Below are 137500 nucleotides of genomic sequence, written 5' to 3'. Positions count from 1 at the left end.
GAGCGCCTCTTTGGGAGGATCAGGAAGGTTTCTTACTTCCAACCAAGCACAACAGCTGCTCATGTGCTTAAGACAAAGCAAGAAGTGCTAAAGTTGCCTACTCATAAGCTCATACATGATGTCCCAACGAGGTGGAACTCCACTTATGATATGTCGGAGCAGCAGGCAGCTATATACTCTGCATTGACCCACAACACCCTGAAGACAAATGTCACCCTCTCTGATGATGATGTGAGAGTGGCAGATGAGGTCCTCCAGGTGCTTAAACCCCTCAAAAGTGTTACATCTCTACTGAGCACTGAAACTTCACCATCTGTGTCAATGATCCTGCCACTGAAAACAAGGATTCTACAATCCATGGCTCCAAGTGTGGAAGACAGCAGCATCACTCCAGATGTCAGGCTTTATTTTACTACCTATGTTTCAAGGAAGAGGATGTGTCTTCTTATGTTGCACTTTAACTTGTTTTTTATTAATGGTCATTGGTCCAAGTTTAAAGGAAGGAGGAATGCCTTTTTATGTTGCACTGTTTTTCATTCATTATGTTGAAAGGAAAATAAAAATGCATGTCAAGTTGATCAACAGATTGTATTATTCTCCAGTGCAATAACAGTACTGAAATGAAGGCTAAAAGGGCATTAATGGGAGCTTTAAAAAAAGAAGAAGAAAAAAAGAAGTAACTAAATAGTTCCTTTTCACAGAAACGCATTACTTTTTGGTGTAAGTAACTGAGTTAGTAACTGAGTTACTTTTGAAATAAAGTAACTGTAACTAGTTACTGGTTTTCAGTAACTAACCCAACACTGCAAACAAGGATGTAGCGAGGGTCACCACTTTGTGAAAAAAATGCGTGAGCAAATTGTTTAAGAACAGCATTTCTCAACCAGCTATTGCAAGGAATTTAGGGATTTCGCCATATATGGTCCGTAATATCATCAAAAGGTTCAGAGAATCTGGAGAAATCCCTGCATGTAAGCAGCAAGACTGAAAACCAACATTGAATGCCTGTGACCTTCGATCGATACTGTATCAAAAAGCGACATCAGTGTGTAAAGGATATCACCACATGGGCTCAGGAACACTTCAGAAAACCACTGTCAGTAGCTACGGTTCGTCGCTACATCTATAAGTGCAAGTTAAAACTCTACTATGCAAAGCGAACGCCATTTATCAACAACACCCAGAAACGCCACCGGCTTCACTGGGCCCGAGCTCATCTAAGATGGACTGATGCAAAGTGGAAAAGTGTTCTTTGGTCTGACTAGTCCACATTTCAAATTGTTCTTGGAAACTATGGACGTCGTGTCCTCCGGACCAAAGAGGAAAAGAACCATCCTGTCACACCGCGGTGAGGGAAGTCTTGTGTTGGTTTTTTCTGTCTTGTGATTTACATGTTTTATTTTGAAAAGCAACTCCTCTTGTTTCAGATCACAGGTCCTTCCTCTTGTGTCACCAGTCTGACGTCATTCCTGACCCTTGATTGATTCCACCTGTTTCCCATTACCCTCATGTTCTTTATAAGCCCAAGCCTCCCCTTGTTCTGTGCCAGATTGTCTCGAGCTTTCGTGCCTGTCTTGCGTTCCATGTCCCTGTTCATGTCCATGCCTTGCCTTGTCTCACGTCTACGTCCTTGCTCACAGAATATTCCACGCTGTAATTTTGAATTAACTTTTTTCCTCCCTCAGAGCGACTTTTGTTATCCTACCTTTTTCTACCGCAGTGGTGAGTTATTATTTTTCCTTAAAGATTTTTCCTCAAAGTTTGTTGAGTGATTTTTTGTTTACATTGATTAGAGTAGTTAAGTTTTATAGTCTTTATTTTCTTCCTCCTGTTTTGGAGCGTTTTTTGTTAAAGTTTTTTGATATCAGATACGGTGCTAATTATATCGTCCTTATTTTTGTATTCCTCCTTTTTTGGAGTGATTTTCGGTTTTTCCCTTTTGGAACATTTTGTCGATAGAATTTTTGTATTTCATAGTAATTGAATTTACTCGGCTCTGGAGGCTTAAAGAGTATTTCAAAATAAAAGCTTTATTTGGAATCACCTCTCTGCATCTGAGTCCCTTCCTCCGTCCAAGCCTGACACATCCAGACTGTTATAGGCGCAAAGTTCAAAAGTCAGCATCTGTGATGGTATGGGGGTGTATTAGTGCCCAAGGCATGGGTAACTAACACATCTGTGAAGGCGCCATTAATGCTGAAAGGTACATACAGGTTTTGGAGCAACATCTGTTGCCATCCAAGCAACGTTATCATGGACGCCCCTGCTTATTTCAGCAAGACAATGCCAAGCCACGTGTTACAACAGCGTGGCTTTGTAATAAAAGAGTGCATTTACTAGACTGGCCTGCCTGTAGTCCAGACCTGTCTCCCATTGAAAATGTGTGGCGCAATATGAAGCCTAAAATACCACATCATGATAGACATCTCTATCGATGTTCATGATGATACGTGAATCTGGTAGCAGGGGGTAATTTTTTCTTAATTTTATGGGGGAGCTACTGAGTCAAATTAAAAATGTTGTGTTCGGGCCCCCAAAAAGATCAAATTTTTGGCCTGTGCTGATGCGCCTGCAAAAACTGTATAAATGTGATCCAAGTGGGAGGATAATAATAAACAATGCAATTTCAATAGGCCCTTCACCGCTGGCCCTAATGAAGTTGTTGTAAGTTGATCTATATTTCTTTCTTTTTTATTTTCTTTATAGACAAATTATACTATTTATAGTCGCATCAGAGACTGGGGGCACGCAAAATGTTTTCTTCTTCCTAGGGGTGAGGGCGAAACAGAAAATAATTGAGAGGCACTGCACTAAACACATATTGCACCCAGTATCGCACTGCACCGCACACCGTATCGCACTGCACGATGCTTCAGATCACCCTGCATTGCAACCTGTATGGCACCGCACACTAAATATCAGGGTGAGTATCTGATGTTTCCTGCAGTGAAGGGCCCTATATTCATACAAAGGCTGACTCAACAGGATGGCAGAATGAGATAAATACTCATCAAATGGAAACCGTGGACAAGCACAGCTGCTGCAGCTTCAAAAAGGTCACCTAACTAAAAGACACAAATTAAACACGCACGTGGTGTTAACGTGTTGCGTTACAAATTGAACCAACGGCATTTATCCTTCCTCTGCCCTCTTCGGACTCAAAGTTCACGGCCTACACTTTCGTTTTCGATCAGTAGACTATCGACTCCCACGGGTGAGTCCGTGATGACAACGGGGGTGTTTGAGTCATGAAATTCACACCCCAAGAAAGTCACAGCAATGTCTCATGCATCATATTGTTCCAGTTCCAGTTCAGTTTATTTCGAACATGCATACGATGCAATGTAGTGCATCACACAATTCCAGTTGTTTCATTACAGCACGTCCGTCCCACTAGTGTCGCGTTTAGACAGTTAGTAATTCAAGTATTTGTGTAACTACTAAATTAAAGTGTTAACGCCTGTAAATTAGTTTGTAACAGTAATGAGACGCCGGTTAAAGTAATGACTAAAGCATTGGTGCACATTAGTATGCTTTCATTCAAACAAAACTGTATTTTGTGTTCCTGTCCTCATAGTGTAAATCAGGGGTGCTCACACTTTTTCTGCAGGCGAGCTACTTTTCAATTGATCAAGTCGTGGGGATCTACCTCATTCATATATATAATTTATATTTACTTATTTATGAAATATATGTTTTTGTTAACAAGTTAAAGGTGTTTAATGATAATGCAAGCATGTTTAACACATATAGTTAATATTGTTAATACATTAAAGGTGTTTAATGATAATACAAGTATGTTTAATACATATAGTTAATATTGTTAACAAGTTAAAGGTGTTTAAAGATAATGCAAGCATGTTTAACACATATAGTTAATATTGTTAACAAGTTAAAGGTGGTTAAAAATAATACAAGCATGTTTAACACAAATAGTTAATATTGTTAACAAATTAAAGGTGGTTAAAGATAATACAAGCATGTTTAACACATATAGTTAATATTGTTAACAAATTAAAGGTGTTTAATGATAATGCAAGCATGTTTAACACATATAGTTAATATTGTTAATACATGAAAGGTGTTTAATGATAATACAAGTATGTTTGATACATATAGTTAATATTGTTAACAAGTTAAAGGTGTTTAAAGATAATGCAAGCATGTTTAACACATATAGTTAATATTGTTAACAAGTTAAAGGTGGTTAAAAATAATACAAGCATGTTTAACACAAATAGTTAATATTGTTAACAATTTAAAGGTGGTTAAAGATAAAACAAGCATGTTTAACACATATAGTTAATATTGTTAACAACTTAAAGGTGGTTAAAGATAATACAAGCATGTTTAACACATATAGTTAATATTGTTAATACATTAAAGGTGTTTAATGATAATACAAGTATGTTTAATACATATAGTTAATATTGTTAACAAGTTAAAGGTGTTTAAAGATAATGCAAGCATGTTTAACACATATAGTTAATATTGTTAACAAGTTAAAGGTGGTTAAAAATAATACAAGCATGTTTAACACAAATAGTTAATATTGTTAACAATTTAAAGGTGGTTAAAGATAAAACAAGCATGTTTAACACATATAGTTAATATTGTTAACAACTTAAAGGTGGTTAAAGATAATACAAGCATGTTTAACACATATAGTTAATATTGTTAACAACTTAAAGGTGGTTAAAGATAAAACAAGCATGTTTAACACATATAGTTAATATTGTTAACAACTTAAAGGTGGTTAAAGATAATACAAGCATGTTTAACACATATAGTTAATATTGTTAACAACTTAAAGGTGGTTAAAGATAATACAAGCATGTTTGACACATATAGTTAATATTGTTAACAACTTAAAGGTGGTTAAAGATAATACAAGCATGTTTAACACATATAGTTAATATTGTTAACAAATTAAAGGTGGTTAAAGATAATACAAGCATGTTTAACACATATAGATTCCTTTCTTTCATGAAGACAAGAATATAAGTTGGTGTATTACCTGATTCTGATGACTTGCATTGATTGGAATCAGACAGTGGTGATGATAACGTCCGCATTTTCGAATGGAGGAGAAAAAAAGTCCTCCTTTCTGTCCAATACCACATGAAAGTGGTTGGTTTTTGGCATCTTATTTGTCCAGCTTCCGTACTCCTTTGTATACACTTTACAAGAAATACATTGTCGGCAAACTCCGTAGCTTGCTAGCTTGTGCACGCCAGCTTTCTGAGACTCTTATTTTGGTAGCGCAGGCAGGATGAAGCAGAGCTGTTATTGTGCAACTGTGCAGTCGGTCTTTGGAGTTTTGACGACAGGTACGGCGCCAGAGTCTGTTGAAATAAAGTGTTTCTCGCCTTCCAGTCGGTAATTTTAATGAGCTGGCAGCAGCCAGCGTCATCTCAGAAGACCCTCGGGTGCCGTGAATGTCAATCAAGTGACGAAAGTGACGTCATAGTGAAGATTTATGATTGCTCATTTTTAGGACTGTTTTTTTAATGCCTGGCTGGTGATCGACTGACACACCCTCCGAGATCGACCGGTAGATCGCGATCGACGTAATGAGCACCCCTGGTGTAAATAGTAGGGGTGTGGGAAAGAATCGATTCGAATTCAAATCGCCATTCTCCCGTTGTACGATTCAGTATCGATTCTCATTTTTCAAAAATCGATATTTTTTTATTTTATTTTTATTTTGTTAAAAAAAATTTTTATTATCAATCCAACAAAACAATAACAATACCATAACCGATAACCAATACCGGTGGCCTTGGATGAAGTGCTGGCTGTCCAGAGTCGGGACCCAGGGTGGACCGCTCGCCTCTGCATCGGTTGGGTCGGGATGGTTTCCTGCTGGCCCCACTATGGACTGGACTCTTACTGTTATGTTGGATCCACTATGGACTGGACTCTTACTATTATGTTAGATCCACTATGGACTGGACCCTCACAATATTATGTCAGACCCACTCGACATCCATTGCATTCGGTCTCCCCTAGAGGGTGGGGCGGGGGGGGGGGTTACCCACATATGCGGTCCTCTCCAAGGTTTCTCATAGTCATTCACATCGACGTCCCACTGGGGTGAGTTTTTCCTTGCCCTTATGTGGGCTCTGTACCGAGGATGTCGTTGTGGCTTGTGCAACCCTTTGAGACACTTGTGATATAGGGCTATATAAATAAACATTGATTGATTGATTGATTGATAACAATGCAATCCAATTCCAAAACCAAACCCGACCCAGAAACACTCAGAACTGCAATAAACAGAGCAATTGAGAGGAGACACAAACACGACACAGAACAATCCAAAAGTAGTTAAACAAAAATGAATATTATCAACAACAGTATCAATATTAGTAACAATTTCAACATAGCAGTGATTAAAAATCCCTCATTGACATTATCATTAGACATTTATAATAAATAAATAAAAAAATGAACAATAGTGTCACAGTGGCTTACACTTGCATCGCATCTCATAAGCTTGACAACACACTGTGTCCAATATTTTCACCAAGACAAAATAAGTCATCTTTTTGGTTCATTTAATAGTTAAAACAAATTTACATTATTGCAAACAGTTGATAAAACATTGTCCTTTACAATTATAAAAGCTTTTTACAAAAATCTACTACTCTGCTTGCATGTCAGCAGACTGGGTTAGATCCTGCTGAAATGCTATGTATTGAATGAAAAGATAATTGTTTTGAATCGGAAAAATATCGGTTTTGAATCGAGAATCGCGTTGAATCAAAAAAATCGATTTATAATCGAATCGTGACCCCAAGAATCGATATGGGGCAGGGCCGACATCCGGGCAACTGAGCTACATACGGGTTCTTCGAGCCATAGCAACCTGACTGGCGTTGAAAACAAACCGTCGCCATTACTCTTTAACCTGTCGACCTGCGCTGATTAAACCCGTCATTCTGCCTCCAAAATGCCAAAAAACTGTGTTGTTTTTGGTTGTGCAAACCACAACTGGAAACAGGGAAAACAAAGGTCGTATTTTGTTCTGCCAAAGCGTGCTAAAAGCCCACAGAGACGAGACAAATGGCTCGCAGCTTTACACCGGGAAAACGAGGTCGGTTCTCACTGGAGTCCCCCAAAATCCCGGGTCGTGTGTTCGGATCACTTCGTTTCTGGTAAATATAAGGAACACAAATCCACCTTCTTAACCACAACTTGGTCCATGCTAATGTTGAACCCGTTGAATTTTTACTGAATAACGTTCGACAGCTGAAGTTGTTGTTGTTGCACAACAATAACATACGGTATAAAGGCTATTTCCAGTAATTCAGCAAATAATAAATCATAATACTGAGCTGAATTTGAATGAGCTCTCTACAGATATAATAAATATACAGATACTGGTAGCCACCGTGTCATCCTTATTATCATTTATCAACATACCTTGGGTGATTTAACAATTTTTATGTGATTTATTCGTTATATAACAACCGACCTGGTGCGCTTGTGAGGTAGACATAAAGATTTCCAAATTCCATTGTGTAGGATTATCAGTCCACGCATCTGCTGGAAGGCGGTAAGGGCAGTCGTTTAATCCAACTACAGAACATTTTAACTCGTATCTTAACCTAGCCTCACTGGAAAGACTATTTACATAATCATACGCCATTTAGAACAGTTTAAAATGCCGTGAAACCTCGTTAAATGCTTTTTCTGTCAATGCTGTGTTCGCTGTGAGCTGGTTTGTTTTCAACGAATTCAATATGGCGACCGCGTTGCTAGGGGATTGGAGGGCGGAAGTGACGTAGGTCCGCCCTCGCCCATTGACTCGAATCGTGGGACACCCAAAGATTCGCAGCCCAAGTAAACAGTACAATTTCCACCATTTTTGTCTAAACGCTTTCTTTTAAATAAGTTGCAATATATTCATAAATATTTAGAGCTCGTTGTTTTACTACTAAATAGTTTATTTTGCCAGACAACTAGAGACTTGGTCGTTAAAGTAAGTTGCGTTAGGGGAACCCTACTTCCGGTCCTTTGTGTCTCTCTTCCGGTCTGTCCCCCTTTCTTTGCCGGCCGTCTCTCCACCGTTTTGCCGTGCTCCACGTGTGGATTTAAGTTCTTTTTCCCCCACTAACAATTTGTCAACATTGTCAGGACCAAATGGAGACGTCAACTTTCGAACAGATGAAAGCGAATGTGGCGAAACTCCTTCGAGGAATCGATCGGTACGAATGTTATGCTTCGCTAGCCGACATGCTAACTTCTGGTTAGCCGCATGCTAACGTGAAAAGCTCGCCAAGTTTGATCAATTGCTCAAACCCGGGGTGTCAAACTCATGTTTATCGTAGCCCACTTCTAACTGCGAAACCGTATAAATGTGTTAATCGCCAAAAAATATTGTTACACAATTGATTATCATATGCCAACAAATTGATGGAAATTTGCTTTGCCATCACAAGTCAAGGTGGCAAGCAGATATTAAAAGTTATTCAAGGGTTTCAAATACAAAACACTGAATAACTTTTTGCATCAAATGTTGATTTAAGAAAAACTGCCTTTGCATGCTGTAAGTTAAGTGTGTGTCAAAATTTAAACACATTTAGCAAAAATGCCGAAACGCCTTTATTCCAAATGGAATAAATATGTTTAAATAATTACTTAAATGTGTCATTAATTACTTATAACTTGAGTTAAATACATGTGATTAAACGTGTCATTCATTTAACATAACATTGCTATTCATTATGTCATTATTTCTTATAGATCTAATTCATGATACATTTCAGTACTTAACAATGTATTTATTTTGTCCCATTTGGTCATCCGTATATAGACACTTATTTACTATGACACTTAATTGTATAAATACACTTTTATAAAAGCTGACGTCCTTCATCACGGTTGTTGAGAAGTTATAATTCACCATAGAAATGTACAAGAATTCTCTCTATGTCTTGATAGCTGGTGTACTTCCTGTTTGCATTCCATTAACAATCTAATAATGCTAGACTATTACTGTTTGTACAGCCTAGAATATTCCAAGACTATTACTGGGAGTAATGCCTATCCATCCATCTTCTTCCGCTGATCCGAGGTCGGGTCGCGGGGGCAGCAGCCTAAGCAGGGAAGCCCAGACTTCCCTCTCCCCAGCCACTTCGTCCAGCTCTTCCTGTGGGACCCCGAGGCGTTCCCAGGCCAGCCGGGAGACATAGTCTTCCCAACGTGTCCTGGGTCTTCCCCGCGGCCTCCTACCGGTCGGACGTGCCCTAAACACCTCCCTAGGGAGGCGTTCGGGTGGCATCCTGACCAGATGCCCGAACCACCTCATCTGGCTCCTCTCGATGTGGAGGAGCAGCGGCTTTACTTTGAGCTCCCCCCGGATGGCAGAGCTTCTCACCCTATCTCTAAGGGAGAGCCCCGCCACCCGGCGGAGGGAACTCATTTCGGCCGCTTGTACCCGTGATCTTGTCCTTTCGGTCATAACCCAAAGCTCATGACCATAGGTGAGGATGGGAACGTAGATCGACCGGTAAATTGAGAGCTTTGCCTTCCGGCTCAGCTCCTTCTTCACCACAACGGATCGATACAGCGTCCGCATTACTGAAGACGCCGCACCGATCCGCCTGTCGATCTCACGATCCACTCTTCCCTCACTCGTGAACAAGACTCCGAGGTACTTGAACTCCTCCACTTGGGGCAAGATCTCCTCCCCAACCCGGAGATGGCACTCCACCCTTTTCCGGGCGAGAACCATGGACTCGGACTTGGAGGTGCTGTAATGCCTAAAATGTTAGCTATAAATCTAACAATAAAAGTAAATATTAGGTGGATAGTATTGCTATGCAACTACATTGCCATGTGGTGTACTGTATACGGTATATGAAAATGGGGCAAATTAAAATACCCCCGGGGTTACAATGATGTGATTGTCACGCATCTCTATGCCTAAAACTCCACCCTAAGCACATTCAAAGTATTGTGTTGAATTATTTACCCTGTCCCCCTAAACCTCAGGTACAACCCAGAAAACCTGGCGACGTTGGAGCGTTACGTGGAAACACAAGCCATAGAAAATGCGTACGACTTGGAGGCCAACTTGGCCATTCTGAAACTGTGAGTTGTAAACACTCTTTAACATGTCATGTTAAGGTACAAGTCTTCCGAGTTATGAGCTAGGTGCTGGGACGCAATGTGCTTGTAGGTTGAGGTCAGGGCTGTACACTTAGCTTTTTATATAAAAGATTAGAAGCAATATGAAAAGTCTTAAATAACATGATAACACTCTAACAATGTACACAGTGACACATATTTACACTCTTGCAGACAAGCAAAGTGCCATCATTATATACAATTAAAATAAAATACAACAACATAAATAACCCCTTAGTAAATTACTGAAATCCAAATGAAAACTAGTACCAAAAAATACCAATAGAAGTGCTCATTTTGACACAAACAAAACATTGTTAACCGCAAGCAACGTGCCTGTTTTGGTCAGAGTACCGTATTTTCCGCACCATAAGGCGCCCTGGGTTAAAAGCCGCGCCTTCAATGAACGGCATATTTCAAAACTTTGTCCACCTATAAGCCGCCCGGTGTTGTAAGCCGCATCTAACTGCGCTAAAGGAATGTCAAAAAAACAGTCAGATAGGTCAGTCAAACTTTAATAATATATTAAAAACCAGCGTTCTAACAACTCTGTTCACTCCCAAAATGTACGCAGATGTGCAATCACAAACATACGTATATCAACATGGACAGAGCTGCGTGAAAAAAGCCACCCGGCCTCTTCGCGTAAACTTAAACTTACCTTAACCACTCGCTCATCTTTTCTTCATCCATCCCTTTGAGTTAGCTTTTATGATGACGCCGGCTGGAAAGGTCTCTTTTGGCAAGGTCTTCCTTTTGAATATCACCATGGGTGGAAGTTTCTGGCCATTAGCATGGCAAGCTAGAACCACAGTGAAGGATGACTTCTCATTCCCTGTGGTGCGAATATTCACCGTACGTGCTCCCGTTGTATCCACAGTGCGGTTCACAGGAATATCAGTTTCTGTGAAATAGTAATCCGTGTGCGGATGGAGAGATTGCGTCTTTTCATGAACCGGATCCCTGACGCTTAGTAGGAGCCATTTTGTGGTCTTTACAGATGTAAACACACAAAGGAAATGAAACGTACGGTATATCCGCGCCCTTTTTCTTCTTCTACGCGGGCGGGTGGTTGCTTACAGTAGAAGAAGAAGCGCTTCCTGTTCTATGGGGGCGGGTGCTTACCTTGGCGGTTGCTTGCGTAGAAGAAGAAGCGCTTCCTGTTCTACGGGGAAAAAAGATGGCGGCTGTTTACCGAAGTTGCGAGATCGAAACTTTATGAAAATGAATCGTAATATTAATCCATATATAAAGCGCACCGGGTTAAAAGCCGCACTGTCAGCTTTTGAGTAAATTTGTGGTTTTTAGGTGCGGCTAATAGTGCGGAAAATACGGGTGCTAATGTTGCAGTACATGAAATTGTCATTTGAAAAGTGCAGACATTTTTATGTGATGATGAGCCGCAGCTGGACATAAGTTAACTTTTTATGAGAAGAAGATGCAGAAGGTATAGGAACTTATTTAGCATTAGGCTCAGTAGAGGAGACAGAAGTGCGTACAGGCGATGTCGCGAGTATGATCATTAGTATTAGAAGCAGAAAATATAACTGCAATAGTCTGCTGATAAGCAAAAGATTTGATCTTTTTCTTCAGTAGCATTTTTGCTTTCTCCTTTCCTTGCTTTCTATCTCTTCAGAAACAGCTGTCTGAGCATAACAAAACAGCGACTGCCTTTGGAAATATTTTGCATCACCGTCAACAGAGTATGTTTTCTTATTTTATTGCAGCACGTCCTCATAATGTTAAAACACCATCAACCTAAAAGAGCAAAACACCGTGCAGTGGAAACGGGGGTTTATGCACGGTCAAGTTCGCATCTTTCGGTTTTTTCATTAAATCTTTGGTGACCAGAGGTGGGTAGAGTAGCCAGAAATTGTACTCAAGTAAGAGTACTGTTACTTTAGAGATTTATTACTCAAGTAAAAGTAAGGAGTAGTCACCCAAATATTTACTTGAGTAAAAGTAAAAAGTATGTTGTGAAAAAACTACTCAAGTACTGAGTAACTGATGAGTAACATACACACACATATCATATATATATATATATATATATATATATATATATATATATACATATATACACATACATTGATATATACAGTATATCATTTATATTTATTTATTTTGCCGTTTTTGTTTACATGTTAGAGGTGTTTTAATGAATATACATGCATGTTTAACACATATAGATTCCTTTCTTTCATGTTGACAAGAATATAAGTTGGTGTATTACCTGATTCTGATGACTTGCATTGATTGTAATCAGACAGTAGTGATGATAACGTCCACGTTTTCAAATGCAGGAGACAAAAAGTTCCTCCTTTCTGTCTAATACCACATGAAAGTGGTTGGTTTTTGGTATCTTATTTGTCCAGCTTCCATATTCGTTTTCACACACTTTACAAGAAATACATTGGCGGCAAATTCCGTAGCTTGCTAGCTTGTTTGCGCTGGCTTTCGGAGACTCTTATTTTGAAAGCGCAGGCGCGATGGAGCGGCACTTTTATTGTGAAGACAGGAACTGTGCAGTCAGTCTTTAGGCTTGTGACGGGATGTACGTTTGAAATAAAAAAGTGTCTTTTTTCCTTCACACTTTTGATTGATTGATTGAAACTTGTATTAGTAGATTGCACAGTACAGTATATATTCCGTACAATTGACCACTAAATGGTAACACCCCAATAAGTTTTTCAACTTGTTTAAGTCAGGTCATGTGACCGCCTGGCTCTGTTTGATTGGTCCAACGTCACCAGTGACTGCATCTGATTGGTGGAACGGAGTCAAACGTCACTAGTGACTGCATTTTATTGGTGGAACGGAGTGAAAAGTCACCAGTAAGGCAGGCACTTTGAAGGTCTGTCTGACAGACCAAAACAAACAAAGCGTGCATTAACAGATCGATAAAAATTAGTAGCGAGTAGCGAGCTGAATGTAGATAAAAGTAGCGGAGTAAAAGTAGCGTTTCTTCTCTATAAATATACTCAAGTAAAAGTAAAAGTATGTTGCAATAAAACTACTCTTAGAAGTACAATTTATCCCAAAAGTTACTCAAGTAGATGTAACGGAGTAAATGTAGCGCGTTACTACCCACCTCTGTTGGTGACTGACTTGTTGTTTTGCTAGCAGCTAAACTAGCATGTCGCGAGAGCGGCGATACTGTGTACACGTGATCACGTCTGCGCAGAGGGTTGATACAGCTCTTGCATGATCTGTTGACAAAAATGTTTCTTTTCCCCAAATCGTACTCGAGTTTAAGCCACTTTGTATGGATTTATTTTAGGAGCAAAATGCAGATACAAAACATTAAAAACATTACAACTGCATGGTCTTGTTGACCTCAACACTGCTATTGTGACATATAAAGCTCATAAACGCATGTTGCCTCACTGTCTACAGGAGAGGTTCAAACCCAGGGAGAGTCCATACGATCTTAGACGTTCAGCTGTCTTTCAGAAAGCAAATATAAGAACTAGTTTAAAAAGTAGATGTGTTTCTGTCAAAGGGGTTCATCTGTGGAACAGCTTGGATGATGCCTTAAAATGTTCCAGTTCCATTCACACTTTAAAAAAAACTTCCAATGTCTTAGAAAAATATATCGCTCTTGATTCAACACCAGCAGTTAATACTATGATCAATGTTTGTTACAAAACTGAATGTGGGATATAAATTAATATGGAATTATAGGTGTTTGTATATAGAATATTATTGGTACAAATGTTTAACTAACACGTGTACAGGGATGTTTCACAACTGTTTGTCTGTCTTTACTGTGTATATATCTGAACAGGGTTCATGCTGTGTACAAGGTGTATTTATAATATGTTGTGTAAAGGAAATGTCATATTATTATCAAGCACAAGATCAGAGCCCGATGTCTCCTGGTTTTGCTGCTTCTTGTATTTGAGATTGTTTATATGGTTAGCATACCTGCCAACTACTCCGGTTTTCCCGTAATTAGTACGGTTTTCATCAACCTATTCCGGGTTACAGTTGCAGTGATAAAAAAATACGGTTTTTTATTAATTAAAAAAAATAATTTTTTTTTAAGTTTTATTCACAAAATCGCGTAACAACAATGACAGTCGACACTGCTTCCCGTAACTTCCTATCGAGCCATTCCGAATGCCATGCGCGAGGCTATTTATAGCACCGCTGCCAAGCACGAGGCACCAGTTGCCATTGTTTCCAAACGAGCGAACAATCATGGAATCAGCCGGAGAAAAATCGCAAACGAGTCTTAAACCGAAAAGAAAACTGCAGTCATTCCGTGAAGAATATTCAAAAGCCTATCCGGGAATAATTATCCGTTCCAAAAAGGGTGAAAACTACGCGAATTGCACCTTGTGCAGACAAGATTTTTCGATCGGACACGGAGGAATTAGCGATGTAAAAGACCACGTTGGGACAAAAAAACACAAGTCTAATGCCGTTGCTAGCGATACAAGTGGAAAACTTTCAACGTTTTTCGTCGCCCAAACAGATTCTTTGGATGTGATAAATGCCGAAGTTTTATTTACGGAGGCAATAATTGAGCATGGACTTGGATTTTAGCCACAAAAAGGTAATGACACCAATGTTATCTATTGGAATTGTTTAGTACTGTTATACTGTTAAAAGTGTTTATACTATTTATGCTTTCAAGTCCAAGTTGAAGAAATCTTGTTGAATGTTGACAGCATAACTACCAAAATACAGAAGTATGTCCTTAATATTTTTGCAGTGCTATTTCTGTTGAAAAGTTAAAATGATTACATTAGAGATGTGATGTGCCACTTTTCAAGTGTCTGATGGCTTAAATTAATTTTCATAAATTTTTCATATTTTGAATTCTTTTGAAAGGCTTACAAAAAACTACATTTGAATTGTAATTCCATGCTATTGACAGGACTATTAATTTTAATGAAGTTAGCTTACCATGTTTACAGTATGATAATTGTGATAGAAATGTGAATTTTAGGCACAGAATATTTTTTACAATTGAACAAGGCAGTAGATTATACAAGCTTGGACAGAAAGTTAATAATGACACCAATTTTGTTTTTATGGAATTGTTTAGTACTGTTTTACCATTTGTTTACTGTAAAAAGTGTTTATACTGTTTATACTTTCAATTAACAAATTGAAGTCTTGTGAAAGGTTGACAGGATAACTGGCATTAACTGTCAAAATAATTTCAAACTATTGAAGTTATCTTACAGAATAAACATGTCAATCAACCCATATGATTTTTGCTGTAATATTTTTGTTTTGAAAAGTCACTGTGACTGATAAAAAAGTGATGGTTTTAGCAACATTTTAACCTGTCTGAATGCTAATAATCATTGTGCGTCGGGCCTGAACCCCCCACCAGGACTTTGTCCTGGACCTACCGGGGCCTGCGGCCCCTGGACCCTGGCTACTAGGTTTTTCTGATTTCGAAAGTTGGCAGGTATGGGTTAGGCGAATTAAGTGCTCAATTTCAACCCTTTCGGTCTGTAAAATTGTCAATTTATGAATGTGAGTTTGTTTTGTTGACCACTGACCGAAGGAATAATAAACTAACTAAACAGATAAAAGGGTTGAAATCACGTTCACTACCTTTTCATTCTTTCGAATCGCGCAATCTATTTTTAGGCGCTTATGCATGTGAAATTCTCCCACTGTACAGCCATGCTTGAGATACCACTGTATTTGTCTCCGACCTGACGCCATGCGGTGTCCTGGCAGGTACCAGTTCAACCCCCCCTACTTCCAGACGAACGTGACTTCTCAGATCCTGCTGAAGGCCCTCACCAACCTGCCGCACACCGACTTCACCCTCTGCAAGTGCATGATTGACCAGACACACGTATCCTTGATGTCAGGTTGTTGACAAGTTGTCAGGTTGTTTACAAGTTGTCATTGTGTGTGTGTGTGTGTGTGTGTGTGTGTGGTGTGTGTGTGTGTGTGTGTGTGTGTGTGTGTGTGTGTGTGTGTGTGCGTGCGTGTGCGTGTGCGTGTGCGCTCTCTCTGGGTGGGGGGGGTGTTTCCTTAACTACTGTGTAACAGCCAAAGGAGAGTCCCATCAGCAAGATCCTGTACCTGGGCAACCTGCTGGAGACCTGCCACTTCCAGAGTTTCTGGGTACGACACGCACTCACACACACACAGACATAAAAATCGAAATATTCGTTCCCCCCTTCGGAAATACTAAAGGTGGGAATCTTTGGGCATCTCACAATTCGATTACGATTCAGGGGCTACGATTAAATTATAAATCAATTATTTACAAATGTATAATTATTATATTGTATATTATTATTGTGTATTGTTAATATATCTTATTTTATGTTCTGAAAGTATTACATGTTATTATAAAAAATGTTGCGTCTTTCGGTTTTTGTATTGGTGCGCACAGAATACATATACAGTCATGGTCAAATGTTTACATGCACTTGTAAAGAACATAATGTCATGGCTGTCTTGAGTTTCCAATAATTCCTACAACTCTTATTTTTTTGTGACAGAGTAGAATTTGTTGAAAGGACTAGTTGGTACAATCCCTGGGGACTCTGCATGGCAGGGGTGTCCTCCTCCCTAGGCCAGGCTTGCACCTGACCGCATACCTGAGTGAGGCTAGGTGACACTGCTGGGAGGCTTTTCCACCATTGGGACACATCTAATGTTGTGTGCCCCAGATTCACAGGGTGTTTCGGCCCGGCTTACCACAAGACACCCTCTGCCGAGAAAGGGCCCACCCCAGCTAGCTAATGGTTCTGCTATGGTTAGTTAGAACTAGAGATGTCCGATAATATCGGACATCTCTAGTTGAGGGACATCACTGACAACGACAAGGGCAGCGTTTTAGTGTCATCTAAATAAAGCCTGTGCAAGTAGATGCCAACATGTCCGCCGGATAGAAGGACTCACTCACCTACAGACTCCACATCATGAGGGAACGTGGTCTCATTTTGCCCGATGCTCTTTAGCTCCCCCTCCAGGCCGAGTATGTGCACTGACCCTGTGAAGGACACCAGTTGTGTCAGCGTTCAGGGGGAAAGCATTGCAGTGTCACGTGTTCAGACTGGAGTAACTTACTTTCTAAGAGGACGAGCAGCGAGCTGCTGTCCAGCTGGTTGACTTGTACAACATTTGGGCAGTGCTTCTCTGCTTTAAGCACACACACACACACATGCACACATAGTGATAACGAGTGACAAACAATTACGCAAACATTATAATCTCCAAGAGACGTTACTGGATGCTCTCACCTACGTCGGCGTGTGTAAACCAGGAAGTGTTGGAATTGAGGTTGATGTACTCTAAAGTGACAGGCAGGGTGGGGCTGGAACCCCAAGAGACCCCTGTACACACCATTGGGTACTCCTGCTGAGGGTCCAGCACCGTCTCAAACACCCGCAGAGGGTTGGCGAGGGGGAAGTCGAAATGCTGCAAGTTGACAGTCTTGACGTTAACATATAACATGTCTTGTAACACTGTTTATTACCCATTGTTGGGCCCCGAGCGCCCCCTAGAGGGCCGCCAAAAAACATGTTTGTCAATTTTGGTCCGTATGGGTGGCAGCGGGACTTAGTTGTAATACCATTTTCCACCACTTGTGGCAGTAATGATAATATCGCGCAAACAGAATAAGTTTGGCGCTAAAGTCATAGAGAAGTTTCTTGAGCACAAAAATTATGACTACATTGGTGAAGCTGAATTTTCATTTGCACTTTAATTTTATTGACAGATAGAATAGAATGTCATGACATAATAGGTATAATGTAGGGATGTCCGATAATGACTTTTTGCCGATATCCGATATTCCGATATTGTCCAACTCGGCCGATAAATGCTTTAAAATGTAATATCGGAAATTATCTGTAAAAATTGTTTTTTTATCGTATCGTTTTTTTTTTGTTTTTGTTTTTTTAAATTAAATCAACATAAAAAACACAAGATGCACTTACAATTAGTGCACCAACCCAAAAAACCTCCCTCCCCCATTTACGCTCATTCACACTCATTCACACAAAAGGGTTGTTTCTTTCTGTTATTAATATTCTGGTTCCTACATTATATATCAATATATATCAATACAGTCTGCAAGGGATACAGTCCGTAAGCACACATGATTGTACGTGCTGCTGGTCCACTAATAGTACTAACCTTTAACAGTTAATTTTACTCATTTTCATTCATTACTAGTTTCTATATAACTGTTTTTATATATTTTTACTTTCTTTTTTATTCGAGAAAATGTTTTTAATTTATTTATCTTATTATATTATTTTTAATTTTTTTTAAAAGGACCTTATCTTCACCATACCTGGTTGTCCAAATTAGGCATAATAATGTGTTAATTCCACGACTGTATATATTGGTATCGGTTGATATAGGTATCGGTAATTAAAGAGTTGGACAATATCGGATATCGGCAAAAAGCCATTATCGGACATCCCTAGTTAGAACCAAACATATCTTTAGAGAACATTAGCATCTATGCTGCATTTTGGACCCTCCATCCATCCATTTTCTACCGCTTATTCCCTTTGGGGTCGCGGGGGGGCGCTGGAGCCTATCTCAGCTACAATCGGGCGGAAGGCGGGGTACACCCTGGACAAGTCGCCACCTTTGGACCGTCTGTTTTAATTTATTTTATTTAACATGCGTAAATTATACATTTCTGGACATTTGTACACTGATTCATGAATCGCCAACGTTCAAATCAATACATTTTTCCACCTCTAGGAAATACTGTATTTTAAATGCAAATAATATGTTCCAGGGTCAAACAAAAATTACATGTACAGGCAATTTTTAAGTCCTTTTAGAAGGAGCAAAAAAAGAAGTATTGTTCATAATGTTAACTTACAATAAGAGAGGACTGTCTATATTCTTTTAAAGGGGTCATATTTAGATTTATTTTATTTATTTTCACATTTTAAACACTTACTTGTGATCTACATAGCATGTAATGGTGGTTCTTTGATCAACATTTTGCATAGATTATGTTTTACAGACCATTTTCAAGCCGCTTTCTGACCGTCTTATTAAAGTTAAAGTACCAATGATTGTCACACACACACACTAGGTGTGGTGAAATTTGTCCTCTGCATTTGACCCATCCCCTTGATCACCCCCTGGGAGGTGAGGGGAGCAGTGGGCAGCAGCAGTGCCGCGCCCGGGAATCATTTTTGGTGATTTAACCCCCAATAAAGTGCCTCCTTTTCAACTGCCTCTTCTCCTTGTCAGCCGTGTTGTAGTTTTTAGCGCTTCCATAGGGAATCTACTGACAGATATGTTAGAACAAGCACTTTGTGATGCATTTCTTTTATGTATGAAGAGCGCTTTATTAACAAAGTATGATTGATTGATTGAACTATACGCTCATTTAAATTAGAAAATGGGTTAGGGCAACAGTGGAGGATGCATGTGCATGTACGAGCCAGTCTGCCCTACAACAAGATGGAGAAAAAGGAGGAGCTCATTGACTACAGTGTCAGACTCCAACTGAATAAAAACGGTGAACTCTTCGGTTAAACCTCTATCATATATGGAGATATCTGCTGACGTAACTAAGCTTTTTTGGAGCAAGTTTGGAAGACGGCAAGATTGTTTTATAAATTGATTTCACATTTTCGGGACTTATGCAGATCCCAAATACACAAAAAGAGGTGCCGACGGGTAAGAAATGTTGGTTTTGCATAATAGATCCCTTTAACATCTATTAGCACATGAAGCAAAACATTTCATTCTTGCTGAGATGAAAAATGTAATAGATATTTGGACTGTTTTTTACTTTTTTTTTGCTTTTCCAACGTGACCAAACTTTGCTCCCTTCCTCACAGACGAGTCTCAAGAAGAATCATGAGCTCATCAATGGAATTACAGGTTTCGAAGACTCAGTCCGCAAGTGTGAGTATCCTCATCGGCGGGTGAAAAAGTCTGTCGAGACAGTATGGACAACTAAACAGGCGCCATCTTTGCTACCAATAATGTGTGCGGCCGTGCCTGGAATCATGCAATCGCTGTCATTCTGACATCAGTTTTCCTGACAAAATGAACCATAATATTAATTATAAATATAGTCTTAAACATACTCCAGCTCTTAAACTTACAATAAAACACACTTTTATCTCGTCAAAGTATAATTTTGGGGCAGGTTTGCATCCGTTTTTCATGCAATGTTTAGTGACCAGCAGGTACACTAACACGCCATACCTGCCAACTACTCCGGTTTTCCCGTAATTAGTACGGTTTTCATCAACCTATTCCGGGTTACGGTTGCAGTGATAAAAAATACGGTTTTTCATTAATTAAAAAAAAATTTTTTTTAAATGCGCGAGGCTATTTATAGCACTGCTGCCAAGCACGAGGCACCTGTTGCCATTGTTTCCAAACGAGCGAACGATCATGGAATCAGCCGGTGAAAAATCGCAAACGAGTCTTAAACCGAAAAGAAAACTGCAGTCATTCCGTGAAGAATATTCAAAAGCCTATCCGGGAATAATTATCCGTTCCAAAAAGGGTGAAAACTACGCGAATTGCACCTTGTGCAGACAAGATTTTTCGATCGGACACGGAGGAATTAGCATGTAAAAGACCACGTTGGGACAAAAAAACACAAGTCTAATGCCGTTGCTAGCGATACAAGTGGAAAACTTTCAACGTTTTTCGGATTTTAGCCACAAAAAGGTAATGACACCAATGTTATCTATTGGAATTGTTTAGTACTGTTATACTGTTAAAAGTGTTTATACTATTTATGCTTTCAAGTCCAAGTTGAAGAAATCTTGTTAAATGTTGACATCATAACTACCAAAATACAGAAGTATGTCCTTAATATTTTTGCAGTGCTATTTCTGTTGAAAAGTTAAAATGATTACATTAGAGATGTGATGTGCCACTTTTCAAGTGTCTGATGGCTTAAATTCATTTTCATTAATTTTTCATATTTTGAATTCTTTTGAAAGGCTTACAAAAAAACTACATTTGAATTGTAATTCCATTGACAGGACTATTAATTTTAATGAAGTTAGCTTACCATGTTTACAGTATGATAATTGTGATAGAAATGTGAATTTTAGGCACAGAATATTTTTTACAATTGAACAAGGCAGTAGATTATACAAGCTTGGACAGAAAGTTAATAATGACACCAATTTTTTTTTAAATGGAATTGTTTAGTACTGTTTTACCATTTGTTTACTGTAAAAAGTGTTTATACTTTCAATTAACAAATTGAAGTCTTGTGAAAGGTTGACAGGATAACTGGCATTAACTGTCAAAATAATTTCAAACTATTGAAGTTAGCTTACAGAATAAACATGTCAATCAACCCATATGATTTTTGCTGTAATATTTTTGTTTTGAAAAGTCACTGTGACTGATAGAAAAGTGATGGTTTTAGCAACATTTTAACCTGTCTGAATGCTAATAATCATTTTGCGTCGGGGGGGCGAAGCCTGAACCCCCCACCAGGACTTTGTCCTGGACCTACCGGGGCCTGCGGCCCCTGGACCCTGGCTACTAGGTTTTTCTGATTTCAAAAGTTGGCAGGTATGACACGCTCCCGGCGGCGCAAGAAACGTAAAAAAATACATGACCATAAATAAACGTGTTATACACATTTTGCCAAAATCCTCATTAGCTTTGGACCAACAATTGTGGAGAAATTAAGACTTCTCTGTGAAGTGGTGTCAAAGTATTGTTAATAATCACTGCACTATGTATGCCTGTGCTTTTACGTTTTTGAATATTTTTCATAGGTTTTGCTGTGGCGAGTCATGGCTTCCTGACTTTATCATCACCATATTACCTAAAATACTGAATTAATGCTGCTTTTTACTGCAATATTTAGTCGTTTAGTTTGGATTATTGGTGACTCATGCAGAAAAGGTGCAATTTTGAAGAAATGTTTTGTCCGGCAAAGTGTTACTGAGAATGAGATATACCACGTTAGAAGTTACTGGTGTATTCATTGGCACTCGAACTTTCCCCGCTAACCTTTTGACTTTTAGCTGCGTGATATTTCTGATTGATTACAAAGCTTTAAAGAGGTCGTCACGGAAGTAAGCAAGGTAGAAGTTGGACTTTCACATACCGGTACTCTTAATATCCAATTATAATAATATATCCATTATATTTATATAATGTGTAAACACACACATATGTATGTATGTACATATATACAGTACAGGCCAAAAGTTAGGACACACCTCATTCAATGCGTTTTCTTTATTTCCATGACTACCGGTATTTAAGTTGTAGGTTGTCACTGAAGGCATCAAAACTATGAATGAACACATGTGGAGTTATGTACTTAACAAAAAAAGGTGAAATAACTGAAACATCGCGACCCCAAAGGGAATAAGCGGTAGAAAATGGATGGATGGATGGATGTTTTATATTCCAGTTTTTTCAAAATAGCCACCCTTTGCTCTAATTACCGTTTAGCACATTCTTGGCATTCTCTCAATGAGCTTAAGAGGTAGTCACCTTAAATGGTTTTCCAACAGTCTTGGAGTTAGGAGTTTGTGTCCAAGCTTTTGGCCTGTACTGTGAGTTTGTATACACTTCATTCAATGGGTTTTCTTTATTTTCATGACTATTTACATTGTAGATTGTCACTGAAGGCATCAAAACTATGAATGAACACTTGTGGAGTTATGTACTTAACAAAAAAAGGTGAAATAACTGAAAACATGTTTTGTATTCTAGTTTCTTCAAAATAGCCACCCTTTGCTCTAATTACTGTTTTGCACATTCTTGGCATTCTCTCGATGAGCTTCAAGAGGTAGTCACATACATACAGTACAGGCCAAAAGTTGGGACACACCTTCTCATTTCAATACGTTTTCTTTATTTTCATGACTATTTACATTGTAGATTGTCACTGAAGGCATCAAAACTATGACACACTTCACAGGTGTCATAGTTTTGATGCCTTCAGTGACAATCTACAATGTAAATAGTCATGAAAATAAAGAAAACGTATTGAAATGAGAAGGTGTGTCCCAACTTTTGGCCTGTACTGTATGTATGTATGTATGTATATACAGGTAAAAGCCAGTAAATTAGAATATTTTGAAAAACTTGATTTATTTCAGTAATTGCATTCAAAAGGTGTAACTTGTACATTATTTTTATTCATTGCACACAGACTGATGCATTCAAATGTTTATTTCATTTAATTTTGATGATTTGAAGTGGCAACAAATGAAAATCCAAAATTCCGTGTGTCACAAAATTAGAATATTACTTAAGGCTAATACAAAAAAGGGATTTTTAGAAATGTTGGCCAACTGAAAAGTATGAAAATGAAAAATATGAGCATGTACAATACTCAATACTTGGTTGGAGCTCCTTTTGCCTCAATTACTGCGTTAATGCGGCGTGGCATGGAGTCGATGAGTTTCTGGCACTGCTCAGGTGTTATGAGAGCCCAGGTTGCTCTGATAGTGGCCTTCAACTCTTCTGCGTTTTTGGGTCTGGCATTCTGCATCTTCCTTTTCACAATACCCCACAGATTTTCTATGGGGCTAAGGTCAGGGGAGTTGGCGGGCCAATTTAGAACAGAAATACCATGGTCCGTAAACCAGGCACGGGTAGATTTTGCGCTGTGTGCAGGCGCCAAGTCCTGTTGGAACTTGAAATCTCCATCTCCATAGAGCAGGTCAGCAGCAGGAAGCATGAAGTGCTCTAAAACTTGCTGGTAGACGGCTGCGTTGACCCTGGATCTCAGGAAACAGAGTGGACCGACACCAGCAGATGACATGGCACCCCAAACCATCACCCAACCATGCAAATTTTGCATTTCCTTTGGAAATCGAGGTCCCAGAGTCCGGAGGAAGACAGGAGAGGCACAGGATCCACGTTGCCTGAAGTCTAGTGTAAAGTTTCCACCATCAGTGATGGTTTGGGGTGCCATGTCATCTGCTGGTGTCGGTCCACTCTGTCAGGACCCTAATATATATACATATATATTAGGGCTGCAACCAACGATTAATTTGATAATCGATTAATCTGTCGATTATTACTTCGATTAATCGATTAATAATCGGATAAAAGAAACCAACTACATTTCTATCCTTTCCAGTATTCTATTGAAAAAAAACAGCATACTGGCGCCATGTTCTTTCAACTTGCCAAATAAAACAAGGAACATGTTACAAAAATGCACACTTTTGACACCCCTGCTATACATAATAAAAAATTAAATCTGATAAATGTATCGATAAAAAGCAGAGCCTGACGACGCATGCGCATTTATCACAACTCTCTCGCTCTCTCTGTCACTCCCCCTCCCTCACGAATGCTGCTGCACGTACAATTTGTTGTGTTTTTAATCTTCTTAACCCTGAACGTACATTGAAAATACACGCAACCCTAACTCAAAATGCCGGACATTTGAGGCATTTAAGAAACACCGCCCGACAGCCCCGCAAAAGAGGACATGTCTGGTGAAAAGAGGACGCATGGTCAGGACCTAGCCCGTTAGCTGCTAGTCCTCTTTTGCTAGCATGCTAGCAGCGATCGGTTTCACGTCCGGTGATCTTTTGCGGGGCTGTCAGGGCGGAGTTTCTTAAATGCCTCAAATGTCCGGCATTTTGAGTATTGTTTACACAGCGTGCAGTACGCTACTTAATATGTCCGTGTGGAAACTCGTTCGGTACACTTCCGCACCGAAACGAAACCCCCGTACCGAAACAGTTCGATACAAATACACGTACCGTTACACCCCTATTATTTTGATTATTGTTTCTCAGCTGTTTGTAAATGTTGCAGTTTATAAATAAAGGTAAAAAAAACAAAAAAAACGTAGCCTCTGCTCATGCGCATAGCATAGATCCAACAAATCGATGACTAAATTAATCGCCAACTATTTTTATAATCGATTTAATCGATTAGTTGTTGCAGCCCTTATATATATATATATATATATATATATATATATATATATATATATATATATATATATATACAGAGGTGGGTAGTAACGCGCTACATTTACTCCGTTACATCTACTTGAGTAACTTTTGGGATAAATTGTACTTCTAAGAGTAGTTTTAATGCAACTTACTTTTACTTTTACTTGAGTATATTTATAGGGAAGAAACGCTACTTTTACTCCGCTACTTTTACTCCGCTACTTTTATCTACATTCAGCTCGCTACTCGCTACTAATTTTTATCGATCTGTTAATGCACGCTTTGTTTGTTTTGGTCTGTCAGACAGACCTTCAAAGTGCCTGCGTTACTGGTGACGTTTCACTCCGTTCCACCAATAAAATGCAGTCACTAGTGACGTTTGACTCCGTTCCACCAATCAGATGCAGTCACTGGTGACGTTGGACCAATCAAACAGAGCCAGGCGGTCACATGACCTGACTTAAACAAGTTGAAAAACTTATTGGGGTGTTACCATTTAGTGGTCAATTGTACGGAATATGTACTGTACTGTGCAATCTACTAATACAAATTTCAATCAATCAATCAAAAGTGTGAAGGAAAAAAGACACTTTTTTATTTCAAACGTACATCCCGTCACAAGCCTAAAGACTGACTGCACAGTTCCTGTCTTCACAATAAAAGTGCCGCTCCATCGCGCCTGCGCTTTCAAAATAAGAGTCTCCGAAAGCCAGCGCAAACAAGCTAGCAAGCTACGGAATTTGCCGCCAATGTATTTCTTGTAAAGTGTGTGAAAACGAATATGGAAGCTGGACAAATAAGATACCAAAAACCAACCGCTTTCATGTGGTATTAGACAGAAAGGAGGAACTTTTTTTCTCCTGCATTTGAAAACGTGGACGTTAAGCACTGCTGTCGGATTACAATCAATGCAAGTCATCAGAATCAGGTAATACACCAACTTATATTCTTGTCAACATGAAAGAAAGGAATCTATATGTGTTAAACATGCATGTATATTCATTAAAACACCTTTAACATGTAAACAAAAACGGCAAAATAAATAAATATAAATGATATACTGTATATATCAATGTATGTGTATATATATATATATATATATATATATGATATGTGTGTGTATGTTACTCATCAGTTACTCAGTACTTGAGTAGTTTTTTCACAACATACTTTTTACTTTTACTCAAGTAAATATCTGGGTGACTACTCATTACTTTTACTTGAGTAATAAATCTCTAAAGTAACAGTACTCTTACTTGAGTACAATTTCTGGCTACTCTACCCACCTCTGTATATATAGTTACTTTGCATGCAGTTGGTTTTCAACTCCCGGTCAAACTATTTTAACCCAATGCGGCCCTCAAGCTAAAAAGTTTGGACACCCCTGCTTAGGAGATTGTCTGAAACCTAATTGTCCATACTCTCTATACGAGGTGACCACAGCGGCACCTTGTGGTCACCTTGTTGCTTTGCGCCGATAAGTGGAAAATGTTGCGCCAGTGCATGAGCAACGACTGTCTGTCTTCCACAGTCATCTGTCACGTGGTTGGCATCACCTACCAGACTATAGAGCGCCACCTGCTGGCCGAGATGCTGGGTGAGTGGAGACCCCTCTTCTAAACGAAACATTGGCGCTCAAAGCCGTTGCCACGGTTTTCAGACACACAGGTGGAGGTGTGGATGAACAAGTACAACTGGACGGAGACCGAGGAAGGACAGATCTTCATCTTCAACCAGGAGGAGAGCGTCAAGCCCAAAAACATTGTGGAGAAGATCGACTTTGAGAGTAAGTCTCAAATTCAAAGTTCATGACTTCATGTCGGCGCCTTTTGTTGAGTAAACCGTTTGTCTTTTACAGGTGTGTCAAGCATTATGGCGACGTCTCAGTGACACACACAATAAACCTGGTTATTTGATCCTCTCACACTTTTTACAATAAAAGTAAATTATCATTTCCTGTCCGCATTTCTTTCCTCTACCTTGTCACTTTGAATCCTCCTATAATAATAATCATCATCATAATGATAACCATAATGTCTTGCGTCAATCACTTTTCTGTTGGTCGAAAGCAGGAAGTGATCATTGTAGACATGGTGAGTCAAACATTTGAGTATCTTTACTGTATTTTAAGGTTCTAATCCATCCATTTTCTACCGCTTGTCCCTCTCGGGATCGTGGGGGGTGCTGGAGCCTATCCCAGCTCCATTCGGGCGGAAGGCGGGGTACACCCTGGACAAGTCGCCACCTCATCACAGGGCCATCACAGATAGACAACATTCACACACGAGGGACTATTTAGTGTTGCTAATCAACCTATCTCCAGGTGCATGTCTTTGGAGGTGAGAGGAAGCCGGAGGGAACCCACGCAGTCACGGGGAGAACATGCCAACTCCACACAGAAAGACCCCGATCTAACCCAGGACCTTCTAGTTGTGAGGCACACGCACTAACCTCTTTACCACCGTGCTGCCCCAGTTTCTAATCAAGATTTTACAACTCTGTTATCCGGATTACGAAATTCATGTTTTATTGCCCCATAGATAAACTGTAAAAGTCAATTATTTACTATAAAATAAAATAAAAAAGAATAAGAACCAAACTTTGACTGTTAGAAGCAATACTACACAAATATAAAGATGAAACTAACATTTGAATATTGTGCAAAGGTTTGTTCATTTCAGTAATTAGATTTACATGGTGAAACTAGGGGTGGCAAAACATTTTCGAATGAATCGCGATTCTTATAAGGATCTTAATCCATTCCAAAAAATGTAAGTTTGAATTTATAAAAAATGGTATCTGTCCTGTCCAGACACTCAGACAGATCCTATTGTTGATGCAGATGATCATATCTGCTGTACAGATTTACTTTAGAAAAGAGAAGCGTTGGATACTTCTCTTGTTGTCTTATTTGTATTTGACTTGATTAAATGTTTGGGGAGAATTATATTAAAGAAAACCAGTTTTCTTTGAAGTAATATAGACATTCATCAGAGCTGGTTGTCTATTTTACGGAGGAATGTAGACAGTCATTGAACTGGCACCCAATGTTATTTAAATAAAAAATTGATTTTTGAATCCAGAATCGATCCTGAATCGACTGGAATCTAATTGTGTGGTGCCCAAAGATTCACAGCCCTTGAAACTAATACCCGTATTTTCCGCACCATAAGGCGCCCTGGGTTATAAGCCGCGCCTTCAATGAACGGCATATTTCAAAACTTTGTCCACCTATAAGACGCCCCGTGTTATAAGCCGCATCTAACTGCGCTAAAGGAATGTCAAAAAAACAGTCAGATAGGTCAGTCAAACTTTAATAATATATTAAAAACCAGCGTGATGTGGGCGCGCACGGAGTCGTATATCAACATGGACGGAGCTGCGTGAAAAAAGCCACCCGGCCTCTTCGCGTAAACTTACCTTAACCACTCGCTCATCTTTTCTTCATCCATCCCTTCGAGTTAGCTTTTATGATGACGCCGGCTGGAAAGGTCTCTTTTGGCAAGGTCTTCCTTTTGAATATCACCATGGGTGGAAGTTTCTGGCCATTAGCATGGCAAGCTAGAACCACAGTGAAGGATGACTTCTCATTCCCTGTGGTGCGAATATTCACCGTACGTGCTCCCGTTGTATCCACAGTGCGGTTCACAGGAATATCAAAAGTCAGTGGAACCTCGTCCATGTTGATAATGTTCTCTGGCCGGATCTTTTTTTCAGCTATCTTGTTTTTACAATATGCACGGAAAGTAGCCAGCTTTTCTTGAAAGTCTTTAGGCAGTTGCTGTGAAATAGTAATCCATGTGCGGATGGAGAGATTGCGTCTTTTCATGAACCGGATCCCTGTCGCTTAGTAGGAGCTATTTTGTGGTCTTTACAGATGTAAACACACAAAGGAAATGAAACGTAATATTCGCGCGCTTCTTCTTCTTCTACGCGGGCGGGTGGTTGCTTACAGTAGAAGAAGAAGCGCTTCCTGTTCTGTGGGGGCGGGTGCTTACCTTGGCGGTTGCTTGCGTAGAAGAAGAAGCACTTCCTCTTCTACGGGGAAAAAAGATGGCGGCTGTTTACCGTAGTTGCGAGACCGAAACTTTATGAAAATGAATCTTAATATTAATCCATATATAAAGCGCACCGGGTTATAAGGCGCACTGTCAGCTTTTGAGAAAATTTGTGGTTTTTAGGTGCGCCTTATAGTGCGGAAAATACGGTATATGAAATAGGCTTATTTACAACACAAGATTTTTCAAGACTTCTTTTGATGATTATGGCCTACAGTTTATGAAAACCTAGAATTCAAAATCTCAGAAAATGTGATGTTTTCAAAAATCATCAAAATTATAACATATCTGACATATCTCACTTTGCATGTTATGAGTTGATGTCACTTATTAGTTTCATCTTTAAAGTTGAACTGCTAACATTAACCTTTGCACGACATTCTAATTGTTTGAGTTTCACCTGTATAATAAAAAACATGAAAAACTGAAGAAAATATTTTACGATTAAAAAAAAAAAAGTCACTTCAAGATGTAATTTCACCTGGATAATAATGTAATAGAGTCCATTTTGCAACAACGCTTTTTTTTAATAAGAATACATTAGATTTTTTTTTTTTACAAGAATAAAGCTCAATAAAATGTAATTGCGTGCCAAGATGCCAGTCACTGCCTGCAAAGAGCGATGAACATGCAGAGAAAGGTTGAAGCAGTCTGCAGGTTGTAGCACGCTGCAAAAAGCTGTTTATCTTTAACTCATCTTATGCACAGTTTTCCAAATAAAAACACTGACATGATTGATTCACATGCACGTTCAAGGGCTTCAAAAAACATGACATGTTAACTCCCTGAGGCCTTTTTCTTCCTTGAGCTACTCTATGACTATATATGGTTATGATTATGTATACAGATACAATATGATATATCAGTGTTACCGTTCGAACTGTGTGTAATGTTAGTGTCCAAAAATATACTTGTTAAATAAAACGACTGCCTTGTTTTTAATGGATACTTAGGCCTACAATGCTACTGTATTTTAATGTTAGTCATTATGGTGGCGAGCCAATTGATTTCTGAGGTGGTACTTGTTGGTAAAAAGTTTGAGAATCACTGATCTACGCATTGTCATTTCTCTTTACATGTTTGAAAAGGAGTAGGAAGAAGCAAAGCTTATTTAGTCCTACCCCTTTTCCACCTAATAGCAATAACATGTACTGTATGTTAATATCCTGCTCTCATCCTGTAACACAATTAACATCAATGGATTCTAAATACAACAGTTCTCCTAATAGTTATGATTCCCCTAATGAGATAAAAAAAATATCAAATTTTCAACAAAGTTCAAGATGTTCATCAAAATTATTTTTCCCTGTACTTTGTAAACACCTGCTGTTTGAACAAACTCCTAAACTGGATCATATTAGTACATTAAAATTGGACTTCTTTGCTTAATCCATTCCATGATTTAATTCCTCATTGTGATGTGCTAAAGGTTTTAAGTGTTGTAAGTGCACACAAATATAAAATTAATTCCCAGTGTATCAGTGATGTAGGACAGTATTTGAAATTCCATCCATTTATCCATTTTCTACCGCTTGTCCCTTTCGGGGTCACAGGAGCCTATCTCAGCTGCATTCGGGCGAAAGGCGGGGTACACCCTGGACAAGTTGCCACATCATCACAGGGCCAACACAGATAGACAGACAACATTCACACTCACATTCACACACTAGGGACCATTTAGTGTTGCCAATCAACCTATCCCCAGGTGCATGTCTTTGGAGGTGGGAGGAAGCCGGAGTACCCGGTGGGAACCCACGCAGTCACACAGAAAGATCCCGAGCCCAGGACCGAGCCCAAGACCTTCGTAATGAGGCACTGTGCTACCGTGCGGCCCTGTATATATACGTATATATATATATATATATATATATGTTTATTTATTACACATGTATACATGTATATGTTAAACAATTATGTGTGTATATATATATATATATATATATATATATTATAAAATGTATATATATATATATATATATATATATGTGTGTGTGTATATAAAATTAAATAAATAACATTGCATTCGTAGTAACAACACAAGCAAATTTAAGGCCAAAAATGTACCTCAAAGGACAAAAAAGCCCCCACTATACTCTTGAGTTAATGATATATATATATTACACATGTATACATATAAATGTTATAGAATGGTGTGTATATATACACTTACACACACACATTTATATATATATATATATATATACACATATATACAGTATAAATATATATATATATATATATATATATATATATATAATACAATTATATAAATAAAATTGCATTCGGAGTAACACAAGCAAAAGTAAGGCCAAAAATAAAGCAAAAATGTACCTCGAAGGACAAAAACGTCCCCACTATTATACATCATATATATATATATATATATATATATATATATATGTACCGGTATATATATATTACACAGATATACATATATATGTTATAAAATTATGTGTATATATATACACACACACATATACATTTATATATATATATATGTATGTGTGTGTGTGTATGTATATATATAAGGGACAAGCGGTAGAAAATGCATGGATGGATGGATAACACAATTACATAAATAACATTGCATTTGGAGTAACAACACAAGCAAAGGTAAGGCCAAAAATAAAGCAAAAATGTACCTCAAAGGACAAAAAAGTCTCTACGATTATACTTGAATCTAATCTATTATTATTTTTTATATTTAATTTTTCATTAGTTTTATATATATATATATATATATACATATATATATATATATATATATATATATATATATATAAAACTAATGAACAATTAAATAATAATAAATAAATATATATATAACACTAATGAACAATTAAATAATAAAAATAATAATAGATTAGATTCAAGTATGTGAATGGCTACTTTAAAAGATATGTTTTACATTGTGTGAAAATGTTAAAAGTATATTTAATGACAGAGCTTTGTGTGATTAAAACGTATTAGTATCAACATTTACGGGTTGTTTTATTGCCCTTTTGCTCTGTTTTTCTACCTATATATTCCAATAAAAAACATAGTGCGTGCAGTTTGAAGCCATTACTGCAAACAAACGTCCTCTGTCGTTGCAGAAGCCGCAGCAGCGTCATCCGCCCCCACGCGCTCAGGTGAGAGCAATACCTGAGAAGAGGGCGTGGCCTCCTGTGCCAGCGACACACACGCACACACAACACGCAGACTGCTCGTCTGGAACATTCGGTCAGCTGAAAGATGGACAAGTCGCGGAGACTGTCCTCCGAGGGCTCCCTCCCTCCTCCGCTGGACGACGACGACTCCAGCTCGGCTTGCTCCGACGAGCTGCTCGGCTCTCAGTCCCGCCGCTGGTTGTCCGACCTCCTGTCGGGGGAGGATCCTGCACACCACGGCGACGTCAACGGGGACGTGATCGTGGGCCGCGACGGATTGTTCGTGGACTTTCACTTTCCTCTGGGCGAACTGGAGATGAAGGCCGCCGGGGTCAAGTGGAAAAGACCCAAGGTGAAGCATAACAATTTCTTAAAAAATAATAACAACTTCTTTATCTGCACGGTGACGTCACTCTAACCTCAAATAATTGTATATTTACACGTGCATCTTATGAATTAGAATACTTTTCATAAAATGCATTCGTTTCTTTAGTTAAATTATACAATTATATAGATGTATTATTTTATATTCATTAACTTCTATTTTATTTTACACAACAAATGAAGTTTAGCTTATCTTATTCAAAAGACCCACTCCACACTAGTGAATGACTTCAATAATGCATGACATCATTTTAATTATATGATTTTATCAGATTAGTAACACTATAATTGAATTGAGTTTGAGTTTATTTTGAACATTTTCCAGTTTCTCCATTCAACATGTTTGAAAAGAAGTAGGAAAAAGCAGAGCTTGTTTTTAATATAGCGCTTTTCTACCTTCAAGGTACTCAAAGCGCTTTGACCTCTACTTCCACATTTACCCATTCACACACACATTCACACACTGATGGCGGGAGCTGCCATGCAAGGCCCTAACCACCAACAATCAGGAGCAGGGCCGGCCCGTGGCATAGGCCGTATAGGCAAATGCTAAGGGCGCCGTCCATCAGGGGGCGCCATGCCAGTGCCACAAATGTTGGAGAAAGAAAAAAAAAGTTGTTACAATTATTTCTAAATACAAAAAATAATCTCACGTTAATTAAAATGCAAAGTAAAGCCTATTTAATAGAAATATTATTTGTTACAACATTACGCCCCCCCTCCTCCCCACGCACGGTGCGCCCGCTCCCTTCCCGTATCATGACTCTTTTTGGACGTCACCACATCAAAAAATCAACACAAGATGTCAAAACGGCCAAAACTGTCAGGTGCCCAGGGAAGAAAAAAGAGAAAAGAAGAGGAGGAACGAGAAAAGACAGAGGTAGCAGGTAGGTAACGTTAGCCTACATGAAATTATTTGTCTGTTACAGAATGTGATAGTAGCTGGCTTTTTAGCATTAAGCTAATGTTACATGATTCGGCAATTGCTAATCAATAAATAGCTAGTTCTGTTTTAACGTCGGGTTAATATTGTGGAGGGGGCTAAATTGTTATGGAAAATAATAATGTAACGTTAGGTAATTAAGTACTCCCACCTTACATTCCTCAGGGACATTTGTATTAGATCTTTTAAGCAGGTGTTTTTTGTTTACATTATTGCCTTCTGGTTAGCTAATGTTTGCCCTGCAGGTAATAGTCACTTTTCCACCCCTTTATATATTAGGTATAGTTGTAAGTAAAAAAAAAAGGTCAAAGACAAAGCTATTCAGGTTCTTGTGAGTATATACAGTTCACTGCCGATGTGGGGGGGGCGCCACCTAAAATCTTGCCTAGGGCGCCAGATTGATTAGGGCCGGGCCTGATCAGGAGCAAGGGTGAATTGTCTTGCTCAAGGACACAACGGACGTGAGTGGGTTGGTAGAAGGTGGGGATCGAACCAGGAATCCTCAGGTTGCTGGCACGGCCACTCTCCCAACTGCGCCACACCGTCCCCAATCCTACCCCTTTTCCTTTACATAGGAATTGCTAAAACTTTTGTTCACTTCCTGTTCTCAATTTATTCACAATATATTTCATAAGTAATAACAATACAAATAAATAATATTTGGTGAAGTAAGTTATATTTCGAGTAAGATTAGATAAAATAATAACTTAAGATTGAGACCACATTATTTGGACAAAAATGCAATTTTATTATCAGAATGTCATTTTCTGAAATGTTCTAGGCTACTTGAATGCACCACATGTATTTTCTCAAAAACCTGGTAACAGTTTGATCTAATATGACCCGTAACGCTTTCCAGGTCATCCGTGGTTAAGATAAGTGAAGTGAAGTGAATTACATTTATATAGCGCTTTTTCTCAAGTGACTCAAAGCGCTTTACATAGTGAAACCCAATATCTAAGTTACATTTAAACCAGTGTGGGTGGCACTGGGAGCAGTTGGGTAAAGTGTCTTGCCCAAGGACACAACGGCAGTGACTAGGATGGCGGAAGCGGGGATCGAACCTGCAACCCTCAAGTTGCTGGCACGGCCGCTCTACCAACCGAGCTATACCGTCCCAAAAAGAAAGAAGAAGACTGTACTGTCAAAATAAACTACAAACCCCGTTTCCATATGAGTTGGGAAAATGTGTTAGATGTAAATATAAACGGAGTACAATGATTTACAAATCCTTTTCAACCCATATTCAGGTGAATATGCTATTTTGCAAATGATAATTAACTTTAGAATTTGATGCCAGCAACACGTGACAAAGAAGTTGGGAAAGGTGGCAATAAATACTGATAAAGTTGAGGAATGCTCATCAAACATTTATTTGGAACATCCCTCAAGTGAACAGGTAAATTGGGAACAGGTGGGTGCCATGATTGGGTATAAAAGTAGATTCCATGAAATGCTCAGTCATTCACAAACAAAGATGGGGCGAGAGTCACCACTTTGTCAACAAATGCGTGAGCAAATTGTTGAACAGTTTAAGAAAAACCTTTCTCAACCAGCTATTGCAAGGAATTTAGGGATTTCACCATCTACGGTCCGTAATATCATCAAAGGGTTCAGAGAATCTAGAGACATCACTGCACGTAAGCAGCTAAGCCCGTGACCTTCGATCCCTCAGGCTGTACTGCATCAACAAGCGACATCAGTGAGTAAAGGATATCACCACATGGGCTCAGGAACAATTCAGAAACCGACTGTAAGTAACTACAGTTGGTCGCTACATCTGTAAGTGCAAGTTAAAACTCTCCTATGCGAGGCGAAAACCGTTTATCAACAACACCCAGAAACGCCGTCGGCTTCGCTGGGCCTGAGCTCATCTAAGATGGACTGATACAAAGTGGAAAAGTGTTCTGTGGTCTGATGAGTCCACATTTCAAATTGTTTTTGGAAACTGTGGACGTCGTGTCCTCCGGACCAAAGAGGAAAAGAACCATCCGGATTGTTATAGGCGCAAATTTGAAAAGCCAGCATGTGTGATGGTATGGGGGTGTATTAGTGCCCAAGACATGGGTAACTTACACATCTGTGAAGGCGCCATTAATGCTGAAAGGTACATACAGGTTTTGGGGCAACATATGTTGCCATCCAAGCAACGTTACCATGGACGCCCCTGCTTATTTCAGCAAGACAATGCCAAGCCACGTGTTACATCAACGTGGCTTCATAGTAAAAGAGTGCGGGTACTAGACTGGCCTGCCTGTAGTCTAGACCTGTCTCCCATTGAAAATGTGTGGCGCATTATGAAGCCTAAAACACCACAACGGAGACCCCCGGACTGTTGAACAACTTAAGCTGTACATCAAGCAAGAATGGGAAAGAATGCCACCTGAGAAGCTTCAAAAATGTGTCTCCTCAGTTCCCAAACGTTTACTGAGTGTTGTTAAAAGGAAAGGCCATGTAACACAGTGGTGAACATGCCCTTTCCCAACTACTTTGGCACGTGTTGCAGTCATGAAATTCTAAGTTAATTATTATTTGCAAAAAAAAAAAAAAAGTTTATGAGTTTGAACATCAAATATGTTGTCTTTGTAGTGCATTGAATTGAATATGGGTTGAAAAGGATTTGCAAAACATTGTATTCCGTTTATATTTACACCTAACACAATTTCCCAACTCATATGGAAACGGGGTTTGTAATATGGTTTTGTGATTAATCACATGAGTTACCTCGTTGTTTTTGGCAGCTTACATATAGTGCGATTAAACAAAAAAAATTCAGTGTCTTGTAAAATTGGCGCTTTAGTCAGCAAATGAACTGCACAAAACCTTCCTGTGCATGTTTTTAATTGGCTCTCCTTGTATGCTGTAAATGTATTATCATGCCTACTGGATCATGTTGACAGTTACACAGCTCTCTCTGCACTACAAAAACAATAATTGTCCAAAAAAAACAACTCGCCCTCTGACGGTGTCAATCACAAGTGAGCGTTATTACTTACATACTTTGTGTCCCGGAAGTCATTAGGCTGTGCAGGTGTGCCCAGGGGGCGTCCAGGTGGGAATGTTGTACCTGGGGCCCAAGTACAAAACGGCCCCATGACTATTTTTTTTCTGTCAATTAAATATGTAAGTCATAAATAAATAAAAACACATTGTAACTGTTAAGATAGAGCTAAAAGCAACTGCGTGAGAACGTATACGCGAATATCACGATATAGTCATTTTCTATATCGCACAGAGACAAACCCGCGATATATCGAGTATATCGATATATCGCCCAGCCCTAATTCCAACATATACAAATCGGCTCATTCTAGGTGGCTAGCAGTGCAGCTAATGGGAGAAATAAGTTCTACCTCTAAATCACTTTCAAAAAATGCATTCAAAAACCGTCAACAATACTTCATTCAATAACCTGTATAATAACCAAGCTCTAGCAACATTGTTATTGTAAGAGCGAAGACTGAGGAACTATTTTTCTAGCATAGTAACACACCGGCGTGCTACGGCATTAGCCGTAAAAGCTAACTATGGAAAGAGATAAGCTAGCTTCTTGTCCGGTTCAAACACTGATAACATCTATTAAACAAGACAAGAAACAAAGAATCAAACAGAGACAGAATTAAATTTGGCTCAATTGAGGAGAAACGTGTCGATCTGTAACCTCTTACAGTGTCACCCATGCTCTGGCGAAAGATTGATTCCTTTATTTAGACTTTCTCTGACCACATGTCCACAGTTGCTTCCAAAAGGGAAGTGGGTCGTAAACAGCGTTGCCTTTGGTTACAGAACAGTTAAAAAGAAAAGGTGATAAACGAGTTCAAAACGAGGTTCGTAAAACAGTTTAAAAAGACGTTCGTAAAACAGTTGAAAAACAAAGTCGCCTGGAGGGGATTCCGGTCCTGCTTCCTCTTCGCTTTTATAGTCCTTGGGTCAGACAATATCTTTCTGTTTGATTATAATACATGAAAGAAACAGGAACACCTTCATTTTGCTTCCCCCCCTACACTGGAGTTTTACGAGCCTTACTCTCGGTATCTTCCAAAGACAGCTTTTGCTTCTCACCAGGCTCTCAATGTAACACAAAGTGTGTATATTGTACATATTACATATTGTTATGAAGGTGTCTGTTACTACATTATATATATACTTGCAGTGTGCATATTGTACATATTACATATCGTTATGAAGGTGTCTGATACTACATAATATATATACTTGCAGTGTGTATATTGTACATATTACATATTGTTATGAAGCTGTCTGTTACTACATTATATATATACTTGCAGTGTGTATATGGTACATATTACGTATTGTTATGAAGGTGTCTGTTACTACATTATATATATACTTGCAGTGTGTATATAAAACATATTACATATTGTTATGAAGCTGTCTGTTACTACATTATATATATACTTGCAGTGTGTATATTGTACATATTACATAATGTTATGAAGGTGTTTGTTACTACATTATATATATATACTTGCAGTGTGTATATTGTACATATTACATATTGTTATGAAGGTGTTTGTTACTACATTATATATATATACTTGCAGTGTGTATATTGTACATATTACATATTGTTATGAAGCTGTCTGTTATTACATTATATATATACTTGCAGTGTGTATATAAAACATATTACATATTGTTATGAAGGAGTCTGTTACTACATTATATATATATACTTGCAGTGTGTATATAAAACATATTACATATTGTTATAAATGTGTCTGTTACTACATTATATATATACTTGCAGTGTGTATATAAAACATATTACATATTGTTATGAAGGAGTCTGTTACTACATTATATATATACTTGCAGTGTGTATATTGTACACATTGTTATGAAGGTGTCTGTTACTACATTATATATATACTTGCAGTATGTATATTGTACATATTGTTATGAAGGTGTTTGTTACTACATTATATATATATATATATATATATATACTTAGTGTGTATATTGTACATATTACATATTGTTATGAAGGTGTTTGTTACTACATTATATATATATACTTGCAGTGTGTATATTGTACATATTACATATTGTTATGAAGCTGTCTGTTACTACATTATATATATACTTGCAGTGTGTATATAAAACATATTACATATTGTTATGAAGGTGTCTGTTACTACATTATATATATACTTGCAGTGTGTATATTGTACATATTACATATTGTTATGAAGGTGTTTGTTACTACATTATATATATATACTTGCAGTGTGTATATTGTACATATTACATATTGTTATGAAGGTGTTTGTTACTACATTATATATATATATACTTGCAGTGTGTATATTGTACATATTACATATTGTTATGAAGGTGTTTGTTACTACATTATATATATATATATACTTGCAGTGTGTATATTGTACATATTACAAATTGTTATGAAGGTGTCTGATACTACATTATATATATATACTTGCAGTGTGTATATTGTACATATTACATATTGTTATAAAGGTGTTTGTTACTACATTATATATCTACTTGCAGTGTGTATAAAACATATAACATATTGTTATGAAGGTGTCTATTACTACATTATATATATACTTGCAGTGTGCATATTGTACATATTACATATTGTTATGAAGGTGTCTGATACTACATTATATATATATACTTGCAGTGTGTATATTGTACATATTACATATTGTTATGAAGGTGTTTGTTACTACATTATATATATATATACTTGCAGTGTGTATATTGTACATATTACATATTGTTATGAAGGTGTTTGTTACTACATTATATATATATATATATACTTGCAGTGTGTATATTGTACATATTACATATTGTTATGAAGGTGTCTGATACTACATTATATATATATACTTGCAGTGTGTATATTGTACATATTACATATTGTTATAAAGGTGTTTGTTACTACATTATATATCTACTTGCAGTGTGTATAAAACATATTACATATTGTTATGAAGGTGTCTATTACTACATTATATATATACTTGCAGTGTGCATATTGTACATATTACATATTGTTATGAAGGTGTCTGATACTACATTATATATATATATACTTGCAGTGTGTATATTGTACATATTACATATTGTTATGAAGGTGTTTGTTACTACATTATATATATACTTGCAGTGTGTATATTGTACATATTACATATTGTTATAAAGGTGTTTGTTACTACATTATATATCTACTTGCAGTGTGTATAAAACATATTACATATTGTTATGAAGGTGTCTATTACTACATTATATATATACTTGCAGTGTGCATATTGTGCATATTACATATTGTTATGAAGGTGTCTGATACTACATTATATATATATACTTGCAGTGTGTATATTGTACATATTACATATTGTTATGAAGGTGTTTGTTACTACATTATATATATATATATACTTGCAGTGTGTATATTGTACATATTACATATTGTTATGAAGGTGTTTGTTACTACATTATATATATATATATATATATATATACTTGCAGTGTGTATATTGTACATATTACATATTGTTATGAAGGTGTTTGTTACTACATTATACATATACTTGCAGTGTGTATATTGTACATATTACATATTGTTATGAAGCTGTCTGTTACTACATTATATATATACTTGCAGTGTGTATATTGTACATATTGTTATGAAGGTGTCTGCTACTACATTATATATATACTTGCAGTGTGTATATTGTACATATTGTTATGAAGGTGTTTGTTACTACATTATATATATATATACATACTTAGTGTGTATATTGTACATATTACATATTGTTATGAAGGTGACTGTTACTACATTATGTATACATACTTGCAGTGTGTAAGAAGGTGTCTGTTACTACATTATATATATACTTGCAGTGTGTATATTGTACATATGACATTGTTATGAAGGTGTCTGTTACTACATTATATATATATACTTGCAGTGTGTATATGGTACATATTACGTATTGTTATGAAGGTGTCTGTTACTACATTATATATATACTTGCAGTGTTTATATGGTACATATTACGTATTGTTATGAAGGTGTCTGTTACTACATTATATATATACTTGCAGTGTGTATATGGCAGAGGTGGGACCAAGTCATTGTTTTGCAAGTCACAAGTAAGTCTCAAGTCTTTGCCCTCAAGTCCGAGTCAAGTCCCGAGTCAAGACAGGCAAGCCCCGAGTCAAGTCCAAAGTCAAGACTAGAAAGTCTCAAGTCAAGTCCTAAGTCCTGCATTTTGAGTTTCGAGTCCTTTCAAGTCCTTTCAACCACAGACTAATATATTAACACAGATTGTGTATGCTTTTCAAACGCTGTATTTATTTATTAAAACAAGTGCATTTTAAATTGCAGGAAAGAAAATTGTGCTGACATTGCACTTTATAATAGCACTATTAACCAGTCATTTTAAACATTAACTCATTCCTTTACAGAACAAACACATTGAAAAATAAAGTGCAAATGTACTTATTTGTACAAAAGTGTTAACATTGAAAAAACATGACATATACGTGAACATAACAAAAAAGTTGTACTTTTTATATGTCAGGGCCCTATGCTGCATTGCATTTGCAAAAGACCAAATTAGCCAAGAGTCTGTCAGTCATTTGTGCACGATGGGGGCGTAGTATGATGCCACCATGGCTGAAAACTCGCTCCACTGGAGCACTGGAGGCAGGCACTGCCAAGACTCTCATGGCCACTCGGAACAGTGAAGGAAGAGTCTTCATGTTCAATGCCCAGAACAAAAGGGGGGAGAGAGTTGTTTTGGGTTGGTGCACTACTTGTAAGTGTATCTTGTGTTTTTTATGTTGATTTAATAAAAAAAATAAAAAATAAAAAAATTCTTGTGCGGCCCGATACCAATCGATCCACGGACCAGTACCGGGCCGCGGCCCGGTGGTTGGGGACCACTGAGGTAAACAACCAACAGTATGTCAGAAAGCTAGCTAAAACGGTACACATATTCATAATATAGTATACATTTTAACTGACCTTTATTTTACTATTTTTGTCTTTTTTTAGGTGGCTAAAATACGCGGTGCTGCTGACCGCCGTCTAACGTTACGTGTGATATATTGACTAACGTAACCCTGCTTAAAAAAAATCACTGAACAAAAAGTATGAATAAGGTAGTGAACTGCAACAGATTCCCGTGTTTGCAATAACGTTATAACGTTAGCAGTGAGTTTACAGCCTCACTGATTTAACTACACAGCAAATAAAAGTCACGTTACTTAGCCAATAAACGTTATCTTTCATTCAAAACTTACCGTTCTTTGTGCAACTTCAAATGCCGGACGAAGTTGGAAGTTGTTTCCTCTCCATCAGTAATTTTCGAACCGCATGTGTTGCATACTGCAAACCGTTTTGTGTTGACCACCTCGTAATTTTTATACCCAAACAAAATTATTTTAGGTATCATTTTTTGTTCACTGGCGTGTGGTTTGGACATGTCTTCTTCGTTGGTTGTCCTGCAATTTGATTGGATGAATGCCGTGTGATGAAAACAAAGTAGATCTAATTTGATTGGCTGTTGTACTGAGACCACACCAGCTGACACACGCAACGCTGATAGACAAGTACACAATGAAAAATACGGAGCGCTCCCGAATAACTTTTTCATCTTTGGGTTTTGGGGAAAGTAGCAAGTCATGTCAAGTCATGTCAATTCAAAAGGCTCAAGTCCAAGTGAAGTCACAAGTCATTGATGTTAAAGTCTAAGTCGAGTTGCAAGTCTTTTTACATTTTGTCAAGTCGAGTCTAAAGTCATCAAATTCATGACTCGATTCTGACTCGAGTCCAAGTCATGTGACTCGAGTCCACACCTCTGCTACTAACTCACCAACATGGTTTTTACTATGCGTCTAACATGAATATATGGTACTCTATGGTACTCTGGCGGTATCTAGTGGTTGAGCGGTCGAATTACACCTCAAATACTATTTGTGCGTATTTCAAAGGGAAACGCATTGGATTTTCACGGAAAAAGCATTTTAAAATAACTTACAGTGTATCGAAAAAAGGCAATTATAAAAGGGAGTCAACGGGGGACAAAAGGGTCCCGGGGAACTCCAATGTATACCCAGTCAATAGCTCGTGCTGAAAACAACTTTGCACAATGCAGATTTTAAGATTCATTCCATTACAACTCGTGTGGCCATATTTCATCCCACTAACCTTTTAAAATGGACATTCTGTTGCATGATGTCATTGTCACAGTGAAAAGAGCCACAAAGGTCCCAGTGTGTATGGGGGAGACGCAGAATTTGGTGCCATGTCCCCGGGGTGTGCCTAATGAAGTGACCTGTGAGCATGTTGACAGGAAACACACGCAGAGGAAGTACAAGAATGCCGATGCATGCACTTGAACTAGTTTTCTGCATAATACCAGAAATACTTGTACAGCAACAACAGTCCCTCCCCAGGCAGAGCAAAGCCTCAACAACAAAAACAAACAATATTCCAAATGCTATCTTTGAATATTCTAACCCAGAGGTCGGCAACCCAAAATGTTGAAAGAGCCATATTGGACCACAAATACAAAAAAGTAATTGGTCCGGAGCCACAAAAAATTGAAAGACTTATATAAGTGTTATGATGTAAGTGCAGGCCCGGCCCTAACCAATCTGGCGCCCTAGGCAAGATTTTAGGTGGCGCCCCCCCACATCGGCAGTGAAGTGTATATACTCACAAGAAACCGAATAGCTTTGTCTTTGACCTTTTTTTTACTTAAAGAAAGCAAATTAACAATCAGAATAGTTAACAAGATTAAAAAAAATATGAATAAATAAATGAATGCAAAAAATAAAAAATGAATATATGAAATACAATATTTTTTACATACATATTGCTTAATTTACATTAATGATGTGCACTTTAACAACTAGGCTTACAACTATACCTAATATATAAAGGGGTGGAAAAGTGACTATTACCTGCAGGGCAAACATTAGCTAACCAGAAGGCAATAACAATGTAAACAAAAAACACCTGCTTAAAAGATCTAATACAAATGTCCCTGAGGAATGTAAGGTGGGAGTACTGTAATTACCTAACGTTACATTATTATTTTCCATAACAATTTAGCCCCCTCCACAATATTAACCCGACGTTAAAACAGAACTAGCTATTTATTGATTAGCAATTGCCGAATCATGTAACATTAGCTTAATGCTAAAAAGCCAGGTTACTATCACATTCTGTAACAGACAAATAATTTCATGTAGGCTAACGTTACCTACCTGCTACCTCTTGTCTTTTTCTCGTTTCTCCTCCTCTTCTTTTCTCTTATTTCTTCCCTGGGCACCTGACAGTTTTGGCCGTTTTGACATCTTGTGTTGATTTTTTGATGTGGTGACGTCCAAAAAGAGTCATGATACGGGAAGGGAGGGGGCGGAGGGGGGGGGGGGGGGGGGGGGGGGGCGTAATGTTGTAACAAATAATATTTATATTATATAGGCTTTACTTTGCATTTTAATTAACGTGGGATTATTTTTTGTATTTAGAAATAATAGTACCAACTTTTTTTTTCTTTTTCTCCAACATTTGTGGCACTGGCGTGGCGCCCCCTGATGGACGGCGCCCTTAGCATTTGCCTATACGGCCTATGCCACGGGCCGGCCCTGTGTAAGTGTCTATATTAGTTATATCAGCCTACTATCAAAATGACTATGTGTATATTGTAGCGTCCCGGAAGAGTTAGTGCTGCAAGGGGTTCTGGGTATTTGTTCTGTTGTGTTTATGTTGTGTTACGGTGCGGATGTTCGCCCGAAATGTGTTTGTCATTCTTGTTTGGTGTGGGTTCACAGTGTGGTGCATATTTGTAACGGTGTTAAAGTTGTTTATACGACCACCCTCAGTGTGACCTGTATGGCTGTTGACCAATTATGCCTTGCATTCACTTGTGTGTGTGAGAAAAGCTGTAGATATTGTGTGATTGGGCTGGCACGCCCCCAATATTGTTGTCTGGGTGGAAATCGGTAGAAATTTGGGAGAATGGTTGCCCCTGGAGATTTTCGGGAGGGGCACTGAAATGCGGGAGTCTCCCGGGAAAATCGGGAGGGTTGGCAAGTATGACTGGGAGACGCAACTGCTCTGTACTTCTCCCAACATCCGTGTACCACTACGTACAGCGGCGTTTTAAAAAGTCATAAATTGTACTTTTTGAAACCGATACCGATAATTTCCGATATTACATTTTAAAGCATTTATCGGCCGATAATGTCGGACATCTCCAGTTAGCATCGATTAGCTTGCAGTCATGCACTGACCAAATATTCCTGATTAGCACTCTAACAAATCAATCACATCAACAAAGCTCACCTCTGTGCATTCACGCACAGCATAAAACGTTTGGTGGACAAAATGAGACAAAGAAGGAGTGGCATAAAACACGCCTTTCTGTGGCACCGTTGGAGAACGTTGTACATGTAAACACACTGTTGAGTCACAGTCCACACAACGGTGAGTTCAAGGGCCGCTGAAATAAGTAGGACAAAACGGCGCATCAGTGAAGCATAAACACAAACATATTAAACAGTGGGCTTTCTAACAATTAGGACGGTTTGTGTCGTGTTTGTCCTCCTACAGAAACCCCTGTTCTAACCAAACAAAAACATCTCTCCTTCTCTCGCCTTCTTTTTTTGTTTCTATTAGGAGCTGTGCAGGACGCCTCACTTTACCGTAGACGGAGCGTCACGCCTCGACATCCGCCAAGGGAAGCTCAGTAAGTGTTGACTGGCGTGTGGCAAGTAAACAAAATAGTAAATAAAACATCGAATATGAAAAATTATTACATTCATTACAATCAGAAGTTTAGACTTCACAAGCAACACAGTGAGGGATTTTTTTAGATGGGGACACCGCTGCTCGTTGAGAAGAGCAATACGTGCTTTCATCTTAGAGTCCCCAAAAGTTTCCAAATAGCCTGGGAAGAGTCACCAAATTTGTCGCATTTCGCTTTTAAAAATAAAAGACAATCTAGAGGTGTCTGAATACTCGAGTATTCGCTATATTACCCGTATTATATATGTCTTCTTATTCTCTGGCAGACCAGCTGCATATCAAATCAAATCAAACTTTATTAACGTAGCACTTTTCATACACGGGCAAGTGGCAAACAAAAAGTGCTGTACCAAAAAACATAGAAGAGAATCAAACACACACACACACACACACACACACACACACACACACACACACACACACACACACACACACACACACACACACACACACACACACACACACACGCACACACACACACACAGAGCACTATTGACAATAACACAGGAAAAACATGGCATGGCACTGAGGATTTGAAGACAAACGCCTCAGAATGTGTCTTACACTGGAGAATAACTCCATATGATAAAATATATGTAAAAAATATATACATATAAATATTACATTAATGAGTGAATACTGAGAGAATAATAGTAGTAATATTTATAATTGAGATAGAAAACAACACAATAAAATAATTTTTAAAAACCCATAAGAGTTTAAGATGATCCGTAAAAAGCCTGATTAAAAGGGTGTGTCTTTAGGTGTGATAAAGGGCAACTGAGTTATTTATTTATTTAGGCCACTTAAAATGAAGCGGCGGGCCACATAAATTAAAACAGTTGGGAGATCTGGCCCTCGTACCCTGAGTTCGACACCTGTGCCTCTTAAATACCTTCCCCGACAATGTGTTATACAGTAAGTAAGTATGTAATTGTCAGGTTCAAACACTGATGACATCTATTAAACAGACAAAGACGCAAGGAATTAAACAGAGACAGAATTAAAGTTGGCTCAATTGAGGAGAAACGTCTGGGCTGTACTCTTGTACAGTCTCCACCACGCTCTGACGAAAGATTGTACGCCTCCTCTTTTATTTGGACTTTCCCTGATTACATGGCAACAGCTGTTTCTAAGGGAGGGGGGTTGTAAACAGCCATGCCTTTGGTTACAAAACAGTTCAAAGAAAAGGTCGTAAAACAGTTCAAAGAAAAGGTGCCTGGAGGGAGGTCAGGCCTTGTCTCCTCTCTGCTTTGTAGATCTTGGGTCAAGACAAAATCTCCCTGTGGATTACAATAGAAGAAAGAAACCGACACCTTCATGTCGCTTCCCATCGTACACAGTGGAGTTTTACAAGCCTTCTGCTTGGTAGGATCAAAGACAGCTTTTGTCCTCTCGCAGTGCGAGCTGAACTCAATGTAACACAACGTTTTGTGATAACTTAGATACAATTATTCTGACAGTAATGTAGTCAAAGGCACAGTCATGATCATGTGTAACGTTTACAGTGTTTTGGTCATTTGGCTCAAACCGTAGCGCAAGGGTTCCAGGTGCTGCTCACACCAGTATATCAATGTGAATGAATGTCGGGTGGTGGTTTTCCGTCAGTCTGGTCTAGAAAAGCGCTATGTAAATGTAATCCGTTATTGTTATTATTAGAGATGTCCGATAATGGCTTTTTTTGCCGATATCCGATATTCCGATATTGTCCAACTCTTAATTACCGATTCCGATATCAACCGATACCGATATATACAGTCGTGGAATTAACACATTATTATGCCTAATTTTGTTGTGATGCTCCGTTGGATGCATTAAACAATGTAACAAGGTTTTCCAAAATAAATCAACTCAAGTTATGGAAAAAAGTGCCAACATGGCACTGCCATATTTATTATTGAAGTCACAAAGTGCATTATTTTTTTTAACATGCCTCAAGACAGCAGCTTGGAATTTGGGACATGCTCTCCCTGAGAGAGCATGAGGAGGATGAGGTGGGCAGGGTTGGGGGGGCGGGGTTGAGGTTAGTGTGTGTGTGGGGAGGGGGGGGGGGGGGGGGGTATATTGTAGTATCCCGGAAGAGTTAGTGCTGCAGGGGTTTCTGGGTATTTGTTCTGTTGTGTTTATGTTGTGTTACGGTGCGGATGTTCTCCCGAAATGTGTTTGTCATTCTTGTTTGGTGTGGGTTCACAGTGTGGTGCATATTTGGAACAGTGTCAAACTTGTTTATACGGCCACCCTCAGTGTGACCTGTATGGCTGTTGACCAAGTATGCCTGGCATTCACTTGTGTGTGTGAAAAGCCGTAGATATTATGTGACTGGGCCGGTACGCAAAGACAGTGCCTTTAAGGTTTATTGGCGCTCTGTACTTCTCCCTATGTCCGTGTACCACTCCGTACAGCAACGTTTTAAAAAGTTATACATTTTACTTTTTGAAACCGATACCGATAATTTCCGATATTATATTTTAAAGCATTTATCGTCCGATAATATCGGCAGTCCAATATTATCGGACATCTCTAGTTATTATTATTATTATTACAGCCCGTTCTGTGTTTGCTGCCACTAATGGCTGACTTTGTGAGAGCCTTGGAGCACAATTGCTCACCGTTTCAAATAAGAACATAAAACGGTGGCTCGCGTGGTCCGCTCTTGCCGGGATGGTTGTATCTTTCAGCACTTGAGCTGCTAAATTCCGAATAATAATACAAATCTTAGACAGTCACGTTTTATTTCCTGTATTCGTTACGACCGGGTCGCGTGGTGCTGCGAGGTTTGTTCTCCCGGGATGCAAACGGACGACTCCGGACAGGACTTGCAGGTAGGAACATGATTTATTCTCATAAATCATAAAACGAAGACAGGAACAAACCAAACGAAGCGTGCCTAACACAAGGAAAGCTAGTCAAGTCAAGTCAAGTCAGGTCAACTTTATTTATATAGCACGTTTTCAACAACTTTTAAATTGAACCAAAGTGCTTTACAGGTTAAAAAAAGTATAGAGCAAAAAACTAAACTAAACAAAAAAAACAAACAAAGAACATAAACAATGAATGTGCTGAACAAGATAGTGCAAATGCAATACAGTAAAAGGGGTCGAATAAAAAGTAAAAATTTGCAGAATAAAAATAATAATAATAAAAGTGCGACAAATTGAAAAATAAAACTAAAGTGAAGGGGAGGACTAGAAATGGTGGCCTAGTAGGCGGACTCAGCTCAGGTCAAAGGCCAGCGAGAAGAGGTAGGTCTTAAAGAGGGTTTTGAAGACCCCCAGGCTCTGGGCTGACCTAATGTGGAGGGGAAGGCTGTTCCAGAGCTTAGGGGCGGCAACGGAAAAGGCTCTGTCCCCTCTGGTCTTTAGCCTGGATCTGGGGACCGCCAAAAGCATTTGGTCAGCTGACCTTAAGGCTCTAGACGAGGTATGATGATGCAGCAGCTCGGTCAGGTATTGTGGGGCCAGACCATTTAGGGATTTAAAAACAATTAAAAGTAATTTAAAATCAATGCAGTGACGGACAGAGAGCCAGTGGAGTGAGAGTGAGCTAGCGGGATAGCTCACAAGGAAAACACTAAGACGGGACTTAGCGTAAGACACGCACAGGGAACAGTGTTTTTCAACCTTTTTTGAGCCAAGGCACATTTTTTCCGTTTAAAAAAATCCAGCAGAAATTATTAAAAAACGAAACTCAGTTGACAGTAAAAAGTTGTCACAATTGTTGGATATGACTTTAAAGCATAACCAAGCATGCATCACTATAGCTCTTGTCTCATGACCTGTCACATCACACTGTGACTTATTTTGAGTTTTTTGGTGTTTTCCTGTGTGTAGTGTTTTAGTTCTTGTCTTGTGCTCCTATTTTGGTGTTTTTTTCTCTTTTTTTTGGTGTTTTCCTGTAGCAGTTTCATGTCTTCCTTTGAGTGATATTTCCCACATCTACTTTATTATTATTATTAGCCTTTATTTAACCAGGTAAAATCCCATTGAGATCAAAGATCTCTTTTCCAAGGGAGACCTGGCCAAGAGGGCATCAGCAAGGTTACATTAAAATCAGTAAACAAATACATAAAACATCACATTTACAACATTAAAACTTGCTCACATGACACATGTGCATACAGACAAGGTAGACTGCAGTCCTTTCACAGAAGCTTTAAACTCATTCAACGTAACTAGGGTTTGAAGTTTAATGTTCGATTGTAGGTTATTCCAAGCCTTCGGTGCTGAAAACCTAAATGCTTTCTTGCCCAGTTCAGTTCTTACTTTGGGGACAACAAATTGCAGAACATCCATTGAACAAAGATTGTGACTTCCTTGTTTCTTTGTTAAAAGACAAGACAGATAAGATGGAGTGATACCCAGAATGGTTTTGTAGATGAAAACATACCAATGATTGAGGCGTCGAGCACATAAAGATGTCCAGTTAACCATTGAGTATAACAAACAATGGTGAGTAAGGGGAGCGCAGTTGGTGATGAATCTCAGTGCCCCGTGGTACACACTATCCAGCTTGTGGAGAAAACCAGCAGTAGCATTCATGTACAACACATCTCCATAGTCAATAACAGGTAAAAAGTAAAACTTTGTTTTAGCAATCAAGAATATTTCAGTTGTTTTTATCATTCTTTGTGGGGACATTGTTGATCGTCATGTCACGTTCGGGATGTACGTTGTGGACGCGGTCTTTGCTCCACAGTAAGTCTTTGCTGTCGTCCAGCATTCTGTTTTTGTTTACTTAGTAGCCAGTTCAGTTTTAAAGTTAAAGTACCAATGATTGTCTCACACACACACTAGGTGTGATGAAATTTGTCCTCTGCATTTGACCCATCCCTTTGTTCACCCCCTGGTAGGTGAGGGGAGCAGTGGGCAGCAGCGGTGCCGCGCCCGGGAATCATTTTTGGTGATTTAACCCCCAATTCCAACCCTTGATGCTGAGTGCCAAGCAGGGAGGTGATGGGTCCCATTTTTATAGTCTTTGGTATGACTCGGCCGGGGTTTGAACTCACAACCTACCGATCTCAGGGCGGACACTCTAACCACTAGGCCACAGAAACGGTTTAGTTTCGTTCTGCATAGCCTTCCCTAAGCTTCAATGCCATTTCTTAGGGGCACTTACCTTTTGTTTATTTTTGGTTTAAGCATTAGACACCTTTTTACCTGCACACTGCCTCCCGCTGTTTCCGACATCTACAAAGCAATTCGCTGCCTGCTGCCACCTATAGATATGAAAGAGTATGACATAGTTACTCTGCCGAACTGTAGACAGCACCGACACTCAACAACAACACATCATTTGCAGACTATAATTACTGGTTTGCAAAAAATATTTTTAACCCAAATAGGTGAAATTAGATCATCTCCCACGGCACACCAGACTGTATCTCACGGCCGCGGCACAGTGGTTGAAAAACACTGAACTAGAAAACATTGAATGTAGCAGTTGCGTAAAGCAAACAAAGAAGCCAGACCGACTGACTGGCAAAGGCAGGCTTAAATACTGTCTCTGATTACAAACAGGTGCGTGTCCCGAACACAAGAGGCAGGTGAAAATAATAAGTAGCTATGGTAACCAACACAGAGGTGCACAAACAGGAACTAAAGGAGTCCAAAACTAACAGAAAACACAAGTGACTCGAAAAACTTAAACAGACTATGATCCGGGCAGGGGATCATAACAGTATTGTCCCAGTACTTTTGTCCCGTATAAAACCGCTCAGAGATTTGAGGTTGTGTTTTTTCAAAAGTGCAAAGTTCTCCAAATATAATTGTAGACAACTTCCTGTTCTTCCTCAGGCGACTGCTGGTTGCTGTCGGCCATCGCCTCTCTGGCCGTGCACAAACCTCTGCTGGACAAGGTGGTACCACCGGGTCAGACCTTCCTGGACGGGTACAAGGGCTGCTTCGTCTTCAGGGTGAGCGCCATTTCAGGAAATATGTCAGCCATAAGAAGACTCTTTGATCGGACAATCCTCACAGGAAGTTCACAACACGCACGACCTTGTATGGCCTCAGGTGGTCATCTTTTGATGTCAGGTTCAAACACTGATGGCATCTATGAAACAGACGAGAAGCAAGGAATCATCCAGAGACAGAGTTAAATTTGGCTCAATTGAGGAGAGACGTTTTTCTGGGCTGTACTCGAGTTACAGATCCAAACTACACTCTAAAAGTCCAGCCCACGTGCTTCCTCTATTTATTTGAGATCACTGAAGCTGTCGCCGAGGGAAGGGTGTAATCTCGACAGCTCCAGTTAGACACAATATATGATTATACAAAAATGCAAATGTGCTGACAGTCGTGCTATCGCCTTGTCTCTGCTCTGTCTGCGTCACGGTACTCGATGTTCGGCCTTGGCAGTCAGCCGGCCGATTCTGGAAACAAACACTGATACGAGACTGGCTTGCAATCTTTAGGATTGCCAGCTTTGCACAGACAAAGAAAAATACAATTTCAGCACAATTGATAATAACTATAGCAACGGCCCTTAAGCATAAGAGCTGTGTGATAATATATACATAATTATTCTAACAGGTGGCCATCTTTAGCAGAACCTGTTTTCATTGTACATTGCATGCATCGTCGACGCCCGTCCTTTGAGCTGAAGCTTCGCGCAAACACACAACTCACTAACATCCTGTTCCGCATCCTCCTGCCGTGTAGTTCTGGCAGTACGGTCAGTGGGAGGAAGTGCGCATCGACGACCTGCTGCCCACCTGCAACAACGACCTGATCTTCCTCAGCTCGCCACAAAAGCACGAGTTCTGGAGCTCTCTGCTGGAGAAAGCCTACGCCAAGTGAGGCCCTCGTGTGTGTGTGTGTGTGTGTGTGTGTGTGTGTGTGTGTGTTCTGGCAATGCTTACTTAATGGGGACATCGCTCTGTCTACACCAGGGGTCGGCAACCCGCGGCTCTAGAGCCGCAAGCGCCGCCCTAGTGGCTCTCTGGAGCTTTTTCAAAAAATGTATGAAAAATGGAAAAAGATGAGGGGAAAAAAAATCTATTTTTGTTTTAATATGGTTTCTGTAGGAGGACAAACATGACACAAACCTCCCTAATTGTTACAAAGCACACTGTTTATATTAAACATGCTTCACTGATTCGAGTATTTAGCGAGCGCCGTTTTGTCCTACTAATTTTGGCGGTCCTTGAACTCACCAGGGTTTGTTTACATGTATAACTTTCTTCGACGTTTTATGCCACTTCTTTTTCTGTCTCATTTTGTCCACCAAACTTTTAAGGTTGCGCATGAAAGGTGAGTTTTGTTGATGTTATTGACTTGTGTGGAGTGCTAATCAGACATATTTGGTCACTGCATGACTGCAAGCTAATCGGTGCTAACAGGCTATTTAGGCTAGCTATATGTACATATTGCATCATTATGCCTCATTTGTAGCTATATTTGAGGTTCCTTTAAGTCCTCTTAATTCTATGAGACACTATCTGTATGTAATATGGCTCTTAATTTTTTGCGGCTCCAGACAGATTTGTTTTTGTATTTTTGGTCCAATATGGCTCTTTCAACATTTTGGGTTGCCGACCCCTGGTCTACACAGTCCCCTTTAGGGGACCTCTGACGGTATGGGGACAAAAAAACAGGTCACCTGAAGGGAAACCTTTTTAAATGATAGATCCATTCTGAAGATGCCTAAGCTTTGGCCCATAAAACATGTTTACTGGTTAGTTTAAGTGTGAGACATTTGCACAGCAGCCCCCTCATTAATAGTACTGTGATTCTGTATGGTATCCATCCTTAGTTAAAACTAAGATATTTTTCCAAAAACAAAATCTGGTTTAGTGTTCCTTAGGATGACATTTTTCATACAGCATGATTATAAAACATTATTACCTTAAAGTATGATTCACATTCAGAATGTTCCATCCTTCTATATATGGTAGTTGGAGTTGCAGACAACTTCATTACTGCTAAATAGCAGTTTTCAGTAATGTCACAGAAGATGCAGGAGTTGCTTGAACATTTAAGTGGTGAAACTTCCTATAAGAGGACAGCTGTAGTGATGTATTCTGACCATCATGTCATATTTCATTTGAACTTTCTTTTTTTTTTTTAAATGGTCCTAAGTAGTGTTGCGTTTGGACCAGTTGTTCCTCCCAGGGAATTCAAGTCACAAGTTGCTCCCAAGCTCTTTACGACACTTAAAGCTGAGTAGAAAAACCACCAGAGACAGAATAGGTATTTTGTAATATATTTGCAAAGCTTTGCATATACATTGAGACCAGTCCAGCCTAGAACATTCAATCGCGCCGCCAGAATGGCGAAAAACCCTCTCCCCTCTTAAGTCTCTCTCTCTCTCCCACCCTCGCACTCATGTCCCTCCAGCCAAAAAACATGCCCATTGTCCTCCGCACCTGGGAATAAGGCTAGATAAGAGAAACGAGTATCTCTCTTTCTTACATTCCTCATTCAAGGTTAAGCACACAGTTTTTGCAGACAACCAAAAGACCACAATTGGAAGAAAAACACTAGCTGTTTTGTAATATGATTATGAAATAAAAGAAGTAACACTTAAATTCGGATATATATAAATATCTGCCTCCGACAGTAGTCACATACAAATTTGTGTGAATTATGCAAAATGATTTAAATTTGGTCCCCGTGAACCATATTAACTCTTTTTCCCCAGGGCCCCCAGTAAGAATGATCAGCACATTACTTCATCAATCCAGAGATTTAAAGACGTGTATGAGCTAACTGGGCAGTGGACATTTTACACCATTTTTTTTTATGCCTTCACAACCTGTAGAAAGGGTGGTCCCCACAAGTGATGATCAAAAACTTGGTCCCCATTCCAAATGATAACATGTGTGTGTGTGTGTGTGTGTGTGTGTGTGTGTGTGTGTGTGTGTGCGCCAGGTTGAAAGGAGGCTATCGAGCTCTGGACATGGGCTTCCCTCACGAGGCGATGGTGGACATGACGGGGGGCGTGGCCGAGGTTTTAAACGTGTCTTTGCTGCCCAGAGATCTTCCAGTGTTGGTCAGACAGATGCTGGCCAAAGGAGCGCTCATTAACTGCGCCAACACGCTCGTAAGGAAGAGGAGAACCTGTTTGGTCACGTTTAATCCCACCATTTAAATCTGAATCGTCATTTCTTCTTGGCGATGAGTCAACGCTTTCCTGTAAATATTTTGAATGGACGCGTTTGCCCGCAGGGTCCTCTGGAGAGCAGGAATGAGCTGGGAATCATGTTCAGACACGCCTACTCGCTGACGGCGGTCGAGGAGGTAATTAGTGTTGTTTATATTAATCGGCGTAAAATTCCAACATTTCTACACATTTGTCATTCAGAACAGTTTTTTATGAGTTTTGGATTGAAAATTGAATGCATCCGCTAAACATGCAGTTGGTTATGAGTGACCTATATATGCTTTATGAAAAAAAAGGGTAGGGCATCAAGCACGGACTCAGACGACATAGCAGAGAGAGTAGAAAACTACAGACATTAATACTCGTGTTCAACAATGCCAAAGTGGGTTCATTAGGTTCATGCACGGCACAAAACTTAGTACCAAATACCGTATTTTCCACACCATAAGGCGCCCTGGGTTATAAGCCGCGCCTTCAATGAACGGCATATTTCAAAACTTTGTCCACCTATAAGCCGCCCCGTGTTATAAGCCGCATCTAACTGCGCTAAAGGAATGTCAAAAAAACAGTCGGATAGGTCAGTCAAACTTTAATAATATATTAAAAACCAGCGTGATGTGGGCGCGCATGGAGTCGTATATCAACATGGACGGAGCTGCGTGAAAAAAGCCACCCGGCCTCTTCGCGTAAACTTCCCTTAACCACTCGCTCATCTTTTCTTCATCCATCCATCCCTTCGAGTTAGCTTTTATGATGACGCCGGCTGGAAAGGTCTCTTTTGGCAAGGTCTTCCTTTTGAATATCACCATGGGTGGAAGTTTCTGGCCATTAGCATGGCAAGCTAGAACCACAGTGAAGGATGACTTCTCATTCCCTGTGGTGCGAATATTCACCGTACGTGCTCCCGTTGTATCCACAGTGCGGTTCACAGGAATATCAAAAGTCAGTGGAACCTCGTCCATGTTGATAATGTTCTCTGGCCGGATCTTTTTTTCAGCTATCTTGTTTTTACAATATGCACGGAAAGTAGCCAGCTTTTCTTGAAAGTCTTTAGGCAGTTGCTGTGAAATAGTAGTCCGTGTGCGGATGGAGAGATTGCGTCTTTTCATGAACCGGAAACCTGTCGCTTAGTAGGAGCCATTTTGTGGTCTTTACAGATGTAAACACACAAAGGAAATGAAACGTAATATCCGCGCGCTTCTTCTTCTTCTACCGGGGCGGGTGGTTGCTTACAGTAGAAGAAGAAGCGCTTCCTGTTCTATGGGGGCGGGTGCTTACCTTGGCGGTTGCTTGCGTAGAAGAAGAAGCACTTCCTCTTCTACGGGGAAAAAAGATGGCGGCTGTTTACCGTAGTTGCGAGACCGAAACTTTATGAAAATGAATCTTAATATTAATCCATATATAAAGCGCACCGGGTTATAAGCCGCACTGTCAGCTTTTGAGTAAATTTGTGGTTTTTAGGTGCGGCTAATAGTGCGGAAAATACGGTAGTACCAGGAGAACTATAGAATGTACATAATCATGTACCGGTAATCAGATTATAAATAGCATAGTTAATAGGAATACATGTATAGAATAGATTATGCAGTGATTCTCACACTATGGCTCCATATAGTGGTATGCCAACATACTTGCCAACCTTGAGACCTCTGAATTCGGGAGATTGGGGGGGTGGGCGGTGCCGGGGGGCGGGGTTAAGGGGGAGGAGTATATTTATAGCTAGAATTCACTGAAATTAAAGTATTTCTTATATATATATATACAAACCCCGTTTCCATTATTAGTACATTATATACAGTACAGAACAAATGTTTGGACACACTTTCTCTTCATTCAATGTGTTTTCTTTATTTTCATGACTATTTACATTGTAGAGTGTCACTGAAGGCATCAAAACTATGAATCAGAATCAGAATCAGCTTTATTGTCATTACGCAAGGTAACGAGATTGAGGCCATTCCATACAGTGCGATGTGTGCATGCTAGAAAAACAATGTGCAAATATATAAAAATATAAAAAATGTAGAAGTGCAATGAATATGGTGTGAAATGAATATATACATGAAAAAAACAAAAACAAAAACAGGGTGGTTGGTGGAATGGGTTATTGCACCGAAGAGAAGGCAGTTATGAGGGACAATGGGGCAGTCCGTTCAGGATGGTTATGGCCCTGGGGAAGAAGCTGTTCTTTAGCCTGTTTGTTTTGGTTTTAATGCACCTGCAGCGCTTCCCAGAGGGCAGCAGGTGGAACAGGTCAGAGCCAGGGTGGGTGCTGTCCTTGATGATGGCACTGGCTCTGTTGAGGCAGCGGGAGGTGTAGATGTCCGTCAGAGAGGGGGGAGAGGGCGAATGAACACATGTGGAGTTATGTACTTAACAAAAAAAGGTGAAATAACTCAAAACATGTTTTATATTCTAGTTTCTTCAAAATAGCCACCCTTTGCTCTGATTACTGCTTTGCACACTCTTGGCATTCTCTCGATGAACTTCAAGCACCCCTGTAAAGTGAAAACCATTTCAGGTGACTACCTCTTGAAGCTCATTGAGCAAAGGGTGGCTGATTTGAATAAACTAGAATATAAAACACATTTTCAGTTATTTGACCTTTTTTTCGTAGGTACATAACTCCACATGTGTTCATTCATAGTTTTGATGCCTTCAGTGACAATCTACAATGTAAATAGTCATGGAAATAAAGAAAACCCATTGAATGAGAAGGTGTGGCCAAACTTTTGGCCTGTACTGTATATACACACATATATACATACACGTATATATGTGTGTGTGTGTGTGTGTGTGTGTGTATATATATATATATATATATATATATATATATATATATATATAGCGCATATGCCAAATTTTCAAAGAGAACAGCCTACGGATCACGATTGAAGCCAACAAGCAAACCGTCAACTTCCTTGACGTCACTTTCAACCTGAGAAATAACAGCTACCAACCATTCACGAAATCCAACACAACACTCCAATACGTGCACCATGACAGCAACCACCCACCCACCACCACGAAAAGAATACCTACCGGAATTAATAAAAGGCTATCGATGCTGTCATCTAGCAAAGCTGAATTTGACCAAGCAACCCCCCCGTACCAAAAAGCCCTTGATGAAAGCGGATACAATTTCACCCTCACCTATGAACCCACGCCAGGAAACCAACCAAAAAAGAACAGAAAACGAAACGACATCATCTGGTACAACCCCCCATACAGCAAAAACGTCTCAACTAACATTGGACACAAATTCCTCAATCTGATTGACAAACACTTTCCCAAAGACAACATCCTAAGAAAAGTATTCAACAAGAACAACATTAAATTGAGCTAGAGCTGCATGAACAATATACGACAAATTATCTCAAACCACAACAAAACAATTGCAAATGAGCCGTCGGCCCCCGGACAGAGCGACTCCAAAACCAACAAAGGCTGCAACTGCCGAAAGAAACCTGATTGCCCTCTCAACGGGGGGTGCTTACAAACATCAGTTGTCTACCAATCTAAGGTAACACGCAAGGACATTAACACATCCGACACATATGTAGGATTAACCGAGGGAGAGTTCAAAACCAGATGGAACAATCACAAGGCTTCTTTCAGGAACCAAAACCTGCGGAATACCACAGAACTCAGCAAACACATTTGGGACCTCAAAGACAATAATGTTGAATATTCAATAACATGGCAAATTCTTGCATCCAGCACACCTTACAATAGTGGTAATAAAAGATGCAACCTATGCTTGAAAGAGAAACTGTTTATTATATACCGTCCAGACCTGTCATCCCTCAACAAGCGCAGCGAAATTGTAACAGCATGCCGCCACAGACGGAAACACCTCCTAGGTAACACATGAGCCAATCACCACGCCCCTACGCCAGCCTGTACCCACCCACTCTGTGCCCTATATAAACCATGGTATGTGAATGCTCCCATTAAAATCTCCTGATGATTGAGGGAACCCCCTCATGAAACAGGCCTGTAGAGATGAAATAGTCTTGTGATTTTTTTCCCACACATACATATATATATATATATATAATTTTATACGTAAAAGTATATTTTTTTAAATAAAAAGTAATAGGTTAATTTAATTTAATTTAACTCTGACTCATTTCTATTCTAGTCCAGTGCAGAGTGGGCAACTGCTGGACGCTAAATTTTGCATTTGCATAAACGTCTCCCAAATGAACGGCTCACACCTGGGAAACGCTTCTCATTGTTCACTTAAAAGAGCCGTTTGAAAGACTTGATTCGTTTGCGAACGTCACACATCTCCATTATGTTCGATCCCCAGGTGCAGACCACATATGGACCAGTGGACCTGGTGCGCATTAATAACCCGTGGGGCAACACCGAGTGGGAGGGGCCATGGAGTGACCTGAATGGGTGCTCTAAATTATTCAAATTAATTCATGTGCTACTTATTACTACAAATCCCGTTTCCATATGAGTTGGGAAATTGTGTTAGATGTAAATATAAACGGAATACAATGATTTGCAAAACCTTTTCAACCCATATTCAGTTGAATGCACTACAAAGACAACATATTTGATGTTCAAACTCCATCCATCCATCCATTTTCTACCGCTTATTCCCTTTGGGGTCGCGGGGGGCGCTGGAGCCTATCTCAGCTACAATCGGGCGGAAGGCGGGGTACACCCTGGACAAGTCGCCACCTCATCGCAGGGCCAACACAGATAGACAGACAACATTCACACTCACATCCACACACTAGGGCCAATTTAGTGTTGCCAATCAACTTATCCCCAGGTGCATGTCTTTGGAAGTGGGAGGAAGCCGGAGTACCCGGAGGGAACCCACGCAGTCACGGGGAGGACATGCAAACTCCACACAGAAAGATCCCGAGCCCGGGATTGAACCCAAGACTACTCAGGACCTTCGTATTGTGAGGCAGATGCACTAACCCCTCTGCCACCGTGAAGCCCCATGTTCAAACTCATAAACTTTATTTTTTTTTGCTAATAATAATTAACTTAGAATTTCATGGCTGCAACACGTGCCAAAGTAGTTGGGAAAGGGCATGTTCACCACTGTGTTACATGGCATTTCCTTTTAACAACACTCAGTAAACGTTTGGGAACTGAGGAGACACATTTTTGAAGCTTCTCAGGTGGAATTCTTTCCCATTCTTGCTTGATGTACAGCTTAAGTTGTTCAACAGTCCGGGGGTCTTCGTTGTGGTATTTTAGGCTTCATAATGCGCCACACATTTTCAAGGGAGACAGGTCTGGACTACAGGCAGGCAAGTCTAGTACCTGCACTCTTTTACTATGAAGCCACATTGATGTAACATGTGGCTTGGCATTGTCTTGCTGAAATAAGCAGGGGCGTCCATGGTAACATTGCTTGGATGGCAACATATGTTGCTCCAAAACCTGTATGTACCTTTCAGCATTAATGGCGCCTTCACATACAGTATGTTTAAGTTACCCATGTCCTGGGCACTCATACACCCCCATACCATCACAGATGCTGGCTTTTCAACTTTGCGCCTATAACAATCCGGATGGTTCTTTTCGTCTTTGGTCCAGAGGACACGACGTCCACAGTTTCCAAAAACAATTTGAAATGTGGACTCGTCAGACCACAGAACACTTTTCTACTTTGTATCAGTCCATTTTAGATGAGCTCAGGCCCAGCGAAGCCGACGGCGTTTCTGGGTGTTGTTGATAAACGGTTTTCGCCTTGCATAGGAGAGTTTTAACTTGCACTTACAGATGCAGCGACCCACTGTAGTTACTGACAGTGGGTTTCTGAAGTGTTCCTGAGCCCATGTGGTGATATCCTTTACACACTGATGTCGCTTGTTGATGCAGTACAGCCTGAGGGATCAAAAGTCACGGGCTTAGCCGCTTACGTGCAGTGATTTCTCCAGATTCTCTGAACCCTTTGATGATATTACGGACCGTAGATGGTGAAATCCCTAAATTCCTTGCAATAGCTGGTTGAGAAAGGTTTTTCTTAAACTGTTCAACAATTTGCTCATGCATTTGTTGACAATGTGGTGTCCCTCGCCCCATCCTTTCTTGTGAATGACTGAGCATTTCAGGGACTCTACTTTTACACCCAATCCTGGCACCCACCTGTTCCCAATTTGCCTGTTCACCTGTGGGATGTTCCAAATAAGTGTTTGATGAGCATTCCTCAACTTTATCAGTATTTTTTGCCACCTTTCCCAACTTCTTTGTCACGTGTTGCTGGCATCAAATTCTAAAGTTAATGATTATTTGCAAAAAAAACAAAGTGTATCAGTTTGAACATCAAATATGTTGTCTTTGTAGCATATTCAATTGAATATGGGTTGAAAAAGATTTGCAAATCATTGTATTCCGTTTATATTTACATCTAACACAATTTCCCAACTCATATGGAAACGGGGTTTGCAGTAAAACTACTGAAGTGAATAAATACCCTTTCTTTTTTTTACTTCCTTTGCAGTCCAGAGTGGAACACAGTGAGCCCGCAGGAGCAAAAGAGACTGGAGCGAGTCCGACGGGAGGATGGGGAGTTCTGGTGAGTTATTATAAAATGATATTGGTAGTACTGTAGTAATATTACAGTAAAAAAAAAACATCACCAGACACTGCATGCTGGTGATGAAGGTTAATGTACAAAGCAGAAAGGAAGAACACAAAAAGGAGAAATTGGTGTGAAGAAATTAGAAGAGGAGGATAAATGTCCATCCTGTGCTCCTTGTTGCGTCTCCTCCTGCAGGATGTCGGTGTCGGACTTCCGGCAGAACTTTGAGACCATGGAGGTGTGTCACCTGTCTGACCTCAGCGAGCCGACGGGCGCCAGCGTGCAGCCGTGGGTGTGCGCAATGCATCATGGGAGCTGGGTGCCGCGGGTTTCGGCGGGTGGCTCTCCTCATGGGGGTACCGGAACCCACACACACACACACACGCACACACACACACTCACACAACATGGCAAACAGTGCTTGTACACTTAATAAAGCTTGAAGGGTGGCCACAGTTTGACCCTGGAACAGATTATTTTCTACACATGATTTCATAATCCTAGCTAATAATCCTAAACTCCATCCTGTGTGTGTGTGTGTGTGTGTGTGTGTGTGTGTGTGTGTGTGTGTGTGTGTGTGTGTGTGTGTGTGTGTGTGTGTGTGTGTGTGTGTGTGTTCCAGGTTGGTACTGGCAGAATCCACAGTACGACTTTGTCCTCTCCCAGCGGGACAACAGATCCAGTGACTCCTCGAAGTCCTGCTCCTTCATTTTGGCTCTGATGCAGAAATATCAGCGGCGCAGAGGAATCACCCTGTCCATCGCTCTGCATATCTACCCGGTATGCAAACAGCACACAACCTGGATTGCTCAATTGGTAGATTATCAGACTTTTATTCTGAAGGTCCAGGGTAGAGATTCGTTCGTGAATTCGTAGTTGTGAGGCGCTAGTTTATTTATGCACATGCAGGTACAATGTCACACGGTTTTAAAAAATTATTTCCAATTGTTTTTGTTTATATATTAATTTTTTTTGTAGTTACTTTTAAAATTCTGGATTCACTTTTATGGCTTTTTGTTCCGATGTAGGTCAAGTGTACAAACACTGCATAGGGTAGTCAAATTTAGTATTTATATTTTTAATATGTCCTAATTTTTATTCTAGTTTTATCAACACTTTCATACACACAAAGGAAAAAAGAGCTGACAAAATATAAAATAAAAAGATTAGATTTTAGTCAAAAAATGCAGACATCCTAAATTAAGATCTGTATGCATACAAATGAGTATTTTATTCCGAAAAACAAGCTTTATTAAACTCGCAGTGCTTAAATTAAGCATCCTCGGGATGTTGCAGAATCTTTCAATCAATCAATCAATCAATGTTTATTTATATAGCCCTAAATCACAAGTGTCTCAAAGGGCTGCACAAGCCATAACGACATCCTCGGTACAGAGCCCACAAAAGGGCAAGGAAAAACTCACCCCAGTGGGACGTCGATGTGAATGACTATGAGAAACCTTGGAGAGGACCGCATATGTGGGTAACCCCCCCCCTCTAGGGAGACCGAATGCAATGGATGTCGAGTGGGTCTAACATAATATTGTGAGAGTACAGTCCATAGTGGATCCAGCATAACAGTAAGAGTCCAGTCCACAGTGGGGTCAGCAGGAAACCATCCCGAGCGGAGACGGGTCAGCAGCGCAGAGATGTTCCCAACCGATATACAGGCGAGCGGTCCACCCCGGGTCCCGACCCCGGACAGCCAGCACCCCATCCATGGCCACCGGATCTGTGTGTCTCCCCTTCCACAAGGGATAGGGGGGAGCAGAGGAGAAAAGAAAAGAAACGGCAGATCTTTAAACAAGATTTTCTGTGTGGAGAAAACCAAAATATCTTATTCCAATAGTTATATTCTCGTTATTAACATTTTTAATTATGGAATAACTATACCCTTTCATGCTGAAATTAAGATTGTGATTATGATTATAAAGTCAGTCACTAAAAATGGGTAAATAGCTCTTAAAACTAGGAACATTTCTAGAAATAAAGTTCCAAATCTTGGCAGTTGCATATAATTTCCAGTGCATACATTTAATTCTTACTTGTTTTGTGTATTTTTTTAAATTATTATTTGTTATTTACTGTGTATTTACATTTTTTTATTTTTTTATTTATTTGTTTTAATTTTTAATTTTTTATCTGTATCTTTAAAACGCTACAAAGTTATTCCGGTTAGGGCCAATTGTAAATAGTGATATTCCTGTCAAAGCATGGGGACATAGGACCACCTTAAGGAATATTTACAGTAAAAACTAAAAACTAAATAAAATTTTGCCAATATTTCAGAATCATTTTATTTAATTTTAAATCATACTTATCCACATCTTATCTTATAATGGCTACCAGTGATTATTTTGTTGCTAAAAAAAAAAGAAAAAAGAACTATAACATCGAGCCAGTTTTTTGAACAGCTCCACACGATCCGGTTCCCTTCTCCCTTCAAAGAACCGTAAATCCCATCGGTGGTCCAGGGTTCGAGTCCCTGTTCAGGTGACACATTTTAAAGTGTCCTGGGGCCATGAATTAAATAAAGACAAAAAAATAAGCATCAAAGTCAAGCTTGTTTTCATGTGTGTTCCCTCCAGGCGCCTCACGAGGACAAGCACCTGTCCCCTCAGGACCTGAGCGTCCTGCGCCCAGTGCTCTGCAGCAGCCATTACTCCTCCCGGCGTGAGGTGGTGCTGCGAGGCACCCTGCCGCCGGGTCGCTACGTCATCATCCCGTCCACCGCCGAGCCCAATCAGCAGGGCTCCTTTCTCCTGAGGGTGCTGACGGAGCGAGGCCACGCCTCCACGTGAGTCCTTTTTGTCCGCTCGTTAGGATTGACACACACTTCCTGCAGCCTTCTTTACAGTTCCCTGACTCTCCTGTGTTTTCAGTCCGGCTTCAAGCTCGGCAACACCTGACCAGTCTTCAATACAAGCGGTAAGGCGCATCAGTTAATCCGAGGGTGTCCAAAGTGCGGCCCGCAGCACATTTTAAAATTACCATTGCAAAAAATCCGACATAAAAGTGGAATAAAAGAGCAGATAGGTGAAATGTAATGAGGAAATATTGACACTAATAACGACAGATCTCCGATAATGGCTTTTTTATCGATATCCGATATTGTCCAACTCTTAATTACCGATTCCGATATCAACCGATAACGATATATACAGTCGTGGAATTAACACATTATTATGCCTAAATTTGTTGTGATGCACCGCTGGATGGTGGGCGGGTTGGGGGGGTGGGGTTTGGTGGTAGCGGGGGCGTATATTGTAGCGTCCCGGAAGAGTTAGTGCTGCAAGGGGTTCTGGGTATTTGTTCTGTTGTGTTTAAAGTTAAAAAAAGTTAAAGTACCAATGATTGTCACACACACACTAGGTGTGGCGAGATTATTCTCTGCATTTGACCCATCACCCTTGATCACCCCCTGGGAGGTGAGGGGAGCAGTGGGCAGCAGCGGTGGCCGCGCCCGGGAATCATTTTGGTGATTTAACCCCCAATTCCAACCCTTGATGCTGAGTGCCAAGCAGGGAGGTAATGGGTCCCATTTTTTTATAGTCTTTGGTATGACTCGGCCGGGGTTTGAACTCACAACCTACCGATCTCAGGGCGGACACTCTAACCACTAGGCCACTGAGTTGTGTTACGGTGCGGATGTTCTCCCGAAATGTGTTTGTCATTCTTTTTTGGTGTGGGTTCACAGTGTGGCGCATATTTGTAACAGTGTTAAAGTTGTTTATGCGGCCACCCTCAGTGTGACCTGTATGGCTGTTGATCAAGTATGCCCGTCAGTCTACCCCAGGGCAGCTGTGGCTATGAAAGTAGCTTACCACCACCAGGTGTTAATGAATGATGGCTTCTCACTTCTCTGTGAAGCGCTTTGAGTGTCTAGAAAAGCGCTATATAAATCTAAGTCATTATTATTATTATTATGCCTTGCATTCACTTGTGTGTTTGTAGAAGTCGCACATATTACGTTTGTTTGTATGGAGGAAAAGCGGACGTGACGACAGGTTGTAGAGGACGCAAAAGGCAGTGCCTTCAAGGCACGCGCCCAATAATGTTGTCCGGGAGAAATTCGGGAGTCTCCCGGGAATATCGGGAGGTTGATACCGATAATTTCCGATATTACATTTTAAAGCATTTATTGGCATCTCTACTAATAACACAAAGATGCCATGCAGGCTGATTTTTTTCTTCAAAACAGTCATTGCTCAAAAAATAATAATAAATCAAAATCAATGTTGCTATGAATTATTGATCGACTCCAGGCTCAAATATTCCACTGTTTCATATGTGTGTTGGCTATACAAATAAAACAAGCTTTTCTTTGACAAAAAGGGCATAAAAACCAAAGAAACCATAAAAAACTAATAAAAACCTATAATGGATGGATACATTTGAAGTTGATCTAGAGCAGGGGTGTCACGACGTCTTTAACTTCAATGAGGGGTCATACCCACAGGGAGCTTGCATCTGGCAAATGAATGCTGCCATTAGGTCTCCAACTATTGGATAACGAGCATCATTCAGCTCAATTACCTTTATTTATGGTGTGAAAGGAGCTATGTGCAGCATTTACCTATATGACCCAATGCAAACAACCTTCTCCAGTCATTGTACAAAAAAAAAAAAAAAATTCAAACCAACACAAAATGTCAGCAGACATGGTCACACATAACACAATATATAAATAAAAGAAATACTTGAATTTCAGTGTTCATTTATTTACACATATACACACACATAACACTCATCTACTCATTGTTGAGTTAAGGGTTGAATTGTCCATCCTTGTTCTATTCTCTGTCACTGTTTTTCTAACCATGCTGAACACCCTTTCGCAGGTACCCAGAAAGGTTTCGAGTACCACCGAAAAAACTGAACCTCTGAAGACAGTATAAAAATCTGTGTTAAAGGTGTACAAATACTGTTTGTATAATAAGCATGTTATTGTTTACAAATGAGGGTTAAGAGTTCAGTACTAAAAAAAAGAAAGAATGTGGCTTAAGGACAGTTTTTTAATTGAGCTGCTGCATTTTTTGGTTGGGTTGTTTATTTATTTTGAGTAACTTCTACATTTCTAAAAGGGAGGAATGTAATAGAGTGATCTATGTTTGTCTGTTGCCATCTCCTGGTGAATGTTGGCTATAGCGTACTGGGGTTACTTTTTGGTTGGCCAACGATTTACGTGGTGTTGCGCACCTGACGTCAAGTGTGTGAGTCTGTTCTGAAGTCTACAGTAAAGAGACGTACTTCATCACCTCGCCCGGTTATTGCCTCCAACTCAATATATTACAACAACATTGCTGTTTACGGCAGACGAACTGCTTTACGGTAGAATAAAACATGACTGCTGTTGTTGTGTGTTGTTACCGCGCTGGGAGGATGTTAATGAAACTGCCTAACAATAAACCCACATAAGAAACCAAGAACTCGCCCTCCATCATTCTACAGTTATAACGTGCTTGGGCAGGCACGCTGTTTATATTGTGGGAAAGCGGACGTGAATACAGGCTGTTGACACGTCACTCAGGTCCGCATGGAGCTGGAGGGGGCGTGGCTTCCAGCTCCGCCTGAATTTCGGGAGAAAATTTGTCCCGGGAGGTTTTCGGGAGAGGCGCTGAATTTCGGGAGTCTCCCGGAAAATCCGGGAGGGTTGGCAAGTTTGACTGTATATTAGAGATGCGCGGTTTGCGGGCACAACCGCGGAGTCCGCGGATTATCCGCGGATCGGGCGGATGAAATTAAAAAAAATTAGATTTTATCCGCGGGTCGGGTCGGGTCGGGTGGTTGAAAAAAAAAAAAAAAGATTTTAAATAGATTCAGGCGGGTGGCAGTTAAACCAATTCGGAAATATATATACATAGTTAAATGTTGTTACCCACATACGAAAAACGAGCAGGCACCTGCTGTATATGCCACAACAGAAGAAAAAAAAAGAAAAAGAGATGGACACTTTTACGGAGCGGAGCAGTGACGCCTCGCCGGGGTCCGGGACCGAGGCCCCTTCCCCCGAGAGGGCCCCACCGGGAGCCGTAGCTGAGGCGATCCGCGAGAAGGGCCCGACGCACGTCCAGGGTCACCACCGCGCCCACCGCACCGACACCCCGCCTCGTCCGCCTTCGCCGCGGCCGGCGCCACGCGCAGCAGGTAAGCAGCTTACCTGCCCGCCACCCCCGTGGCCGGGGGCTCGTAACAGGGGTCACTCCGCGCGCTCCGCCCGCGCAGCTTACCTGCCCGCCACCCCCATTGCCAGGGGCGCGTAACAGGGGTCACTCCGCGCACAGTGCGCTCACGAAAGGGGTGGGGCTCACCCTGGTTGATATAGACAGCAGCTGGACGGTGGCCATGGAAGTCGGAACCCGCTAAGGAGTGTGTAACAACCCACCTGCCGAATCAACTAGCCCTGAAAATGGATGGCGCTGGAGCGTCGGGCTCATACGCGGCCGTCGCCGGCAGCGAGACGCGCTTGGAGGTGCGCTCAGCGCGGCTCCCATATGATTGCGCACTGGTGTGCGTCTGGGCCATGACAGCGTGGCACGCGAATGTCTGCACTGCATTGGATCAGTCTCCTTTCTTTAACAGGCAAAAGCTTTATAACCTCACTAATGCCTTGCATCGTCTATATTAGATATATAACAACGGGCGGGTGCGGGCGGATGCGGTTCTGATCAAATGTTACATCGGGTGGATGGCGGATGGTTGACGACTTTCTGATGCGGTTGCGGATGAAATAATTGCCTATCCGCGCATCTCTACTGTATATCGGTATCGGTTGATATCGGTATCGGTAATTAAAGAGTTGGACAATATCGGACATCGGCAAAAAGCCATTATCGGACATCCCTAATTACACCCATTTAAATCCATTACAAAGCATGATGGTAAAAATGCGAAACACTCTCCAAGGAAGTAAACAAGGTAGAAGTCAAACTTTCACATACTCTTAATATCCAATTATATATCCATTATATTAATATATGCACACACACACACACACACACACACACACACACACACACACACACACACACACACACACACACACACACACACACACACACACACGAGGGCCTCACTTGGTGTAGGCTTTCTCCAGCAGAGAATATTGGACTTATTTTTTAATCACTTTATGACAGAGACCCTTTTGTGTCCCCGGGAACTTTAACGTTCACCCAAATTGAGGTGAGCCCTAATGGTTACAATAAATATTGTATTGGTATTGAAAATGAAAAACATAATTTTCAGTGTGCGGCCCTTAGTTTGGACACCCCTGATTTATTCCCTTGGTATTGTGGAGTCATGTCTACATTTCCTTCTGGTGTCTTCCAGCAGCCTCATTTCCCTCACCAGACTGCGCTCCCTTCCCTAAAAGCCATGAAAGTGCTCTTCAAGAAGCACTGCAACAAGGTTAGGAAACGTGTTGTCGTTTGGAAAAGCGAGCGTGTGTGTCAAGTTGCATTCATCATTGTGTCGTTTACAGAGAGGATTCTGTAAACCTCATCACCTCCATAGCCTGCTGACAGAGACCATCCAGGGAGGAGGTCAGTGCTGCGCTCTCATTGGCTGCTTGTGGCCGTCACTCTCTATAGAACAGGGGTCTCAAACTCAGTCTACCTGGGGGCCGCACAAAGTATCCATTTCTGAACCTCATCACTAAACTACTTCGACCAGCAGCTTTGGTGATCTAGTTGTATGATTATAAAAGTAAAATTACATGTTACAAAACCCACAACCAGTAAAGTTGGCACGTTGTGTAAATGGTAAATAAAAACAGAATACAATGATTTGCAAATCCTTTTCAACCTATATTCAATTAAATAGACTGCAAAGACAAGATACTTAACGTTCGAACTGGAAAACTTTATTTTTTGCAAATATTAGCTCATTTGGAATTTGAAAAATGCTGGCACAAGTGGCAAAAAAGACTGAGAAAGTTGAGTAATCATCAAACACTTATTTGGAACATCCCACAGGTGAACAGGCAAATTGGGAACAGGTGGGTGCCATGATTGGGTATAAAAGCAGCTTCCATGAAAGGCTCAGTCAATCACAAACCAGGATGGGGCGAGGGTCACCACTTTGTCAACAAATGCGTGAGCAAATTGTCGAACAGTTTATGAACAACATTTCTCAACGAGCTATTGCAAGGAATTTAGGGATTTCACAACCCACCGTCCATAATATCATCAAAGGGTTCAGAGAATCTGGAGAAATCACTGCACGTAAGCGACTAAGCTTGTGACCTGCATAAAAAAGTGTGTGAAGGATATCACCACATGGGCTCAGGAACACTTCAGAAAACCACTGTCAGTCACTACAGTGCGTCGCTACATCTGTAAGTGCAAGTTAAAACTCTACTATGCAAAGTGGAAGCCATTTGTCAACAACACCCAGAAACGCCGCCGGCTTTGCTGGGCCCGAGCTCATCTAAGATGGACTGATGCAAAGTGGAAAAGTGTTCTGTGGTCTGACGAGTCCACATTTCAAATTGTTTTTGGAAACTGTGGACGTCGTGTCCTCCGGAACAAAGAGGAAAAGAACCATCCGGAATGTTGTAAGCGCAAAGTTGAAAAGCCAGTATGTGTGATGGTATGGGGGTGTATTAGTGCCCAAGACATGGGTAACTTACATATCTGTGAAGGCGCCATTAATGCCGAAAGGTACATACAGGTTTTGGGGCAACATATGTTGCCATCCAAGCAACGTTACCATGGACGCCCCTGCTTATTTCAGCAAGACAATGCCAAGCAACGTGTTACATCAACGGGGCGTCATAGTAAAAGAGTGCGGGTACTAGACTGGCCTGCCTGTAGTCCAGACCTGTCTCCCATTAAAAAATGTGTGGCGCTTTATGAAGCCTAAAATACCACAACAGAGACCCTGGACTGTTGAACAACTTAAGCTGTACATCAAGCAAGAATGGGAAATAATTCCCCCTTCAAAAATTGGTCTCCTCAGTTCCCAAATATTTACTGAGTGTTGTTAAAAGGAAAGGCCATTTAACACAGTGGTATAAATGTCCCTGTGTCAATTTTTTTGCAACATGTTGCTGCCATTAAATTTTAAGTTAATAATTATTTGCAAAAAGAAATTAAGTTTCTCAGTTCGAACATTAAATATCTTGTCTTTGCAGTCTATTCAATTGAATATAAGTTGAAAAGGATTTGCAAATCATTGTATTCTGTTTTTATTTACGATTAACACAACATGCCAACTTCCCTGGTTTTGGGTTTTGTATATTATTGTATATTATTTTGTGTTTGGACCGTTCTTTATAGTAGGATTCAATATTGCTATAATATATTTATAGGGTGTGCAGGTCGCAATTACCCTCAACAAGGAGTGTCAAACTGGTTTTCACTGAGAGCCACAACACAGTTATGTAACAGTGAATAATATATGATTATTACTTTAATGAGGATTTGCTTAATGATATTGTTACACAATTGCCTATGCATTTAATTATCGTATGAATTTTGTTCGTACACTGTAGGAAAAAAATCGGTGTATTTAGTGATTAAAAACTGACAGCTCAAATTATGTCGTAAAAAACGTACGCTGTTTTTTTCTGGCTTATTAATGTAAACGTAAAACTTGTACTACTGTTTTTTGTAGTAAAATTTTGGCGACTGAGCTGACAGTTTCGTTTTGTTGTCATTCTACCGTAAATGTAGCGGTTGTTGTTTTTAAACAGAACGACTGTTTTTTTTTTTTTTACAGTAAAGTTCTGGCAGTTTTTACTGTGAATTGTATTCCTTTTTGAAGTGTACAATTTGATGGGTAATTTGAAATATAACAATAACAAATGGAACGTATGATAATATAATATTTTTGCATTATTAGATAATATAATAGTTTAAAATAGTTTACAATATGTATATGTACTTTTTCTGTCAAAATGGCGATAGATAGTAAAGTATTTTATTGAGGCTTACTATTTCTATGCTTTTGCGGGCCATATAAAATGATGTGGTGGGCCACATGTGGCCCCCAGTCCTTGAGTTTGACACCTGTGCTCTAAACTATAAAGTTAAGCAGAGGGCCACAAAATATGGGCCTGTAGGCCACAAATGGCCCTCGGTCCATAAGTTTAAGACCCCTGCTATAGAGGAAATAGGACATCCAGCTGTTTTTTGTCCTTTTTCGTATTTCTATCATTTAGCGTGAAGAAGCGCATGTAAAATCTCACTTAATGAATGACAAGGCACTGACCTCAAACATATTTCCAGCCCCTTCCTGCTCCGTCACTGATACGAACACAATGGCAAATTGAATCGAAAAGTTTCACTAACGCCAGTGGCGAACAGCGTTAGTCACTTGAGGACCGTTTGGTTTGCTATTAATTTATTGTAAACTTGCATATAACTACAATATGGCTCGTCACATATTTACAGTTTCACCATTCAACTTGTGCGAGAAGGAGTAGGAAGAAGCAGATCTTACTTAATCCGACCCCTTTTCCAATCATGAACACATTTGTTCAGTTCCTGTACTTAATTTGTAACACAAAGTAAATAAATAAATCATTATTGTTAACTTGAATAGATAATTAATACATTGCAATTCACATAATTTGTTGAAATTAATTATATCAAGGATTCTTAAACATTCAGACCTCGGGGCCCAACTTTTCCACTACAGAAGGGCCCGTGGCCCCACTTAAATGTTAACACTGAATTAGTAATATTACTCTTGATTTTAATCATATTCAATAATCATACAGTATCTAACCGATTTACAGTTTGCAACCTTGTCAAATGATATGAAAGCATGTGTTCATCACAAAGATCATTTATTTAAAACACATAATCCTTAGACTTAGGTCAGGCTGATTAAATATACTGCATTTGAAGGGAGTCATAAAGAAATAATGAAAGAAATACGTACAATCATGAAGTGCTAAAATAAATAATGTAAAGTAGTAATAAATAATATAAATATGCCTCTCAATTGAACTGTCAATAAAATTAAAATGGAAATAAACCACTTTAGTCATAATTTTTGCGCTTCAGAAACTTCTCTGTGACTTCAGCTCCAGACTTCCTCTGTTTGTTTGATATTGTCATTACTGCCACAAGTGGTGGAAACGTGTATTACAATTATATATAGCCACTAGTGATGGGTTCGGCAACACATGCGTCGAGCTCATAGAGCGAAACCCTGTGTCGGTGCGCGTACCGCTTTTAGAAAGTCACGTGACCGATCATGAGCTGTTTTGGTCACGTGACCGATACGCCTCCTCTGTGCCCTGTGAGCGGGTCTTTTCTACAGCCGGAGAAATAATAACTAAGAAGAGAAAGCGTCTAAAATTGAATACGTTGGAAAAACTGTTTTGTTTTTTTTAAATAAAAATGTGTAAAAAAAAAAAAAAAAATTCCAGGTCCACAAGCATCCTCATTCACAACACGTCCATCCATCCATCCATCCATCTTCTTCCGCTTATCCGAGGTCGGGTCGCGGGGTCAGCAGCTTAAGCAGGGAAGCCCAGACTTCCCTCTCCCCAGCCACTTCGTCCAGCTCCTCCCGGGGGATCCCGAGGCGTTCCCAGGCCAGCCGGGAGAGATAGTCTTCCAAGCGTGTCCTGGGTCTTCCCCGTGGCCTCCTACCGGTCGGACGTGCCCGAAACACCTTCCTAGGGAGGCGTTCGGGTGGCATCCTGACCAGATGCCCGAACCACCTCATCTGGCTCCTCTCGATGTGGAGGAGCAGCGGCTTTACTTTGAGCTCCCCCCGAATGACAGAGCTTCTCACCCTATCTCTAAGGGAGAGCCCCGCCACTCGGCGGAGGAAACTCATTTCGGCCGCTTGTACCCGTGATCTTGTCCTTTCGGTCATGACCCAAAGCTCATGACCATAGGTGAGGATGGGAACGTAGATCGACCGGTAAATCGAGAGCTTCGCCTTCCGGCTCAGCTCCTTCTTCACTACAACGGATCGATACAGCGTCCGCATTACTGAAGACGCCGCACCGATCCGCCTGTCGATCTCACGATCCACTCTTCCCCCACTCGTGAACAAGACTCCGAGGTACTTGAACTCCTCCACTTGGGGCAAGATCTCCTCCCCAACCCGGAGATGGCACTCCACCCTTTTCCGGGAGAGAACCATGGACTCAGACTTGGAGGTGCTGATTCCCATCCCAGTCGCTTCACACTCGGCTGCGAACCGATCCAGTGAGAGCTGAAGATCTTGGCCGGAGGAAGCCATCAGGACCACATCATCTGCAAATAGCAGAGACCTAATCCTGCAGCCACCAAACCAGATCCCCTCAACGCCTTGACTGCGCCTAGAAATTCTGTCCATAAAGGTTAGAACAGAATCGGTGACAAAGGGCAGCCTTGGCGGAGTCCAACCCTCACTGGAAACGTGTCCGACTTACTGCCGGCAATGCGGACCAAGCTCTGATACTGATTATACAGGGAGCGAACTGCCACAATAAGACAGTCCGTTACCCCATACTCTCTGAGCACTCCCCACAGGACTTCCCGGGGTACACGGTCGAATGCCTTCTCCAAGTCCACAAAGCACATGTAGACTGGTTGGGCAAACTCCCATGCACCCTCAAGGACCCTGCCGAGAGTATAGAGCTGGTCCACAGTTCCACGACCAGGACGAAAACCACACTGTTCCTCCTGAATCCGAGGTTCGACTATCCGGCGTAGCCTCCTCTCCAGTACACCTGAATAGACCTTACCGGGAAGGCTGAGGAGTGTGATCCCACGATAGTTGGAACACACCCTCCGGTTCCCCTTCTTAAAGAGAGTCACACGGTCAACACGTTCTCTTAGATTTCCATGTTATGATACATGTTCACATTATTTATTGACTGTATCTAAAAAAGACAAAAAATATACTTTTATTTAAACGTAGTTATGAAATAATCCTAAATGAAATACAATGACTTGGTTTATATTATTGTATATACTAGGTCAGTGGTTCTCAACCTTTTTTCAGCAACGTACCCCCTGCGAATTTTTTTTTTTAATTCAAGTACCCCCTAATCAGAGCAAAGCATTTTTGGTTGAAAAAAAAAAAGATAAAGAAGTAAAATACAGCACTATGTCATCAGTTTCTGATTTATTAAATTGTATAACAGTGCAAAATATTGCTCATTTGTAGTGGTCTTTCTTGAACTATTTGGAAAAAAAGATATAAAAATAACTAAAAACTTGTTGAAAAATAAAAAAGTGATTCAATTATAAATAAATATTTCTACACCTAGAAGTAATAATCAACTTAAAGTGCCCTCTTTGGGGATTGTAATAGAGATCCATCTGGATTCATGAACTTAATTCTAAACATTTCTTCACAAAAAAAAAAAAAAAATCAATATTTATGTAACATGTCCACAAAAAATCTAGCTGTCAACACTGAATATTGCATTGTTGCATTTCTTTTCACACTTCTTTTTGACAGACATTTTAGTGACAAACCTGAGCTTGTGCTTCACTGAGTTTATGAACTTACATTCATATTTTGTTGAAGTATTATTCAATAAATATATTTATAAAGGATTTTTGAATTGTTACTATTTTTAGAATATTTTTTTAAAAATCTCACGTACCCCTTGGCATACCTTCAAGTACCCCCAGGGGTACGCGTACCCCCATATAGGTCATAAAATCAGTGTCAGTTGAGTCGGTCCATAGGTTGCCTGTAGGGATTTTTAATGTCCAGCAGATGTCAGTATTTAGTGACACAGTATCGACACAGTATCAATACAGTTTTGCAATGTGTCGAAACGCTTCATGACGCCTCATCAACCCATCACTAATAGCCACACAGTTGAGAAAGTTATTGTTTTGCAGCCCTCTCGGGGGCTAATATGGTTAAGCAACACCATATTAGATAATGTCTTTTTTATCAGTAAAGTTCAAGATCCATATCAGGGTTATTATTCCGAGTGTGATCGTTTTCTTAAACTCAGGTTCAAATTCTGGTTGGAAAGTTTTTGGATGTATGTTTTAACGATGCTAAAATTGGACCCGTCTCCGCTCGGGATGGTGTCCTGCTGGCCCCACTATGGACTGGACTCTTACTATTATGTTGGATCCACTATGGACTGGACTCTCACAATATTATGTCAGACCCACTCGACATCCATTGCATTCGGTCTCCCCTAGAGGGAGGGGGGGGGCGGGGGGGGGGGGGGGGGTGTTACCCACATATGCGGTCCTCTCCAAGGTTTCTCATAGTCATTCACATCGACGTCCCACTGGGGTGATTTTTTCCTTGCCCTTATGTGGGCTTTGTGGGCTTTGTACCGAAGATGTCGTTGTGGCTTGTGCAGCCCTTTGAGACACTTGTGATTTAGGACTATATAAATAAACATAAAAAAATGTTTAAAAAAAATTGTACTGAAAAATAGAGTGTATTTATTTATTTTCCATGAATTTGTTTTCTTTCAAAAATATGCATCAAATTTAATTCAAATTGAGTGATAAAAGTATTTTAAAAAACATTTAATATAAACAAAAAGATTTTAAATTGATATAATACATTTCTGCGTACTGCTCCAATCTAGCCTGGTGATACGTATCAATATATCTCATTATGAATAAGTTATTTTATTTTGACAACATGCCCAAGGCAGGTAAAAGTCCAGCTGCTGTCCCCACATGGTCCTGGGGCTGTTTTAGGAAAGGGACAACAGCACCATCTGGTGGTTTGAACTATAATGCAACATCACTGCTGTTCCCAAATTGACACAATGCTTGTTGTGTGTTTGACACATGAATGACATGTGGTTGTTGTGTGTCGTCAGTGTTGGCTGGCAGCGAGAAGCACCTGGCACTGGAGCACTGCAAGAGCTTGGTGGTCCTCATGGACGTATCCTTCATGATCCAGTTTCTACACACAGACCCCTGAGACCATCAGAGCCTGGATAGCTCAGTCGGTAGAGCATCAGACTTTTAATCTGAGGGTCCAGGGTTCAAGTCCCTGTTCAGGCGAGACTTGTTTTAGAGTGCTGAGGATTCATGGAGGTCTCCTTTGGAGTTTACAGTAATACAGGTAAAAGCCAGTAAATTAGAATATTTTGGAAAAACTTGATTTATTTCAGTAATTGCATTCAAAAGGTGTAACTTGTACATTATATTTATTCATTGCACACAGACTGATGCATTCAAATGTTTATTTCATTTAATTTTGATGATTTGAAGTGGCAAAAAATGAAAATCCAAAATTCCGTGTGTCACAAAATTAGAATATTACTTAAGGCTAATATAAAAAAGGGATTTTTAGAAATGTTGGCCAACTGAAAAGTATGAAAATGAAAAATATGAGCATGTACAATACTTAATACTTGGTTGGAGCTCCTTTTGCCTCAATAACTGCGTTAATGCGGCGTGGCATGGAGTCGATGAGTTTCTGGCACTGCTCAGGTGTTATGAGAGCCCAGGTTGCTCTGATAGTGGCCTTCAACTCTTCTGCGTTTTTGGGTCTGGCATTCTGCATCTTCCTTTTCACAATACCCCACAGATTTTCTATGGGGCTAAGGTCAGGGGAGTTGGCGGGCCAATTTAGAACAGAAATATCATGGTCCGTAAACCAGGCACGGGTAGATTTTGCGCTGTGTGCAGGCGCCAAGTCCTGTTGGAACTTGAAATCTCCATCTCCATAGAGCAGGTCAGCAGCAGGAAGCATGAAGTGCTCTAAAACTTGCTGGTAGACGGCTGCGTTGACCCTGGATCTCAGGAAACAGAGTGGACCGACACCAGCAGATGACATGGCACCCCAAACCATCACCCAACCATGCAAATTTTGCATTTCCTTTGGAAATCGAGGTCCCAGAGTCTGGAGGAAGACAGGAGAGGCACAGGATCCACGTTGCCTGAAGTCTAGTGTAAAGTTTCCACCATCAGTGATGGTTTGGGGTGCCATGTCATCTGCTGGTGTCGGTCCACTCTGTTTCCTGAGATCCAGGGTCAACGCACACACATATGTGTGTGTGTGTGTGTGTGTGTGTGTGTGTGTGTGTGTTAGGGATGTCCCGATCCAGGTTTTTGCACTTCCGATCCGATACCGATATTGTTTTTGCATTTCCGATCCGATACCGATACTGACCGATACCGATACTGACCGATACTGGCCTATCCGAGCATGTATTAAAGTTTAAAGTTCTTTAGCCTACTTAGTTGTCAGAATCATGTTGAAAAGGGTTTTAGTACTCTTGATAACAACTAGCCAGCTGAATTAGGGGAGTTTGAATAATACACAATGGTTGGTAACAAGAAACTGACCTGTTTATTCAAGGATAAACACAAAATAGACAAGATTATACATGACAAACAGAAATGGCATCATTGAACTAGGGCTGGGCGATATGGCCTTTTTTTAATATTGCGATATTTTAAGGCCATATTGCGATACACGATATATATCTCGATATTTTGCCTTAGCCTTGAATGAACACTTGATGCATATAATCACAGCAGTATGATGATTCTATGTGTTTTGATTGATTGATTGAGACTTTTATTAGTAGGTTGCACAGTGAAGTACATATTCCGTACAATTGACCACTAAATGGTAACACCCAAATAAGTTTTTCAACTTGTTTAAGTCGGGGTCCACTTAAATTGATTCATGATACAGATATATACTATCAGATATATACTATCATCATAATACAGTCATCACACAAGATAATCACATTGAATTATTTACATTATTTATAATCCAGGGTGTGGAGGGGGGCGCCGGATGTAAGTGTCAAAAAGACAGCCAAAAGAGTTTGATATGAGAATAAATCTAAAGTTAAAATATAGGGTAGAAATGCACCCATTTGCAGGAAATGTAGTCTTGATTTTCAACATTTTCTTTCAAGGCTTGCATGTCTACATTAAAACATTCTTCTTCATACTGCATTAATATATGCTACTTTTAAACTTTCATGCAGAGAAGGAAATCACAACTAAAAAAAATCACTAATTTTTTCATACGGTGTTGATGTGGACATTTTTGTCTCAGCATTTTGATGGCGTGGGCGTGTGGCACCGAATAGAGATAAGCGTCTCGACAGACGTCACAATATTTGAACAATGATGACGAAAACTGTTTTCTCTGTCATGTCGGTGTGTTGAAAATTGTTATGCGCTTATTTTTTTATTAGATTTTGTGCGTGGCATAGATTTGCTATGCGCAGAGGACGCTTAAACAGTGCGCAATTGCACAGGCGAGCACCTTAGAGGGAGCGTTGCTCGCACGGCTGCGCTAGCATCACAGCTAACGTTAGCCATGCTGCTACCTCTCTGCTCGGGGAGGACGTATACGTATGTGACGTATGACGTGACAGTATGTGACATGTGTCGTGACAGTATGTGACGTGTGTAAGAAGGTGCGCTTGCTGTCTGTGAGAGGGAGACACAGGAAAGAGTGAGAAGAGCCTGTCGTGTAATGCCAGCAGCTAAAAGCAACTGCGTGAGAATTCACAGACATGTGGATGTGTTGAAGGTGTGCTGGAAAATGCGGAACGGAAATTACGGAGAAGCAGAAAAGTGGAATGTATTATTTAAATCGGTGCGTTGGAAAACACGGACCGGAGTTTTTTTTTAAACTGGATCTGGATCGGCATTTTCATTTTCATATATATATATACATATATATATACAGGTCACACTGAGGGTGACCGTATAAACAATAACGTGGCCGTATAAACAATAATATAACATCATCGCTCTCGGAATATATATATATATATATATATATATATATATACACTATGTATATATTATTGATGGGAAAATGCATTTTTAGACTACCGTATATGATTTGCCTTAGCGGCTAAGAGACACCGAGAGTAACAAGCAGTAAAAATGGATTAGAAAGGACAGATTTGAAAAAATTACATTATAAAATAAATAAAAAATTTACTTGGGACTTCCCGCGGGCCGGATTTTGGACGCTGGCTGGCCGGATTCGTTTGGGGACCCCTGCCAAATATATGACTGTAAGGTGTATATCTGAAATAATTGTCAAAAAGGCGAGCATCTTATCACTTAGCATGTGTCAAATACAAAAATATGATTCTGAGGCGTACACCTTCAAATATACAGTATCTAAAATAGCCAACATGCTAACGTTAGCATGCTAACTGTTTGCATGAGTCAAGTACCAAAATATATCACTCTAAGGAGTATAAGAGGGTAGCGGGGGGGGGGGTGTATATTGTAGCGTCCCGGAAGAGTTAGTGCTGCAAGGGGTTCTGGGTATTTGTTCTGTTGTGTTCCGGTGCGGATGTTCTCCCGAAATGTGTTTGTCATTCTTGTTTGGTGTGGGTTCACAGTGTGGCGCATATTTGTAACAGTGTTAAAGTTGTTTATACGGCCACCCTCAGTGTGACCTGTATGGCTGTTGACCAAGTATGCGTTGCATTCACTTGTGTGTGTGAAAAGCCGTAGTTATTATGTGACTGGGCCGGCACGCAAAGGCAGTACCTTTAAGGTTTATTGGCGCTCTGTACTTCTCCCTACGTCCGCGTTTTCAAAAGTCATACATTTTACTTTTTGAAACCGATACCCATAATTTCCGATATCACATTTGAAAGCATTTATCGGCTGATAATATCGGCAGTCCGATATCATCGGACATCTCTAGTTTAAATCGTCAAAGGTCATGTAGCTTGTCAGTCTCCTTGACGCTAACCTTTCCTCCAGAGTCAAGGCATCGCGCAGCTCAACTGGCGGGAGTTCCAGAGTCTCTGGGAAAAGATCCGGATGTGGACGGTGAGTGAGGTCGCCACTCCCTTTCCGTCCTCTGTTGCGTGCTTTCGGCTCTGACCTTTGACCCCCCCCCCCCCGTCAGGACATTTTTCTGGTGTACGACAAGAACAAAACTCAGCGTCTAGAGTATGAAGAGGTGGGCCCCGCCTTGAAGGCCGCAGGTAAGTCTGGAGAAAATGAATACGCTGCAGTTCCTCGTCCCAGCTGCAGGTGGCAACAAAGCCCGCACTTTTCTAAATGAGTCTGCAGATGGGAATTAACTCCTTTAGTTGTGTGAATGCTTTGGAGCATTCACACAACTAAAGGGGTTTTCTACACCAAAATTCATCTATTTATTCAACTTCTTCAACTTCTTCTTCTCCAGATTTTGGCGCGCTCTACCGTCCACATTTTTCACCCGATTCAAACCGTTCCAACTCCAAACTGTTCAGCCTATTCGGGAATCGCGGGCTTTCCCTTAACAAATTCCCAAAAAAATTCCCAGATTTCCCAGAATACCAGGTTTTCCGGGAAATTTTTCCCATTCAAAATGAATTGGCCATTTTTCTGACTTCCACCATTTCCACATTTTTCAACCGATTCTAACCATCCCACCTTCAACACATTCCACCATCCTGGGAATTTAAACTACTTTTTTTTTCCAAGATCAAAAAATGTCCAGGATTTTCCAGAAATGCTGGTTTTCCAAAGCCCTATTTCCACCCTTGTTTCTGACGACTACTCCTTCCACATTTTTCAACGCATTTCAACCGTTCCACCGTCAAAACATTCCTCTTAATCAGGACAAAAAACTAAGTTGTTTTTAGAACTGGAAAAATTCCTGGTTTTCCCAAAATTCCAGGAATTTCGTAATACCATTTCTCAATTCGACACGTTACCACTTCAGCATTTCTTGACCGATTTGAAAAAATCCAACATCAACCATTTCAATTAATTCAGACCATTCAAGTTTTTTACCGTTTTCAAAAAAGTTCCCGCTTTTCCCGAAATTCCCAATTTTGGGGGGAAATTCCCATTGAAATGAATGGGACAGTCTTCAAAGTTCTACAATTCCCACATTTTTCATCTGATGCAAACTGTTCCAACATCAAACTATTCAGCCTGTTTGGGAATTGTGTGCTCTACTTCAACAAATCTAAAAAAATTCCAGGATATTTGTTGTGATATATTATCGTCGTAATATTCGCGTCATGTGACTGCTAACTTGACACCTCATTGGCTGGTTCTGAGACAGGAACGGTAGCTTTAGTCTTAATTCACTGGAAATGGGTCTGGAGTTTTGTAGCAACAAATAGTTCAGGGTTTTTTTACGCTGAATTTTTACACACTGAAATTAAAACCATTGTAATTTAACAAACGTGATTTTTAAACACACAAATTTTGCTCAAAATTCTAAATTTGTAGGCAAAAAATTCAGTGTTAAAAAAAAGCTTCGTAATAAGGTTTGTATTCTGTCAACTGATTTTTTAAAATCAAATTATGGTGACAATTTCAATGAATAAAAATGTGTGTGTTTAAAAACTCAGTTAGATAAAAATCCAGCGTTTTAAAATTCAGTGTAAAAAATGTATGTAAAAAAAAATTAAATGCAGAAAAATTCAGTGTGGAAATATTCGTTGTTGTATATTATTGTCAGAATATTCACGTCACGTGACTACAAACTTGACACCTCATTGGCTGCTTCTGAGACAGGATGCTTCGTTTTTAATTTACCGGAAGAGAGTCCTGAGTTTTGAAGCAACACGTTTTTCTGCACTGAAATTCTTTTACACCCATTTTTTTAATGCTGAATTTTTTAATACTGAATTTATACACACTAAATTTTAAAACCCTGTATTTTAACAAACATAATTTTTAAACACACACATTTTGCTCACAATCTTTTATTCAATGAAATTGTCACCATGATTTGATTTTTTTTTAAATTAATTTTACAATGTCTGCACTGAATTTTTACACTGAAATTTTTCACTCTGAATTTTTTTTATGCTGAATTGTTTTTAAGTAAAAAAATGTATGCTGACTTTTTTCTACAGTAAAATTATACACACTGAATTTTAGACCACTGTATTTTAACAAACTGAAATTTTAAACCCACACATTTTTTGTTCAATGAAATTGTCATCATAATTTGATGTAAAAAAAAAAATTCCATTAACAAAATTCAAAGGCAAAACATTCAGTGTCAGAAAAAGCTTTCATAACAAAGTCAGAATTTTGTGAACTGAATTTTTTAATACATCAAATCATGCTGACAATTTCATTGAATAAAACAATTGTGAGCAAAATTTGCATTTTGTTAAAATGCAGTGTAAAAAATTCAGTGCAAAAAAATTAAGTTTGAAATATTCGTTGTCATATATTATAGTCATAATATTCGTGTCACGTGACTACAAACGTGACACCTCATTGGCTGCTTCTGAGACAGGATGCTTCAGTTTTAATTTACCGGGAGTGAATCTTGAGTTTTGAAGCAACACATTTTTCTGCACTGAATTTTTTTACATTTAAATTTTTTTATGCAGAATTTTCTTAAACTGATATTTTTGATGCTGAATTTTTTTGTATACTAAATTTATTCACACTGAATTTTTTTAAACTGACATATTTGATGCTGAATTTTTTTGTACACTAAATTTATTCACACTGAATTTTAGACCACTGTATTTTGACAAACTGAATTTTTAAACACACAAATTTTACTCACAATTTTTTGTTCAATGAAATGATCATAATTTGATGTAAAAAAAAAATTCAATTCACAAAATTCAAAGGCAAAATATTCAAGTGTCAAAAAAGGCTTTCATAATGAAGTTTGAATTATGTGAACTGACATGCTGACAATTTCATTTAATTTTTACACACTGAATTTGAAAGCACTTTTTTAACAAACTGAATTTTTAAACACAAATTTGGCTTACCACTTTTTCATCAGGGAAATTGTCAGCCAAAAAAAAAATAATTAACTCACAAAATTCAAAGAAATTACGTATTTTTCGGATTATAAATCGCAGTTTTTTTCATAGTTTGGCCGGGGGGTGCGACTTATACTCAGGAGCCCTAGTGGCTCCCTGGACCTCTTTCAGCAATGTGTGAAAATGGAAAAAGATGAAGAAAAAAATATATTTTTCGTTTTAATATATTTTCTGTAGGAGAACAAACATGACACGAACTTTCCTAATTGTTAGAAATCCCACTGTTTATGTTACACATGCTCCACTGATGAGAGGATTTGGCAAGCACCGTTTTGTCCTACTAATTTCAGCAATCCTTGAACGCATCGTAGTTTGTTTACATGTACAAATTTATCCGATGCTGCCACAGAAAGACGTGTTTTATGCCACTCCTTCTTTGTCTCATTTTGTCCACCAAACGTTTTATACTGTGCGTGAATGCACAAACGTGTGCTTTGTTGATGTTATTGACTTGTTGGAGTGCTAATCAGGCATATTTGATCAATCCATGACCGCAAGCTAATCGATGCTAACATGCTATTTAGGCAAGCTGTATGTACATATTGCATCATTATGCCTCATTTGTAGCTATATTTGCGCTCAATTAATTTCCTTTACTTATGTACTTCGTCTCATGACACATTATCTGTATGTAATATTGGCTGCATTTCTAATAGTTGGTTGTGTGCCATGTTGTTCCAGACCACAGCAAACGTTACCCAGCTTGCAAAGATTGTAATAAATCCATTAGAAGAAGACGTTTAACTTGGACACACACATCTATACCTTTGGCCATTCTGAGTCAGTCATTACCAGAAGTTATCTCATGCTGTCAGAAGCCTCCATTTTACTTTTTTTTTTTTTTCAATGTTGCAAAAATGTGTAAAATAAAGTTAAAATACAACATTTCTATCAACGAAGATTTGTGTCAGCCTTGGATAGTAGGCTACTATAGACACTTACATCATGTGTTGCCTTCATTATAAGGCTTTTAATTTTTTGCGGCTCCACACAGATTTTTTCTTGCATTTTTGGTCCAATATGGCTCTTTCAGCATTTTGTGTTGCCGACCCCTGGACTAGACGCATTGGCGTTGTTAGGCCTATTTCAGGGGGGCTCAAGCCCCCCTAAAATATTCTTAAGCCCCCCTAAATAATTTGGTGTTTTTTGTTTTACAAATAGTCATTATAAAGTGGCCCGAATATGAGTTTAAATAAATATACATATAACCTGTTATTATTCACTCAGTTTCCCCTCACTTCGTAGCGTAAGGTAGAGAGCCCCTTTAGTGCGTCGGTATCCAATCCATTCCACTTGTTCATATAGAAAATGCCCACATCACTCAAATTCCAGCCCGCATTTTCTCTGCGACCTTGCTTGCGGTCCTGCAGGTGTACGAAGCACATTATCTTCCTTTACAATGAGTGAAGCTGCACGAAACCTTGTGTGTGCAATTGTAAATAATTTAGTGTTTAAGTTTTGTGTTTCTTGTAGAATCTATATAAAGTAATGTACATTAGCCTATTGTTAAAATAAATAAATAAATGATAAATAATGAAAAAAACATCATTAAATATATTTGTTTTATTGTATTGTTACATTAATAGCTGTTGTTGTTATGATCCGCTGCCCGGATCATATTTTTGTTATTGTTTTCAAGTCACTTGTGTTTTCAGCACCTCTTGAGTTTGTTTCTGTTGCCATGACGGCAGATTATCGTCACCTGCCTCTGGTTAGTGTTCCGGACGCGCACCTGTTGCCGGGGCACTAATCAGAGGGCTATTTAGTTTACGTGCTGGCCTCACTCGGTCTGTTGGTTTTGTTTGCTCCTACGCAACAAGTTACGTTCTTGGTTTCTCTCATAGTCTGCATTTTTGATGTTAGCATCTTTTGGCTACCCTCTTGTTTTCCGTGCCGTGGTGCACCGCGCAACATTTTGTTCTGCAATCAGAATAAATCATTTATTCTCACCTGCAAGCCGCTTCCTGACATCCCTCTGCATCTTGAAAAGACGACCTCCGGCATCACAATGCCACGTAAGCGTAACAGTTGTATTATTATAAAATGGCTTGTTAAACATTTCATAGGATTTTCAGAGGGAGGAAAAACCAAGACATTCAATATAAAATGTAAAATGAATAAATACATAAAAAGAAAAAGAAAAAAAATGGTTTAAAGCCATCGTCCCGGGGAGCATTTCATTTCGTCCCGTGCATTTAAAAAAAAATATTAATAATAACAATGAATAATTTCTAAGTCTTTGTTAGCCGTTTGTGAAGTTTTGTGCTCGTGCGTAACGTTTGCTCACATCCTGTGCATTTCCTGGGGGCTAAGCCCACCCCTGTCCTTAAAAGCTAGTGACGCCCCTGACTAGACGTATAAGATTTCATGGGATTTAGCGATTAGGAGTGACAGATTGTTTGGTAAACGTATAGCATGTTCTATATGTTATAGTTATTTGAATGACTCTTTTATGTTACGTTAACATACCAGGCACGTTCTCAGTTGGTTATTTATGCCTCATATAACGTACACTTATTCAGCCTGTTGTTCACTATTCTTTATTTACCGTATTTTCCGCACCATAAGCCGCCCTGGGTTATAAGCCGCGCCTTCAATGAACGGCATATTTCAAAACTTTGTCCACCTATAAGCCGCCCCGTGTTATAAGCCGCATCTAACTGCGCTAAAGGAATGTCAAAAAAACAGTCAGATAGGTCAGTCAAACTTTAATAATATATTAAAAACCAGCGTGATGTGGGTGCGCATGGAGTCGTATATCAACATGGACGGAGCTGCGTGAAAAAAGCCACCCGGCCTCTTCGCGTAAACTTACCTTAACCACTCGCTCATCTTTTCTTCATCCATCCATCCCTTCGAGTTAGCTTTTATGATGACGCCGGCTGGAAAGGTCTCTTTTGGCAAGGTCTTCCTTTTGAATATCACCATGGGTGGAAGTTTCTGGCCATTAGCATGGCAAGCTAGAACCACAGTGAAGGATGACTTCTCATTCCCTGTGGTGCGAATATTCACCGTACGTGCTCCCGTTGTATCCACAGTGCGGTTCACAGGAATATCAAAAGTCAGTGGAACCTCGTCCATGTTGATAATGTTCTCTGGCCGGATCTTTTTTTCAGCTATCTTGTTTTTACAATATGCACGGAAAGTAGCCAGCTTTTCTTGAAAGTCTTTAGGCAGTTGCTGTGAAATAGTAGTCCGTGTGCGGATGGAGAGATTGCGTCTTTTCATGAACCGGAAACCTGTCGCTTCGTAGGAGCCATTTTGTGGTCTTTACAGATGTAAACACACAAAGGAAATGAAACGTAATATCCGCGCGCTTCTTCTTCTTCTACCGGGGCGGGTGGTTGCTTACAGTAAAAGAAGAAGCGCTTCCTGTTCTATGGGGGCGGGTGCTTACCTTGGCGGTTGCTTGCGTAGAAGAAGAAGCACTTCCTCTTCTACGGGGAAAAAAGATGGCGGCTGTTTACCGTAGTTGCGAGACCGAAACTTTATGAAAATGAATCTTAATATTAATCCATATTTAAAGCGCACCGGGTTATAAGCGGCACTGTCAGCTTTTGAGTAAATTTGTGGTTTTTAGGTGCGGCTAATAGTGCGGAAAATACGGTAGTTTAAGTTGCCTTTCAAATGTCTATTCTTGGTGTTGGCTTTTATCAAATAAATTTCCCCAAAAAATGCGACTTATACTCCAGTGCGACTTATATATGTTTTTTTTCCTTCTTTATTATGCATTTTCGGCCGGTGCGACTTATACTCCGAAAAATACGGTACATGAATTCAGTGTAAAAAAAAATACAACTTTGGTAATAAGACCCAAGTGAAGCTCCATATGAAGACACACATGTCCATGCCGTGTCCTCTCAGGCATCGTGGTGGACGACCTGGTGATGCAGCTGGTGGGCCTGCGGTACACGGAGCCCGACATGACCATCAGCTATCCCGGCTTCCTGTACCTCACCATGAAGCTGGACAGCATGATCCGTAAGCAAAATGGGCTTCACGGGAACAGACAAAAGTATTAATACAGAATTAATCGATCAATTAACGAAAGGACCAATTGAGTCCTCACTTCTTCATCTCAGCAGAACACTGCATGATTCTAACTTTGAAAAATTCCTCTCCAAAATTTTGTGGAAGTTATGTCCCAATACTATTTATCAACTTATTTATTTACTCTCGCACGTCTTTTGCAGACAAATTTCACGCGTACGACATGGTGGGAATGGGAAGCATCTCGCTCAACTACAGACAGGTGAGTCATTCCCTTTTGAAGGCAACATCTTACAAAACAAGCCTATATTCGTGTAAAATTCCCAGATTACCAGGAATTCCAGGAATCTAATTTTTTCCATTGAAAATAAATGGGCCATTTTTCAACTCCCGTATTTCTCACCCGATTTGAACCGTTCCACTTAGAGATATTATCGGCCGATAAATGCTTTAAAATGTAATATCGGAAATTATCTGTATCAGTTTCAAAAAGTAAAATGTATGACTTTTTAAAACGCCGCTGTACGGAGTGGTACACGGACGTAAGGAGAAGTACAGAGTAGTTGCGTCTCCCAGTCATACTTGCCAACCCTCCCGATTTTCCCGGGAGACTCCCGAATTTCAGTGCCCCTCCCGAAAATCTCCCGGGGCAAGCATTCTCCCGAATTTCTCTCAATTTCCACCCAGACAACAATATTGGGGGCGTGCCTTAAAGGCACTGCCTTTGCGTGCCGGCCTAGTCACATAATATCTACGGTATTTCACACACACAAGTGAATGCAATGCATACTTGGTCAACAGCCATACAGGTCACACTGAGGGTGGCCATATAAACAACTTTAACACTGTTACAAATATGCGCCAGACTGTGAACCCACACCAAACAAGAATGACAAACACATTTCGGGAGAACATCCGCACTTTAACACAACACAAACACAACAGAACAAATACCCAGAACCCCTTGCAGCACTAACTCTTCCGGGACGCTACAATATACCTCAACCCCGCCCACCTCAACCTCCTCATGCTCTCCCAAATTCCAAGCTGCTGTTTTGAGGCATGTTAAAAAAAAAAAAAGCACTTTGTGACTTCAATAATAAATATGGCAGTGCCATGTTGGCATTTTTTTCCATAACTTGAGTTGATTTATTTTGGAAAACCTTGTTACATTGTTTAATGCATCCAGCGGGGCATCACAACAAAATTAGGCATAATAATGTGTTAATTCCACGACTGTATACATCGGTATCGGTTGATATCGGAGTTGGACAATATAGGAATATCGGATATCGGCAAAAAAGCCATTATCGGACATCTCTAGTTCCACTCATCCTGGACATTCAAGCCAACGTGTTGTCTGGTTCAAAACATTTCAGGATTTCCCGGAATTTATTAATTCATTAAAAAGAATGGGCTACATATTTCACATTTCTGTATGGATTTTAACAGTTCCGAAGTCAAAATGTTCTTGTTTGTTAACTTCTAAAATGCTAACTTTTTTAGCTAATTTTGCAGCCGTACGTACACGTTAGAGTCATATAATCTGGTTCGTGAGACATGCTAATAATGTTAGCATGCTAGCTAACTTTTTTGTTAGCTATTTTTAACAAACGTTTACCCCAGAGTCATATAACTGGGTATTTGACATATGCTAACTGTTAGCATGCTCACATCTACAGGCTAACTTTTTTTGCTCATTTTGCCACCATTACATATAACTTTGTACGTGACACATGACATACTTGTCAACCTTGAGACCTCCGATTTCGGGAGGTGGGGGGTGGGGGCGGGGGCGTGGGCGGGGGTGGGGCGGGGGGCGTGGTTGGGGGCGTGGTTGGGGGCGTGGTTAAGATATATATATATATATATATATAAGAAATACTTGACTTTCAGTGAATTCTAGCTATATATATATATATATATATATATATATATATATATATATATATATATATATATATATATATATATATATAAATAAAATAAAATAAATACTTGAATTTCAGTGTTCATTTACAAACTACAACTCACAAACACTTTAGAGTTAGGCTCCACCATCAGAATGTGTACTTAAACTTATAAAGATCACATGGATATTCAGTGAGTTGATTCACCAAAACTAACCTGTTATACAGGAGGAAAAAGCACACAGGAATTCGTTTCAATTGTTCACAGACTGGTCGCGCTCATCAGAATGACAAGCCACTTCCGGTCTGCAGGTGATAGCATTCAATTGGGAAGAAACGCCCTACTGCCCCCTACTGGCCAATGTGAATACTGATAAATGTGTAATGACAGCTCCAAAAACGAATTCAAACCACAAAATAAAATAAATAAATCAACACAAAAATGTGACACATTATGGGTGGGTCACATATGCATGTACAGTAGATGGCAGTATTGTCCTGTTTAAAAGTGTCACAACATTGCTGTTTACAGCCGACGAACTGCTTTACGGTAGACACTGTTGTGTGTTGTCAACACGTCACTCAGGTCCGCCTGAATTTCGGGAGTTTTTCGGGAGAAAATTTGTCCCGGGAGGTTTTCGGGAGAGGCGCTGAATTTCGGGAGTCTCCCGGAAAATCCGGGAGGGTTGGCAAGTATGCACATGATCACTGTTAGCATGCTAACTTTTTTGGCTCATTTTGTTACCGCTTACGGTCATATTACTTGGTATTTGACATATGCTAATTGTTAACATGCTGACAGTTAACATGCTATTCCAGACTATAACCCGCTTCTTTTTTCATACACTTTGAACCGGCTAATTTGTGGATTTTTCTCCGTTAACCGCCGAAATGAAAATAGTTAAAAAAAAAAAAAATACACCGAGAACGTGTGTTATTGTTGAACTATGCCGCCATCTTATGGACAGGTTTGCTCACTGCGGGTGCCCTTTCATTTACTGGTTGTTGTTTTCGGCTTCCAGCCGTGCATGGCATTTCTACTCATGTAATGACGATAGCGTTGTTAGCATGAGCTAATATGCTAACACATTTACGAGCGTCTGTGTTAGTATTATTAACTTACAACGGCGTTCTATTTGTATTGTTTCAGTTTCACAAATTCATCAGTAAATTCACCAAAACTTCACCATGAAGTTATTGAGTCTGTTTTGCTGATCGGAGAGCTAGCTTCCGCAGTTAGTGGGTCCATGACCATGACTTCTGTTTTGTTTGATCTGCCGTTTTACTGCTGTGTTACAGGCATTGTTTGGAAACAATTAAAGTATGTAAATAAACATTTACAAAATAGTTTGTGTCGATATATACAGTCGTGGTCAAAAGTTTACATACACTTGTAAAGATCATCATGTCATGGCTGTCTTGAGTTTCCAATCATTTCTACAACTCTTATTTTTTTGTGATAGAGTGATTGGAGCAAATACTTGTTGGTCACAAAAAATTCATGAAGTTTGGTTCTTTTATGAATTTATTATGTGTCTACTGAAAATGTGAGCAAATGTGCTGGGTCAAAAGTATACATAAGGCAATGTTAATATTTGGTCACATGTCCCTTGGCAAGTTTCACCGCAATAAGGCGCTTTTGGTAGACATCCACAAGCTTCTGCTTGAATTTTTGACCACTCCTCTTGACAAAATTGGTGCAGTTCAGCTAAATTTGTTGGTTTTCTGACATGGACTTGTTTCTTCAGCATTGTCCACACTTTTAAGTCAAGACTTTAGGAAGGCCATTCTAAAACCTTCATTCTAGCCTGATTTCGCCATTCCTTTACCACTTTTGACGTGTGTTTGGGGTCAATGTCCTGTTGGAACACCCGAATGCGCCGAAGACCCAACATCCAAGCTGATGATTTTAGCTTGTCCTGAAGAATTTGGAGGTAATCCTCCTTTTTTCATTGTCCCATTTACGCTCTGCAAAGCACCAGTTCCATTGGCAGCAAAACAGGCCCAGAGCATAATACTACCACCACCATTCTTGACGGTAGGTTTGGTGTTCCTGGGATTACATTTTCAGTAGACCCATAATAATTTAAGTTAAAGTTAAAGTACCAATGATTGTCACACACACACTAGATGTGGTGAAATTTGTCCTCTGCATTTGACCCATCCCCTTGTTCACCCCCTGGGAGGTGAGTGAGGGGAGCAGTGAGCAACAGCAGTGGTCACACCCGGGAATCATTTTTGGTGATTTAACCCCCAATTCCAACCCTTGATGCTGAGTGCCAAGCAGGGAGGTAATGGGTCCAATTTTTATAGTCTTTGGTATGACTCGGCCGGGGTTTGAACTCACGACCTACCGATCTCAGGGCGGACACTCTAGCCACTAGGCCACTGAGTTTGGCTCTATAAAGGAACCAAACTTCATGAATGTTTTTTGTGACCAACAAGTATGTGCTCCAATCACTCTATCACAAAAAATAAGAGTTGTAGAACTTATTGGAAACTCAAGACAGCCATGACATGATGTTCTTTACAAGTGTATGTAAACTTTTGATGTATATGCGGTTTATAGTCTGGTGTGGCTAATACCTGGGGAAAAAATATTAAAAAATGTCTTATATCCCGGTGCGCTCTATAGTCTGGAGAAGACAGTACCGTATTTTCCGCACCATAAGGCGCCCTGGGTTATAAGCCGCGCCTTCAATGAACGGCATATTTCAAAACTTTGTCCACCTATAAGCCGCCCCGTGTTGTAAGCCGCATCTAACTGCGCTAAAGGAATGTCAAAAAAACAGTCAGATAGGTCAGTCAAACTTTAATAATATATTAAAAACCAGCGTGATGTGGGCGCGCATGGAGTCGTATATCAACATGGACGGAGCTGCGTGAAAAAAGCCACCCGGCCTCTTCGCGTAAACTTACCTTAACCACTCGCTCATCTTTTCTTCATTCATCCATCCCTTCGAGTTAGCTTTTATGATGACGCCGGCTGGAAAGGTCTCTTTTGGCAAGGTCTTCCTTTTGAATATCACCATGGGTGGAAGTTTCTGGCCATTAGCATGGCAAGCTAGAACCACAGTGAAGGGTGACTTCTCATTCCCTGTGGTGCGAATATTCACCGTACGTGCTCCCGTTGTATCCACAGTGCGGTTCACAGGAATATCAAAAGTCAGCGGAACCTCGTCCATGTTGATAATGTTCTCTGGCCGGATCTTTTTTTCAGCTATCTTGTTTTTACAATATGCACGGAAAGTAGCCAGCTTTTCTTGAAAGTCTTTAGGCAGTTGCTGTGAAATAGTAATCCGTGTGCGGATGGAGAGATTGCGTCTTTTCATGAACCGGAAACCTGTCGCTTAGTAGGAGCCATTTTGTGGTCTTTACAGATGTAAACACACAAAGGAAATGAAACGTAATATCCGCGCGCTTCTTCTTCTTCTACGCGGGCGGGTGGTTGCTTACAGTAGAAGAAGAAGCGCTTCCTGTTCTATGGGGGCGGGTGCTTATCTTGGCGGTTGCTTGCGTAGAAGAAGAAGCACTTCCTCTTCTACGGGGAAAAAAGATGGCGGCTGTTTACCGTAGTTGCGAGACCGAAACTTTATGAAAATGAATCTTAATATTAATCCATATATAAAGCGCACCGGGTTATAAGCCGCACTGTCAGCTTTTGAGTAAATTTGTGGTTTTTAGGTGCGGCTAATAGTGCGGAAAATACGGTATATACTTGTGGTGTTCCTCAGGGTTCAATTTTAGGTCCTCTCTTTTTCCATCATGTGGGTTTTTCAACTGGTGACCCGTTTAGTTCAGTAAAAAAAAACTTGTGAGAGACTCACATTTTTGCAGCAGATTCCTAAAAACACTTGAGTCTTGGAGACGGTCTTAGACCAGCTGTGTTGCAGAAGCTCCTGAAAACCAGCAGAGCGCTCCTGTTACTGATCAAATAATACACTGGAATACACAAAATAAGAAGGGAGAAGTCTTCCCCCTTTCTGGAAATGTGGCCCTCAAACAATTTAGTTGAACACCCCAGCTGTACACCAAAGGGTTAAATGTATTTGACGACTGTGCTCTGCTTTGTTTCAGTGGCTCCACATGACCGTTTACAACTGAACACTCGCCTCGGCCCAGAAGATTCCCAGGATGAATTCCCTCTGCAGCGCTTGATTGTATTTTCGTCGCGCTCCGGCATGAGCGCACATTACAGCCGCGCTGAGGGAAATATTTGTCAGGGATTGTTTTCGCTCATGCGGGGCCTGCGATTGAAACATGGCCGACCAATTCTTCTACTCGCTGGGAAGAGGTCGCGACCCCCGATCGCTGGGAATATTTGTGATTAACGACCCCCCGTTTTATTGTGACTGTTTGGTATGTGTACATAGTCGTCTGCCAGCGTCATTCTTTAAACACTCTAAACATGTCCACGCTCTGTGTGTGTGTGTGTGTGTGTGTGTGTGTGTGTGTGTGTGTGTGTGTGTGTGTGTGTGTGTGTGTGTGTGTGTGTGTGTGTGTGCGATATCCTGTTGTGCTCCCACTCACACTGCCTTATTTGGGCGTTGTGTGACATGTGCGGTATAGCTCGGTTGGTAGAGTGGCCGTGCCAGCAACTTGAGGGTTCCAGGTTCGATCCCCGCTTCCGCCATCCTAGTCACTGCCGTTGTGTCCTTGGGCAAGACACTTCCCCCACCTGCTCCCAGTGCCACCCACACTGGTTTAAATGCAACTTAGATAGTGGGTTTCACTATGTAAAAGCGCTTTGAGTCACTAGAGAAAAGCGCTATATACAGGTAAAAGCCAGTAAATTAGAATATTTTGAAAAACTTGATTTATTTCAGTAATTGCATTCAAAAGGTGTAACTTGTACATTATATTTATTCATTGCACACAGACTGATGCATTCAAATGTTTATTTCATTTAATTTTGATGATTTGAAGTGGCAACAAATGAAAATTCAAAATTCCGTGTGTCACAAAATTAGAATATTACTTAAGGCTAATACAAAAAAGGGATTTTTAGAAATGTTGGCCAACTGAAAAGTATGAAAATGAAAAATATGAGCATGTACAATACTCAATACTTGGTTGGAGCTCCTTTTGCCTCAATTACTGCGTTAATGCGGCGTGGCATGGAGTCGATGAGTTTCTGGCACTGCTCAGGTGTTATGAGAGCCCAGGTTGCTCTGATAGTGGCCTTCAACTCTTCTGCGTTTTTGGGTCTGGCATTCTGCATCTTCCTTTTCACAATACCCCACAGATTTTCTATGGGGCTAAGGTCAGGGGAGTTGGCGGGCCAATTTAGAACAGAAATACCATGGTCCGTAAACCAGGCACGGGTAGATTTTGCGCTGTGTGCAGGCGCCAAGTCCTGTTGGAACTTGAAATCTCCATCTCCATAGAGCAGGTCAGCAGCAGGAAGCATGAAGTGCTCTAAAACTTGCTGGTAGACAGCTGCGTTGACCCTGGATCTCAGGAAACAGAGTGGACCGACACCAGCAGATGACATGGCACCCCAAACCATCACCCAACCATGCAAATTTTGCATTTCCTTTGGAAATCGAGGTCCCAGAGTCTGGAGGAAGACAGGAGAGGCACAGGATCCACGTTGCCTGAAGTCTAGTGTAAAGTTTCCACCATCAGTGATGGTTTGGGGTGCCATGTCATCTGCTGGTGTCGGTCCACTCTGTTTCCTGAGATCCAGGGTCAACGCAGCCGTCTACCAGCAAGTTTTAGAGCACTTCATGCTTCCTGCTGCTGACCTGCTCTATGGAGATGGAGATTTCAAGTTCCAACAGGACTTGGCGCCTGCACACAGCGCAAAATCTACCCGTGCCTGGTTTACGGACCATGGTATTTCTGTTCTAAATTGGCCCGCCAACTCCCCTGACCTTAGCCCCATAGAAAATCTGTGGGGTATTGTGAAAAGGAAGATGCAGAATGCCAGACCCAAAAACGCAGAAGAGTTGAAGGCCACTATCAGAGCAACCTGGGCTCTCATAACACCTGAGCAGTGCCAGAAACTCATCGACTCCATGCCACGCCGCATTAACGCAGTAATTGAGGCAAAAGGAGCTCCAACCAAGTATTGAGTATTGTACATGCTCATACTTTTCATTTTCATACTTTTCAGTTGGCCAACATTTCTAAAAATCCCTTTTTTGTATTAGCCTTAAGTAATATTCTAATTTTGTGACACACGGAATTTTGGATTTTCATTTGTTGCCACTTCAAATCATCAAAATTAAATGAAATAAACATTTGAATGCATCAGTCTGTGTGCAATGAATAAATATAATGTACAAGTTACACCTTTTGAATGCAATTACTGAAATAAATCAAGTTTTTCAAAATATTCTAATTTACTGGCTTTTACCTGTAAATATAATTCACTTAACTTCACATCGCCGCATTTCCTGTCCCCTCAAACTTTCATAAATGTAACCACACATTTTTCTATTATATTTTCACTCACTTCCTGGTCTGGGTGAGCTCAAATGGACGCGATTGTACACAATTGAATGTGATTCAATGCAAATATTTGTCGTAATGATGGTAACGTTTAACGCCGTATTGTGTTTTATGCTATTTCAGTGCTTCTCAGTTATTTATAGATAACAGCACGTGCCTATGATATTGTTATAAGTACACCTCTGCAGAAGATTGTATCATTATTAATGTAACCCAGGTGGTATACCATTCCGCACCAGTACTTGAACCCTGGTCGTCCGCATGGGAGGCAAGTGTGCTGACCACCGAGCTGGTTAACTAATGTACACATGGCCCCGCCCCTTTGAACCGGCTTACGTGACACAACCGGGGTGTCCAAACTTTTTCCACCGATCAATGCATGCAGGGGCCATTTTGATATTTTTTCCTTTTCAAAACCTTTACAATATACACATTTTTGGAACCCTTTACGGCTCCCCTTGAATTCAGTCGCGGGGACCCGAAAGGGTGTCAGTCATAAAAATTAATCATATATTATTATTTTTTTTGTCAACGTTTGAATCTCTAGATCAATTTCAGAGCCATCTGTTGATAAAAAGTTGTATTTTCGTATGCTTTTTTTGTATAAGAAACCCATTTTTATGAAAAAACAAAAACAAAAAAACACCCCAAAAACAAAATATGCAATATCCTCCTCCCCACAAAAAAAATTTAATATTTGATGTGATTCATAATTCATAACAGCATTGATTTTATTTTATTATTGTTTTTTGAGCAAAGACAGTTAAAAAACAAACAAAACAAAAAACAGATTTTTTTTTTTTTACTTTCAACTTTAAATCTCGAGATCGACTTCAGATCCATCCATTGATTATGTGTTTTTTGATTTAAGGCTTTTTTGTTTTCATGGCAAAAACACAAACCATGCAATTTTTACCCCCGAAAATTTTTTCTAAGTGTAATATTAAAATAACAAAAAAACTTGTTATTAAAATAACAAAAAAAAACAGCTTTTTTTTTTACTTTCAACTTTAAATCTCGAGATCGACTTCAGATCCATCCATTGATTATGTGTTTTTTGATTTAAGGCTTTTTTGTTTTCATGGCAAAAACACAAACCATGCCATTTTTACCCCCGAAAATGTTTTCTAAGTGTAATATTAAAATAACAAAAAAAACTTGTTATTAAAATAACAAAAAAAAACCAGCTTTTTTTTTTTTTTTACTTTCAACTTTAAATCTCGAGATCGACTTCAGATCCATCCATTGATTATGTGTTTTTTGATTTAAGGCTTTTTTGTTTTCATGGCAAAAACACAAACCATGCCATTTTTACCCCCGAAAAATTTTTCTAAGTGTAATATTAAAATAACAAAAAAAACTTGTTATTAAAATAACAAAAAAAAAACAGCTTTTTTTTTTACTTTCAACTTTAAATCTCGAGATCGACTTCAGATCCATCCATTGATTATGTGTTTTTTGATTTAAGGCTTTTTTGTTTTCATGGCAAAAACACAAACCATGCAATTTTTACCCCAGAAAAAAAAATTCTAAGTGTAATATTTGATGTGAAGTCATTGGAGCTTTATATAGGACAATAGTTCATAACAACATTGATTTTGATTCATTATTATTTTTTGAGCAATGACAGTTTTAAAGAGAAAACTTTGTGTTTTTAGCGTCAACATTGGAGCTTTTTGTTGTTACATTTGCCCTGTTTGCTCTTTTATTTCACCTTTTTTATGTTGTTTTTTAATTATATTATTTTTTTAGATTTTTAGAATGTGACACGGGCCGTTAAAAAATGAGTTGCGTGCCACACTTTGGACACCCCAGCATTACACGAACATAAAAGAAAAAAATATAGATCAACTTACAACAAAGAATAATTTTATTAACATTGTTTTTTAGTCTATAATAGAGATTTAAAGTGCACCAATTTGTCTGAAATAAAAATATATATATATTTATTTAAACCATTAACATTTTTTGAAAAATTAGATACTAAAAATTCAAATACATCAATAAAAAAACTAATAATAATAAATAATGACATATTCAAAATGATGAGCAGCATTAATTCAGGACCACAATATATAAATAAAAATAAGAAAGTCAGGATTAAACTGCACCATGTTAAGCATATTACGTTACCGTGAAAGTATGAATTAGATCACTCAGTGTGATGATTATAGCATTCATTAGTGGCTGGTAGTTTCACCCTCGCCCTACTCTCACTTGTATCTCACCGCATAGTTGAAATATTTGCTAATAATGGCAGGATGTTTTCCATGTCCCGACTCACCTTGAACGCATCACGTACAAACAATGTCCATATATGGCTCTAAATTGCTGGCCCTCAGTTTAATGTCGAAATACAAACAAACAAAAAAGCAATGAAAATGTAATGAAAAAGCAGAAATGTTGATACTAATAACTGAATAATATGCTTTGTCAATCAAAACACAAAGCTAACATAATGTATTAATTATAAATCGAATTAAAATTGTTCTTGTTTATTTTGTTGACCGCTGACCGAAGAAATAACTAACTAAATATTTTCATAATGCATAAAAAAATATGTTTACTACCTTCCAAATAGATATTTTAACATAATTTGACATAAATTACACCCACACAGCCACCTCTCAACTATTTTAATCCAATATAATAATGCTGGCAGAGGCTGAGCCAATCAGTGGCCTCGATACTGAATAGCGCACTGAATGGTTTGGTCTCATCTAGTTGCCAATAATATTGAAGTATTGATATTTTAGGTATATTTTTTAGGCTGCTAGAAAAAAAAAACCTATGCTTGAAAATGTTCAATTTAGACCAGGCCTGGGCAATTATTTTGACTCGGGGGGGCCAAATTTTGAGAAAAAAAAATGTGTCTGGGGGCCGGTATATCTATTTTTAGGAACACTAATACAAAACCTCACAATAATGTCTGAATGCTAAAAACGTTATGACAGACCACCTTAAAAAAAAACGGAATGGATTTTTACTGAATGAGACACCAAGAATGTACATGAAAATAAAGAATGTGGGATTCACAATATTAACTATGAACGATAAAACACTGAATATTGACAGCATATGAACGCCACACACCCTCTCGATCGTCATATTTTACAATCAAGCCAAACGCAACAAAAATGCAACAAAGACCGCAAAATATGAACGCGGAGGATAAAACAAAAAAAACACCTACAATCTGATACATCTGATATATCACTACGCTTTAGAACTTTGTTGTAAAAATCTGCTTCCGCGTCTGTCCCTGACACCCGCATTTCAGGCTCGCTCTAAAAAACACTCTGTGGAAACACTCCGTGGAAACGCTCCCCACCCACACTGCTTGGTGCCTCGTCTCAGCTGCTGTGACTTAGATTACCATAGTAACTAGTACATCATTCAAAAGCGCAGATTCCAACCATTGAAATACTTTGTATAGTTCCAGATGTACGGTCATTTGAAAACATGACTGCACATCATAATGGCAGCTACAGTTTCCATCTTAAAGATCTAAAAAAAATTAAAGCTGCAAGCAGCATTGGTCGGGCCCGCGTATTTGGCAGGTGGTAGTTGTAAGTGTCCCAATACTTTTGTTTAGTTTTCGTCATAAGTGTCCCAATACTTTTGTGTACTTTTAGTCCGAATTGTCCCAATGCTTTTGTCTAGTGTACCTACCTTGTCAGCATACTGTGGGCACGTTGGTGCTTCCTGCTTTTAAGCAGCCATCTTAAAAAAGCAGCAGTGCAGCGGCTCTTTGAAGGGTCATAAAATCAAAACCGGAGCCGGTATCAAAACTCTTTCGTCAACTTTTAATCAGAAGGGTTTAATCTCTCTCCTGTGTTAGTTTGAAGCCGAAACAACAAACGCGCTCAGAGGAGATAATGTTTGAAGAAAGGGGACCGGTTTATACAAACATTTTGTTTTGAAGGGGGAATAGCAAACTTCCTGTTGATTTTTGCTGGGGGTTGTCAATTTATGAAATGTAGGTCTAAGTGAGACCTACATAGAGGTTTTTGTTTCATCTCTCTCCGACCTTCCCAGTGGGAGTTACAGGCAGTTTTGTCAGATTTGTCATCCGAGGAGCAGTTTTTTGTGCGTTTTATTAAAAAATTGCTGTAGAGCACAATTTTTAGATTTGGGGTTAGGTTTTTTCATTAGATCACAGTTTTAGCCAGTCCTGATGTGTGTGTTCAGTTTGGTGAGTTTTGAAGCATGTTAAGGGGGTCAAATTACAGCTCAAAGAGGCAAAAGTGACTGTTTTTAGTACTTTTTTGTCTTGAAGGGGGAATTGCCAACTTCCTGTTGATTTTAGCCCGAGAATGTACCATTATGAAAGTTAGGTCTGAGTCAGACCTACATAGAGGATTTTGTTTCATGTCTTTCCGACCTTCCTAGTGGGAGTTACAGGCAGTCTAGTTTTTTTTTTCCTAGGGGGCGCTAGAGCGCAATTTTGATTTTTGCAGTTTTTTTTTTTTATTAAAAGACAATTTTCGCAGGTCCTGATGTGTGGGTCAAATATGGTGAGTTTTGAAGCATGTTAAGTGGGTCAAATTAGTGCTCGAAGAGGCGGCGGAAAAAGAAAGAAAGAAAGAAAGAAAGAATAATAATAAAACCTTAGAATAACAATAGGTCCTTATGTCCCATTGCATAAGGACTCCCTGTGGGAGTCCTTTTGCAATGGGCCATTGCGGGCCCTAATTATTTGGTAATGTCCAGCGGGCCAGATTGAAAAGTTTAACGGGCCGCATGTGGCCCCCGGGCCTTAATTTGCCCAGGTCGGATTTAGACCAAAAGTCTGTAACACATTGGCGTTGTTAGGCCTATTTTAGGGGGGCTCAAGCCCCCTTAAAATATTCTTAAGCCCCCCTAAATAATTTGGTGTTTTTTTGTTTGTTTTTTTACAAATAAATGCCGACATATTCATTATAAAGTGGCCCAAATATGAGTTTAAATAAATAATCATATAACCTGTTATTATTCACTCAGTTTCCCCTCACTTCGTAGCGTAAGGTAGAGAGCCCCCTTCGTGCGTCGGTATCCAATCCATTCCACTTGTTCATATAGAAAATGCCCACATCACTCAAATTCCAGCCCGCATTTTCTCTGCGACCTTGCTTGCGGTCCTGCAGGTGTACGAAGCACATTATCTTCCTTTACAATGAGTGAAGCTGCACAAAACCTTGTGTGTGCAATTGTAAATCATTTATTTTTTAAGTTTTGTGTTTCTTGTAGAATCTATATAAAGTAATATACATAAGCCTATTGTTAAAATAATGAAAAAGGCATCATTAAAAATGTGTTTTATTGTATTGTTACATTAATAGCTGTTTTATTATTATAGGATGGCTTGTTAAACATTTAATAGGATTTTCAGAGGGAGGAAAAACCAAGACATTTAATATAAAATGTAAAATGAATAAATACATAAAAAGAAAAAGAAAATATATGGTTAAAAGCCATCGTCCCGCAAAGCATTTCATTTCGTCCCGTGCATTTTTTAAAAATAATAATAATAAAAGCAATGAATAATTTCTAAGTCTTTGTTAGCCGTTTGTGAAGTTTTGTGCTCGTGCGTAACCAGGCCCGGCCCTAACCAATCTGGCGCCCTAGGCAAGATTTTAGGTGGCGCCCCCCCCGCCCCCCCCCCCACATCGGCAGTGAAGTGTATATACTCACAAGAAACCGAATAGCTTTGTCTTTGACCTTTTTTTTTACTTAAAGAAAGCAAATTAACAATCAGAATAGTTAACAAGATAAAAAAAAATATGAATAAATAAATGAATGCAAAAAATAAAAAATGAATATATGAAATACAATATTTTTTACATACATATTGCTTAATTAACATTAATGATGTGCACTTTAACAACTAGGCTTACAACTATACCTAATGGGTGGAAAAGTGACTATTACCTGCAGGGCAAACATTAGCTAACCAGAAGGCAATAACAATGTAAACAAAAAACACCTGCTTAAAAGTTCTAATACAAATGTCCCTGAGGAATGTAAGGTGGGAGTACTGTAATTACCTAACGTTACATTATTATTTTCCATAACAATTTAGCCCCCTCCACAATTAACCCGACGTTAAAACAGAACTAGCTATTTATTGATTAGCAATTGCCGAATCATGTAACATTAGCTTAATGCTAAAAAGCCAGGTTACTATCACATTCTGTAACAGACAAATAATTTCATGTAGGCTAACGTTACCTACCTGCTACCTCTGTCTTTTTCTCGTTTCTCCTCCTCTTCTTTTCTCTTTTTTCTTCCCTGGGCACCTGACAGTTTTGGCCGTTTTGACATCTTGTGTTGATTTTTTGATGTGGTGACGTCCAAAAAGAGTCATGATACGGGAAGGGAGGGGGCGCACCGTGCGGGGGGATGAGGGGGGGGGGCGTAATGTTGTAACAAATAATATTTCTATTAAATAGGCTTTACTTTGCATTTTAATTAACGTGGGATTATTTTTTGTATTTAGAAATAATAATACCAACTTTTATTTTATTTATTTTTTCTCCAACATTTGTGGCACTGGCGTGGCGCCCCCTGGTGGACGGCGCCCTTAGCATTTATTTGCCTATACGGCCTATGCCACGGGCCGGCCCTGGCAGGGGCCCATACGGACCACAGCTGAAAAGCTCGCTGCCCACCACGTGTCATTTTCAGCCCCACTCGGTTTTTTTTTATTGGCTCCATCTAGTGGTACGCCAATGAATTTCTTGATTAAAGTACAGTGTTTTATTTGACTATATTCAAACACAGTGTTACTGTTCAAACCGTGTGTAATGCAACAGTGGCCAAAAATGTTGAATATTCTTGTTAAATAAAACCTCTGCCTTGTTTTTAATGAACACTTGGGCCTGCTACGCTACTGTATTTTAATGTTGGTCATTATAGTGGCACATGGAGAGCCAAGTTTTTTTTTTCTGAGGTGATACTCGGTTTGAGAAAAAGTTTGAGAACCACTGGCATATAGTAGATAAAAAATAATTATTGATAGATTATTTTATTAGATTAAGTTGCTTTGTCAAAACAAAGTTAAGGTGTGGTTTGTTGAGATAGCTTTGCATATATTTACCTACCGTATTTTCCGCACCATAAGGCGCCCTGGGTTATAAGCCGCGCCTTCAATGAACGGCATATTTCAAAACTTTGTCCACCTATAAGCCGCCCCGTGTTGTAAGCCGCATCTAACTGCGCTAAAGGGATGTCAAAAAAACAGTCAGATAGGTCAGTCAAACTTTAATAATATATTAAAACCAGCGTGATGTGGGCGCGCATGGAGTCGTATATCAACATGGACGGAGCTGCGTGAAAAAAGCCACCCGGCCTCTTCGCGTAAACTTATCTTAACCACTCGCTCATCTTTTCTTCATCCATCCCTTCGAGTTAGCTTTTATGATGACGCCGGCTGGAAAGGTCTCTTTTGGCAAGGTCTTCCTTTTGAATATCACCATGGGTGGAAGTTTCTGGCCATTAGCATGGCAAGCTAGAACCACAGTGAAGGATGACTTCTCATTCCCTGTGGTGCGAATATTCACCGTACGTGCTCCCGTTGTATCCACAGTGCGGTTCACAGGAATATCAAAAGTCAGTGGAACCTCGTCCATGTTGATAATGTTCTCTGGCCGGATCTTTTTTTCAGCTATCTTGTTTTTACAATATGCACGGAAAGTAGCCAGCTTTTCTTGAAAGTCTTTAGGCAGTTGCTGTGAAATAGTAATCCGTGTGCGGATGGAGAGATTGCGTCTTTTCATGAACCGGATCCCTGTCGCTTAGTAGGAGCCATTTTGTGGTCTTTACAGATGTAAACACACAAAGGAAATGAAACGTACGGTAATATCCGCGCGCTTTTTCTTCTTCTACGCGGGCGGGTGGTTGCTTACAGTAGAAGAAGAAGCGGTTCCTGTTCTATGGGGGCGGGTGCTTACCTTGGCGGTTGCTTGCGTAGAAGAAGAAGCACTTCCTCTTCTACGGGGAAAAAGGATGGCGGCTGTTTACCGTAGTTGCGAGACCGAAACTTTATGAAAATGAATCTTAATATTAATCCATGTATAAAGCGCACCGGGTTATAAGGCGCACTGTCAGCTTTTGAGTAAATTTGTGGTTTTTAGGTGCGGCTAATAGTGCGGAAAATACGGTACATTAGATTGTTTGTTTTTTAGCATCTTTAACGCTCTAAAGTCGATCAAAGTGGCTCCCATTCTTCAATTTTTCTGTTTGCTGCTTGCATCAAAATGTTTGAGGACAAAAAAACAAAGTTCCTCTCACTGGTTCTTCGTTGCGTTCTGCTACTTTCATCACTTTGTTTCATCACATGACATTATGACACCTTAAGCAATATGATTAAGCTCACAACCACATCCTCCATCCTGTATGTGCTTGTGATGCTAATGGACTAGGACAGTCACAATGTGACCTACTTGTGGGGGTCAGTGCACACACACACACACAGGCACACACACACACACACACACACAGGCACACACACACACACACAAGCACACACACAGGCACACACACTTTCTAGTTATTATTTGCAATGGGGACCAAGTTTTTGATCATCACTTGTGAGGACCACCCTTTCTACAGGTTGTGGAGGCATTAAAAATAATGGTGTAAAATGTCCACTGGCCAGTTAGCTCATACATGTCTTTAAATCTCTGGATTGATGAAGTAATGTGCTGATCATTCTTGGGGGAAAAAATAGTTAATATGGTTCATGGGGACTAAATTTAAATAATTTTGCATAATTCACACAAATTTGTATGTGCCTACCTAGGACCATTAAAAAAAAAAAAATTGAAATTAAATATGACATGATCCTCAGAATACAGCTGTCCTCTTATAGGAAGTTTCACCACTTAAATGTACAAACCCCGTTTCCATATGAGTTGGGAAATTGTGTTAGATGTAAATATAAACGGAATACAATGATTTGCAAATCCTTTTCAACCCATATTCAGTTGAATGCACTACAAAGACAACATATTTGATGTTCAACTCATAAACTTTATTTTTTATTTTTGCAAATAATAATTAACTTACAATTTCATGGCTGCAACACGTGCCAAAGTAGTTGTTACATGTGTTACATGGCCTTTCCTTTTAACAACACTCAGTAAACGTTTGGGAACTGAGGAGACATATTTTTTAAAGCTTCTCAAGGGGGAATTCTTTCCCATTCTTGCTTGATGTACAGCTTAAGTTGTTCAACAGTCCGGGGGTCTCCGTTGTGGTATTTTAGGCTTTTCAATGGGAGACAGGTCTGGACTACAGGCAGGCCAGTCTAGTACCCGCACTCTTTTACTATGAAGCCACGTTGATGTAACACGTGGCTTGGCATTGTCTTGCTGAAATAAGCAGGGGCGTCCATGGTAACGTTGCTTGGATGGTAACATATGTTTCTGCAAAACCTGTATGTACCTTTCAGCATTAATGGCGCCTTCACAGATGTGTAAGTTACCCATGTCTTGGGCACTAATACACCCCCATACCATCACAGATGCTGGCTTTTCAACTTTGCGCCTATAACAATCCAGATGGTTCTTTTCCTCTTTGGTCCGGAGGACACGACGTCCACAGTTTCCAAAAACAATTTGAAATGTGGACTCGTCAGACCACAGAACACTTTTCCACTTTGTATCAGTCCATCTTAGATGAGCTCAGGCCCAGCGAAGCCGACGGCGTTTCTGGGTGTTGTTGATAAACGGTTTTCGCCTTGCATAGGAGAGTTTTAACTTGCACTTACAGATGTAGCGACCAACTGTAGTTACTGACAGTGAGTTTCTGAAATGTTCCTGAGCCCATGTGGTGATATCCTTTACACACTGATGTCGCTTGTTGATGCAGTACAGCCTGAGGGATCGAAGGTCACGGGCTTAGCTGCTTACGTGCAGTGATTTCTCCAGATTCTCTGAACCCTTTGATGATATTACGGACCGTAGATGGTGAAATCCCTGAATTCCTTGCAATAGCTGGTTGAGAAAGGTTTTTCTTAAACTGTTCAACAATTTGCTCACGCATTTGTTGACAAAGTGGTGACCCTCGCCCCATCCTTGTTTGTGAATGACTGAGCATTTCATGGAATCTACTTTTACACCCAATCATGGCACCCACCTGTTCCCAATTTGCCCGTTCACCTGTGGGATGTTCCAAATAAGTGTTTGATGAGCATTCCTCAACTTTATCAGTATTTATTGCCACCTTTCCCATCTTCTTTGTCACGTGTTGCTGGCATCAAATTCTAAAGTTAATGATTATTTGCAACAAAAAAAAAAAGTTTATCAGTTTGAACATCAAATATGTTGTCTTTGTTATTCAATTGAATATGGGTTGAAAATGACTTTCAAATCATTGTATTCCGTTTATATTTACATCTAACACAATTTCCCAACTCATATGGAAACGGGGTTTGTAGCAGTTACAGTCCGGTGAGGGGGCTGCTGTGCAAATGTCTCACACTCAAACTAACCGGTAAACATGTTTTATGGGCCAAAGCTTAAAAATCACTTAGGCATCTTCAGAATGGATCTGACTATCATTTAAAAAGGTTTTTTTGTCCCCATACCGTCAGAGGTCCCCTAAAGGTGACTGTGTAGACAGAGCGGTGTCTCCATTAAGTAAGCATTGCCAGAACACACACAGCCATACCCTCTCCCTCCACGTCATGGTTCTTCATCTTCTGGGATATTTGAAGCACACACTATAGGTTTTTACAAGAAAACAGTAGAAAAAAAAAGCTTGCAGAAACACCAATAATGAAAGGGTGATCTGTGCATGAATTTCAATATATTGTGCATATTTATTTTTCAAGAGCATTTTCTAAAAAAAAAACCTGATCATATTGTGGCACTATACATCACTTAAATTATAGCATAAATATTATAATATATACTGTATCAATTAGAACTAAAACATGTGTTCCCCCAACCAGGGCCGGCCCGTGGCATAGGCCGTATAGGCAAATGCTAAGGGCGCCGTCCATCAGGGGGCGCCACGCCAGTGCCACAAATGTTGGAGAAAAAAAAAAAAAGAAAAGTTGGTACTATTATTTCTAAATACAAAAAATAATCCCACGTTAATTAAAATGCAAATTAAAGCCTATTTAATAGAAATATTATTTGTTACAACATTACGCCCCCCCCCTTCCCGTATCATGACTCTTTTTGGACGTCACCACATCAAAAAATCAACACAAGATGTCAAAACGGCCAAAACTGTCAGGTGCCCAGGGAAGAAAAAAGAGAAAAGAAGAGGAGGAGAAACGAGAAAAGACAGAGGTAGCATGAGGTAGGTAACGTTAGCCTACATGAAATTATTTGTCTGTTACAGAATGTGATAGTAACCTGGCTTTTTAGCATTAAGCTAATGTTACATGATTCGGCAATTGCTAATCAATAAATAGCTAGTTCTGTTTTAACGTCGGGTTAATATTGTGGAGGGGGCTAAATTGTTATGGAAAATAATAATGTAACGTTAGGTAATTACAGTACTCCCACCTTACATTCCTCAGGGACATTTGTATTAGATCTTTTAAGCAGGTGTTTTTTGTTTACATTGTTATTGCCTTCTGGTTAGCTAATGTTTGCCCTGCAGGTAATAGTCACTTTTCCACCCCTTTATATATTAGGTATACTTGTAAGTAAAAATGAAAAAAAGGTCAAAGACAAAGCTATTCGGTTTCTTGTGAGTATATACACTTCACTGCCGATGTGGGGGGGCGCCACCTAAAATCTTGCCTAGGGCGCCAGATTGGTTAGGGCCGGGCCTGCTTGTAGCTGAATGTTTTCTACATTTTAAGATTAGGAACCATATGTGGCACTCTGGACATCATTCGTTCATTCATTGGTATTATTTATGTTCTTAACTGGGCCACCCCCATATCTTTATAAATGACATGTCATTTGTAAAGACATGCCAGGCTGACAATAGGATAATGTAAACAACACTGCCAGAGCCGCAATGAGTTTATATATTATTGGCAGAAATAGAGGGCCCCAAAATCAAATTTTGCTTAGGGCCCCATGGAGGCTTGGGCCGGCACTGGTAACCTGGCTTTTTAGCATTAAGCTAATGTTACATGATTCGGCAATTGCTAATCAATAAATAGCTTGTCGGGTTAATATTGTGGAGGGGGCTAAATTGTTATGGAAAATAATAATGTAACGTTAGGTAATTACAGTACTCCCACCTTACATTCCTCAGGGACATTTGTATTAGATCTTTTAAGCAGGTGTTTTTTGTTTACATTGTTATTGCCTTCTGGTTAGCTAATGTTTGCCCTGCAGGTAATAGTCACTTTTCCACCCCTTTATATATTAGGTATACTTGTAAGTAAAAAAAAAAAAAAGGTCAAAGACAAAGCTATTCGGTTTCTTGTGAGTATATACACTTCACTGCCGATGTGGGGGGGGCACCTAAAATCTTGCCTAGGGCGCCAGATTGGTTAGGGCCGGGCCTGGTTACGCACGAGCACAAAACTTCACAAACGGCTAACAAAGACTTAGAAATTATTCATTGCTTTTATTATTATTATTTAAAAAAAATGCACGGGACGAAATGAAATGCTTTGCGGGACGATGGCTTTTAACCATATATTTTCTTTTTCTTTTTATGTATTTATTCATTTTACATTTTATATTAAATGTCTTGGTTTTTCCTCCCTCTGAAAATCCTATTAAATGTTTAACAAGCCATCCTATAATAATAAAACAGCTATTAATGTAACAATACAATAAAACACATTTTTAATGATGCTTTTTTCATTATTTTAACAATAGGCTTATGTATATTACTTTATATAGATTCTACAAGAAACACAAACCTTAAAAAATAAATGATTTACAATTGCACACACAAGGTTTTGTGCAGCTTCACTCATTGTAAAGGAAGATAATGTGCTTCGTACACCTGCAGGACCGCAAGCAAGGTTGCAGAGAAAATGCGGGCTGGAATTTGAGTGATGTGGGCATTTTCTATATGAACAAGTGGAATGGATTGGATACCGACGCACGAAGGGGGCTCTCTACCTTACGCTACGAAGTGAGGGGAAACAAAATGACAGTGGCTGCAATGCGGTGGGAAAAAAAAAAAAAGGCCAACATAAACAACCACAAGGTGTCGCTGTAAAACGTCAAAATGTTTTGCTGCGCTTTTCCTAATAAATCCGGATGAACGTTTCATTGTTTCAGCACGGGTGGGGTGGGGTTCAAAGGTCACATGAATATTCATGAGCAATGGAAGCCGCAGAAAAGAAAATGTGTCAAGAATCACTAATACGCACGCTGGAATTCTACTTTCAAAATAAAAGAGTCAAACTGGTACTATTACGAAGAAGGACTGATGCTTGATAAGTAAAGAAATATAGTTGGAGAGTAATAATTAAAGGTTTGGATTCAAAAGCAGACAGGTGCGTATCCTGAATAACAACATATTGAGTCAGCAAGTAGAGGCAGGGCTCTTTACTTTGTTAGGGTGTACCGGAAGTTCCGCCTCTCTCACCGGTAGGAGCGGCCGGTTCCGCCCAGCAGCCTCACCGCGCTGAGGGAAAGCTTTTCTTCTCCCTTCAGCCTCCCTGCGCGCACCGGATACTCCAGCCAGAAAAGCTCGCACCGTGACGGCCGAGAGCGGCGAGAGAAGGCCTCCTTCCTACGTCGTGCTTCCGTCCCCAAAACCTGCCACTCGGTTCCGATCGCGTTCGTTTCGTTTGACGGTGTGTTTTTTTTTTTTTTTTTTGGCTGGTTTTTTTTAAATTTGCGAACAGTCTTTGCGTGGCGCTCTCCGTGTCGACATGGTAGATTATCACGCCTCCAACAACCAGTACTCGTCCGGCGGCGTGCAGACCTACATGGAGCAAGAGAACGACTGGGACCGGGACCTGCTGCTGGACCCGGCCTGGGAGAGACAGCAGAGGAAGGTAAGAGAACCGAGCCGGGCGGGAATGAGGAAGAAAATGGCAGGGGAGGAGACCGGGAAGTCGGAGAGCGAAGACGGGCCTCACAGCTGCTCGGTTTGGCCCACTTTCTCGGTTTTTCCCCCCCCCGGTACCTCCTTGTTGTTTCGGTCTATTTCATAAAAATATGACTTCTGCTTCCTTTCTGCTTTATTGAGGGTATTCTTCTACCCCCTAAGCCGCCCACCGGGACGGAAACAAGGCGCCACATTGTCCTAAAAAGTCCAACTTGATCCATGCGTGCGTTCAGGGAAGCGAACGTTGACTTTTGTTCGGGCTTATCGACACTTCCCGACCTTCTAGCTGGGTTTCTTGTGGTTTCGACTCGGCTGGAGGAATTTAGAGGAGTTTGAAAAGTTTGCCGTCATCATTAACAAGTGACATTAAATGCCACTTATGGAGTGTAACGTTCAAGGCCTTCGTGTGAGTGTGGGCGTTCGCAGTGTTTTTTTTTTAAAACCAGTAGAATTTATTGGGGGTGTCCAAATTGTGGCATAGGGGCCATTTGTCGTCCATACTCGTTTTTTATTGGTCTGTGGCGCATTCTAAGAATATAATTCCCCTAAAATCATTCCAAATTTTTAAAGAAAAACTTGACACTAATGGCAGTTCTTCTTAACCCTTTTTTAGATTTTCAGCTCTGGTCCGTTAGGGCAGGGTTCCCCAACCTTTTTTCCACCAGGGACCGGTTTAATATATGCATTAATTTCATAGACCATCTTTCTACGTGTGGCAGATAAAAACAGCAAAAAAATTCATCTTTGGCTACAATCTGTTTACATTTATTATATTATTGTGCATTGTCCCATGTACCATAACAAAGGAGTTGTAATATTCATCTATTAACAAGCTTATTGGGGTATTTAGTGGGACAGGCGAAAGTTAAGTCAAAGAAAATGCGATAGTTTTAAAATTAATTAATGTTTCTGTGCGGACCGGTACTGGTCCCCGGACCGATGGTTGGGGACCACTGCGTTAGGGTACCCGGTTGTAATACACTTTTCTACCAGATGTGGCAGTAATGACAGTCTCAAACAGAGGAAGTCTGGAGCTAAAGTCAGGGATGTTTCTTAAGTGCAAAAATTATGACTAAATTGGTGAAGCTGTGTTTCCATTTGCACTTTAATTTCATGGACAGTTTAGTTAGGTAACATATATTTAATATCAATTTAGTTTATTTATTTTAACACAACATAATGGTATGCATATTAAGTCTACGCCATTTTTCTGAGTATATTTCTGCTTTATTGAGGGTATTTTCTACCCCCTAAGCCGCCCACCGGGACGGAAACAAGGCGCCACATTGTCCTAAAAAGTCCAACTTGATCCATGCGTGCGTTCAGGGAAGCGAACGTTGACTTTTGTTCGGGCTTATCGACACTTCCCGACCTTCTAGCTGGGTTTCTTGTGGTTTCGACTCGGCTGGAGGAATTTAGAGGAGTTTGAAAAGTTTGCCGTCATCATTAACAAGTGATATTAAATGCCACTTATGGAGTGTAACGTTCAAGGCCTTCGTGTGTGTGTGGGCGTTCGCAGTGTTTTTTTTTTAAAACCAGCAGAATTTATTGGGGGTGTCCAAATTGTGGCATAGGGGCCATTTGTCGCCCATGATTGTTTTTCATTGGTCTGTGGCGCATTCTAAGAATATAATTCCCCTAAAATCATTCCAAATTTTTAAAGAAAAACTTGACACTAATGGCAGTTCTTCTTAACCCTTCTTTTGATTTTCAGCTCTGGTCCGTTAGGGCAGGGTTCCCCAACCTTTTTTCCTCCAGGGACCGGTTTAATATATGCATTAATTTCATAGACCGTCTTTCTACGTGTGGCAGATAAAAACAGCAAAAAAAATTTGCCTTTGGCTACAATCTGTTTACATTTATTATATTATTGTGCATTGTCCCATGTGCCATAACAAAGGAGTTGTAATATACATCTATTAAGAAGCTTATTGGGGTGTTTAGTGGGACAGGCGAAAGTTAAGTCAAAGAAAATGCGGTAGTTTTAAAATTAATTAATGTTTCTGTGCGGACCGGTACTGGTCCCCGGACCGATGGTTGGGGACCACTGCGTTAGGGTACCCGGTTGGAATACACTTTTCTACCAGATGTGGCAGTAATGACAGTCTCAAACAGAGGAAGTCTGGACCTAAAGTCAGGGATGTTGCTTAAGTGCAAAAATTATGACTAAATTGGTGAAGCTGTGTTTCCATTTGCACTTTAATTTCATGGACAGTTTAGTTAGGTAACATATATTTAATATCAATTTAGTTTATTTATTTTAACACAACATAATGGTATGCATATTAAGTCTACGCCATTTTTCTGAGTATATTTCTGCTTTATTGAGGGTATTTTTCTACCCCCTAAGCCGCCCACCGGGACGGAAACAAGGCGCCACATTGTCCTAAAAAGTCCAACTTGATCCATGCGTGCGTTCAGGGAAGCGAACGTTGACTTGTTCGTTGCTTATCGACACTTCCCGACCTTCTAGCTGGGTTTCTTGTGGTTTCGACTCGGCTGGAGGAATTTAGAGGAGTTTGAAAAGTTTGCCGTCATCATTAACAAGTGACATTAAATGCCACTTATGGAGTGTAACGTTCAAGGCCTTCGTGTGAGTGTGGGCGTTCGCAGTGTTTTTTTTTTAAAACCAGTAGAATTTATTGGGGGTGTTCAAATTGTGGCATAGGGGCCATTTGTCATCCATGATTGTTTTTCATTGGTCTGTGGCATATTCTAAGAATATAATTCCCCTAAAATCATTCCAAATTTTTAAAGAAAAACTTGACACTAATGGCAGTTCTTCTTAACCCTTCTTTTGATTTTCAGCTCTGGTCCGTTAGGGCAGGGTTCCCCAACCTTTTTTCCACCAGGGACCGGTTTAATATATGCATTAATTTCATAGACCGTCTTTCTACGTGTGGCAGATAAAAACAGCAAAAAAAATTAGCCTTTGGCTACAATCTGTTTAGATTTATTATATTATTGTGCATTGTCCCATGTACCATAACAAAGGAGTTGTAATATACATCTATTAACAAGCTTATTGGGGTATTTAGTGGGACAGGCGAAAGTTAAGTCAAAGAAAATGCGATAGTTTTAAAATTAATTAATGTTTCTGTGCGGACCGGTACTGGTCCCCGGACCGATGGTTGGGGACCACTGCGTTAGGGTACCCGGTTGTAATACACTTTTCTACCAGATGTGGCAGTAATGACAGTCTCAAACAGAGGAAGTCTGGAGCTAAAGTCTGGGATGTTTCTTAAGTGCAAAAATTATGACTAAATTGGTGAAGCTGTGTTTCCATTTGCACTTTAATTTCATGGACAGTTTAGTTAGGTAACATATATTTAATATCAATTTAGTTTATTTATTTTAACACAACATAAATGTATGCAAATGAAGTCTACGCCATTTTTCTGAGTATATTTCTGCTTTATTGAGGGTATTTTTCTACCCCCTAAGCCGCCCACCGGGACGGAAACAAGGCGCCACATTGTCCTAAAAAGTCCAACTTGATCCATGCGTGCGTTCAGGGAAGCGAACGTCGACTTGTTCGGGTTTATCGACACTTCCCGACCTGCTAGCTGACAAGCCTGTAAATGTGTGTTAGTCATGTATGATGTCTTTTTGTTATTTTTATTTTTTAAATATTTTTATTTTTTTGTGTAATGTCTAGTGTTTAAATGTACGGCAGTGACAATGAATTTCCCCAAGGGGACCAATAAATCTAATCTAATCTAGCTGGGTGCTTGTGGCCTCGGTTGTGGTTTCAACTCGGCTGGAGGAATTTAGAGGAGTTTGAAAAGTTTGCCGTCATCATTAACAAGTGACATTAAATGCCACTTATGGAGTGTAACGTTCAAGGCCTTCGTGTGTGAGTGGGCGTTCGCAGTGTTTTTTTTTTAAAACCAGTAGAATTTATTGGGGGTGTCCAAATTGTGGCATAGGGGCCATTTGTCGCCCATGATCGTTTTTTATTGGTCTGTGGCACATTCTAAGAATATAATTTCCCTAAAATCATTCCAATTTTTTAAAGAAAAACTTGACACTAATGGCAGTTCTTCTTAACCCTTCTTTTGATTTTCAGCTCTGGTCCGTTAGGGCAGGGCTCCCCAACCTTTTTTCCACCAGGGACCGGTTTAATATATGCATTAATTTCATAGACCATCTTTCTACGTGTGGCAGATAAAAACAGCAAAAAAATTAGTCTTTGGCTACAATCTGTTTACATTTTTTATATTATTGTGCATTGTCCCATGTACCATAACAAAGGAGTTGTAATATACTTCTATTAACAAGCTTATTGGGGTATTTAGTGGGACAGGCGAAAGTTAAGTCAAAGAAAATGCGGTAGTTTTAAAATCAATTAATGTTTCTGTGCGGACCGGTACTGGTCCCCGGACCGATGGTTGGGGACCACTGCGTTAGGGTACCCGGTTGTAATACACTTTTCTACCAGATGTGGCAGTAATGACAGTCTCAAACAGAGGAAGTCTGGACCTAAAGTCAGGGATGTTGCTTAAGTGCAAAAATTATGACTAAATTGGTGAAGCTGTGTTTCCATTTGCACTTTAATTTCATGGACAGTTTAGTTAGGTAACATATATTTAATATCAATTGAGTTTATTTATTTTAACACAACATAATGGTATGCATATTAAGTCTACGCAATTTTTCTGACTATATTTCTGCTTTATTGAGGGTATTTTTCTACCCCCTAAGCCGCCCACCGGGACGGAAACAAGGCGCCACATTGTCCTAAAAAGTCCAACTTGATCCATGCGTGCGTTCAGGGAAGCGAACGTCGACTTGTTCGGGTTTATCGACACTTCCCGACCTTCTAGCTGGGTTTCTTGTGGCCTCGGTTGTGGTTTCGACTCGGCTGGAGGAATTTAGAGGAGTTTGAAAAGTTTGCCGTCATCATTAACAAGTGACATTAAATGCCACTTATGGAGTGTAACGTTCAAGGCCTTCGTGTGAGTGTGGGCGTTCGCAGTGTTTTTTTTTTAAAACCAGTAGAATTTATTGGGGGTGTCCAAATTGTGGCATAGGGGCCATTTGTCGTCCATACTCGTTTTTTATTGGTCTGTGGCATATTCTAAGAATATAATTCCCCTAAAATCATTCCAAAATTTGAAAGAAAAACTCGACACTAATGGCAGTTTTTCTTAACCCTTTGTATGTTTTTCAGCTCTGGTCCGTTAGGGCAGGGTTCCCCAACCTTTTTTCCACCAGGGACCGGTTTAATATATGCATTAATTTCATAGACCGTCTTTCTACGTGTGGCAGATAAAAACAGCAAAAAAATTCATCTTTGGCTACAATCTGTTTACATTTATTATATTATTGTGCATTGTCCCATGTACCATTACAAAGGAGTTGTAATATTCATCTATTAACAAGCTTATTGGAGTGTTTAGTGGGACAGGCGAAAGTTAAGTCAAAGAAAATGCGGTAGTTTTAAAATTAATTAATGTTTCTGTGCGGACCGGTACTGGTCCCCGGACCGATGGTTGGGGACCACTGCGTTTAGGGTACCCGGTTGTAATACACTTTTCTACCAGATGTGGCAGTAATGACAGTCTCAAACAGAGGAAGTCTGGAGCTAAAGTCAGGGATGTTTCTTAAGTGCAAAAATTATGACTAAATTGGTGAAGCTGTGTTTCCATTTGCACTTTAATTTCATGGACAGTTTAGTTAGGTAACATATGTTTAATATCAATTTAGTTTATTTATTTTAACACAACATAATTGTATGCATATTAAGTCTACGCCATTTTCTGAGTATATATCTGCTTTATTGAGGGTATTTTCTACCCCCTAAGCCGCCCACCGGGACGGAAACAAGGCGCCACATTGTCCTAAAAAGTCCAACTTGATCCATGCGTGCGTTCAGGGAAGCGAACGTTGACTTTTGTAAGGGCTTATCGACACTTCCCGACCTGCTAGCTGGGTTTCTTGTGGCCTCGGTTGTGGTTTCAACTCGGCTGGAGGAATTTAGAGGAGTTTGAAAAGTTTGCCGTCATCATTAACAAGTGACATTAAATGCCACTTATGGAGTGTAACGTTCAAGGCCTTCGTGTGTGTGTGGGCGTTCGCAGTGTTTTTTTTTTTAAACCAGTAGAATTTATTGGGGGTGTTCAAATTGTGGCATAGGGGCCATTTGTCGTCCATGATCGTTTTTTATTGGTCTGTGGCACATTCTAAGAATATAATTCCCCTAAAATCATTCCAAATTTTTAAAGAAAAACTTGACACTAATGGCAGTTTTTCTTAACCCTTTGTATGTTTTTCAGCTCTGGTCCATTAGGGCAGAGTTCCCCAACCTTTTTTCCTCCAGGGACCGGTTTAATATACGCATTAATTTCATAGACCGTCTTTCTACGTGTGGCAGATAAAAACAGCAAAAAAATTAGTCTTTGGCTACAATCTGTTTACATTTATTATATTATTGTGCATTGTCCCATGTACCATAACAAAGGAGTTGTAATATACATTTATTAACAAGCTTATTGGGGTGTTTAGTGGGACAGGCGAAAGTTAAGTCAAAGAAAATGCGGTAGTTTTAAAATTAATTAATGTTTCTGTGCGGACCGGTACTGGTCCCCGGACCGATGGTTGGGGACCACTGCGTTAGGGTACCCGGTTGTAATACACTTTTCTACCAGATGTGGCAGTAATGACAGTCTCAAACAGAGGAAGTCTGGAGCTAAAGTCTGGGATGTTTCTTAAGCGCAAAAATTATGACTAAATTGGTGAAGCTGTGTTTCCATTTGCACTTTAATTTCATGGACAGTTTAGTTAGGTAACATATATTTAATATCAATTTATTTTATTTATTTTAACACAACATAATTGTATGCATATTAAGTCTATGCCATTTTTCTGAGTATATTTCTGCTTTATTGAGGGTATTTTCTACCCCCTAAGCCGCCCACCGGGACGGAATCAAGGCGCCACATTGTCACCAATACACCATTTTTCTGAGTATATTTGATTAGTACTTATTTTTCTAATCCGCCTCACTTAAGGTCTATGTGTTAAATACATAATATTTGTGATTAACACATGCTTTCATATCATTTGACAAGGTTGTAAACTGTAAGTAGGTTAGATATGATTATTGAATACGATTAAAATTAAGTGTTAATATTTGAATGAGCTCCAGGCTTCTCTGTAGTGGAAAAGTTGGGCCCAAGGTTAAGAACTTTTGCCAATGGCAATAAAATGTATAAGATTTATTGAACCAGTTTTATCAGACAGATCTTGTAAAGATGATTCCAGTGATATAAGTATCATTTTCCTACGATCCATACTAAGAAAGTTATGAACTTCCAAAGCCAGTGGAAATGCCCTAATTTATGTTCAACTTCTTCAGTACAAAGACATTAGATGTGGGTGTCAGATTTTAGGTGTGGAGTTTGTGTTAAAAAATGTCACAACTTTCTAAACACTTACCCCAATTTAAAAAAGGTTAGTATCATTGGAAAGCTTTGCCAAACAAAAAAACAACAGAAAAAGTGGTTTCACAGTTACAGAGTATTTTTATTTAATAAAAAAAAGAAGTGGCGGAAAATTTGAGTAAACATAGCTGCTCGGACTGGACTTGTGAGTCACATCACAGGCGACCGGGCAATCGGCGGGTCCCAAAAAAATCAGTGTGCGACTCGATCAATTTAAAAGCTTTTTGGCAGACTCACAGATAAATGTGTAATTTATAAAATAATAGGTATTCCAATGAAAATTTTACCCGACGTAGATGTTTTGCTGGGGAGTTTTGTCAAGTGTAAACGTGCCAAATTTTGTCAGCGCTCTGTGGTGCAAGTACTTGTTCAATCCAGAAAATTTGGATAGTCTGGATAAACTTGGATATGTGTATTACGTCATGAGTATTGGTGTATAGTGGTGATAAAAACAACCAAAAGGCAGTTAATCCCTAAAAGCAGCAGTCCCGATCAATACTTATATGACTTATACCTATACCACAAAACCCACACTTAGGCTTTAAATATATTACGTTTCATATTTATTTAATTTTTTTCAAAATGAATGAGATCAGTCGTAGTGTAATTATTCTGGGATTGATTAATTGCTGGAAGGTTCCCACTCATCCTGCTCTGGCATGCCTGCCACCATCTGGCAGCAGATCTGACATAATTCTTCATAATGTAGGTTTTTTTCACCAAGTACCATTTCAGAAAACACTTGGCTCTCCAAGTGTATTAGCTAACCTATAATGACCAACATTCAGATATGTGTGATAGGCCTTCATTTTCATAAAAAACAAGGCAGATATTTGATTTAACAAGTTATATTTAATATATTTAATATTAAATACATTTGGAACAGTAACACCGTGTTTGAATATTTTATTAAGTGATCATTTGGCATACCACTAGATGAAGCCCGCGTACCACGGTTTGAGAATCACTGTTGTAGGGTGTATCCTTGTTGCGACAGTCCTTGAACGCAACACAATGTACAGGAAGGGGGTGTTCTAAGTTCAAACGTTTGGGGAATGTTGTTTGTTGACTGTATTTTCCCATGGTTCATTTGTTGAAATAAACTTTAAATTAGAAAGCGGAGAAAAAAATACTGCAACAAGGCACAATGAAAATAAAAGCTGAACTGTTAATACAAATAAGATTTGTCTTTAAATATGTTTTTTTTTTAGCCTTTTTTTTTTTTTTACAAAATATATATGTATGTATGTATGTGCATGTATGTGCGTGCATGTGTGTATGTGCATGCATGTGTGTATGTGCATGCATGTGTGTATGTGCATGCATGCATGTATGTATGTGTATATATGTGCAATTGTGCATGTATGTATGTGCATGCATGTATGTATGTGCATGCATGTATGCATGTGCATGCATGCATGTATGTGCATGCATGTATGTATGTATGTATGTATGTATGTTCATGCATGCATGCATGTATGTATGTATGTATGTATGTGCATGCATGTATGTGCATGCATGTATGTATGTGCATGCATGTATGCATGTGCATGCATGTATGCATGTGCATGCATGTATGCATGTGCATGCATGCATGTATGTGCATGTATGTATGTTCATGCATGCATGTGCATGCATGTATGTATGTATGTATGCATGCATGTATGTGCATGCATGTATGTGCATGCATGTATGTATGTATGTATGTATGTATGTATGTATGTATGTATGTATGTATGCATGTTCATGCATGCATGTATGTATGTATGTATGTATGTTCATGCATGCATGTATGTATGTATGTATATATGTATGTATGTATGTATGTATGTGCATGCATGCATGTATGTATGTATGTGCATGCATGTATGTATGTATGTATGTGCATGCATGTATGTATGTATGTGCGTGCATGTATGTATGTATGTATGTGCATGTATGTATGTATGTATGTATGTATGTATGTATGTATGTATGTATGTATGTATGTATGTGCATGCATGCATGTATGTGCATGCATGCATGCATGCATGTATGTATGTATGTATGTATGTGCATGCATGTATGTATGTATGTATGTGCATGTATGTATGCATTTATGCATGCATGCATACATGCATGTCAGTGTTCCGCCAATAGGGCTTCAACGATTCATTTGATTAGAAAAAAAGCTTTTAAGTATATTCTGTTGCTTCTATTAATTGTTAAGTAAATGTAACTAATACAAATAAATAAAATCCAGTCTGCACGGAGTGCCCAAAACCTTAAATACGCAGACATAGTTTCCGCACGGCCGCTATGATAGATCGCACAATGTGTGTGGGTGCCGTGATCCGTGTGGTGGTGAGCAGCGTGAAGTTTATTTTTTTTAGTCAATCCTCAAATGTCAAAAGTGCGATTTTAATATTGATCATGTGCTTTTATTAGGAGAAAAAGAAGGTTCTAGCAATAAAAAAAAAAAGCTTCATTTGAGACTATTTTAATTGAAATGCGCTTTATTCCGATTATTTCGATTAATCGGACAAACTAATCGATTGCTAAAGTGATCGATATCTGCAGCACTTGTCTTGTGGTACACACAATAAAAATAAAGTTAAACACAACAAATGGGAAATAAATTAAGCAAACCAGCTGATATGTTGATCTTAATAAGCGTCGTCTTTAGAAATGTTTTGTTTTTTAGATTGAAAAAATAAAAATGCATATCTATCTATCTATCTATCTATCTATCTATCTATCTATCTATCTATCTATCTATCTATCTATCTATCTATCTATCTATATCAGACTTTAGTTTACATTATTGCATCTATGGCTTGATCAGTCCATCCATCTCAATCACCTGGTGTACAATACTGTAAAACAATGACTATTTAGGCATAAATGAATAACATTACATGCGATGTTGCAACTGAAGAAGCTGTGGTTAGAATGCGTGAAGAGCAAGAAGTGTCATATGACAAATATTCCGGGGGAAAAATGGCTGGATTTCAAGCGATGGTGTTTGTTACAGTGCCTTTTTATAATATTAATAATGCATATGTATATTTCTAATTCCTTGTGTAGGGGTTTAGGCTTAGTTGTTGCTGTTTCATTAGTGATGCAGCCTTGTTAATATTGCAAGTGGAAAATGAGCCCACCACATGCAGAAAGTACTTTGCAGGCGACTCGCACTGTCGCACGTTGTGCTCATTGTGAAATGAATGCAGGAGAGGAGAGAATACGACAGTTTCCAGTCCTCCGCAGAGAGTGTGTTGGAAGAATAATGGGGAAGTATTGCTTAACAGTGTGGAACGATTGTGTGTGTGTGTGTGTCTTATTCACTGGTCATATGACCGACACGCTGTGTCGTAGTGTGCCAACATGCCAAACATTCATTGTGCATTTTGATCGGCCACTCTTCCTTACTCGCTGTCAAATCCGACATGTGTCAGTCTGCTCTTTTAGGAAAGTTCTCCTGCGTGGACGTTCCAAAGTCTATCAGAGTTCTACCTGGCCAATCATTGACAGCTGTGCAAACCAAAGCATTCATTGGCGGTTGCTGATTGGCGTTTTTATTGATAAGGGCCTAAAAAAAGCGGGGGGAGGTCTAACCCACCTTGCAGCGACGCTAACTGGACGTCAGGGCGGGGCTGGGGGGGGGGGGTGACGGCGTGGGTCGAACGAGGGTACATTCCTGTGGTGTGTCCGCGCTGACTGTGCCAGTCGTTGTGCAAGCTGGCAAAAAGCTGAGCAGTGTGTCTGTGACGACGAGTGGGAGCGGGAATTGAACGGAAAGCATAAATGGCACACCCTTTTTAAAGAAACAGTCCACAATGATTAGGAATTAGCACAGGGGGGGGTTGAAAAAAACCTACATTTTGCACGCACATTCTTATTGTAGTTATCTTTTCGGGAAGCACGAATAAAAACTGGGCAGGTCTGATGCAACGCTGAGGACGGGCTCCAACACCTCCCTCGCTTGTTGCTTCACGAGGAAGTCAAATGAGGGTGCGGCAGATGTGTGGACTCTTGTCAACTGCCATCAAAGATATGATGGAAGGGAGATGTCTCGCTCATTAGGTGCCCAAACTGGCCCCGCGTACAGGAAACATTCAGGAATGCGAGGTTTGACACTTTGATATTCTTTGAAACAATCCATGATTCAGACTGAGGTGGAAGTGTGAGGGTTTTTACTGCAAACAGTATCGTGAGCATCAGTCAAGCGCAACAGCCAAACGCTCCACACGCAGAAATGATCTCAGCTCATGTCGCACATATAATACTACAATAAAAGTTGCAGGACCAGCAACAAATACAAAAAAATAATGCTGCAAATGCCTGAAAAGCACACAAACAAACCCCAAAAAACCAACTCCAGGAGAGAAATGCTGCAAGTTGGCAGAAACAAAATGGAAGTTTGCCAGGTTTCATTTGTACTGGGAAGTCAGAATTTGAGTTCCTAGTCGGAAGTTACAACTGGAATGCCCAGTCGGATTTCATACTCAAAGTCGGCGAGTCCTCACCACCCTCGAGTTGGCTGCCCTGAGTGTAAACAATAATGGCAGCTTCTGTAATAGCCGTTATTTATGTTTTTGTTGCACTAAATCATCCATATATGATGTATTGATGGATATACAGTAAAATAAAATACCTTTTTTTTTTTTCATGCGGCATAATTAAGAGTTTTACATTGCTATCAATGGCGTCTTTGGCTTTCGTCCTCATCCACTTTGTCTGAAGGTTGTGGAAGGAGAGCTTAGTTGTCTAGAAGTTGTTTCTTTTCAAATGCAAGAATAGCTTTCGTGGATGTGGCCGTCTCGATTTCCGACTTGGTGACTGGAACGCTCATAGCTCCGCCGTGATATCGTTCCTAGCGCCGACCTCCAACGTCTGAGGTAAACGGAACGCGCCATTAGCCAGGCTAGCAGGAAATTAGCCAGAGGCTTGATAACTTAGCGTTATCTTCATAAGGGTGTAATTGTGATTTTTTTTTTAAATTATGTAACCAGCTTCCTTTGCTTACACAGTGGGACCTCGATTTACGAACCCCTATATTTGCGCATTTTTCGGTTTACAAGCTTTTAGATTGCACCAAATATGCTTCTGTACGTGAACGCTTTGTTAATTTTTTGCCACTTCCTTTCTCCCCCTTTTTTTGCTCCTTTCCCAATGTTAATGTACTGTAAGTGGATCTTTCTTTTTTAAATGTTGTAATATGGTTTGTTAAAGTTAAGGATGTTGGGGATTTCTGATCGTTTTTGAGGGCACCATAGGTCTGCTGTGTTTATGCACCTGTTGGCATAGCACACTGCACAGTTTAGCTTGTCGTTAGTTAACTCATCACCTCCTTGTTATGTTTGTTTGATATACAGTACAGTGTAGCACTTTATGTTGTGTTCAAAGTGTACAAACCTTCACAAAATATGGACTTTTGTCGAGGCTGGAACACGTTATTTATAACTACATTGGAGAGATTTGGCAAGGCAATTTTATTTATAGAGCACTATTCGTACACAAGGCAATTCAGAGTTCTTTACAGAAAATTAAACGAAGGAAAAATAATTCAAATTAAAATCAGAAAATAGAATCATCGTAAAAACAATCCTAATTAATCAAACACTGTAGATAAAATAATTTCAGTCGTCATATGCATAATTAAAAAAGTGTTTTCAGGCTGGGTTTGAACATTGCCAAGGTTGAGGCATGTCTCACAACTTCAGGAAGACTATTCCGGAATTTGGGAGCGTAAAACTGAAACATAGTTTCACCATGTTTGGTCCTGACTCCGGCCACCAGCAGGAGACCACTCCCTCATTTTGTTGTGCAGCACTTTGGAAACATTTTGTTTAAATGTGCTATATAAATAAAGTGGATTGGATTGGATTGACGTTCTCCGAGCTCGAGATGGCATGTCGGAGATGTACTTTGGCACAAGACCATAAAAAGACAAGGAGAGCTGTTTAAAGTCTATTCTTTGAGCAACAGGAAGCCAGCGCAGTGACCTAAGCTCTGGACTAATATGGTCGCATTTACTGGTTCTAGTCAGGACTCGAGCAGCAGCATTCCGGGTGCACCGCAGCTGCTTTACAGCCCAATCGCTTCACTATACAAACTTTTCAATCTGCAAGCCATGTTCAAGAACCAGTTAAGTTTGTAAATCGAGGTACGCAAGAACAAGTAGTGTAACAAATGTACAACCCCACCTCTCACTGTGTACCCAGCGTGTTACAGGTGAGCCATGCATTAAGTCCTTCTCACTGCAGGAAGACGCGGCATGTCGAAACACGCCCGAGTGAGCCACGGCGCCGCCATCCGCAACAGTCTTAGCTTCGCAGTTGGGCTTCACATATTTCGAGGAGTCAAGGAGGAGGGGTGTCGTGCAGGTGCAAACGAGCGAACATAAAAAAGCAGTAAAAATAACTTGCTGTCACTGGCGATTGCTCGTCTGTTTGCCGGAATGATGCACCACACTGGTGAGAAATATTAGCGCTACTGTTCACCTCACAGGGGCTAATTCTCTGAAAAAATAAAAGTAAGAAATCGATTTACAAATCCTCGTTTGCATCAGTGTGCTGTTTTTACTGTGCTGCCATCTTTCATTTTTTTACAAGGCTGAGTCGCCTTTCCAGTCTGCGGTTGTCTGGCAGGACCGGAGCGGGGGCTGCAGGGAGGGTGTGGCGACGGCTGTCATTTAATGCAGCTTTTTTTTTTATTGTTATACTCACATTTTTATAGTGACATTTCTGCTCGTCTGATGGTGAATTATTCCAAGTGCTGCTTGTTCTGAGACACGAGAGCCAGCCCGTCTAGTCCTGCTTTGTGCACAAAGAACACGTTCAGTCAGGCATGTTTTGATTGACTGTGAATAAAATGAAGAAAATAAATTGCATACGAGAATCTCTTTCTGAATGTTCTGAACTCCCTGTTTCCATGCAGATGTTGCGTTTTTTTTCAAACCAACAAAAGACAATTGTCTTGTGGTCGTTACGCAACCACTAATCCATTTTTATTATGTCATTTTTTATTTTTTATTAATTATCTAATAGGTTTGCTCCTCCCGGTCCAAACCCTCCGACGGAACTTAACGTGCACCTCCCCAAATTCTAATTTCGTTTCGCGGTTGGGAGATTGGCCGTGCCAGCAACCTGAGGGTTCCTCGTTCGATCCCCACCTTCTACCAACCTAGTCACGTCCGTTGTGTCCTTGAGCAAGACACCCTTGCTCCTGATGGGTCGTGGTAAGTGCCTTGCATGGCAGCTCCCGCCATTAGTGTGTGAATACGTGTGTGAATGTGGAAATAGTGTCAAAGCGCTTTGAGTACCTTAAAGGTAGAAAAGCGCTATACAAGTATAACTAGGGGTGTAACGGTACACAAAAATTTCCGTTCGGTACATACTAGGGATGTCCCGATCCGATATTTGGATCGGATCGGCCGCCGATATTTGCAAAAAAATGTGTATCGGCAAGGCATGGGAAAATGCCGATCCAGATCCAGTTTAAAAAAAACTCCGGTCCGTGTTTTCCAACGCACCGATTTAAAAAAAATACATTCCACTTTTCTGCTGCTCCCTAATTTCCGTTCCGCATTTTCCAGCATACCTTCAACACATCCACAGGTCTGTGGATTCTCACGCAGTTGCTTTTAGCTGCTGGCATTACACGACAGGCTCTTCTCACTCTTTCCTGTGTCTCCCTCTTACAGACAGCGAGTGCACCTTCTTACACATGTCATACTGTCACGACACACGTCACATACGTATACGCCCTCTCCCAGCAGAGAGCGAGGTAGCAGCATGGCTAACGTTAGCTGTGATGCTAGCGCAGCCGCTAAGGTGCGCGCCTGCTCAAGCGTCCTCTGCGCACGGCAAATCTATGCCACGCACAAAATCAAATAAAAAAAATAAGCGCATAACAATTTTCGACACGGATACGACAGAGAAAACAGTTTTCGTCATCATTGTTCAAATATTGTAACGTCTGTCGAGACGCTTATCTCCATTTGGTGCCACACGTCCACACCATCAAAATGCAGAGGCAAACATTTCCACATCAACACCGTATGAAAAAAATTGTGATTTTTTTTTTAGTTGTCATTTCCCTCTCTGCGTGAAAGTTTAAAAGTAGCATATATTAATGCAGTATGAAGAAGAATGTTTTAATGTAGACACAAAGAATCATCATACTGCTGTGATTATATGCATCAAGTGTTCATTCAAGGCTGAAGCAAAATATTGAGATATATATCGTGTATCGCAATATGGCCTTAAAATATCGCAATATTAAAAAAAGGCCATATCGCCCAGCCCTAGTTCAATGATGCCATTTCTGTTTGTCATGTATAATTTTGTCTATTTTGTGTTTATCCTTGAATAAACAGGTCAGTTTCTTGTTACCAACCATTGTGTATTATTCAAACTCCCCTAATTCAGCTGGCTAGTTGTTATCAAGAGTACTAAAACCCTTTTCAACATGATTCTGACAACTAAGTAGGCTAAATTTCTTTAAACTTTAATACATGCTCGGATAGGCCAGTATCGGTCAGTATCGGTATCGGTCGGTATCGGATCGGAAATGCAAAAACAATATCGGTATCGGATCGGAAGTGCAAAAACCTGGATCGGGACATCCCTTGTACATACCTCAGTTTAGAGGTCACGGTTCGGTTCATATTCGGTACAGTAAGAAAACAACAAAATCTAAATTTTTGGGTTATTTATTTACCAAATTTGTAAACAATGGCTTTATCCTTTTAACATTGGGAACACTATAATAATTCTGCCCACGTTAATCAACATTAAACTGCCTCAAATTGTTGCTCAGTTGTTACTAGTCGTTGACTGGGAGGTGTTTATTATAATTTGGGGAGAGTCCGCTGCCTGATGCTTACCTGCTAAACGCTAAGCACTGACTACATGCGCTCTGAATACGCACTGCTGATTGGCTGTTACCGCTCTGTTTGTAACCAATCAGATGGTTGTGTGGGTGGGACGATGCTGGGTATAGAGGCAGAAGGAAGCTGAGGCGGCTACTTAATAATGTTCGTGTGGAAACTCGTTCAGTACACCTCCGAACCGAACCGAAACCCCCGTACCGAAACGGTTCGATACAAATACACGTACCGTTGCACCCTTAAGTATACCCCATTTACCGTAATGGTGATGTGCTAGGCAGAGCCGTGATTGGTCGGTTTACACGACACAGTGATACCTCTTTTTTGAACGAAAAGTTCCGCCAAAGGATTGCTCAGGTTTGTATACCATCTCAGTTATCCTGCGGTTAAACTCGGACAATTTGGTCGGTTTAATTGAACTGTAAAAACTGCAAAATAGTCCACATCGGGAAATAAAAACACATCTTTCTTGCTAAATGTATTTACATTTTGACAGAAAAACAATAGTACTGCATGTAGCTGCTATTTTATTGTTTGATGCAGCAAATATTTCAAAACTTTGTCCACCTATAAGCCGCCCCGTGTTATAAGCCGCATCTAACTGCGCTAAAGGAATGTCAAAAAACAGTCAGATAGGTCAGTCAAACTTTAATAATATATTAAAAACCAGCGTGATGTGGGCGCGCATGGAGTCGTATATCAACATGGACGGAGCTGCGTGAAAAAAGCCACCCGGCCTCTTCGCGTAAACTTACCTTAACCACTCGCTCATCTTTTCTTCATCCATCCATCCTTTCGAGTTAGCTTTTATGATGACGCCGGCTGGAAAGGTCTCTTTTGGCAAGGTCTTCCTTTTGAATATCACCATGGGTGGAAGTTTCTGGCCATTAGCATGGCAAGCTAGAACCACAGTGCAGGATGACTTCTCATTCCCTGTGGTGCGAATATTCACCGTACGTGCTCCCGTTGTATCCACAGTGCGGTTCACAGGAATATCAAAAGTCAGTGGAACCTCGTCCATGTTGATAATGTTCTCTGGCCGGATCTTTTTTTCAGCTATCTTGTTTTTACAATATGCACGGAAAGTAGCCAGCTTTTCTTGAAAGTCTTTAGGCAGTTGCTGTGAAATAGTAGTCCGTGTGCGGATGGAGAGATTGCGTCTTTTCATGAACCGGAAACCTGTCGCTTAGTAGGATCCATTTTGTGGTCTTTACAGATGTAAACACACAAAGGAAATGAAACGTAATATCCGCGCGCTTCTTCTTCTTCTACGCGGGCGGGTGGTTGCTTACAGTAGAAGAAGAAGCGCTTCCTGTTCTATGGGGGCGGGTGCTTACCTTGGCGGTTGCTTGCGTAGAAGAAGAAGCACTTCCTCTTCTACGGGGAAAAAAGATGGCGGCTGTTTACCGTAGTTGCGAGACCGAAACTTTATGAAAATGAATCTTAATATTAATCCATATATAAAGCGCACCGGGTTATAAGCCGCACTGTCAGCTTTTGAGTAAATTTGTGGTTTTTAGGTGCGGCTAATAGTGCGGAAAATACGGTAAGCCTTTTTAAGTAAATTCTACAATAGGTGAATTGTTTGCTTGTAACTTTGACTTGTTTTCTACCAGTTTGTTGGTAAACCGTGATGATGATCAATTGTATAATATTATGAGGCAATTATACATTTCTTATGATGTATCACAGTTGCAAGCGGCCCAGGATGAAAAAGAGTTTCACCCCCTGGCCTCGTGACTACTACGCAGGAGCATAATCCAGGCTTTGCCGTGGCCTCCTTACTTAAAATATATTCTGTAGTAATAATAAATGAAGAACGAGTCACAGTCCCTCCTTAAACGGAAGACTGTGGCCAAGCCACGGATGTCCAAACTTTATGGCCCCTATGCCACCGCACTTTGGACTCTCCTGGTCTAAGCCTTGTTTAAATATGATGTCGTGTGATCACGTGACCTGCAGTGACGCCCTGACAGGACCTCAAATGTGTCACTCAAAGCCCGCCGGGGTCGTAATTTAGTCAGGGTTGTTTACTCCACTCCAAGTGAAACAATGGTTGTGTTTCTATTAGGGCTGCAGCTAACGATTATTTTTCTATCGATTAATCTATAGATTATTTTTTTCGATTAATCGGTTAATCTATAGATTATTTTTTCGATGAATCTATAGATTATTTTTCCTTTTACCGATTATTTTTTTAATTTAAAATGAAGAGGAACAAATAAATGTAGGCCAGTTTTTTCAAAAGGCATGGCTTTTATTTACAAAAAAAAAAGTATGGCCACTCAGTCAACATTGACAACAACATGACAAAATATTCTGTAACAATGTAAACATTTAAAACTTTTAACATTTAACAAAATTAAAAGTAGCTTATTTGCTTTTTAATGTGCAAATATAAAAGTAAACATCCAGTGCAAATCTTAATATTCTGGAATAGTATAAGCATTTAAAAAGTAAAAGTATTGCTTATTTTGCTTTTAAAATGTGCAAAAATAAAGATAAACATCCAATACAAAAAAGTGCAAAACGGAAATATTCTGTAACAAGTGTAAACATTTCAACAAAAGTAAAAGTATTGCTTATTTGCTAAAATGTGCAAAAATAAAGCTAAACATCCAATACAAAAAAGTGTACAGTGTAAACATTTCAACAAAAGTAAAAGTATTGCTTATTTTGCTTAATAACACAACGATAGTATGATTAAAGTGAAAGTTAATTGTTGGTTTGTACATAGTATATGTAACTGTTAATGTTGTAAAAGGTATTTGCACAACTAATTAACGTTAGCGTTTGTGACACGTCTTGTGCCGTGAGGTTCTTTCAGGACCGACAGACTGAACGCCAGACGGCTTTGCCAGGTTTACAATCTTTTAATTTTACACAAAGTCTTTTCTCTTCCAACTCTTTTCTCTTTCTTTCCTCGCTTTTCAGCTCCTCTTCCTCGCTCGCTCGTCGTCCCATGTCTCTTGCGGCGTCGCTCCCGGCGCGCCCCGCCTCGCCGCTCGCTCGCCGCCTCCGCCTCTCCACAGCGTTAAAGAGGAGCGCGTCTTTGTAAACACTGAACAGGCACGCCAAACGCGCCTCTCAGAGCAAACGGTGCTTTAGTTTATGAATTTACAACGCAGATACAAATGACACATTCATGTTTTTGTGTAATAATGACAACGTATACGCACGCGGACGAATGACTTGTTGATGGTGATGGCAAGAACGCTGTCGGGGGTTTTCTTTTCAAATGTTCGTTCATAGCCGTTGTGCTGCTATGATAGGCCATTTCCGCTCGACACAGTGTGCATACAACAACATTATTAGGCCGTTTATTGAAATACTCCCACACTTTTGACGACTTTTGGCGTGCTTTTTTCCCCTCGCTCGCATCGTCTGCTTTGCGCTCCGCCATGACAGTAGTGTGACATAAATATGCGACGCGCCGACGCACAAAAACGGCGTCGACGTATTTACGTAACCGATGACGTCGACTATGTCGACGCGTCGTTTCAGCCTTAGTTTCTATGATAGGTTCCGCTTCATCGTACTCGAGTGCTGTCAGCTGGTCGTCACGGCACTGTTGATTGGTTCTGGTTTCAGTCAAATCTAATGAGCCACTCCTTTATCTTGCTTTGACTTGTCGGACTTGAACGTCGCTGAGCTGCCAGCTTTTGCTTCCACCGCCAGCTGATTTCAGCTCAGCTGTGGGTAAATCCTCGCCCCCCTCCCCTTCAGCTGACCGCCATCCACAAACGGATCCAGCAGACAGCCAGCCAGAGGACACAGCAGTGAGGAATGTAGCCCCCCTCCTCCTGTCTTTCCATATCTGTGCAGCCATTGGACAGCGTGATAGAGCTCAGGCGGATGGAGGGGTTTTTGGTGGGGGGGGGCTGCAACATTCCTTTGGTGGCTCATTGTAGACTGCCTGGCCAGTAGGAGGGGGGGTATTTTCTATAAAGCGGGGTTTGCTATCCTGTTTTTTGCCCGACAGAAGGGGAACTGATGGTTTGTAGAATTGAAGATGTGAAGGGAAGATTTCAGTATGGGCGGAGCTTCCACCAAATATTTGTGTGCTTTTTCAGAGACCTAACGCTTTTCGAGACGAACGCTCGGCGGCCCGTGTGGCGGCCTGGCCTGAGCTGAATGCGTTCTTCATTGAAAGAGATTTATTTCCGGTCTGTTTGTCCCACTCCCGCTGTAGGCGGGGACAGCGTGGCCAGAGGGGCGCGTCTGCTGTGCATGTCGCACGCGCCATGAATCACTTCGTTGGCTTCGCGCTGACACAACCTCAGCTCATCATCATCGTCCTCATCACCGCCGCCGCAGAGTAGATTTAGTCAACCGCGTTTCCCAATGATCGATTCAAATTGCAACGACAGAAACTCGAAAGCTGCTCTCGGGGCGACTGCCAATGTCTTGATGGTTTTACGTTTGAGCTGAGATTGAAACACTGAATAGTTTTCGATGAAAATAACAGTGTGATTGGAGCTGAATGTTTGGGTCGGGCTACCAGCCGGAGCGTAACGGTACGCCATAATCACGGTTCAATACGCACATCAGTCTTAAGGTCACAGGTGGGTTTATTTTGGGTACAGTTGGAGAATAAAATGCAAAACATAAAACTGCTTTGCTCGGTTTTTGCAGTTAAAGTACCGTATTTTCCGCACCATAAGCCGCCCTGGGTTATAAGCCGCGCCTTCAATGAACGGCATATTTCAAAACTTTGTCCACCTATAAGCCGCCCCGTGTTATAAGCCGCATCTAACTGCGCTAAAGGGAATGTCAAAAAAACAGTCAGATAGGTCAGGCAAACTTTAATAATATATTAAAAACCAGCGTTCTAACAACTCTGTTCACTCCCAAAATGTATGGTAATGTGCAAATGTGCAATCAATAAGCATCAATAACTTAATGTTGCTCGAACGTTAATGTCACAACACACAAAATAAACATAACGCTCACTTTCTGAAGTTATTCTTCATTCATAAATCCCTCGAATTCTTCTCCTTCGGTGTCCGAATTAAAAAGTTGGGCGAATACGGGATCCAAAATGGCCGGCTCCGTCTCGTCGCAGTTCTGTGAATCCTGCCTTCCGGAAAGCTCGGACCACAGTTGTGACCGAAATATCCGCCCAGGCATTTACGATCCACTGGCAGATGTTGGCGTATGTCGTCCGGCGCTGTCTCCCTGTCTTAGTGAAGGTGTGTTCGCCTTCGGTCATCCATTGTTCCCACGCCGTTCGCAGTCGTGCTTTAAATGCCCTGTTGACACCAATATCGAGCGGTTGGAGTTCTTTGGTTAAATATTGCCTTAAGTTTAAATTCTGCGTTATACGCGTGTCGCTTAGTAGGAGCCATTTTGTGGTCTTTACAGATGTAAACACACAAATGAAATGAAACGCAATATCCGGGGGCTTCTTCTTCTATGGGGGCGGGTGGTTGCTTACAGTAGAAGAAGAAGCGCTTCCTCTTCTATGGGGGCGGGTGCTTACCTTGGCGGTTGCTTACCATAGAAGAAGAAGCGCTTCCTCTTCTACGGGGAAAAAAGATGGCGGCTGTTTACCGTAGTTGCGAGACCGAAACTTTATGAAAATAAATATTTATATTAATCCATATATAAGGCGCACCGGGTTATAAGCCGCACTGTCAGCTTTTGTGAAAATTTGTGGTTTTTAGGTGCGGCTTATAGTGCGGAAAATACGGTAATCCTGATGAATGGAACTCTGTTTTAAGAATTTGAATGACTATGAAATTTTCTTGTAAATGTAAGTTGACTGGCCAGAGGTAGATGTGCCCATCATCCCTCCCCAGGTTAAGTGCATGCTGACCGTTGGCTCGCTAGGAGCTCAGCCTGTCCTTTGACCCGGAAAGCTTTCAATGCCTATCAAGAGCCGCGTCCTTCAAACTTTCATCTTGCCAGTGCTTCTTTACCCCTCGGAAAAAATGGACTCTAAACACCGCAGAAATGTTGTTCTATAGGCGTATGCTCAAGATTTCTCGGGTCGAAAGAGTTACCAAAGACAAAGTCCTAAACCGAGTCCAGAAAGAGAGACCGCTCCTCCAACATATAAAACGTGGCCAGAACGTTATCCGCAATGAAGCCATTGAAGATCTCCTTCAATGGGAAAGTTCCCGCGAAGAAAGCCAGAAGAAGACAAAAATGACAGTTTCTGAAGCAACACCACGCCAAGGCCAGAACCATCATTAACACAGGAAGACCTCAGCGTGCTTCTTCCACGTTCAAATGCTATGTCGTTTGTCGAGGCCCGTATCTGGCATGGCACACCAATGGGAGAGTCCATGAAAGTACCTTTTTGGCTGAAATACAGCAAGTTCCAGTCTGTAACCCCGTTCCCCATCTCTATTCAACAATAATAGAACACTGCTTTCCTCCTATCCTCTGTTTACTCATTTCACCCGGAAAGCTATGTGTTTAGTAGGGATGCAACGGTGTTGTAGACGGCGCGGTATTGCGGTTTCAAATACCGTATTTTCCGCACTATTAGCCGCACCTAAAAACCACAAATTTACTCAAAAGCTGACAGTGCGGCTTATAACCCGGTGCGCTTTATATATGGATTAATATTAAGATTCATTTTCATAAAGTTTCGGTCTCGCAACTACGGTAAACAGCCGCCATCTTTTTTCCCCGTAGAAGAGGAAGTGCTTCTTCTTCTACGCAAGCAACCGCCAAGGTAAGCACCCGCCCCCATAGAACAGGAAGCGCTTCTTCTTCTACTGTAAGCAACCACCCGCCCCCGTAGAAGAAGAAGAAGCGCGCGGATATTACGTTTCATTTCCTTTGTGTGTTTATATCTGTAAAGACCACAAAATGCCTCCTACTAAGCGACAGGTTTCCGGTTCATGAAAAGACGCAATCTCTCCATCCGCACACGGACTACTATTTCACAGCAACTGCCTAAAGACTTTCAAGAAAAGCTGGCTACTTTCCGTGCATATTGTAAAAACAAGATAGCTGAAAAAAAGATCCGGCCAGAGAACATTATCAACATGGACGAGGTTCCACTGACTTTTGATATTCCTGTGAACCGCACTGTGGATACAACGGGAGCACGTACGGTGAATATTCGCACCACAGGGAATGAGAAGTCATCCTTCACTGTGGTTCTAGCTTGCCATGCTAATGGCCAGAAACTTCCACCCATGGTGATATTCAAAAGGAAGACCTTGCCAAAAGAGACCTTTCCAGCCGGCGTCATCATAAAAGCTAACTCGAAGGGATGGATGGATGAAGAAAAGATGAGCGAGTGGTTAAGGTAAGTTTACGCGAAGAGGCCGGGTGGCTTTTTTCACGCAGCTCCGTCCATGTTGATATACGACTCCATGCGCGCCCACATCACGCTGGTTTTTAATATATTATTAAAGTTTGACTGACCTATCTGACTGTTTTTTTGACATTCCTTTAGCGCAGTTAGATGCGGCTTATAACACGGGGCGGCTTATAGGTGGACAAAGTTTTGAAATATGCCGTTCATTGAAGGCGCGGCTTATAACCCAGGGCGCCTTATGGTGCGGAAAATACGGTAATGCCGTGACATATAACCATATCAAAGAAAAACTTGGTGAGTGCCGTTTTTTTCTGGCGCTTTTGCGTTGGCTGGTCTGAAAATAAACTACATTTCCCATATTTTGGATTTTGGGAAATTCTCTCTCGGAAATTGATTGGTAAGGGTGTAAAAAAAAAGAAGATTAAATAAATTGATTAAAAAGTTTTAATTTAAAAACTATTATTTTTTTTAATCTTTCCTGTTCAGCCACTCGGGCAAATCATATAGTTGATGTAGATGATCATATCTGCTGTGTTGGATACTTCTCTTTTTGCCTTATTTGTATTTGACTTTATTAAATGTTTCGGTAGAATTTTATTAAAACAAAACCAAATTTCTTTTAAGTAGTATATACATTTGTCAGAGCTTTTATCTATTTTATAGAGGCATATTGTGAATGAACCCAGTGTTATTAAAAAAAGTATTGATTTTGAATCAAGATTTGATTCTAAATTGAATCGTTACCTCCAAGAATGGAATCGAATCGTGTGGTGACCAAAGAATCACAGCCCTAGTGATCGGCCACTGCTGATTTATGCATCTCGAGTTAATACTTTATTTATTTTTATTAATTCGATTGACAAATAAGTCAAGTAAAGTAAAGTACCAATGATTGTCACACACACACTAGGTGTGGCAAAATTATTCTCTGCATTTGACCCATCACCCTTGATCACCCCCTGGGAGGTGAGGGGAGCAGTGGGCAGCAGCGGTGGCCGCGCCCGGGAATAATTTTTGGTAAATTAATCCCCCAATTCCAACCTTTGATGCTGAGTGGGTCCCATTTTTATAGTCTTTGGTATGACTCGGCCGGGGTTTGAACTCGCAACCTACTGATCTCAGGGCGGACACTCTAATGCGTCTATGAGCTAGCTATGTATTTCAATACTCAGTAAATGAATAATAACCACCTCCATTGCGGCAAATAAACTGCATTTCTTAGTATCCCACCATTATCATTGGAGGACGAGGCTAAACATGTTTCACACAGTAAGTCATGCTAACCGCTAACCTGGCTTGAAACAACACAAGAAGTAAGGACTTTAGGAAGTCTACATTTTTCATCGCTTTTGTTTGTGTTTACAAACTGTTTAAATGAGTAATAGATAATAGTTTTTGCTTTTTAGTTATTGTGTACTATTGACTCTGTGTGCAATAATAGAGAATAAGGAATTTGTTTAAATATCGTGTTGCTATTCTTACAATATTGCTATGTTACTGTCAATGGCACTGACTAGAAATAAGTTGAAACCTTTACTTAAAGGGGAACATTATCACCAGACCTATGTAAGCGTCAATATATACCTTGATGTTGCAGAAAAAAGACCATATATTTTTTTAACCGATTTCCGAACTCTAAATGGGTGAATTTTGGCGAATTAAACGCCTTTCTAATATTCACTCTCGGGTTGTGACGTCACATCGGGAAGCAATCCGCCATTTTCTCAAACACCGAGTCAAATCAGCTCTGTTATTTTCCGTTTTTTCGACTGTTTTCCGTACCTTGGAGACATCATGCCTCGTCGGTGTGTTGTCGGAGGGTGTAACAACACGAACATGGACACGGATTCAAGTTGCACCAGTGGCCCAAAGATGCGAAAGTGGCAAGAAATTGGACGTCTGTTCCGCACACTTTACCGACGAAAGCTATGCTACGACAGAGATGGCAGGAATGTGTGGATATCCTGCGACACTCAAAGCAGATGCATTTCCAACGATAAAGTCAAAGAAATCTGCCGCCAGACCCCCATTGAATCTGCCGGAGTGTGTGAGCAATTCAGGGACAAAGGGCCTCGGTAGCACGGCAAGCAATGGCGGCAGTTTGTTCCCGCAGACGAGCGAGCTAAACCCCCTGGATGTCTTGGCTCACACCGTCCCTTATGCCACCGATGATGATCAAGAGAAGAATATCGACCCTAGCTTCCCTGGCCTGCTGACATCAACTCCAAAACTGGACAGATCAGCTTTCAGGAAAAGAGCGCGGATGAGGGTATGTCTACAGAATATATTAATTGATGAAAATTGGGCTGTCTGCACTCTCAAAGTGCATGTTGTTGCCAAATGTATTTCATATGCTGTAAACCTAGTTCATAGTTGTTAGTTTCCTTTAATGCCAAACAAACACATACCAATCGTTGGTTAGAAGGCGATCGCCGAATTCGTCCTCGCTTTCTCCCGTGTCGCTGGCTGTCGTGTCGTTTTCGTCGGTTTCGCTTGCATACGGTTCAAACCGATATGGCTCAATAGCTTCAGTTTCTTCTTCAATTTCGTTTTTTGCTACCTGCCTCCACACTACAACCATCCGTTTCAATACATGCGTAATCTGTTGAATCGCTTAAGCCGCTGAAATCCGAGTCTGAATCCGAGCTAATGTCGCTATAGCTTGCTGTTCTTTCCGCCATGTTTGTTTGTATTCACTATGTGACGTCACAGGAAAATGGACGGTAGAGATGTGCGGTTTGCGGACACAACCGTGGAGTCCGCGGATTATCCGCGGGTCGGGCGGTTGAAATAAAAAAAAAAATTGATTTCATCCGCGGGTCGAGCGGTTGAAATAAAAAAAAAATTAGATTTTAAATAGATTCAGGCGGGTGGCAGTTAAACCAATTCGGAAATATATATACATAGTTAAATGTTGTTACCCACATACGAAAAACGAGCAGGCACCTGCAGCATATGCCACAACAGAAGAAGAAGAAAAAAAAAGATGGCAACGCCGGCAGCAAACGTGGTACGCGACAAACTAAAAAAGGGAATACTAAAGACCAGGGAAAAAAAAGGCCAGAAAAGTTCAGCGAGGACTCGTTTTTAAGAGGTTGTAAATCAGGATGATAGTAATGCTGGCTACGTGATTTGCAAGAGCTGCGACGCTGTTTATGTCTACGACAGTCACAAAACCGGGACATCTAACATGGTGCATCACATTTGTGCAAAACCCCGAACCTCCACAAACACCCTGAGCATGAGCAGTTTCGTCCGCCGTGATCCCAGAAGAGTGCCACAGGATGTTAAAACAAGGCTTACAGATGCATGTGTGAACGCAGCTGCCTGCAGCAGTTTGAGTGGCGTGAGCGTGCTTGGAGGTGCGCTCAGCGCGGCTCCCAGATGATTGCGCACTGGTGTGCGTCTGGGCCGTGACAGCGTGGCACGCATTGAATGTCTCTGCTACATTGGATCAGTCTCCTTTCTTTAACAGGCAAAAGCTTTATAACCTAACTAATGCCTTGCATCGTCTATATTAGATATATAACAACGGGTGGGTGCGTGCGGGTGCTGTTTTGATAAAATGTTAGTTCGGGTGGATGGCGGATGGGTGACGACTTTTGTGATGCGGTTGCGGATGAAATAATTGCCTATCCGCGCATCTCTAATGGACGGGTGTTTATAACGATGGTTAAAATCAGGCACTTTGAAGCTTTTTTAGGGATATTGCGTGATGGGTAAAATTTTGAAAAAAACTTCGAAAAATATAATAAGCCACTGGGAACTGATTTTTTATGGTTTTAACCATTCTGAAATTGTGATAATGTTCCCCTTTTAAGATGTAATTGGTATCGGCCGATCTCACTCGTAGAAGGTCTGTATCGGAATCGGCAGCATAAAACCTGAACGAAACATCCCTAATTAGAACGTATGTTGCGTGGCACTCAGTCTATTTAACATTCAACGAAATACCCATTTGTACGACTCCGATTTTATACGCCACTTGTGCTGTCAGGGCCTTTGAAGATGATATGAGGTTAGTTTCCTCTCCCTGCACTTGTGTACAAACAGATGCACACTCCACTATAAACCTGTTTTGTTTAGAATAAGCCCATACAAGCACAGGGAGAACGTGCCGCAGTGTGTCCTTGCCCTGCTCTCTCCTCTTGACTATCAGCATCATCTTCTGTCTCCATGGCGGCAGAGTGCAGCTGGCGTGGACACATTGCGTGGGGCCTCGCAGAGCCTCTCCTTTTCAGAGCTGCCGAGCGTATTTTTGGAAACGCCACTTAAGAGCTGGAGAAAGGTGCTCGGAAAGACACACCGTGAAGCGGGCGCGTGAGTTACTCCGTGAGGTTGCGTTGTGCAGCATCTGTCCACCCGACCCACCTCCTCGCCACTCAGCCAGAGATTATACCCCGGATCAGATGACAGGATTATATCCTGATGTGACCGAGCAGCACCGACTCGCATGTGAAGCAAGATTTGTGGCGGTGAGGCCGTTCATCACGCTAGTTTCGCTCGTCCTGATTTCCGCAAGAGTTAATCAGGGTTCTGGAAAAAGCTGATCCTAACTGGGACACTGGCCGCAGATGAAATATTTAGGATGAATTGTTGTTGGCCTGCAGGTTGCAGAGCTCTGCTTGATGCTCTCCAGATGCATCACCTCACGCATCACTCGTCTTCACATTTCAAGCTCCTCCCTCTTGTCCTCCTTTTTTACGACACGGGCAGGGAGTGGTGGTTTATTAATTTGCACCTTAGCGAACACTGTGATTTCCAACTCGGAGCAATTATCCAATTAGCGGTCTTCTCTTATTACTGAAGTCTTCTGGAATCTTAGATATG

General features: G+C 40.2%; 4 protein-coding genes and 1 non-coding gene across 7 annotated transcripts in view; 4 read left to right on the top strand and 1 right to left on the bottom strand.

The window, feature by feature from the left end:
• Positions 1 to 26980, top strand: part of eif3k (eukaryotic translation initiation factor 3, subunit K) — a 61353-nt gene extending 34373 nt beyond the window's left edge. Inside the window, exons 3-9 of the mRNA XM_061972311.2 lie at positions 10003 to 10101; positions 15844 to 15964; positions 16165 to 16239; positions 19947 to 20013; positions 26560 to 26625; positions 26689 to 26814; positions 26887 to 26980. Coding sequence (XP_061828295.1) covers positions 10003 to 10101; positions 15844 to 15964; positions 16165 to 16239; positions 19947 to 20013; positions 26560 to 26625; positions 26689 to 26814; positions 26887 to 26918 — 586 coding nt within the window. The 3' untranslated portion in view covers positions 26919 to 26980. The remainder of the gene's footprint in view (positions 1 to 10002; positions 10102 to 15843; positions 15965 to 16164; positions 16240 to 19946; positions 20014 to 26559; positions 26626 to 26688; positions 26815 to 26886) is intronic.
• Positions 16920 to 17591, bottom strand: LOC133614308 (mitogen-activated protein kinase kinase kinase kinase 5-like). The gene is made up of 4 exons (XM_061972159.1): positions 17367 to 17591; positions 17194 to 17265; positions 17030 to 17116; positions 16920 to 16936 (listed from the first exon to the last, which is right to left on the bottom strand). The coding sequence occupies exons 1-4, from the start codon at positions 17578 to 17580 to the stop codon at positions 16920 to 16922; spliced, it is 390 nt and encodes a 129-aa protein (XP_061828143.1). The 5' UTR covers positions 17581 to 17591.
• Positions 26981 to 32255: 5275 nt separating the features above from the next.
• LOC133614390 (calpain-9) lies at positions 32256 to 93093 on the top strand. Of its 2 annotated transcripts, none has more exons than XM_061972307.1 (20): positions 32256 to 32587; positions 45258 to 45327; positions 51179 to 51297; positions 52046 to 52179; positions 54257 to 54428; positions 54554 to 54625; positions 58804 to 58895; positions 60970 to 61044; positions 61246 to 61406; positions 61673 to 61830; positions 63639 to 63847; positions 63933 to 63978; positions 68380 to 68457; positions 68531 to 68591; positions 75815 to 75879; positions 79707 to 79775; positions 79855 to 79933; positions 86612 to 86728; positions 86941 to 86999; positions 92725 to 93093. In XM_061972307.1, exons 1-20 carry the CDS (start codon positions 32321 to 32323, stop codon positions 92749 to 92751), a joined length of 2130 nt encoding a protein of 709 aa, XP_061828291.1. In that variant the 5' UTR covers positions 32256 to 32320; the 3' UTR covers positions 92752 to 93093. The 2 variants fall into 2 exon arrangements, with proteins under 2 accessions (XP_061828291.1, XP_072771078.1); XM_072914977.1 differs by having other exon boundaries at positions 32257 to 32587; positions 68383 to 68457.
• trnak-uuu (transfer RNA lysine (anticodon UUU)) lies at positions 75929 to 76001 on the top strand. Its single transcript has one exon. It is a non-coding gene; the product is annotated as a tRNA-Lys (tRNA).
• Positions 93094 to 108659: 15566 nt separating the features above from the next.
• actn4 (actinin, alpha 4) overlaps positions 108660 to 137500 on the top strand; it is a 155366-nt gene continuing 126525 nt past the window's right edge. For both annotated transcript variants that reach the window (XM_061972306.1, XM_061972305.1), the window contains exon 1: positions 108660 to 109021. In XM_061972306.1, the coding sequence (XP_061828290.1) occupies positions 108896 to 109021 (126 nt within the window). In that variant the 5' untranslated portion in view covers positions 108660 to 108895. The remainder of the gene's footprint in view (positions 109022 to 137500) is intronic.

Source organism: Nerophis lumbriciformis, linkage group LG17, assembly GCF_033978685.3.
Source record: "Nerophis lumbriciformis linkage group LG17, RoL_Nlum_v2.1, whole genome shotgun sequence".
Lineage (NCBI taxonomy): Eukaryota > Metazoa > Chordata > Actinopteri > Syngnathiformes > Syngnathidae > Nerophis > Nerophis lumbriciformis.
The sequence above is the reverse complement of the archived record's forward strand: the minus strand, read 5'-3'. Positions and strand labels throughout refer to the sequence as shown.

What these genes read in the sequence shown, in the direction of transcription:
- LOC133614308 (XM_061972159.1), bottom strand. Translation starts at nt 17,580, where the DNA reads ATGTTATATGTTAACGTCAAGACTGTCAACTTGCAGCATTTCGACTTC. An exon ending in GTTTACACACGCCGACGTAG is followed by an intron (nt 17,266 to 17,366) that starts GTGAGAGCATCC and finishes GTGTGCTTAAAG; the next exon opens with CAGAGAAGCACTGCCCAAAT. An exon ending in GCTGCTCGTCCTCTTAGAAA is followed by an intron (nt 17,117 to 17,193) that starts GTAAGTTACTCC and finishes TGTCCTTCACAG; the next exon opens with GGTCAGTGCACATACTCGGC.
- LOC133614390 (XM_061972307.1), top strand. Translation starts at nt 32,321, where the DNA reads ATGGACAAGTCGCGGAGACTGTCCTCCGAGGGCTCCCTCCCTCCTCCG. An exon ending in CTGGAGAAAGCCTACGCCAA is followed by an intron (nt 52,180 to 54,256) that starts GTGAGGCCCTCG and finishes TGTGTGCGCCAG; the next exon opens with GTTGAAAGGAGGCTATCGAG. An exon ending in GGGTGGCTCTCCTCATGGGG is followed by an intron (nt 61,407 to 61,672) that starts GTACCGGAACCC and finishes TGTGTGTTCCAG; the next exon opens with GTTGGTACTGGCAGAATCCA.